At 31.6% G+C, this 144,179-nt stretch overlaps 15 protein-coding genes across 17 annotated transcripts; 7 read left to right on the forward strand and 8 right to left on the reverse strand.

The window, feature by feature from the left end:
• Nucleotides 1-9,398: 9,398 nt before the first annotated feature.
• LOC130803119 (sorting nexin 2B-like) lies at nucleotides 9,399-21,159 on the forward strand. The gene is made up of 6 exons (XM_057667301.1): nucleotides 9,399-10,173; nucleotides 15,468-15,868; nucleotides 16,458-16,667; nucleotides 18,468-18,728; nucleotides 19,659-19,745; nucleotides 20,884-21,159. The coding sequence occupies exons 1-6, from the start codon at nucleotides 9,579-9,581 to the stop codon at nucleotides 20,962-20,964; spliced, it is 1,635 nt and encodes a 544-aa protein (XP_057523284.1). The 5' UTR covers nucleotides 9,399-9,578; the 3' UTR covers nucleotides 20,965-21,159.
• An 857-nt stretch (nucleotides 21,160-22,016) lies between these two features.
• Nucleotides 22,017-25,450, reverse strand: LOC130803100 (probable leucine-rich repeat receptor-like protein kinase IMK3). Its single transcript, XM_057667278.1, has 2 exons — nucleotides 23,432-25,450; nucleotides 22,017-22,919 (listed from the first exon to the last, which is right to left on the reverse strand). Exons 1-2 carry the CDS (start codon nucleotides 25,161-25,163, stop codon nucleotides 22,315-22,317), a joined length of 2,337 nt encoding a protein of 778 aa, XP_057523261.1. The 5' UTR covers nucleotides 25,164-25,450; the 3' UTR covers nucleotides 22,017-22,314.
• A 4,315-nt stretch (nucleotides 25,451-29,765) lies between these two features.
• On the forward strand, nucleotides 29,766-35,330 carry LOC130803107 (presenilin-like protein At1g08700). Of its 2 annotated transcripts, XR_009039850.1 has the most exons (4): nucleotides 29,766-30,064; nucleotides 30,163-30,237; nucleotides 32,551-34,286; nucleotides 35,198-35,330. XR_009039850.1 is itself a non-coding variant. In XM_057667288.1 (3 exons), the coding sequence occupies exon 3, from the start codon at nucleotides 32,792-32,794 to the stop codon at nucleotides 34,073-34,075; it is 1,284 nt and encodes a 427-aa protein (XP_057523271.1). In that variant the 5' UTR covers nucleotides 29,766-30,064; nucleotides 30,163-30,237; nucleotides 32,551-32,791; the 3' UTR covers nucleotides 34,076-34,448. The 2 variants fall into 2 exon arrangements, 1 of the variants encoding a protein (XP_057523271.1); XM_057667288.1 differs by lacking the exon at nucleotides 35,198-35,330 and having other exon boundaries at nucleotides 32,551-34,448.
• Nucleotides 35,331-41,253: 5,923 nt separating this feature from the next.
• On the forward strand, nucleotides 41,254-43,984 carry LOC130802461 (uncharacterized). Its single transcript, XM_057666477.1, has 2 exons — nucleotides 41,254-42,119; nucleotides 42,868-43,984. The coding sequence occupies exons 1-2, from the start codon at nucleotides 41,254-41,256 to the stop codon at nucleotides 43,511-43,513; spliced, it is 1,512 nt and encodes a 503-aa protein (XP_057522460.1). The 3' UTR covers nucleotides 43,514-43,984.
• A 3,081-nt stretch (nucleotides 43,985-47,065) lies between these two features.
• Nucleotides 47,066-54,280, forward strand: LOC130803113 (uncharacterized). Its single transcript, XM_057667294.1, has 9 exons — nucleotides 47,066-47,344; nucleotides 49,139-49,327; nucleotides 49,825-49,898; nucleotides 52,137-52,190; nucleotides 52,343-52,588; nucleotides 52,673-52,735; nucleotides 53,459-53,527; nucleotides 53,638-53,683; nucleotides 53,893-54,280. Exons 1-9 carry the CDS (start codon nucleotides 47,323-47,325, stop codon nucleotides 53,952-53,954), a joined length of 825 nt encoding a protein of 274 aa, XP_057523277.1. The 5' UTR covers nucleotides 47,066-47,322; the 3' UTR covers nucleotides 53,955-54,280.
• A 961-nt stretch (nucleotides 54,281-55,241) lies between these two features.
• On the forward strand, nucleotides 55,242-61,831 carry LOC130803102 (protein RETICULATA-RELATED 6, chloroplastic-like). Its single transcript, XM_057667281.1, has 7 exons — nucleotides 55,242-56,023; nucleotides 56,899-57,028; nucleotides 57,676-58,206; nucleotides 59,157-59,264; nucleotides 59,455-60,003; nucleotides 60,720-60,833; nucleotides 61,460-61,831. The coding sequence occupies exons 1-7, from the start codon at nucleotides 55,422-55,424 to the stop codon at nucleotides 61,601-61,603; spliced, it is 2,178 nt and encodes a 725-aa protein (XP_057523264.1). The 5' UTR covers nucleotides 55,242-55,421; the 3' UTR covers nucleotides 61,604-61,831.
• Nucleotides 61,832-65,882: 4,051 nt separating this feature from the next.
• On the forward strand, nucleotides 65,883-66,990 carry LOC130803117 (protein EARLY RESPONSIVE TO DEHYDRATION 15-like). The gene is made up of 2 exons (XM_057667299.1): nucleotides 65,883-66,444; nucleotides 66,541-66,990. Exons 1-2 carry the CDS (start codon nucleotides 66,186-66,188, stop codon nucleotides 66,717-66,719), a joined length of 438 nt encoding a protein of 145 aa, XP_057523282.1. The 5' UTR covers nucleotides 65,883-66,185; the 3' UTR covers nucleotides 66,720-66,990.
• Nucleotides 66,991-69,350: 2,360 nt separating this feature from the next.
• Nucleotides 69,351-71,090, reverse strand: LOC130803118 (heavy metal-associated isoprenylated plant protein 45). The gene is made up of 3 exons (XM_057667300.1): nucleotides 70,604-71,090; nucleotides 70,338-70,413; nucleotides 69,351-69,661 (listed from the first exon to the last, which is right to left on the reverse strand). The coding sequence occupies exons 1-3, from the start codon at nucleotides 70,610-70,612 to the stop codon at nucleotides 69,498-69,500; spliced, it is 249 nt and encodes an 82-aa protein (XP_057523283.1). The 5' UTR covers nucleotides 70,613-71,090; the 3' UTR covers nucleotides 69,351-69,497.
• Nucleotides 71,091-74,041: 2,951 nt separating this feature from the next.
• Nucleotides 74,042-77,323, forward strand: LOC130803108 (staphylococcal-like nuclease CAN2). Of its 2 annotated transcripts, none has more exons than XR_009039851.1 (8): nucleotides 74,042-74,488; nucleotides 74,604-74,659; nucleotides 75,731-75,845; nucleotides 75,936-76,046; nucleotides 76,134-76,378; nucleotides 76,458-76,624; nucleotides 76,758-76,826; nucleotides 76,910-76,979. XR_009039851.1 is itself a non-coding variant. In XM_057667289.1 (8 exons), the coding sequence occupies exons 1-8, from the start codon at nucleotides 74,339-74,341 to the stop codon at nucleotides 77,006-77,008; spliced, it is 1,005 nt and encodes a 334-aa protein (XP_057523272.1). In that variant the 5' UTR covers nucleotides 74,047-74,338; the 3' UTR covers nucleotides 77,009-77,323. The 2 variants fall into 2 exon arrangements, 1 of the variants encoding a protein (XP_057523272.1); XM_057667289.1 differs by having other exon boundaries at nucleotides 74,047-74,488; nucleotides 76,465-76,624; nucleotides 76,910-77,323.
• A 30-nt stretch (nucleotides 77,324-77,353) lies between these two features.
• Nucleotides 77,354-81,446, reverse strand: LOC130803116 (uncharacterized). Its single transcript, XM_057667298.1, has 4 exons — nucleotides 80,882-81,446; nucleotides 79,263-79,332; nucleotides 78,934-79,022; nucleotides 77,354-77,674 (listed from the first exon to the last, which is right to left on the reverse strand). Exons 1-3 carry the CDS (start codon nucleotides 81,242-81,244, stop codon nucleotides 78,970-78,972), a joined length of 486 nt encoding a protein of 161 aa, XP_057523281.1. The 5' UTR covers nucleotides 81,245-81,446; the 3' UTR covers nucleotides 77,354-77,674; nucleotides 78,934-78,969.
• A 7,144-nt stretch (nucleotides 81,447-88,590) lies between these two features.
• On the reverse strand, nucleotides 88,591-92,588 carry LOC130802462 (uncharacterized mitochondrial protein AtMg00810-like). Its single transcript, XM_057666478.1, has 3 exons — nucleotides 92,545-92,588; nucleotides 92,310-92,457; nucleotides 88,591-89,382 (listed from the first exon to the last, which is right to left on the reverse strand). The coding sequence occupies exons 1-3, from the start codon at nucleotides 92,586-92,588 to the stop codon at nucleotides 88,591-88,593; spliced, it is 984 nt and encodes a 327-aa protein (XP_057522461.1).
• A 7,530-nt stretch (nucleotides 92,589-100,118) lies between these two features.
• LOC130803115 (uncharacterized) lies at nucleotides 100,119-101,086 on the reverse strand. The gene has a single exon (XM_057667297.1). It carries the CDS (start codon nucleotides 101,016-101,018, stop codon nucleotides 100,314-100,316), a length of 705 nt encoding a protein of 234 aa, XP_057523280.1. The 5' UTR covers nucleotides 101,019-101,086; the 3' UTR covers nucleotides 100,119-100,313.
• A 20,060-nt stretch (nucleotides 101,087-121,146) lies between these two features.
• LOC130803104 (uncharacterized) lies at nucleotides 121,147-125,119 on the reverse strand. Its single transcript, XM_057667283.1, has 2 exons — nucleotides 124,920-125,119; nucleotides 121,147-124,794 (listed from the first exon to the last, which is right to left on the reverse strand). The coding sequence occupies exon 2, from the start codon at nucleotides 124,531-124,533 to the stop codon at nucleotides 122,923-122,925; it is 1,611 nt and encodes a 536-aa protein (XP_057523266.1). The 5' UTR covers nucleotides 124,534-124,794; nucleotides 124,920-125,119; the 3' UTR covers nucleotides 121,147-122,922.
• Nucleotides 125,120-127,388: 2,269 nt separating this feature from the next.
• On the reverse strand, nucleotides 127,389-128,618 carry LOC130803110 (uncharacterized). Its single transcript, XM_057667292.1, has one exon. The coding sequence runs from the start codon at nucleotides 128,538-128,540 to the stop codon at nucleotides 127,599-127,601; it is 942 nt and encodes a 313-aa protein (XP_057523275.1). The 5' UTR covers nucleotides 128,541-128,618; the 3' UTR covers nucleotides 127,389-127,598.
• Nucleotides 128,619-131,067: 2,449 nt separating this feature from the next.
• On the reverse strand, nucleotides 131,068-137,943 carry LOC130803111 (alpha-soluble NSF attachment protein 2). The gene is made up of 9 exons (XM_057667293.1): nucleotides 137,649-137,943; nucleotides 137,085-137,134; nucleotides 136,923-136,995; nucleotides 136,268-136,347; nucleotides 135,761-135,912; nucleotides 134,454-134,613; nucleotides 134,299-134,346; nucleotides 132,781-132,861; nucleotides 131,068-131,402 (listed from the first exon to the last, which is right to left on the reverse strand). The coding sequence occupies exons 1-9, from the start codon at nucleotides 137,791-137,793 to the stop codon at nucleotides 131,322-131,324; spliced, it is 870 nt and encodes a 289-aa protein (XP_057523276.1). The 5' UTR covers nucleotides 137,794-137,943; the 3' UTR covers nucleotides 131,068-131,321.
• Between the last annotated feature and the right edge of the window lie 6,236 nt (nucleotides 137,944-144,179).

Genomic DNA, 144,179 nt, shown 5'->3' on the forward strand with positions numbered 1-144,179 from the left:
AAGTTCATCCTTTTTTGAGTGAGCATTTTGATATATTGCGCGCAAAACATCCTTCTAAAGAGGATAAGGCATTGATGCAGTTGCATAACAAGACGTTTATTAATTGGTTTCATAATCGAGTAATATCCGAAGAACTCAAGGGTGTATCCGAAATTGTTAAGTGGTTAGCTTTTGGTCCTCGTGATGATGTCAACAAATATGAGGGTTACGATGTCAATGGCTTCACATTTTGGACTGAGGGTCAAGACAAGAAGTCATCGTATCTACAGAATAGTGGGGTTTCTATTTTGGCGTCATCTACATTTTACGCGAGTGCGAAGGATCAAGCGCCGGTTGATGCTAAATTGGTATACTACGGGCGGGTACATGAAATATGGGAGCTTGACTACTCTACTTTCAATATTGGTCTTTTCAAATGTAAGTGGGTAGATAATAATCGACGATGCATAAAAAATGACGACCCTTGTGGATTCACTCTTGTAGACTTAGCTCGTTTGCGTGATAGTGAGGAGCCATTCATACTAGCCACACAAGCCAAGCAAGTATTCTACATTGTAGACCCGTCTGATAAAAAATGGTCTATTGTTGTACCGGGAAAAAGAAGCATTCTTGGTATAGGTGATGTTGAGGATGAGGAAGAATATGAAGCTTTTGAAGACTCCCCTCCTTTATCAATCCAATATCAGTGGATCAAGATGATGTAGATGATGTAGATGTTGGTTATATGCGTGTAGATCACACGGAAGGAATACATTTGAATTAAGTGATTCACAAGGTATGAATTTAAAGCTTTTAAAAGTTTTTTTGGCACTTGGTTTGTTTTGCATGAAACTTTGCACAGAACACTTATTTGTTATATATTATTGTGTTGAACTTACGTATTAGAATTGTAAATCATAGTCATATTCTTAATATTACTTAGCTTATGTTCTAATATATTTCTATTCATACTCTTTCAGGTACTGATATATAATGCATCTATTCAGAGACGAAATTGTCCCCGAGATTGAGACCTCGGATAATGAGCATCGTAGTTACAACAGTGAAGAGGACCAAATTGTGAGATTCGAGCGTATGGCTGAAGACGCTCCACCTCTAGACAATGATTTTGAGACTGAAGACGCCCCACCAATGGATGGTCCCACTACCAGTAAGAAAAGAAAAGGGCGAGGTCCTACGAAAAACCTCAAAGTCACGGAACCAATGCATTTGGAATACAATGCATTGGGTCAACCCTGCGGAAAATGGCGTAGGCAATATGGAAAACAAGTGGGCCTATGTATCCGCAAGATTTCCATATTGCACGCATGGAACGAGGTTCCAGAGGGTTTGAAAAACTCTCTATGGAATGATACTGTGGTAAGCAACTTTACTATTTTTACTCATTTAGTTTCATTTTAAAATTAATTTAATTGACAATAACAAATATAAATTTTTTTTGTAGAATCTTTTCCACATCGAGAGCGATGAGGACAAGAAGAATGTGTTTCTTTCAGCTGTTGCTGAAAGATTCAGAGATTTCAAATCCAAGCTAGTAACTGGCTGGATTACGAAGACCCGTGCCTGTACGACCAAAAAGGTCAAAACGGAAAACGAAGGTGGAGAGCAAGCACCTTCGAAGATGCCCTACGAAATATGGGGTCACATATCGAAGAGGGATTGGGAGGCCTTTGTTGCCAAAAGAACAACTCCCATAGAAGTTGTAAGTATTTCATATTATATTATAGTTTACCAATTTGAATTTACTTCTTTTGATTCAGTCATTAAACTAATACATGACATTCGATTTCTATTGATTAATTAGGAAAAGCGTGGTAAAGCTTCAGATTCTGCAAGCAAAAGGAAGTTTTACCATCGCTTAGGCCAGAAAACGTACGATGAGGTCCGAAAAGAGTGGGTGGATGCGGGTTTATACCCCAATCAAAGTTCATCCACACCCTCATCTACGACTACCTCCGCATCCGTACATACTCTTGCTGGAGATCGGGTGCGTGATTGGTATTGCGGGCTTCATTCCCGAGATGCAAGTGGTAAATTTACCATTAATGATCCGGGAACGAAGAAGGTTGCTGATGCTGTGGTGAGTTTTGAAATTATTAAGTATATTCTTCATTTGTTTTGTATTCTTTGGCTTTGATGTACTTATACTAATTACTATATATGTCACTTTTTATTTGAACAGATGGGCTGGAAGGAAAAAGAAGCTACGGGGGAGTTCACCCCAAAAGGAAATGTTGACGCATTGCATATGGTCTTAGGGAAAGACCACAGTGGGCGGGTAGTCGGAAAAGGAGGCGTCCGCGTGGGGTTACAGAAGGCATTCGGCAAAGAGTGTGTTGCTACTCAATCCCGAACGGCACTGCGGGAAGAAGCAGCAACCCTCCGAGCGGAGATTACGAAGGACGTTCTCGCGAAGTTGGCCACCGTGTTGCAAAAGATGGGTGCACCCATTGTGGACTTGGCAAACCTGATTGTCGAGGATCAGGGAAGTCAACATGGGGATTCTGACGCTTTGGTCGAGCCAACACCCGAGCCCATTACCCCTGTAGCACCCCAGCTCTTTACTAATACCCCCATTGCTCAAAATCCGGAGCCAACTCCGGTGCCAGTGCTACAGGTACATAGTTTTTAAATATATAAGCACTTATTAATTTAAATTGCAACGCGTAATTAAAATTTTATTATGATGCTTATTATACTAAACGACACAATTTTCAGGAGGCGACTCCTTGTTCTCTTTTGCTGCCTCAGTTAGGTGTTGCCAGTGATGGCGACTTAACTGAGGTTGCATATGGTATGGCACAGCCAAATAAAGAGGGCCAAACAGTGCATTCAGTGCCTGTTACAAGTGGCCACATCAGTGTGGCCGTGGAGACTATTGTAAAGGGGTTTGAAGATTTCTCACTCCCAATTCCAATGCCAGCATGGAGCCTTGAGAAACTATCAGACGCCCTAGGTAGTTTCGTCACATGGCCATATGCTTGGGTCCGATTCACTAACAAGGTAAGAATCATTTGTACCTTATTTATTTTTATTTTTTAATTGCATGCTCACACTAATTTAATTTTTATTTATAAATTGAAATAGCAAAAGAGTCCAAAGGGATCTTTTAGAGAGGTCGGTTCCTCAGCAAAGGTGTCGACTGGGTCAAAGTCGATGCCAAGCACTCCAATTTTGACTGATGAGGAGCTAAAAGATCTCTCTCAAGATTGCAAATGGCTGCATTATTGTGCATCTCGCATAAGTGAGGAGGACCCAATCATGTTGCCCCTGCTGAAGGAGCAATACTGCTTTTCAGAAGACCCGTATGTAATTATTGGTCCTAGTGACATCGGGCAATTTTTGAGAGGAGAGATGCTGAACGTAGCTCTTTTCCATGTCTACATGAGGTGATGTTCATTATCTTACAAGTTATGCATTGTTGTTTAATTGTTTTAATGACCGAATTACTAATAAAATTCTCTTATTTGTGAGTTTAATGCGGTTTACGAGGAGGTAAATTCTTGCGAACCTCCAATAAAAATTGGATGGTTTTGTCCGGAGACGATTTCGGGTAGTAAATGTAGAAATGATCCAGATGTCGTCAGAGCACACATTGAGACTGCTTTGACTAATTCCCTTGCATGTAAACACACATTCATTCTGGCTCCATATTGGGAAGAGTAAGTTTTATTTTTGAAATTGAACTTATCTTTTGATTTTTAAAGTCACCTAATCTCTAATTTGTTGATTTTAAATTTGTGTTTGTAGTTTGCATTGGATACTTTTGATCATATGTCCTTTAACGAACACCGTGCACGTCTTCGACTCATTACAAAAACTTAACAGCCTACCTCGCAACACAAGATTCAAAGCATTGTTGAATGCGTACGTAATATTAATTATTTTACCAATTTGATTTAATTAAGTGTTATATATATATATAAATGGTATTACTTTTCCCATGCGTTTCAGCGCAATGAAAAGAGTGCGTGGACAAATGGGATCTACATCCAGAGCCACATTTCCAAAATGGATAGCAAGAAAGGTACACAAATTCGATTTTATGGGTTTTGTATAGGTTTGGTCAAATGATCATGAAAAGAACACGAAACAACCACAAACACTTAAACAAAATTCTGATCTAGCAAACTGTCGACCAGCCCTCCTTCGGCTCAGCTTCTAGGAGTCCACGGGGATTGTTAGAATGGTTTTAGGACCTTGATAGCTAGATCCAAGTACCAAGATTCCATTTCCACTTTAGCCTAGGTCCTGGATGCATAGGTTTGGTCTCCACGTGTCGTGCAAGGTGGTCTGGTCACTAGTTTGATGCTGTCAATTTCGCGTTTTTATTTGTCAATTTCGCGCGTAAAGTAGGTCAAACATGGTTTGTTATGCAAGAAACTTGGCACACAACACTATTTGGCATATATTATTGTGTTGAAATGGTTAGAATTGATAATAATAGTCATATGCTAGAAATTAGAAGTTAAGTTGCGATTTTATGCGTTTTTAAGCGTTTTTGTCCATTTCGCGCGTAAAGTAGGTCAAACATGGTTTGTTATGCACGAAACTTGGCACACAACACTATTTGGCATATTTTATTGTGTTGAAATGGTTATACTTGATAATAATAGTCATATGCTAGAAATTAGAAGTTAAGTTGCGATTTTATGGGTTTTTAAGCGTTTTTGTCAATTTCGCGCGTAAAGTAGGTCAAACATGGTTTGTTATGCACGAAACTTGGCACACAACACTATTTGGCATATATTATTGTGTTGAAATGGTTAGAATTGATAATAATAGTCATATGCTAGAAATTAGAAGTTAAGTTGCGATTTTATGCGTTTTTAAGCGTTTTTGTCAATTTCGCGCGTAAAGTACTCAAACTTGGTTTTGATGCGAAACCGGGGCTGATTAAGGCCTTGGTTATGCAAGGATTAATGTTGTGCGTAAGCTTTGATTAATGACACAGTCAAAAACTACAAATGATCATGAAAAGAACACGAAACAACCACAAACACTTAAACAAAATTCTGATCTAGCAAACTGTCGACCAGCCCTCCTTCGGCTCAGCTTCTAGGAGTCCACGGGGATTGTTAGAATGGTTTTAGGACCTTGATAGCTAGATCCAAGTACCAATATTCCATTTCCACTTTAGCCTAGGTCCTGGATGCATAGGTTTGGTCTCCACGTGTCGTGCAAGGTGGTCTGGTCACTAGTTTGATGCTGTCAATTTCGCGTTTTTATTTGTCAATTTCGCGCGTAAAGTAGGTCAAACATGGTTTGTTATGCACGAAACTTGGCACACAACACTATTTGGCATATATTATTGTGTTGAAATGGTTAGACTTGATAATAATAGTCATATGCTAGAAATTAGAAGTTAAGTTGCGATTTTATGCGTTTTTAAGCGTTTTTGTCCATTTCGCGCGTAAAGTAGGTCAAACATGGTTTGTTATGCACGAAACTTGGCACACAACACTATTTGGCATATATTATTGTGTTGAAATGGTTATACTTGATAATAATAGTCATATGCTAGAAATTAGAAGTTAAGTTGCGATTTTATGGGTTTTTAAGCGTTTTTGTCAATTTCGCGCGTAAAGTAGGTCAAACATGGTTTGTTATGCACGAAACTTGGCACACAACACTATTTGGCATATATTATTGTGTTGAAATGGTTAGAATTGATAATAATAGTCATATGCTAGAAAAAAGAAGTTAAGTTGCGATTTTATGCGTTTTTAAGCGTTTTTGTGAATTTCACGCGTAAAGTAGGTCAAACATGGTTTGTTATGCACGAAACTTGGCACACAACACTATTTGGAATATATTATTGTATTGAAATGGTTAGAATTGATAATAATAGTCATATGCTAGAAATTAGAAGTTAAGTTGCGATTTTATGCGTTTTTAAGCGTTTTTGTCAATTCCGCGCGTAAAGTAGCTCAAACTTTGTTTGTTTTGCACGAAACTTGGCACACAACACTATTTGGTATATATTATTGTGTAGAAGTTGTTAGAATTGAAAATCATAGTCATATTCTAGAATTTATGTGTTAAGTTGCGATTTTATGCGTTTTTAACCGTTTTTGACACTAACTTCTATTTTCTCTTAGTGCTTTCAACAACCTCCTTCTTCCGTTGACTGCGGCTACTATGCGCTGAAGTTTATGGACGATATTATAAATTCCGTGAAGGAATTTGGAGTCGAAAATATAGATGCCGTAAGTATTTGTTACGTTCTTAATTAAATATATTATTGGTAAAATCTAAATGTTTCTATATTAATAGCTTTTATTTTAATATTATAATATAGGTTTTAAACGACATTCCGAGGGAAACATGCGCTTTGAGAAGTGAAGAGATGCGCGAATTAAAAGACAAGATTGCCGTGTATCTTGCTAATATTTGTCCTTGATAAATTGTAATTAGTATATATTGATTATTTTTTATAGTTTATTTAATGTATATATATATATATATATATATATATATATATATATATATATATATATATATATATATATATATATATATATATATATATATATATATGTACGTACATATTATATTATACATATATACGAGCGAGAGTTTATTATTACAAAGAGATTAATGTTGATTATCTGTGATTATCATTGGATTAATCACTGTTATTACATTGTAATATTATTGCATTATTATAAGGATTAAACGGAAAAAGAAAAAAAAAAAGAGACTTATTGCTGCGGTTTTAGGCCTGACCGTAGCAAATAATGCCACACTAATTGCTGCGGTTTTTCCCCTTGACCGCAGCAAATAACACCCATTATTTGCTGCGGTTTTAGCCTATGACCGCAGCAAATAATGCCCTTATTTGCTGCGGTTTTGAACCGCAGCATTTAAAGTAGGACATTTGCTGCTATCACTATTGCTGGGGGCCAAAACCGCAGCAAATAATGGCAAAAAAACCGCAGCAAAGGAGGTTTTTTCCACTAGTGATTAATACAAATTAAAGAGAAAAAAAATGTAGACTTCTTGTTTTGAGACCATCTCTCTAAGAGATAGTTTCTCACAAGAATAAGTGTTTTAGGATTGCTAATGAGTTTCCTAAATGTCGCCACATAGATCACTTTTGAGGCCTACATTTGCTAGGTAAATAATTACAAATTACAAAATTCATAAGTTACACATAATCTTGTGAAGATTTGAAACAAATAAGCAATTTTAACAAAAAATTAAAAATAATAAGCTTCAGATAAACTTAATTCAAAAAATAAGTGTCTACATGTGCGAGCCTAAGGTAAGGTATATTAGCAGTTAATAACAGCGAACAAAAAAATTGGCCAAAACAATCAAAATTGTTAGGGAGACAATGTCATAACGTTAGAAGGGACAAAAAAATATGAAAATTATATTTGTTCGCTGTTAAAACATGATTTTCATTTTTTTTGTCCCTTCTAACATTATGACATTATTTCTCTTTTGTTCGCTGTTAGTAACTGCCAACAAACAATTTTGACTTTATTTGACCAGTTTTTTTTCGTTGTTAGTAACTGCAAGCATAACAGACCTTAGGCTGAGATATAGAGACACTTGTTTTTGGAATTAGATTTACCTGAAGCTCATTTTTTTTTTTGTTAAATTGCTTATTTGTTTCAATCTTTCTAATCTTGTAAGGTCTACATAGGTCCATGTTTTTAATGAATTTCTTTTTCATTTTTTAACTGAAAATTTAATTAGTTTTTCTTTTGTCTTTTATGATGATTCACAAATTACGATGATTAACTTAGATTTTCTATTCAGTGCCGACCCATTCACACATCAAGTCATTAAAGCTATTAATCACTAAGCTAACTCATGTTTCTCAAATCTATTAGCTCTCGCACATGTTGTTATGCATTGCTATTTGTTACACAAAAATTCTTGTGTGAGACGCTATTATCGTATGAGATGTTTTCTATATGTTGGTTGAATAGTCCAATTAATACAATTAGTAGCATATAATAAACTCTTTGTTTTATCCTAAAAAAAAACTCTTTGCTTTAAGGTTGTCTTAACGAGAATGATCTCTCATTAGAGTATCTCTTTGTTACTTGTAGGTTGTCAATTAGAAGTTGCGCATATCCTAAATTCATAACTTGCCCATATATGAAGTGTGTTCCATTGTGAGATTGTTCCATACTATAATATATATATATATATATATATATATATATATATATATATATATATATATATATATATATATATATATATATATATATATATATATATATATATATATATATATATATATATATATATATATATATATATATATATATATATAACTACTAACTAGTGTAGAAGTAGGTGTAAAGCACGACTTTTTAGCATCAACATTTATAAATATATGATATTAAAAATAAAGTCAAATATGCTATGCAGTCGATACACTTAATTTTGACATTTATAAATATATAAATTAACTCTGTAATTTTAGAAATTGTCAACAATATATTATACAGTATATTATGTTTTTTAGTTTACTCAATTTAATTATAAATAAACTATGATCAAAGATACTTAATTGTAGAGATTATGATATTAGTCAAGATCAGATGTCATGAAATTTTTTAGTTAATAAACGACAAATGGTATTTAATTGTGACACTTTGAATTTTCCAAGATTTGTAGTATAATGTATGTTTTTTGGCCAATAAATAAGCTCTACTTGGCAAATTCTCCCGGTGACACTTGAAATTTTTTAAATTTTTTTTAGTGTAATTTATGATTTTCAAAGTTGAGTTATTATGCATTTATGCCATACAATATCGGATAATGTGGAATCAATATTTATACGATCGCTCAACTCAGCTTTCTCATTTTTCCTATTTATTCTCTATTCTTTAAATTGATATCCTATCCTAACATTTAAAAAACTCTTATATATTTAAATTTTATTTAAGATACAAATTTTAAGTACAAATTTTAAGTAGTCTAAAGTTAAACTCACACGGGATTTACTAGATAAATACAGATTTTTCATTAAGTTTTAAAAATTTTCAAATTAAATCAATTTATGTTAAGTCTCCTCATGATAAGACGGTCTTAATAAAAATTTCTCAATTTTAGAAGAGATATTTAGTGAATACTTTCTCTGTTCCATAATACCCGCTACATTTTCTATTTTTGGCAATTTTATATTACTTGCTACATTTCCGTTTTTAGTAATAAAACAATCATTTAAAGTTCTACCTACCCTTATTTTTATCCTACTTTATACTCTATACTCTATACTCTATAATAAAATATTATACTATACTCTATAAAGTAACCTAACAACTTATTTTTCCTTTTTCTTTTTCAATCAACAATAATTAAATATTATACACTATAAAATAAATAAACAGCTACAGTGTAGGTCAATCACTTTTCTTAATACCCGTGCCCATGTAAAACTAAAACCGAATAGAGGAAGTATTAGAGAATTAACTTAAGGTGTATCAAACAAATCAAAACTCCAAAATTTGGGCCCCATTTCAAGATTCCAAATTTTAATCATTTCATTACTTTCTCACTCCTACACCCAAAAAATCCGCAAATTTGCAGAAAGAACTTGGGTTTTCACCATGATAGGATACGATCAAGATTCTACAACTGACCAAGATTCAACAACTGACCAAGATTCTCAGTCACAAATGGAGGATTTGAGTTCACATGATCATCTTCCTTCTTCTTCTTTAAATGGTGCATTTCAATCTCCACCCGAAATCTCAACTACTGCCATTAATGAAGCTTCAACTGAAACTCTAGCTCAATTAAACGACAACCGAATTCAAAGCACTAGTGTTTTGCTGGACCCGTTTCTTGATCCTCCATCTTGTGCAGACGCCATGTATGATTCTTTTGACGCCGATGCTGAAGCTTCTGGAGAAATTAATGGTTTCAATCGAAGTAATTCGTCGAGTTTGGATTCAGAGTATATCTACATTTCGGTGTGGGACCCTCAGAAAGTTTCAGAACCTTCAAATTTACTTGTTCCTGGTAGTGGCTCTTACTATACTTACCTAATTACAACTAGAACAAAATTTCCGGAATTTGATGGTACTGAATTTAGTGTTAGAAGAAGGTTTCGAGAGGTGGTGAACCTTTCGGAGCGATTATCGGAGGCATTTCGAGGTTATATCATTCCGTTGAGGCCAGATAAGAGTATAATGGAAAGACATATTGCGATATTATTGTGTAAATATTGCGATATTATTGTGTAAATATTGCATATGATGGGGCTAAGCTAATTTAGGAATATTCAGTTATTTGGTTACGATATTTTAGGAACATTTCCTAAATTATCTTTTGCCTAAATTAACTTTCATTGTATTATATATAGAGACGGAGTACTCAATACAACGCACAATTTTCCGAGTGTGTACCATTAATTTCTACATGGTATCGGAGCCTAATTTTTTTCCAAACCTGTGCGTGTCAAACACTCGTGCTTTTCATAAACCTAAATCTAATATTGTGCTTTTCAAAAACCTAATTCTCAAAAACAAACCCAATTGTGCCGTTTTCCAGCTTCCTGATTCTTCTTCTCTGTGCTCTGCTCTTTCATAATTCAATCCATAATTCCAATTCCAATTCAATCGATTATTCTGTGCTTCTCAATTGTGCTATTCCATAATACAATCCCATTAATTCCTTTCTCTGTTATTCCATTAATTGTGCTATTCCATTAATTCAATCGATTATTGTGTCTTTCTCTGTGCAACCATGGCGGCTGGCGAAGCACCATCTTCACAGCCATTAATTCCGTCCACTTCACCATTTTATCTCGGCCCACAAGATAGGCCGGGAGATTTTATTACTAATATTCGTTTAAAGCTTGCTAATTTCAACGAATGGTCTCACGCCATTCGCATTGCGTTGTGCTCTCGCCGGAAATTCGGGTTTCTTGATGGTTCAATTATGAGTTTCGTTCCACCATGTACGAAGGATGATTGGGTAACAATTCATTGTATGCTTGTTTCTTGGCTCATGAATACTATTGACTCGGAGGTAAAATCTATGCTCTCTAATTATGATAATGCTAAAAAGTTGTGGGATGATTTACATGAACGATTTTGTCTTGTTAATGGTCCTCGTATTCAACAAATAAAATCTGAAATCAATAGCTGTGAACAAACGAAAACTATGTCTGTAGCTGCTTATTATAGCAAATTATCTGTTTTATGGGATGAATTGGACAAACATGAACCTCTGATTAGTTGTATTTGTGGAAATTGTTTGTGTGATGTTGGTAAGCAACACGCAGCACGTCGTGATGCAGACCGTCTTCACCAATTTTTACTGGGTTTAAATTCTGAATTTTATGCATCCTTGCGCTCTAGTTTGTTGTCTCAAGATCCCTTGCCCTCGTTAAACAAAGCCTTTCAATCTGTGGCGCAAGATGAAAGAGTGCGTGATATTACTGTGTTCAAAACTGATTCCCAGCAGCAACCCAACTCAGCTCTTGGGTTTGCTGTTCATGTCACAGCAACAAGAAAGGGTCGTGGCCCTAATGGCAGTAGCTCTAGTGTGCCGGTATGTGATAAATGCAATAAGCGCGGGCATGATATTTCTCAATGTTGGACTGATAAAATTTGTGATCATTGCAAGAAGAAGGGACATGTTAAAAGTGCTTGCTATGAGTTACATGGCTTCCCAGCGGGTTACACACCCCGTGAAACAAGAGGGGTTCAGTCTTCTACGGGATTCGGCAAGGGCTCTAACCCACGTGCAAATGCTACTGTTTCGGTCCCAGCTTCTTCCGTTTCAACCAATTCAAGTGCTCAATTGTTTACCGCCGAACAGTGGAAAGCAATCACTGGATTATTTGGTAATAGTACATTTACGGATAACCGAATGAATGGTAAGTTTGACAATTCTTCTTGGATCATTGATACTGGTGCTACTCATCATGTAACTGGTAACAAACATTGGTTATTTGATGTCAATTCCATATCTTGTCCTGTTGGTTTACCTAATGGTGAAACAGTATCTGCTACAATGGAAGGGTCAGTCCGGTTGTCGGATACAATCACTCTTATTCATGTTCTTTATGTGCCAAACTTAAGCTGCAACTTGCTGTCGGTATCTCAACTTAATGATAATTTACAAACTATTGTCCAATTTAATTCTTTTATGTGTGCAATACAGGACCAAGCGAAGAAGCTGATTGGAATGGGAGTTAGGCGAGATGGACTGTTCTATTTTAGCAAACTTGACATAATGCCATCAGTATCTGCGGTGGAAGCTTCTTCAACCTTGGAGTTGTGGCACAGACGCATGGGTCATCCTTGCGAGAGAGTAGTTAAGTTACTTCCTCATGTTGGTAACAATAAAAGTAGTTTGAATAATGGATGTGAAGTGTGTTTTCGAGCCAAGCATCATAGAGACAAATTTCCCTTAAGTGAAAATAGAAGTTCTAGGATTTTTGAGAAAATACATTGTGATTTGTGGGGTCCTTACAGGCATGTTTCGTCCTGTGGGGCTCGTTATTTTTTAACTATTGTTGATGATTATTCCCGAGCCGTATGGCTTTATTTATTGGTTGATAAAACTGAAGTGTTTCGTTCGTTTATGACATTTGTAGCCATGGTTGATAGACAATTTTCTCACAAAATTAAAATTGTTCAAAGTGATAATGGCACAGAATTTAATTGCTTATTTGATTATTTTTCCGTCATGGGTATACTGTTTCAATCATCTTGTGTCGGAACCCCACAACAAAATGGGCGAGTTGAGAGGAAACACAAACATATCTTAAGTGTTGGGAGGGCTTTACGGTTTCAAGCAAATTTACCCATTTATTTTTGGGGGGAATGTGTGCTTGCTGCGGCTCATCTTATTAATCGCACACCAACTCCTCTTTTACAAAATAAAACTCCTTTTGAAATTTTATTTCAAAAACCTCCCATGTTTAATGCCATTCGCACCTTTGGTTGCTTGTGCTTTGCTCATAATCAGAAAACACAAGGTGATAAGTTTGCTAGTCAAAGTCGTAAGTGTGTGTTTGTGGGATATCCGTTTGGTCAAAAGGGGTGGCGTGTGTATGATCTTGATGCTAAAGTTTTTTTTGTGTCTCGGGATGTGAAATTTGTGGAAGAAGTTTTTCCCTTTCGTAATCCGGAAGATATTAATATAGACCCTCATATTGGTAATTATAATGATGATGTGCATGATGATTTTGCGGATTTTCGTATGATTGATGTGGTATATGAAGATGAACATGATTTGTGTGTGCAAAGCATGTTGCCGGATCCAGGCACTACGCATGTACAGCAACCAGAAAACAACGAAAACCCCCAGCAGCAGCCCTCCCCACCTACTGAACTGCTCACTGGAGAGGCTGCCAGTGCTCCCAACCTCCAGCAGCAGCCCTCCTCACCTCCTGAACTGTTCACTGGAGAGGCTGCCAGTGCTCCTCTTCAATCGCTGCCTATTCCGGAAGGGTCTCAAACTCAATCCAGTGATGCTGCCAGCTCTCTTGATCAATGTATTGAACCAATCTTAGGTCGTGGGATGCGTGAAAGAATCCCAAATGTGAGACATCGGGACTATGTCGCTCATCATGTGTTTGCTAATGGTCCATCTCCCTTCTCTTCCTCTTCAAATCACTCTTCCGGTATCTCGTATCCTTTAGCACACTATATTAAATGTGACAATTTTTCTGTGAATTATCTAACATTCGTTGCAGCTATTGTTAAGAGTGATGATCCAAAATCATTCAAAGAAGCTATAAAGTTCGAACCTTGGAGAAAGTCCATGAAAGAGGAAATACAAGCATTAGAAGATAATGGAACTTGGACTCTAGAACCTCTACCACCGGGTAAGCGTGCTCTCGGTAGTCAGTGGGTCTATCGTACAAAGTTCAAGTCTAATGGTGATATAGAAAGATTGAAGTCTCGTTTGGTAGTATTGGGAAATCATCAACAAGAAGGGATTGATTACAACGAAACTTTTGCTCCAGTCGCCAAAATGACAACTGTTCGGGCATTTCTTGCTATTGCAGCATCCAAAAATTGGGAACTTCATCAGATGGATGTCTACAATGCTTTTCTTCATGGCGATTTAAATGAAGAAGTTTATATGAAACTTCCTCCCGGGTTTGAAACCTCCGACAACTCCTTAGTTTGCAGACTACGAAAGTCCTTATACGGTCTTAAACAAGCTCCACGTTGTTGGTTTGCGAAGCTCGTTTCCGCTTTAAAAGAGTATGGTTTTCTTCAATCTTATTCAGATTACTCTTTATTTACATTTACTAAAGCTAGCATTCAGATAAATGTTTTAGTATATGTAGATGATCTTGTTATATCTGGTAATCATTCCGCTGCTCTCTGTGCATTCAAGGCTTATCTCAGTGACTGTTTTAAAATGAAGGATTTAGGTCCTTTAAGATATTTTTTGGGAATTGAGGTCGCTCGTAGCTCGGCAGGTGTGTTTTTGTGCCAGAGAAAGTACACCCTTGATGTTATTTCTGAGACAGGGCTGTTAGGAGCTAAGCCAAGTAGTTTTCCCATTGAGCAAAATCATAAACTTGGTTTAGCTACAGGTGATTTATTGGCAGATCCGGAGCCTTATCGCAGACTTGTTGGACGATTAATATATCTAGCAGTCACAAGGCCTGACTTGGCCTATTCTGTGCATATTTTATCTCAGTTTATGCAAACACCGCGGCTAGAACATTGGGAAGCTGCTCTTCGGGTTGTTCGTTATTTGAAAGGTGCTCCAGGACAAGGTATATTGTTGCGAGCCGATTCAGATCTTACTTTGCAGGGTTGGTGTGACTCCGATTGGGCAGCTTGTCCAATCTCTCGTCGATCTCTTACGGGTTGGCTAGTTTTTTTGGGTAAGTCTCCCATCTCGTGGAAGACTAAGAAGCAACATACAGTCTCTCGTTCTTCTGCAGAGGCCGAATACAGGGCCATGGCCTCAATCACTTGTGAGTTAAAATGGCTTAAAGCTTTATTATTAAGTCTAGGGATTCACCATTCAAAGGCTGTTCCGTTGTTTTGTGATAGTGAGTCCGCTTTACATATTGCTAAAAACCCGGTTTTCCATGAACGCACAAAGCATATTGAGATTGATTGTCACTTTGTTCGTGATGCTATAACTGATGGTCTCATTGCTCCCTCGTATGTTTCGACCAAAACTCAATTGGCGGATGTGTTCACCAAGGCACTAGGAAAGAACCAATTTGAGTTTCTTATTTCCAAGTTGGGCATGTTTGAACCCCATGCTCCAACTTGAGGGAGGGTATTGCGATATTATTGTGTAAATATTGCGATATTATTGTGTAAATATTGCATATGATGGGGCTAAGCTAATTTAGGAATATTCACTTATTTGGTTACGATATTTTAGGAACATTTCCTAAATTATCTTTTGCCTAAATTAACTTTCATTGTATTATATATAGAGACGGAGTACTCAATACAACGCACAATTTTCCGAGTGTGTACCATTAATTTCTACAAGACAAATGATGCAAAACGATGAGTTTGTTGAGCAGCGAAGAATTGCTATTGAAAAGTATTTGAAAAAATTGGCTAATCATCCTGTGATTCAGAAAAGCGACGAGCTCAAGGTGTTCTTGCAGGTGGAAAGAAAGCTTCCCCTAGCTATGACGACGGATGTTGCCTCGAGGATGCTTGATGGCGTTGTAAAATTGCCAGGGCAGTCGGCAATTTCACCGGAGGAAGTTGTTCAGCCGGCAAAAAATAGAAGGGATATGTTTAGGTTGATTAAGGAGTTGAGGCAGGCGGTTGCGAATAATTGGGGCAGTACGAAACCGGCTGTGGTTGATGAAGATCAGGAGTTTCTGGAGAAGAAACAGAAACTTAATGATCTTGAACTGCAACTTAGTAATGTGTCTCAAGAGGTAGTAATTTTCCTAATCTTTTGTGCAATGAAAATTATTAATTGGTTTTTAGTTTATATGTGAGATTATTTGGTTGATCAGAAATATAACTTTTACCCATTTGGAGGCTCTTTTAAAATTAGTCCTTCATTATTGAAAAAAAAATTCCAATTCAAAGAACAATAGTTCAAGATAAAATATATTTTAACATTATATTCTAAATTTACTACAAATATAAAAATAGTTTACAAACAAATAACTAAAAAAATGTTAGCTCAGAATCGTACCTGAATGTCACCATTTATATTTGAGGCCCTTTATTTGTGAGGCCTTAAGTGGTCGGCTACCCCTATATGCCAAGAACCGGCCATGTGCATAAAGGAAGATCATAATTTTTAATGTGTCTTATACTTATTTTTAAATGAATAAACATCTTAGTTAATCTTAGTATGTGTTCCCTCTATCTCTTTGAGTTAGCACTGTAAGAAGTGTGTTTTGAGTCATATTGGTGAGACATATGGAGTACTATGCAAGAGTTTAAGAGACTCTGTATATATGTTGCATACTTGTATTATAAGACTGATTTTTGGTAGTTATTTTATTTGATTAGGCCGAAATGCTAGTAAAAGCGCAGCAAGATATTAGTGAGACAATGGGGGAGTTGGGTTTCGCGTTTGTTATGTTGACAAAAAATGAGGTCGAGGAAGCACTTTATGAGTTTCAAAGAACAAGAGCAACTGATATGAAGACCTTTGCAATGGCCACTGCTAAAGCCAGTAGATTATATCGGGAACTGAATTCACAGACTGTCAAGCATTTGGTAAATATTTGCTTATTATATGAGGTTCTTTGATAGATTCTTATTCTTATTGATTATGAATATAAACCAGATTTATTGAATAAGATCCGAAAATTATTAGTGAGCTCCATATCTGGGTGTGGACATAGCTCATAGTTTTACGGTATTCATTATAGAGATAACTCTAGATTTTGCATGGTTGAACTCATGCCATGTTTTCCCTTGTGTTCATTGTATGATAATTTCATGTGTTACTTAAAACTAATAGATTTGTTGATGGTCTTTTATGGGGCTACAAGTGGTTTAGATCACATACCAGCAGTGGCAACTTTAGGAAGTCATGATGCATCACTATTACTTATTTGCTACCTAATTCATCATAATAATGTGGAACTTCTCCCCAAATGGCTTATATGTTACTTGTTTCAATTTGTATTTCTCAAGTGGATTAGTGATATTGGTAAAATTTCATAACAGACCTGAAAGGTCCGATATGTATCCGACCTTATGACCGAATCCGACTTTGACTCTACTTCAATATGAATTTAAACTTATGGGGGTGTTTGGCAATTACTATTTATTGGTTTTTGGTTGGCTTATGGCTTTTGGGTTGGCCAAACGCCCAAAAAATGTATTTTGGTAAATGACTTTTAAGCTAGATGAAAAATTAACGTTTAAGCCAAAACTATAAAGCTATTTATTTTAGCTTTTTTCATTGGCTTTTGGCTTGTGATTTTTGACTTTTGACCTATTTTACGGCCAACAAATAATTTTTACCAACATCTCTTTGACAATTGGCTTAAACCTGCCAATAGTAAGCCGACATCTCCAACTAACCAACCCTCTATAAAAATCATTTTGGACACAAAAATCAATTTTGATCGACTCAAAACATGTGACTTGAAACCGACCCCAGGACCTGAGTAACACCTCTAGTTGCACATAAGAATGAATTAACACCTCTAGATGCATATAAGGACATGCAACAATGTCAGAGCACGAGGACACAAGGAAATGTTGTATTTTTAATTCTCATTAATAATATTTTACTGGCGATCATTAGTACATTGATTGAGATGGATGAGCCAATCGAATGAATTCTTGATTTCTGTTAGTAAGTTTAGTTATAAATATGCTTTATGTTTCCAACTAAATAAAATATTAAGTCCTCTTTTACGTCTAGCGATCTCATGTTGTTTCATTTAAACCCTATTTCAGATAACTTTGTACCTAATCCAACTGATTCATTACATATCAGTTAACTTTGTAAGCAAATAAAGCAATTCACATTGTCTGAGGAACATGCCTGTTAGTAACCTAGAACCTCGTCTAAGTCAAGGATAAATTTGGATATTATTTGGCTTATAGCAACTTAGTGAGCTCATTCAATTTTTGGGATAAATTAAACTCTAATAACCTGACACTTGAGTTCTAAATATACCCAAGACTCCCAAGGAATGGGAATTTATGTTAAAAAGATTACTTTCGTTATCGACTATTTGCACCCACGTGTATTATTTTTTGAACTTAGTCGACGCATATCTATGATCTTGGAAGGTACAAGTTTCCTAAAAATTTGAGCAAGTATCATCATTCATTACTTACCATTTGAATAGTAAAGTTGATTCATTGCTCTTCCTATATCCATATGTTTTGGTTACTGATTAAAATGTAGTTCTCGCTTCTGAGATAATTTCAAAAAAGAACTCAGTTGGAATTATGTGTTTAAGTGATTGATGGGTTATGAATGAATTTTTTTTGTTATTCTGTTTGTCGATTTCAACAGTCTTTTGGTTATGATTTTTGTTTCGTTTGTTTCAGGATAAACTCCATGACTATCTAGGAATGATGCTAGCTATTGACAATGCCTTTACTGACCGCTCAAATGCATTTTTGACTGTCCAAACTGTTGAATCTGAACTGTCTTCCTTAAAGTCACAAGTTCAAAAATTAGAAGGTGCTTCATTCAAATTATTTGGTGGTGAAAGATCGAGAATGCATAAAATTGAGGAACTAAAAGAAACAATTAAAGCAACTGAAGATGCTAAATGTTGTGCAACTAAGGAATATGAAAGAATCAAGGTATGTCAAGCAAACAAAACTATTTGTATGGATAATTGGATACCCTGTCTATGATAATTGATATATGTTGCTGTGAATCTTATTTATTAGGATGCCAATATATAATTTATGCTACATGGTTTATGTAACTATCATAACATATCTCCTCTTCATTTTCCTCTTTGTTACACGTTCCATGTTCTTTCTGTTGAAATTTGAACTATCCAACTTCCAAGGTCAGTGCCATATTTTATTACCTTGAACCAGATCTTCCAAATTCCTATCCCCTTCTCTGACTGAAATGGAACATGAGATTTTGCCAATTTTTCACTTAAATCTTGAATGTTTATTATATGGCTTTTTTTATTTACGGCATGTTTGGTTAGTTGTACTAAATGGTGGTAATGAGAATGATTTACAGTGTAAAATTTCAACAGAAGTTCTATGTCATTCACATGGTGGTGAAACTTTAATCAAAAAAAAATTTTTGTTTACAAATTTTCACTACCACCTAATATCACCTCTCCCAATGGTAATGCATTGGAATGAATTTTATAAAGGAAATGAGATGATTGAAATTGGACAAGCATGGCCATCAAGGAAGCCAAGAGATTTTTCAACCAAAATTACGCTAATTTTTATTCCCATTACCACCTTTTATTACCACCGACCAAATGGGCCGTTAGTTCTTGTCTCATGCCATGCATAATGTTTGATGCTTCCTTTTATATATGAGGCATCTTTATCTTTGGCATGACATAATGTATTGAATTATCTTGAACTCAAGTGATGATTCTCTGCCTTTTTCTAGTTCGTATACTTGTAATCTTTTACTAGAAGTGAGACCTCATCCTTTGTCCATAATTTGTTTGTCAATCACTCACTCACTCAATCACACTGACATTTGTAATCTTCACTAAATTCATGTGCTATGCTTACTAATTCATGCAGGAAATTAACAGGAGTGAGCTTGCCAGATTAGACAGAGAGAGACGTGCAGATTTCCTGAGCATGCTGAAGGGCTTCGTTGCAAATCAGGTAAATGTGTAAAAATTACTAGTTTAGCATTGCTAATCTTTCTCATGTGTGCCGTACAACTTGCTTCAGCATGTGTTATAAATTATGAATTGATACGATTGAACGAACGTCTCTCTTTTAAGATTTGAGGATGCTGACTTTCTATATTTTTATGTGCTATAAGCTTATAATTATTGTGTTAGGATTATTGGTGACTAGGTTCACCAAGTAATCATAAGGTGGTCTTATTCATATTAGTTAGTGTAATCTAGAAAAGGACAAAGTACCATATTGTGATTGGTTGGATGAAAATCATAGTACCATAGTACGTTGTACTAATGGTAGTGGAGGCTTGGGATGCAAGGTTTTGAGGTTTATAGTACTCTCATTCAGACCATAGACAAGGTACAAAGAGGAGTAATTAAGTAGAGGATCATGGGGACGTGTGGAAGGCAAAAACGCATACAGAAGATGCTGGACTGCACCTGCTCAAACGAGCATGGCATGCGCTCAGACGAGCAGGCAGCAGCCTTGCTATTCTGCCTTTTTTTCTTCTTCAGTTGCTGCCACTGATTTATTACTCTTATGCCCTATACCCCCTATATATACTCACTTATATTTATGCTATTAAGTGCCCCAATAGTCTCATTGTGTAGAGCTATTCTATCTTGCTTTATTTCTCTCTAATTAGCTCCTCTCTTCCTTTATATTAAACCTCCATTGTAATACCTATCAAGTTTGTTATTTCTCCTTTAAACACATAATATAATCCTAGGCTAAATGGTGAATGTAGCCCATTGATTGGTGAACCACCTTAAATACTTGTCTTAATTATTTATTTTATTATTGCCATTTATCACATTATATTACATATTTATTTCCTACACTTTGATACATCATAAACCTTCATTTAAACTTCACTTAGTGATCCTTGAGTGAGGTATTCACCTCCCCTTTCATATTGTGCAAAATATCAGATGCGGTCGCAGTCGCATTGAGATTAAGGTTTTGATATTGTTGTCGGCATAGCTTTGTTTAAGAAGCTAACGATTCTTAATTCTATGAATCCGAGAGCTCTCCTGACCTGAAACCTGCTGCATGTGATTGTGTTTTTTAGTACCAGTTGTATGACATAACAGTCCAAATAATTCTTTTGCAGGCAGGATATGCAGAAAAGATGGCTAGTGTATGGGAAAAGGCTGCAGATGAAACTAAAGGCAATGAAAACGGTGTTAATTGATGTATACTCATACTTGATACTACTAGTTTTTTCTTTTCTTAGTTACTGTAGAAGTTTTGGTCTGTTCTTGTGGTATGGTTATATGTGCAATTATTGGACATAAATACAATAACCATCCCACAAAAATTTGTATTCAAATTTCGGTACATATTTGAGATCTCTGATATGTGAATGTGGTGAGATTCGAGATCAAAATCTTTGGCATTTACTTTCAAGTTTGTTGTTTGATACTACTTTTCGTCTAAAACTTAAATGAATGTTTATGATTTGTCCCACCGTATATTTTCACAATATCAATTTCTATAATTTTTGATTTTGTACGACCAATTTGAAGCGTCAAGAATTAAATCATTTTCGTACCTACAACAAAATCACATCAAATTTAATTCTATATAAAAATTACATCAAATTAAAAGACTCCCTCATTGAAAAGTTGTATCAAACAACAAACCAATGTGGTGAGATTTATGTAAATATTTTCATTAGTTTGTTGTAGGTACGAAAATGATTTAATTCTTTTAATTTGTTATTTGATACAACTTTTCAATGAGGGAGTCTTTTGATTTGATGTAATTTTTATATAGAATTAAATTTAATGTGATTTTATTGTAGGTACGAAAATGATTCAATTCTTGACGCTTCAAATTGGTCATACAAAATCAAAAATTATAGAAATTGATATTGTGAAAATATGCGGTGGGACAAATCATAAACATTCATTTAATTTTTTTTTTCTTATACATAAAGAACTAGACGAAAAACAATGTTGGTTGATGAATATTGAATACTCTCTATACCTCTCATTTTGAACCTAATGCAAAATGAGTTAAATTTAGTGGAAAAATGAGACAAAAAAATAAGTAGAAGATATAAGTGAGTGGTTAAGATGAAGAAGGAATATAAGCTTGTCTATAAGGAGTGTGAAACCATTTTTTTTTTTTTTTTGAAAAAGAAAATGATACAAAATTAATAAAACAAATTAAAATGAATAGTAGTACAAAATAATAGAAATAAAGGGATTACGAGTTATTATGCAACGCAACTAATAAATATGTAATTGCTAATTCCTTGTATCAAAATCCTTGGCTTACTCTTGTTGAAAGCAAAAACAAAATAAAGTACTAAACCAAAAAGAATGAGAAATGTAAAGTCTAAAAGAATGGACTTTGCTTGAACAAAAACAAAATTCTCTTGTTCCTAGTGTGTAAGGGAACAAGAAAATAACAAATCACAATCAAAATTATTCAAAAACACCTAATACAAATTAAAAACTCTATTTACAAATCATAATTAGCTCTAGATTATCAAGATAATTAACCCAAAACACCAAATATCCTAAAAGAAACTTTCTCATTCACTAGCAGATGGATCTTCAGAAGTTGGAGCCGAATCGGCTGCTGCTCTGATCTCCTCTAACTGCTGCAACACTTGCTGAATCTCGGGCCTTGAAGCAGGCGACGGATCAACACAATGCAAGCCCAACTTCAATGTGTTGAGCAACTCATCGCCAATCGTCGATGCATCCTTCATCAACTCCATGTCAAAAACCTCATTAGTCCACTCTTCTTTCACAACCGAAGCCACCCACTGCGGTAAATCTACACCGTTCATTGCTTCTCCCGGTGATTTCCCGGTCAATAGTTCCAAGATAATCACTCCTAAACTGTACACATCGGTTTTCATATTCGCCTTCTTGAGCTTCGACAGCTCTGGGGCTCGATACCCTAGTGCGCCTGCTGCAGCTATCACATTTCCTGCTGCAGATCCTGTCATTAGTCTTGACAGACCATAATCTGAGACCTTGGCATTGTCGTTTGCATCAATGAGGACATTGCTTGATGTTAGATTGCCATGGATTATATTCTCATTGTTGTGAAGGTGGAAAAGCCCTCTTGCTATTCCTTGTATTACTCTCATTCTAGTCGGCCAATCTACACGCGTGTCTGGTGCTCGGGCTGCAATCGAGTCATTTTCAAGTCAATACTCAGTAATTGGTACTAGAGGTGTTTGACGGGCCGGGGCGGGCGTGCCAAAATTTAAATGATCGGGATGGGTCATGTCAAATTTAAAAGGGGGCGGATCAAAGCCCGTTTAAACCCAACCCACTTTGACCCATTTTCTAAAAGTTCATATAATAATTTTTATTCTTCTTTATGGCCTGTTGGGTCGACTATCTATCTATATATATAATAATATCATACAAAAATATTATATAAAAAAAAGCAGTAAATTTTTTTCGCTACCAATTCCTATAATTACGATCCAACCCGATTCGGCCCGACCCAATCCTTTACACCAAGGCCCATTAATAACCCGACCCTTTATTGACTGACCTGCTAATGACCCGTTAAAATATGACCCGACCTTGACCCTTGGGTCGACCCGCCCCGACCCGCCCCGCTAGACACCTCTACTCGGTTACCCAAGTTTAGGAATTGAATCAAAGATTAGCTAAGAATCTACTTACCATGTAAGAAAGTGGCAAGGCTTCCTTTAGGAATGTAATCAAAGACAAGAAGCTTTTCTCCTTTAGGCCCGATGTAATAAGCCCTCAATGCCAAAAGATTTGGGTGTCTGATCTTTCCAAGCACATTAACTTCAGCTTCAAATTCCTTTTCTCCCCTAGTGATCTTTTCTCTAAGTCTCTTAACCGCTACTTGACTTCCATCCTCTAATATAGCCTTATAAACTGTTCCATATGTGCTTTTCCCTATAATCTCAGCAGTTGCACACAAAAGATCATCTGCTGTAAACACCATTGGCCCATCAAAGTGCACCAATTTCCCACCATTTTCACCTGCTTCGACTTCCGGAGCGCCTCCTGATGGGCCTCCCTTCTCGGCTTGTGGGGCCCGCCCTGCAGCCCGCTCTCCTTTCGACTCAGCCCTTTTCCTGATCAAGCAGAAGAGTAATATGCAACAAAGTATGAGCATGACCAAAAGAAGAATTCCAGCAGCAATCAGAATTATGTCTTTGATACCCATTTTTCGACCTTTTTTCGCTTGTTCTGGTAATTCGGAAGGCGATGGGGCTTGTGTGGGGCATAGAGATGAAAGACTAAAACCACATAATTGGAGATTCCCAATGAAAGAGCTTGAATTGAACTTTTGGGTTAGCTTAACAGGAACTGAACCAGAAAGATTGTTATATGAGACATTCAAGAAATTAAGGCTTGATAAATCAGAAATTCTATCTGGGATTTCTCCATTGAAGTCATTAAGGGATAAATCAAGTCGTTCGAGGGTCGAAATATTACCAATTGATAGAGGAATTTGCCCATCAATATGATTCTTCCTAAGGTTAAGCATAGACAAATTGTTAAGATTACCTATATTTTCAGGCAAAAGTCCTACAAGATTGTTGTTTTCTAGGTTCAATGTGTTTAAAGAGGACAAATTTGAGATACCATTTGGGATACTACCCCGAATGAAATTATATGACAAATCCAATGTCTTAAGACTAGAAAGTTTTCCCAAATTCATGGGTAAAGACCCAGATAGGTTATTGTGTTGAAGTGCAAGCAGAGTGAGTCTACTCGATCGAGTTAACTCATTCGGTATCGATCCTTGCAAGGAATTATAGCTCAAATTAACCCAATAAAGCTTGGTAGAATTAGCTATACTAGGTGGGATAGGTCCATTGAGAAAATTATGGCTTAGATCAAGGGTTTGAAGCAAATGACATTGGCCTAATGAAGGTGGAATCAAGCCCGAAAACCGATTATTGAAGAGTTGAACACCTCTAAGATTAGGAATTAGACCTAAAGAAGATGGGATTGAACCTCCTATGAGATTATCATGAAGACTAAGTTTCCTAAGTGCTTGAAATTGGCTAATTTTTTCACTAATCCTACCCCCTAAACTTTTCCAAGGAAGCTGAATTACAATAACTTGACCTTGTGCACACTTAATTCCTACCCACCCACCAGAACAAGCACCAAATCCACTACCATTCCAACTTTTTAAGTACCCTTTTGGATCAATTAACTCATTTTTAAATGCTTGTAAACCTTGATAATCAGCTTGAGTTATAACTACACCATCCCACCCTTCTTGACTCGATACATTTTGACAAAAGAACATCAACAATTGAACTAAAAATAGAAACTTTTTGTACTTAAACCCAAAATTAGCAAATGGGTTTTTTTCATTTGAGTGATTTTTCCATTTTCCCTTCTTTTTTTGAGCTTTTTGTGACATTTTATCAAATGGGTTTAACCCTAATTTTGAATTTTTTTGTGGGTTTATGGGTTTGAATGTGAAAATTTGAAAAACATGACTAGAAATTGAAGGATAAAACAGGACAAAGATGAGGGTTTTGTAGTTTTAAGGGGTATGATTTGCTATGGTGGCAGTGCACGTGATGAAAGAGAGAAAAATCTGAGATAAACTTACATGTTTGTAAATGGTCAGAGGCGCTTCTTAACGGCTAGTTTTCTCTTTCTCTCACTAAACATAACATTAAACTAACTTTATCTTTCTTGTTGTAAATCGAATAAACTAAAAAAATTTTGAGAATTGGGCTAAATAAAGCTCTTTAAATAAACTCTAACGGCTACTTTTCTGGGTAACTAAACTAGGTGATCTCTGACCCAAATAATTATAGAAACTGCCATTGTTGTTTGCATGAATTTTCATTAGGTAAAAGGGGGACTCTTGGGGCCTGGGGGATTATACGAGGTTGAATCTTAACAGTATTTTTTTTTTATATATATTATTTTTTTTATTGGATAACGATATTTACAGTAAAAATCAAAAAATTCTATTTATTATCAACAATTTTAAGTTTTTAAGAGAATATAGTACAAAAATTGGGAACAATTAATAGTTTTTGTAGTTATTTAAAACAACTCGTTTTGTATAAGACCCTTTAACCATAAGACGGATTCATATAATAGCTCATTGTTTCAATTGATTACTTTAAGATCATAAGTAATTGTTTTAAGGTTATAAGTATTCACTCTAAGAGTATTAAAAGTAATCATATTAAAATTATAAGTGATCACTTTAATGTTATAAGTAATTATTTTAAGACAAAAAAATATATATTGGACCAGCCCAATAGAGATGGTCTCACCGTAAAATCGTCTCATTTAAAAATTAACGTATTTAGATTTCCCTAAGGGCTGTATATATCATTCTCCTTTTTTATATACTCTCTTCGTGTCACTTATTTTGCATTAATTGTCATTTTAGTCTGTCATACTTATTTTCATCATTTGTATTTTGGATAATGACCACCACTTTCTTTTAATTTCATCTCTACATTTTATCTCTCTTTTAATTTTATTCACACGATTTATTTTCTCTTTTTATTTATTACCATTATTTATATTATCTACGTAGACATAGGGAGCAGTTGTTTTCAATTGTTACTCTCCCTTATCCCTGTGAATTTGACAGAATTTTTATGAGATCGTATCATCATGAGACGGGCCTAATAATTATTTTATTTTTCTAATTGATCACTTTAAAATTATAAGTGATTATTTTTACAAATTAAAAGTACAAGAATCAATTAAATAGAAATGATCTCACCATGAGACTGTCTCATTTAAAAATTTGTTTTTTTATTTTTATTTATTTCTTTAAATTTGCTATATTTTTATTTTTGATATAGTTCTTATTTATATGTGTTCTTTCATTTTTGATTCTACCAACGCATTAATAAATTCCTAATTTTTTTTTGATACTTGTGCAATAAAAGGGTCTTGCAGTATCAATTAATTAAAGGAGTAATAATAATTCAAATGCATGAAATCTTATTAATTACAAAAAATAATCTTAGTTGACTCACATAAATAAATATATATGTTTTTGGTAAGCTAAATTACAGTATTTATTAATATTTATTAAGTGTGTAATTTACCCATTGAGCTGATGAAGCAATATCCAAAGAATTATAACCAACTTTTCCTCTTGTTTGAAGATTTGGTTTGAAATTATAGAATTCTAGATGTTTAAGATCTGGGGATGGTGACATTTAAGGTAATTTATTACTCCTAAGTCCTCTAAAGGATGCTTGCAACTAAAATACTCTCTCTTATTCATCTAAAATATAAAGTCTGATTTACTTTTGGAAAACTATTCATCTATTACTTTTAAATTGCATTTTATTATTAATTTATAAGTTAAAACATAGTCATGTGGGATCTTATTTGATTCGTTTTTATGTAAAGATTGTTAATATCAACTTTTTATAATTTTTAATTATACATAACTCGATATATTAAGGATCAAATAAGTGCATTGGATCGAGTGCATTGGATCGAGTGCATAAAGTAAATGAGACATTTTAGATGAATAGGAGGAAGTATAATGTTAGTACAATTTTTTAATGTCATTAATGACAATTGATACGTTATTCCAATCAAAATATGACAAAATTGTTAAGAATATTTGTCAGAACAGTATTAGAAATTTTATTATAACATTCCTAGCCTTAAGCTATCTCATTTAAAAATTTTTGTCAGAACAAATTAAGTGGGATAAAAACTCGAGCAAAGAGAAAAAGAGTATGATGGTCATATATTTTTTTTTTGTCAAACGATTTTCTATAAAACACTAAACCAGACAATTTACAAGCGGGGTAAAAAAAAACCCAAATATCCAAGGATCTCCCTACAAGTTGCATCAGTGTGAAATAAGAGTCACCTTCTATAAAGGGTTTTTCATCCTCACTCTTCATGTGCACGGGTGGCACTGGGATATCTCAAAGAAACACCACAGACGGCGAAACAACATAAAGAATTACTACCTATGAAAGTGTCAAGCAAAAAGAGAGGCACAAGACATAGGTAAAAACAAAACACTGAAGAACCAAGCCTCTAGAATATGATAGCACAGATGTAGTAAGTTCTCAGTACTTCATGGCATCCAGATGTGTTGCAAATGCGTAGCAGAGCGGACATGAGAGAACAACACTCCTTAGAGAACACAACACAACAAATTAGAATACAGCAAATTTCACATATACTATGCCAACACAAACTGACCATAGCAACAGTAGTGAACAGACTCTAGGCATCATTAGCAGCAGTGAGCAGTCTCTGGTGTAGCATCTACACAACAGATCCAGTAGTAGGCAGCAGCTAGCAAAGCCCTCTGATAGCAGCTACACTAGACTTAGGACTTGTGGCACCTAACTGGCAGCAGCTGGGGGAGACTGATCAAGCATGCAAGACGTGGATGAGCCCTGCAAGTTAGAACCAGGATATACACCAAAGAAACAGAATATATTACAATGATCTCAATCACAGTGAAGTGGAGCAATTGAGAGATAGTGAATTGAATCTAACTTTGGATTCGACTTTTATGGACTCTACCACCTTCCAAACGGTCGGAACTTTCTTGTGCCATATAGCTTCATTTCGTGCACTCCAGATAACATAGATGAGGTTACAGAATAAATTAGTCGAATATTTGTCCCCTGCAATTAACATATGTCTCGAAAATGACATATTCCAATCTTATGTACCAATTAGTTGAATTTCTTTGACGGGGTGATTTTGTGAATAAATTAGATGGATTCTCACAAGATTAAATTCTTTGGACGTTTATCTTTCTATCCTTCTGCAGATCATATGTGAAGAATAATTTTGGTGACAAGTGTTTTGTCCAATCTTCCTTAATGTATTCTTCACTAACTTGTACTATGCAAGCTATATTATCTTCATGGATTGTAGGTGGCGCCCTTGTTGTAACATTTAGCCCACATACTTCTTAGAGTTGGTCGATCATGAATCTAAACCATACACATTCTTAATTAGTTTCATACAAAGCTATAAGTTTTGCATGATTTGAGGATGTAGTTCTTAAAGTTTGTTTTGTTCATTTCCTAGATATTGCAATAACTGCATATTTAAATACATATTCATTTTGTGACTTGGCCTTTTGTGGGTCAAACAAATATCTAGTATCAGCATATCCAACATGTATAACATCATTCCTTAACTTGTAGAATAACCTAAGATCTGTAGTCCCTCATACTATCGAAAAAGATGTATTATCCCATTCTAATGTTTTCTTGTCGGTGCATTACTATACTTAGCTAACAAGTTTACAAAAAATGTGATATTAGGTCTTGTATTATTTGTTGAGTATATTAAAGCATCAATGACACTCAAATATGACATTTTAGGGCCTAAAATTTCTTCATTTTCTTCTCGTGTACGGATTGAATTTTCTTTTATGTTCAGTCATCGAACTACAATCGGAGAAATTAGTGGATGAGCCTTGCCCAAGTTAAAATGTTATAAAGTTTTGACAGTATATTGCTTTGGTAGAAAAATATTGTACTTCTCAAATGTTTAATTCGTAGTCTAAGGCAAATTTAGTAGATATATTATTTTACTCAAATTCTTGTATGAGACAATCTTACTGTGAGACATGCCTCATACTTAGTCAAATACAATAATATAAATTTTAGCTTATAAGCTTCTTATTTTGAGGTCGTCTAATGGTGAGACAGTCTCATACAAGACGAGTTGATTATTTTATTGGATAATAAATTTGATAGAGGAGAAATGGGTACAATAAACATAAAAAAGTATTAAAAGAAAGTTAGTGGAAAAAATATAGGGAACAAAATTAATAAAAAATATTTTTATAAAATTAATGAAAAACATATAAAAACCACAAAAAATATAAAAATATAAAAATAAAATTAATAAAAAATATGTATATAAATAAATATTATTAAAATATTAAAATGAGAATAGAAAAAACACAAATGAGAATTTGTTTAGGAATCGGCTTCTAGGACAAATGGAGCAAATAACTTTGCTTGAACCATATGCTACGATATGAATACGTGTATATGAATTAGGACCCAATCACCCAATTCATATTGATGGTGTCAACATCAACCCAAACTTAAATTGTCCATCTTCTATTTGATTCACTCTCAATTCAACTCAAAACCCAATGAAATAACCAAATTTACAATTTTAAATCTCACTAATGGAGGTGTTATGAAGAAAAACCCTAATTCAATTCTAATAGCAATTTTGTAATTGGAAAAAATTCCATTTGCATGAGCAACTCTTGGTAGACTTACCTAACCCACTACCACTATGCTGGGCTATATCAAATAGCATATGGTATCGCTATTCGCTACCCCTGACGATCATATTTAGATCCTATTTTAGTTGCTTCTATTGTTTGGATCCATTTGATAGTAACTTTGTTTAAAATGCAGGTTTTATTTCAAATTGGTGAAGAATTCTTTGATTAACATCATTTCGATGTGGTTTTTGCAACGAGTATCGTTAAGGTACGATATTTAACCTCGGAGAATCTTTGTTAATGAACTTTTTTTTTTTTTTTTTTTATGATTATTGATGGGTTTTTGGCTTTAGTTTGCGTTTGTTGGAAAGAAGTTACAATTAGGGTTCATTGATGAATGATGATGCATTTTGATAAATTTGAAATATGCATTTGGTTAAATGAATATTAGGAAATGAAATTTGCCATTTTAGGGTTTTAGTTTTAAGGATTTCTTCAATTGGCCAGATTATTATCATTGCTTAAAGGGCAAAGTAGGGCATTTTCTGAGCTGAAAACTAGAGAATCTATGGAATGTTTTCATAGCAATCTTTATTCAGAAAGAAGTTTTTCCTTGTTCTTGGTGAAGGTTGGTGTTAGTTTCTTGCTCTGAAGAATTGTGAGACTAATCATTTATAGGCAAATAGAAGTATCTAAGAGTTTGTTTGGATAGTAGGAAATGGAGGGAATTGAAGGAGAAGGAAATGGAGAGATGAAAATTTCTTCATTTGGATAACACATGGACTGTGGAGAATCTCAAGAGTCGGTCTTGTATGAATTTAATGTACACTAAATCAGTGTGCACCAATCTTAAACTGTAGTATGAGTTAGGAAGGACGAGTTAGTGGAGTGGGGAATGAAGAGTGTGTGTTAGGCAAGAGGCCATTGAGAAGAGGTGCATGATAAAAATATTATGCACGTCTATATTAGACTTATTCGGAAATCAAAGGGATAGATTTCTAAAATTTGTAAGAAATGAAATTTTCCAACAACGTATAAGATAAGGAATACTTACCGCTTCCTTTCCTTCTCCTCCACTTCTTTTTCTTTCCGCAAATGTTATGTAAAGTGTAAACAAACTACTTAAGAGTTGGTAATTATTTATATGCCAGTTTTGTTAAGGGTAAAAGGTGGTAATGTGAGTGAGTTTTAGCATTAATTGTGATGAAATTTGATAAGTCATTTCCATGGTAATGAAGCTCTTGTCCTCAAACATGTTTTTAAAGTTATTATTTCTATTACCACCTAATAGTACCTTCTTGAGTTGTAAGAGATGAAAATGAATTTTGTGAAGAAAAAAAGGTTAAATAGGACAAGTATGATCATGAACCTTGTCAAGTGATTTTCCAAGCTAAATTACATCATGTTTTATTACTATTCCAATCATTTAATACCTACAACTAAACGTGCTGATAAGACTATAGAAGTGGAAGTATGTTAACTCGTTGAGTGTTGGAATAATCGATTTCCCCATGTTTGTTTGGTGTTAGTGTTTACAACTCTTCAATACATTCAAGCTTCATGGAAAAATTGGAAGTTCCATTGGGTTGAGCATCGTGGATTTGTTGGGAATCTTTTGAAAAAAGAAGAGTGCATTTATTATGTTGATCACCTTTGATTTAGATTTCTTTATTTGAGTGTAATATACGGAGTTCAAAGTTAAACTAGCATGACTCATGGAAGCACCTCTGTATTGCCTCTTATTGTCTTGAGGTTCGATCCATCATGATCTTTTCATGCATCTTTCCTGAAATAAATTGCTTGTGTTTTTACCTAATTTCATGTTAACATTGCTCTTGGTTCTATGACTTTTATTCGATATCGTATATCGAGCTAATCCACTGTTGTTAGCTCTTGACTATCAAACAACTAGTTTGAAAAAGGATAGTTAAGGGCGCATGAACCCCCCCCCCCCCCCCCCACACACACGAGAAAAAACTCCCTCTGCATCTTAATCTTAATACTAGAAATATGGACTTATTAATTTGTGAGACAATTATGGGTCCATAGTGCAACCAAAAAGATATGGAGAAAGTATTTTGTAACTTTTTTGGATGTTGGGTTCAGGGATTCATCTTGAATCTTAATTCTTGATTTCTGAACTGCCAATTTTGGAGGAAATTTGACTACTACATGAGGTCAACATTAAAATTTTTATTTGCCAATCTTTGGACAAGATGCACATCGCACCATCATGTTTTCAGCTTAGAAGCAATTTTCGGCATTAGGATTTTTGAGAAAGACAAAAATTTCCAACTAAATATTGAAAAATTAGGCAATGATTTTTCCTTATTTGATTTGCTAGTAACGTGACATGGTTTAGAGGATTTCATTTTGGCTTTATTGTCTGTATCTCATTGCTACTTGTCAACAATCCTCACGTTACATGTTAGAACTAAGCAAGTTAAATCTATAATCATCATTGATATTGTATTTTAGTAAACTTTTGCCATTAAAGGAGCATATTCTCAAGGTTAGGAAGATCCATCTTTAATATAGAATTGTGTCTCATACTAATTATTTGAGTTGTCATTCTGTGCAGATCCATGATTGATTCCATTGGGAATTTGGACATCTACTAAGACTTCTTCTGTGTTGTTGCAACTGTGTTCACGGGACATTACCTCAAGTTAAGTATATATATTTTATAAATACCAAAGATGATGCTAATGCCTAGTGGGTCTATACAACACTTATCCCCGTCTCCACTAAAAGCTCCTCCATTAGTGTGTTCTTGACCTTTGAGTCTCCCTCGCTTCTCACCAAACAAATAACCATCAGCCATGGAGGGTAGCATACTTGATTTCCTCGGCACAGAACTAATTGGGGTAATGTCCCCAGTCTCGATCTGTATGCTTTTAGTAGTTTTGTTAGTCTCCACTCTTTCTCCTCCTTCGTCTCTTCCTGCCCCCCCTTCTCAAACCCCTATCGTCACTGCGGCTAATCTTGTCTACTCGGAAAACCCATCTGATTCCTCGGTTCAAAAACTTGAAGGCGCTCTTTTAAATGCCGCTGTTTTTATCCTCCTCATTGCTGCAGTCACGTTTGTCCTTGTCCTCCTCTACTACTATAACTTCACCAATTTCCTCAAACACTATATGCGTTTTTCTGCTTTCCTTATCCTCACCACGATGGGAGGTGCTATTTTTCTCTCTATTGTCCGCCATTTTTCTCTCCCCCTTGATGCCCCAACTTGTTTCTTCCTTCTCCTTAACTTCTCCGCCCTTGGGGTTGTCTCGGTATTTGGAAGAGGGGTTCCTATTATTATTACCCAATCATATACTGTTATTTTGGGGATTATTACTGCTGCTTGGTTCACCCAATTGCCTGAATGGACTACCTGGGTGTTGCTTGTTGCTTTGGCGATTTATGATTTGGTGGCGGTTTTAGCTCCTGGTGGCCCATTGAAGATTCTTGTGGAGTTGGCTCAGTCGAGAGACGATGAACTCCCAGCGTTGGTTTACGAAGCAAGGCCTACTGTTCCTGAATCTAACAGTGGAGGAGGACGACATGGAGCTTTGGGGCTTTTAGTTGGTGGGGTTTCAGATAATTCATTGGTGGAGCTTCAAAATATGTCGAGAAACATTGAACGTTTTTTCGATGATGACGAGGAATTTAACGCTGAAGATGGAAGACAACCAATGAACGGCGATGGGGTGAGCGATCTAGCGGAAGCAACACCATTGATAGTAGCAAGTTCAAGTGAGACCTGCGAGGTGGATGAAGAGAGTGCACCCCTCGTAGAAATGCTTGCTAGAGAGACGGGAAATGGGGGTGACGGTAACGATGAAACCGCATCTCAGGGTATCAAACTTGGACTTGGGGATTTTGTATTTTACAGTGTGCTCGTGGGTAGAGCTGCCATGTACGATCTAATGACAGTATACGCCTGTTACCTTGCTATCATATCGGGGCTTGCTTGCACTCTCATTTTGTTGGCTGTGTGTCGTCGTGCTCTACCTGCCTTGCCTATTTCCATCGCATTAGGGGTTACGTTTTACTTTTTAACTCGATTGTTAATGGAACCGTATGTTGTTCAGACATCGACTAATTTGTTGATGTTCTGACTGCTCCTAATCTCACTCCCCCGGATACAGCTAGGATGATCGGAGATAGTATTATATCGTTCAGACGTGCTTTACTCTTCGATATACCATATCGGCAGCACAACATTCTCGTCAGAGTTTTCTTTTTGGGAAGATAATCGGATTTAATGAACTTTCTGGATTCCCGGACGTGTTAATAGAGAACTGTAAAGAAATACATTCATCTAATCAGGTAACTTTTACTACAATGAGAAGTTTATAGCTTGGTGTAGAAAAGCTTGTCAATTGAGATCATCTGTGTCATCTATATCTATGTTCTATTGCTTTTGAATATGCAATTATTAATCTCATATGAAAATTTAATCTGATAATGAAATTCGATAAAAGTTTTATATAGACATGATCTACACCATTTAATGTTCACCAATCTTATAATAGCAAATATTTCTACAATAATAACAAATTACACAAATTTTTAAGTGAGACGGTCTCATAGTGAGACCTCTATATTGGGTTGGGCCATAAAGAAGTAGCGTGTTGAAGTGATCATTTTACAATTTAAAATTGATCAATTACTAATATAAGACGAGCTGAAAAAATTAATGTGAAGAGGATGAGCATCTTAGCGTTCCAATTTCCATCAAATAACTTGTTCAAGAGATGTGCTTCAAATCATTGAGAGGAGATTTTAAGAGTCGATATGCAACCTTATGTCTATTACTGATAGTAAAATGATTGTTTTTATGTTGGATAGATGTTGGGTAAGCGTAGACTTTTCAAGTAAAGCTTTATTTTAAGGATTTCAAATTTAGATATCTAATTGTTATAAGGCAAAATGTTAAAAAACTACCTAACATAAACCCCATTTTGCAAATAACTACCTTAAATAAAAATTTTTGCAAAAAACTACCTTACATAATCCATTTTTTTGCAAAAGACTACCTTGTAACGGAATTGGGCGTTTGACCGGCATATTTAACCGTTGACCATCACGTGCCTTGCACGTGGTCCCTTTATTATTGATCAAATGCTTGATAGTAGGAACAGCAGCACGAATACGAGTATCATCCGTAATATTCTGTGAGTCATCAAGAGGTACATTCAAATCAGCTCTAACAAAAACCTTTTTCCCCTTAAAATCAGAAGAAGTTAGGTCTCCAACACTCTTCTTAGCCATAGAAGCAACACCTCGAATAGGTTCAGAAGAAACAGAACTGAATGCGTGAATCTTGGAAAGAACATGGTGTGAGAAAGACGCATCAGAAGCTGATCCAGAAAACCCTAATCGACGGAAAGGGGGCCGGAGAGTGGAAGCGAAATGGATGAAGGAAGGTGATGAAGAAGAAGAAGTTGAAGGAGAAGACGAAGAATTGAGGAGAGTGAAGTAAGATGATGGAGGTACTGAGGAAGCCATTGCAATGGGGATTTGAGAATAATGGAGGAATAATTGAATGGACAAATGGGGATTTGTGGAAGATATAGTTATGAGTGAGGAATAAAGGGACCACGTGCAAGGTACGTGATGGTCAACGGTTAAATGTGCCGGTCAAACGCCCAATTCCGTTACAAGGTAGTCTTTTGCAAAAAAATGGATTATGTAAGGTAGTTTTTTGCAAAAATTTTTATTTAAGGTAGTTATTTGCAAAATGGGGTTTATGTTAGGTAGTTTTTTAACATTTTGCCTTGTTATAAATTGGTTTCGTTTTGTATTTAATATTTATGTGTGCAAAATATATTGGTTGTGATTTTTCTTATATAAATACTTTTATTTTCTCATTTAATAAATAAGGTGAATTTCAAATGAACAACATAAATTGCTGTAAGAGAGATGGTCTCTTTAAGAGACTATCTGGACATTATTTTCAAAAAAAAGGAAAAATCCGTATATTGGTTAATTAGCTCAAATAATACAAATTATTAGCATATGAACTCTTTGTTCTAAGATTATTTGGATCATTTCACCAAGAAATAATTTTTTAACATTAGTAACTGTTTTTTGTCATCCATACAATTTATATGTTATTTTATTCTTCAACAACAATAATACAAAGGATCGGAACAAAAGAGTATCCTTGAAGGTGAAAAAAACATGATTTTCTTGATCACTCAAAGTGAAAATACTCGTACTTGAAGATTGAGTCCAATTCCAAGGGCTAAAACGACGACGTTTTAAAACCTTTACAAAAGGTCATTACTCTATAAAATCAGCGTACCGCAACACCAGAAAAATGGAGGGTTTTGGAAGCACACAGGTGTGATAAATCATTAGCGGCTTGCAGCAGCGAATCGAGTGAACGATAAATGTAGATTGAAATCTTAGCGCATAAATTCTTTGGTTTCCAATCTGAATTCTTAATTTGTTTCGTTGCTCGCCATCTCTGCTCAATTCAACTATCATGCATAAATTTATCCATCGATCTATCTATCTTTCTCTCTCTCTCTCTCTCTCTGAAGATCCACCTCGTGTCGTTTCCCCCTCACGGACCTGATGATGATTTTGCATTTGTGCTTCTGAAGGTTCTGTTTTAAATCAAATAATGTTAAATCTGGTTGTTCTGGGTTGGGGATTTTGAATTATGAGTTTATTTTTTTAATAAATTTTATCATTGTTTTTGGATCTGAGGTGAAGTTACTTGTACAATTTTGTTTTAATCAAATTCTGGATGATTGATTTTTAGCGGATATATTAAGTGAATAATTTTTAGCAATAGCATTTGCTGTAATTTGATGAAAATACTCGTATATGCCTTTGTTTTGGGTAATGTTGGATTGTTTGATGTTCAATTGAAGATCGACCTGAATTCTTCATTTACATTTGAGAATCGTCTCGCTTCAGGCAGGATCCGGAAAGGTGGTAAAGAAGGCAAACTAAAATTTTAATTATGAAAAAATCGCGATCGAAAGGAGGACCTCAATTCGCATAAAGAATTGATTATTATTCATGCTACGTAATTTAATATATAATTTTTATTATTTATATCTTAAATTATATTTAATTAAAAATTATAAAATTTTGACGATTCAAAGATATAACTTGACTTTGTTTTTACTTATACATTAGCCGTGATATACAAAATAAACTTGAAAGATGAACAGTTACAATAAGTCTAATATAACAAGTATTTCAGAACTAATAAATACTCCATTGTGCTTCCACCATACAAAAGCATTCACATATTTAGATTATATAATGCACTTGCACATCAATGAGAGTATAATATTTGAAGCTATGATACTCATTTTAGTAGGTGGAATTGGACTGTGAGGTGTCGTCTTACTTGGCTCAAAGCCAGCTCTAGGATTTTGATGAATTGCTCATCCATTTAGAGACCTAATGGATTCTGAGTTTAAAAAATAAATGGATTGTGTCTATGATCTTTAAATCCGCACTTAATTTAGATCTTTTCTATGGACTCCTTTAAAACCCATACACAGTAGACTTGCTTATCACACCTTAAAATCAATTTTAAATTCGTTATAAATCTACTTTTGTATTTTTTTTGGACTCTTAGACTTATATACAATTTAAAGACTTATTTTAGTACTAATAAAATCTATAAATGTAAAAAAATTAAGTATGAACAACTAAACTAAAATTCATTTAGAACCTTAGACCTAAACCCATCAGACTCGACGAGTATGAATTTGGGTCTAAAATTTTCAGAGCCTAAGGTCTCACGTTCGAGTATAAGTCCACCAAAAATCAATAGGTCTAGCTTCGGGTCGGGTCCTGACTAGACTCAATCTAATGGCCAAACCTAGTCTTAAATTTAATATTCAAGTGAATTATCGCGGAAGTTCCTACATTGTATTTAATCATATTTTCTGGAGCTTTTTTGTCGTTGTTGTATTATAGACATGTAAACATTTTAAAGCACAATAAAGATATCAAAACATCTGAAATATCTTAGACATAAAAAGGCTAATAAGATTATCACAATAAAATGAATGATCACATAACAAAAGATTAATAGTGTTGGGGATCAGAAGTCCCATATACTTGAAAAATACCCCGAGTTAATAGGTCAAGGGTCAAAAGTACAAGTCAATATTGACCCTTAAAGTCAATATTATAATGGTCAAAGTCATATGCACATTCTAATCAGACATCACACAGCGATTTTCCACTTTTACCTTAAGCGAAGACACTTCTAGGGATCACCGCCCATTACCTCAGGTAACCGCTACCCACCATGTCACTTCCATGATCACACTCTCCATAAGGTAGCACTACAGAAATACTAACCAACAGTTACAATTCCTATGCTGAGACTCTTATAAATAGATCATCCTTCTACGAAAATATGGTGACACAATTCTACTCTCTTACTCATATTTACACTTATCATTCACATTTACCTTTCCGGGTCAGACTTAAGCATCAGAGGGTTTTCCGAGACATTAGCCCCCGAATTAGTCTTTCTTTGTGGTTGCAGGTACACCACACGCGACGGTCAAATCATCTCACTTCCTTAATTCAAAGTTACTTCTCTCTTAGAGTTCTCTTTACAAATTTGACAGCTTCTTAGCAGAAACAAATAGATAATAGATCTTTTTGTCTTTGATCGATATGTATCTATATCCATTGAATATAATTTCAATCTAATTACATGCATCTAAAAAGATCAAAGATATTTATATATCAAAGACAAAAACATCTAAAATACAATAAACAATTAAAGATAGAGTATTTATTAGTTAGCCTTTCATCAAATAACATTATGGAGCTAGCTAATAAACCTAAAAAAGTCTAAAAGGCTGACAGATTATCACAATACAAATTTTAGTTTTATAATTTACTACATAAGGAATAGGTATTTACTAAGTCTAGCAAACATGAACACGTTTAGAACTTTTCTTGTATTATACATTTCCATTTATGTACATGTGACAACAATTTCCAGATAATTCCAAGCTGGTATAATAGCATACACCATCTCTCTCACAATGCAACATCCAACAATTAGGTGATGCTTTTTTTTGTCTGATCTGATTGATTCTAATTTGATTTGTTAAGATTTGATCTGATCTGATTTGGTTTGATTTGAATTTTTTTGATTTGGTCTAGTCTCATTCAATATTATCACCATTTATTCAATATTCCGCTTCAAAACAGGGTTCAGGTGAGGAAATATAGTGAAATCTATACTCGTACCTTTTTCAAAGAGAAGGTCGGAGGAATTTAATCAATTTTACCCTCAAATAGTGAAAGCCCTCCACAGAGAGAAATATGAGTAATAGTATTTCCTTAAGAGCAAAACAACCTGCAAATAACAATATTAGTCAAAACTTGGATTGTAACAATAGAATAAATATGTTGAATAAATAGATAGACTAATAAGCATGTAAAAAGCAACTAGGGTAAGAATAAGATTGTCAGCGTGGATAAGATTTTAAGCCAGACAAAATGAGAAAAGATGTGAATAAAAATTAAAGAAAATAATAGCAATATCATTAGCCAATTTAAAGATATTCGAAAGTAATTAATAAAGGTTGAACAAAATAAAAATATTGACACATTTCTAAAATAAAAAATAAAATAAAAATATTGACAAACTCATAGGATCTGATGAAGTATTAATTAATCATCTAAATTAGAATTTATAACTTTGACGCATTAAATCTTCAGTTATTAATACCTGATTCTATCAAACTAAAAGTGTGAGATTTCAGCATTACAATCTCAGAAGTAACTCAGAATATTTGCTTCATGTTGGAATAACTTAAGCTATCAAAATTCTCCATAATTAGGTTTATTTATTTTTAAAAATCATTTTAGAAGGCATCTTATTCTTGTATTATCCAACCCCTAATAATCACTTTCTTGTACTAATCAATCACAAGCTTCTAAAAAAAATCAACGGTTTGAAAAAAAAAAAGTGTGCTTTCTAGCACAAAGTTGGAAATTTTCATTTACTTTTTTCATCTGTTTGAATTTGTACTATAAATTAAATATATAAAAGTTATTTAAATTACATGATGCAAACTTAAAAAGATAAAAGCAGTAACAAATAATTACAATTGTAATTAATATTCTTAATACTTAAATTTTCCCAACTTTGAAATTAATTTTAAATAAACGTTATGGCATTTTTTGACTCTATAATTATGAAGAATTAACTATCTTTAAAATAAAATGTTTCAAACATTTCATCACTTAAATTAGATTAAGTGACTTTCATCTAGAAGAATATAGAACCAAATATACTCAGTCTTATCCTTATAAAAATAAAAAGGTATTTTAAATTGACTCTAATTAGTAAATATTATTTACAACTTTATATAAAAAAAGATGATTAATTGAGTCATTTTATTACATCAAATTTTGACTCCGTAGAGAATGAACAATTATCTCTATAATACATATTATTTATATAACAAATTTACTATGTCTTTCGTAGTCATATAAAACAAGGGTAAGTTGGTGCATTGTTTACTTATGATTACCTAAACTTCGTTCCATTTTCCATTTGTTATGGGGATAAAGATACATATATATTTCATTTGTTTAAGATTATTATTGACTATACTAAATATAACTCGTTATATTATAGTTACGTTTCATATATGTGAAGTGGCAAATGATATTTGCCATCAAATGATTAGAATCAACCAAAAACAATCTATTTGTTGCATTAATGATATTAGGGTAATCAAACAATTTTTAGTATACAAAGGTAATAAAAGATTAAGAAAATGGGTATTTTGAATATATTTCCAAAGTTCTAACAGCTCGTTTGGTTAGTGGTATTAAATGGCGGTAATGGAAATGATTTATAATGTAAAATTTCATTAAAAGTTCTATATCATTCCCATGGTAATGAAACTTTGATCACAAAAAAGTTTTTTTGTTTACAAATTTCTATTACCACCTAACACCACATCTTCCAAAGGTAATGTGTTGGAATGAATTTTATGAAAAAAATGAGGTGATTGAAGTTGGATAAGCATGACCATCAAGGTAACCAAGAGATTTTTCAACCAAAATTACATTTGTTTATCATTCTCATTACCATCGTTTATTACCATCTACCAAATGGGCCGTAAAATGAATTGCTTTTGACTTATCCACCTTATGGAAAGCTTAGCTACAAAGTTAAATCTCTTCCCCCAATCATCAACTCAAGCCTATATATACACACAAAACCTCAACCTTGAATTCAAGCCAAAGCTAAGAAAAAAAAAAAAAAAAAAAAAACATGGCTTCAACTTCTTGCAAAAACAATGACATATGGTCATGGATCCAAAATCTTCCACCATCAACTCAATGGAACAAAGATTCCATGTCAATATGTATATACTCATCAAACACATCCTTAGCAACTCTTAACCTAAACATAACAAAAAACATAACAAAACACCCATCAACCCAATCAATTTCCTTAGCTCTTTTTGCTAACTTTAACATCCCAATTTCACTTTGGATCTCAAAACCATTTCATGTATCAAAAACATCCCCAAACATCCTAAGTGATGAAAACACAACAAGCATTCTCATATCAAGTTTTATCCAAGATGTTCTAGAGTATGGATCAACAAAACAAACATGCCCTATAAACATACAAGACATAAGTCCTCAATCTAACTTACAACACATCTTCAATGTTTCATTCCTTACACTTGCTTTCATAGTTTGCATATACGAAGCGCCTTTCGATCTTCGATTTGATTGCCTTAGATCTATAAAAGACGAGTTATCAACTTCTCAAGCTCGCGAATCTTTTAAGCTACTCATAAGGCTTTTAGGATCAAGCAATGAGGAGCAATGGATGAGATGCCTAAATCTTGGTGTCACAAATTGGAAAATGGCACTAAAGGCAGCTAATTGTGTACTTAAAGGACCTTGTCCATTGTTTTCTCATGGGTTTTCAACTCTTGGGTTATGGAAAGTTCAACTATATTGTCCTATTATAACTATGGAAATTGAGAACACAAATGGTTTAGTTGATGAGCGTTTAGAATTTTCTTTAAACTATCACCAACTTGAGGGTGTCATACAACTCAATTATAAAGTTATTGTAAGAGATGAATGGATTGAAGTGATGGTAAACATTGATAATATAAGGTATGCATACACATAAATATTATGCCTCCATAATAAATACACTAACATAATAATATCAAAGTTGTAATCTAAACATATGGAGTCCGAACACACAGAGAACTTACAAACATGTCAATTGGTTATAACTCAATTATTTTGACTTTTTATACGAAAATGATTCAAGCTGAAAAACTTAGGTTAAATCAGATTGTTTTGAATTTTGACTTGTTTACCTATTGTCATTTTTTTGGTCAAGACATGTTATATTTTTGGTCATTTTTCACATTTTGAGTTTATATTTATTTACTAGAAAACCCTCGAGACTAGTAAATTGATACTTTCTTGAAAAGGTTTTATAAAGACAAAAAAAAATTAGTTTTCCTGTTTTTCTAAAGATTAAGTGATAAGAAATGGAATGATTTGAATTGATTCGGATTTTCACATGTCCAATAAACAGATAATTTATGACTCTTACTAAAGCAAAACATCATCTTTTTTTAAATCTGTTATCAGAGTGCATTGTAAAGGAATCAATTCAACCAAAAACTTAAGCTGATGATACTATGATATATGTATATATACTTTAACACGCCCTTCACACGAGAGCCCTTCAGGTTAGATAATGTGTGGATGCAACACAAACCCTCCTCGCTCATAAGTCATACCTAGCGCTAAATATTTTACTGTAAATAAGGGGTGATTGAGATTCAAACTTGTATTCTCTTATCACGCTGGTTTTTAATACCATGTTTCTTACCTTATCTTTCAGGCTAGATGTGATTCGACTAATAAATGAAAAACTCCTACACAATCGAGGAGCAGGGACATCAGAAAAACACTTCCCATCAAGAATCTCCCTCAAACTAAGCCCATGTCCATCACCACAAATCAAGATCCTTAGCATATCAGTAAACAAATCTTCCGAGAATCCCACAAAGGAAATCGGTCTAGAGAAGACAATCGAAGGTTCGTTCGAGCCATTACACAAAGTCGGACTCAATATATCAGCAGGCGAATCGACAACAACCGCCTTCACACCCTGGAAATTCGAGGAAACTGTGAAGGGTGACAGTGGTGGTTTGAACTGGTTTTTGTATGACAGTAAAGATGGGTCTGAAGTGTTTTCATCTAAGCCTTCTATATTGACATTGTTTAAGCCTAAGGCTTGGTTTAGGCATCGATATTCGAGTGCGTACCGAGCATTTACTAGACAGGGTGGGGTGATATTTGCTGGTGATCAGTATGGGCAGACTGTGTGTTGGAAGGTGGATAGGTCTGTTCTTGGGAAGACATCAATGGAATGGGAGATTGCTGGGTGTATTGGGTTGACATATTGGCCTAATAGGTATAGGACATTTTATAATGAGACTAGGAGGGCTGAGTTTAGAGAAATTTTGCACCTTGATCTTGTGTAGAATTGTGGGTAAAGTCAGAATCAGAGTCATCAACTTTGTATCCCGCACAAATTAAGGTTCGGGGGAGGAGGTTAATAAACAGATCATATTTGTGCTCCCTCCAAGGAAACGTCAAGGATAAATGCACGCACTCAACTTATCTTAAAATGATAGGTTCCTCCAAGAGAATTATAGATGATCTGTGTAGCACGTGCAAAGCACTAATGGTAGGCTTCTTGTTTAATTTTTCTCAAGGATAGCACGTGCTAACCTAGGTCATAATATAGATCCGCCTATGGACGTAGATGAAGGTTGACAAGCTCGTGAGGAGGTTGAGTTACTAACCCTAGAGATGAAGCGGAGTTGAAAGTTCTTCTATGCATGCCTACTATTGATTAGTCTTTGTTGTATGATATGATGGACACAATGTATAGGAGCTTTACCTAATAAAAGAGAAGATTGCTTTAATTAGTCCACCATAGTCCATAGTATTTAAACCAACCAAATGTAAAATTCTTTATTTATCTTCTTTTCTCCTTTTGATAAGTTAATCATGTAAACAATCATACCTCTTAACTATTTTTCTTGTCTCTTGCTAAAATTCAAAAGGAAAAAATGATTTGTGGACAATGTGAGCATTTTAAGAATCATAGATAATTTTTGTGAGTTACTCTACAATAAAAACGCTTATACTAGGATAGAAATATGTGCAATGCACAAATTTTTAAGTACGTTAATATTTTAATGAAATTTTAGATTACAAACCATGCTTCATATTTTTCCTAAAATTTAAAATTATAATTATGGTAGTCTAAAAATATAAATGACTTATTTTAATGATCAATTAATTGAATTTTATGTCATTTTAGTTTTAAATAACAATTGATGGAAAAAGGGGCTATTATTTATGTAACAGACTGTTCTTTCCTAAATATAGGTTTAATATAATATTATAGTAAGTAATGCTAAAGTGAAAGTCTACAAATTTAAAAAAAATAGTATTTTAAAAAAAAAATACAAATTTAAAAAAAATAGTATTTTAAAAAAAAAACAAGTAAAACTTAAATCATTAAAATATAATTTTACATATTATATCCTGCTTTAATATATAATTATCGTTATTACATACCCATTATATAAATTACATACATACTATATCTTAATATTACATAGACGATACAATAGCTTCTTAATAACCTCATGTAAAGTCACCTGCAGCATCTGTTCCCATTATAAGGGAACAACCGATGGGAATCATTCAGCTAATAAGCCGAGTATAAAAAACTTGCCAGCATTGTACAAATATACAAATATGTGTATTTCAATAAGTAATATGCAAAAGGATTTATGCAATAAAGAGAACTTATTTATTTTTTTTTGTTAATTTTATTATTTTATATATATAACTTCTGGTCCTTCTGCTTGAGTACCAGAGAGTGATTTACTAACACTTCTGCTTGAGTTTTAGGCCATGGAATCCGATTACTTATTTAATGAATGCAACACATATGATCTTTGTTTGATAAATGTAAGGGCCTGTTAGGGTGAAGTAAACCAAAACCCCTAACTTTGTGGGAGTCGTCACTCCTCCAGTACAATGTTGCTCGAGCCACAAGTTAAGTTAAATAACCTTACTGTGTTCACCGTATTTTACGTGCCGAAAAACACGTCTCGCGTTTTTTACATGCCGGAAGCATGGTTCGGCATTTTCTTACTATCAAGCCTTTTTATTATCATGTGACTGTTTTCGTATAAATGCAACATTACAATAATCAATTTCTTAAATGTCTATTTATTATAAATGATAAAATAAATAGTTCCATCATAAATAAATACTAAAAATATCTTTAAAAGGACATATTGGGTTTATTATAGATCCTAGCCCATTTATCCAAATTTTTAGAAAATAAAATTTTATTTTATTTAATTAATTTCTTAATAGCTTAGTTTTAGATTTAGTACATGAATAATTAATTTCCTTAAAATTAAAATCCAAACAAAATATTTAAAAATTAACTTATTATTAAATGAGTTGGTGTATATTTTTATTCACCAAAATAAAATAATTTTAATTATTTTTTTCACTTTTCTTATGCTAGTAAGTTTTTATACTCGGCTTATTAGCTAACCGATTCCCATCAGTTGTTCCCTTATAATGGGAGCAGATGCTGCAGGTGACTTTACATGAGGTTATTAAGAAGCTATTGTATTGTCTATATGATATTAGGATATAGTATGTATGTAATTTATATAATGGGTATGTAATAACCATAATTATATATTAAAGCAAGATGTAATATTTAAAATTATATTTTAATGATTTAAGTTTTATTTGTTTTTTTTGAAAGTACTGTTTTTTTTTTAAATTAGTAGACTTCGCTTTAGCATTACTTACTATAATATTATATTAAACCTATATTTAGGAAAGAACATTCTGTTACAATGTAATTGCTATATAATTTTATACACAGTGTAATTTTGCAGTATAATTTTCTAAATTGTGCAATTCCAATTACACTGGAATAAATATAATTTTTTCTGTAGTATAATTTTCGACGCGGTGTAATTCCAGAATTTTATCAGACAATACATAATGTTCTGCATAGTACATTATATATTTCCCTTTATAAATTTTTAAACAGTGCATTTATATACAACTGTGTAATTGGAATAATTGTGATTTATTGCATCCATTAATGCATGGGTTTTTCCGAAATTATAAATTTGTTAATATAGTAAGTGTAAAAGATGCAAATTAGTTAAATTCCATAATACTAACCAATAAAAAAAAAGACAAATGACATGGTCACAATCAAACTTTTTTTTTGCTATTATACTGTAAAATTAATAGAATGTATGACTATGTAATTGGAATAATTGTGATTTATTGCATCCATTAATGTATGAGTTTTTTCGAAAATATAAATTTGTAAATATGGTAAGTGTAAAAAAAACGCAAATTAGTTAAATTCGATTAATACTAACCAATGAAAAAAAGACAGATGACATGCTCACAATCATACTTCTTTTTTGCTATTATACAGTAAAATTAATAGAATGTATGATTGTCACTTATTTTAGTCTTTGTTTTGCATAGAGTTTTCCAAATCTTAGTGAATCGTATAAAAAAAAACTGAAATTGAAGTGAGAAATTTAACAAGCGTAATCATTACATTTAATTTTCTAATTTTCCATATCTTACAAAAAGAATTGATCTATAATATTTGGAAATAATACTCAATCTATTTATGTAAGTGTCTCATTTGCAATTCTGCTTAATTATCAAGAACTCTTTATTTTTATTTTTTTAATCCTAATTTGTAAGTTAAAACATTCAAAACAAATCTCTGGACTCTGGCGATGTATCTCCGACCTTGTATAACCAAATTCGACTTTGTTTCGGAAATGAAACTACAAACCCAGATGGATAAAAAATTAACTCGATCTGAATGGTCCCGATAAAGAAGATTGAACTCGAGAGTTTTAATGATTTATAAACATATTAAAATAAACTCAACAATTCGCTATTTATCCAAATTTATTATCAAATTCAAATTTAATTTTAAGCCAAATTCAAAAACTAATTTACATTTACATAAAAACATCGACATAAATACAAACCATTTTGAACCGATTCGATATACCCTATCTGATTTGAGAGAGAAAAGAAAGAGGCGGACATTTCGAAGAATTTTTGGGAATTCATTCAGTCAGTATAACTTCACCTTCTCTTCCAACTGCTTTGACTTTTACTGACCTTTGCAACTTCTCTCTCTACCCAGTTTACTGGAGATCTCCCTCTCTTTCTTGTTTTTCTTTGATTTATTTCCATGGAGACTGTTGCTTTCCGTTGTAAGTCCTTTTATCTTTGTTAATTCAATCTATTTTCTTTATACTATGCTGAATTTCTGCTTATTTTGTTATGATTTAAGCTCACGCCTCACTTCTGATCGTAAGATGTCAATATTTGATTAATTGTGGGTTTTGTGTTTAATTGTGGATTCTGTTTGATAAATTCCCATCCATATTCTTATACTTTGTTCTTATACCTCTAATTTGTCAATTGATGTTGAATTTGTTATAGTTTGTCTTCATCTGGAGGACTTTTGGGTTTTTGTTTATTCATGGCCTCTCATTGATGCAACAAGAACATTTCAATTCCCAATGACATTAAGTGGCTCCCTTCTAGGGTGGTGTTTGGGGTTGGATTTATACAACCTTACCCTTCCGAGTGATGACAAAGGAGATTGTTTATGATTGTCCTTTGGCAACAAACATATGTGCAACTTCATATAGAAAAAAAGTTCATGCGATTAAATGAGCCATTTTCTCAAATTCATTATCAATCAACCTAAGAACTAAAAGTCTTTGGCTCCAGCGAAATAAGGGATACATGACCTCTATTGATGCAATTTAGGCAAACTAGAATGACTAGGCCTATGGGTTGGGTGTTCTTATGAGGTGATTTCAAGATATGAAAGAAAGAATCTTTTTCTGTTAATAGTGTCATTTGAGTTGATTGTAACAAATAGAAGTATATAGGGTTAATGTTGATACAACTCTCGAAGTTTTCAATATGTAGTTTAGTAAATGTTGTATTAAGCAGATGCAATACTGCTACTTTTAGGGTTGGATTTGAATTCATGGGTAAAATATTTTGAAGGAGAAATATTAGCCGTTTTAGGGTGCTACTTTTATGAGCATCTATGTTATATGCTTAAATTAGAGGACTTTGGTGAATGGTGATTATAGAAAAATGATGATAGAGCCTAAATCCCAATCATCCATTCCTGGTCAATGTCATTGGATCAACATTTGCAACCATTTTGCCTGCACCTTGTTCTTCCGTGATCTATTCATTATGTATTCTATCTCTTTGAATTTTCAATTGTGCTTTGATGTACAAAATGTTGTCTCTTTGATTTTACTGTTTTCTATTTTGATTTAGTAGTTAGTTGGCTTCGCAAATTAAGATTAGAGGGGGATTTGCGGCTTCATAGTTCATACTACATGTGGGTTACTTTTGAGTACATCATTTAAGTATTGATTATAATGATAGGGTAATTAAGTTGAGTTTTGTTTGGAGTTCTTATGGTTCATGCTAAATGCCCATGAATTGATACCATTTGTTTTTGAGAAACACTAGTGTGGATTTAGAGTGGTTGATTGAAAATAATAGACTGATAGTGTACTTAGGCAAAATGTTTAGCTTAGTTACTCAAAGGGATCAGAAATGTATTGATGGTAATATTGTACTCGGTCAAATGTACAACTTTAGTTACTCCAATGGATTAGAAATGTTGGGAAATTGTTAGGCTGTCGTTTTCTTTTTTCTTCTATTGAGGATGCAATGTCTTTCCTCTCTTTTGGATGTATAGCCATATGATTGAACTGCATAAAATAGTTGCATTTTCCTGTATTTCACAATTGTTCTGTGTTTCATCAGATGCCACAACTATGGTCTTCTTTGTATTTGTACTTTATGTGTTTAGGAGCCATGATCATCATGTCATTTTGTATTTGTGGGCTTGGAGCCCATATGATTAATGCTTGTTTCTATTGTTATCCTCAAATAGTTTAATGATTCTTGTTCCTCACTGAAACAACACTGCTTTGACCCAAAATTTTTTACCTCTCGTGTCCTAGTTTCTGCTGGCAGCATTTCACGTGCGTGTTCTTTAATTGAGAAGCCAGGTCTGGCTCCCCGTCCTACTGTAATTCGGTCCAATTTCCAGGCCCTCACTCTTGGAAAGCTTACTTCTTCCTCAAAGCCTGCAAGATTGGTAGTGTCATGTGCAAAGACATCTGAAACAACTGTGTCTTCCAAGTCTGATGGTGAGTGTTTTAGTTTTAGTATCTGTAATCTTCTAATTCCATTCATTTTCTCCATTAGGTGTGAGTATGACATGCCAATTTTGATAATGGCCATGGGAATTCTTTTATGTAATTTTCCTCAAATACAATCTATTCTATAATACAGATGCAACCTTTTATTCTATAATGTTAGTAAAATTATCGATTGTTTCGGAATGCTAATGCAATATTTTATGTCATTTTGCAATGCCAATCACATTTGTCAAGTAACATAATATTTAAAAGGCACGTAATATGATAGTATGAAGTATGAACTAAAGTTAGCATGTCTAAATTGAAATTTTGATGATTCGATCAAAATGTCTTCCGGAAACTTACGAAACAATATTTTGTGCCGAAATGAAGTTAGTATGAGGTTTGCAGTTTTTACTATTTGTTGTTGTAATTTGTGCAGAAGCTTATAATCACATTTTATCTTTTTATAACATTGATTATAATTCAGTGATCATATTGCGCAGTTCCACTCGATGAAAAATCAAAAGGTTTGATTGAGAAGAATGCTTTCCGCACCACTTTCCCTAGCGCATTTGAGGTATTATGTCCTTTTTCAAATGTACTATATGATGCGTGTGAACATATGGTTATTGGAAAGAGCTATATATTACCTTCTTATTACCAAAGATGTAAAATATTTTTGGGAAAATGAAGAGGGTGTAAGATGTAATACTAGCAAAATAGATTCATTTTGAATTGCTGAACTATTTACATGGTTAACTCATGCATAATGGGGAAACACAAAGGGATAAGTTGACATAATGCAATAGCTTCTTGAGAAGAATAATTTAAGGTTCATTATTTGTAATTAATGCTTAAGAAGTTGTTATTTTGATAGTTTGTTAGGACGGAATCTTTATGGTTAAGCTAAGTAGTATATAACTGTAGGATGGGAAAATGAATGAGTATGTTGAGTTTTGTAATGAGATATTTCTCTTTGGGAGCTTAGAGTATGCTCGAAATATCCTCCTACCTTTTAGTCAATACAACATATTCTTTTACTTTATTAGTACAATTTTCCTATTCTCCAATGTCACTAATACAAACCCACCCCCATCACCATTACACAGCCCTTACATCACCACAAATTCATTATATATTGGTTGCATTTGATTGAAGATGGGAGACGATTTGTTCTTGGCGTTGTTTGCTTACAATAGATCATCTTTCATATGAGAATTCTTGCACCAGTGATTTACATCGGTGGATAGTATTGAGAAGCGAAAAAGGTGTGAAATGAAAAAGAAAGAAAGGGCATGCCTTTTGTACATATCCATCTCCTTGAGGTTTGAAGTATAGTTACTTTGAACTATACGTTTTCGGTGTGTATATTTCTGATGGCCGAAAAATGATTAAAGGTGTTAATATGCCACCCAACACAACGCGTGAACATATTGGATATAAGATTATAACAGCCAAGGAATTTCGACAATTACTCACTATGTCCCTCTAGGAATGCATCAAAGAAAAAATAATGAATTTAAGGGATGTATGGAGTGTTGTAATATTTTGTCCTTAAGTGTATTAAACGTGATATGAAGAGAGATACTAAATTATGTGGATGATATCAAAAGTAAGTTTTAATGTATGGATGAGATTTAAAAATGTGGTAGAGTCAAATTCCAAACAAGGAAATAATGCAAAATAAAAGGGACAACCTAAAACAAAATTGATGCAAATTGAAAGGAACGGATGAAATATTAGTGATTAGTAGATTGAGATTAATAGTTCACTAATATTGAAACATAATAAACTGAGATGTGTAACCTTTCCTGTAGCTATTCTTATGAATGAGTATCATCTCATCTGGTAATAAAATATACTTTGAAAACTTTGTTAGAGCTATGTGATCAGTTACCACCCACCCCAATATCTCACCTTCAAGGCTTTTTTTTTTTTTTTTGCAATCATCCTACACCACATAAATTTCATTCAAAAACTTGCAACCTTGAATAGGAATACCCATCTTCAGCCTAGGCTGGGTTGTGCTCTATAGGAATGTAAACATTAAAATTTTCTTTAAAAGCATCCTCTTTTCCATGATAATTTTTATCTAATTAGTGGTTGACAACTTTTGAGCACTGATTATAGACTCAATAGCAATGATGTTTCAACTATTTATCCTTCCGGTTTACTTGAACAGCCTCTCTTGTTGTGAGTTGGGAAATTATTCAGCTTCATTGATCTTTTTGTTTCTTATTTTTTTTAAAGGAAGCCCGCATGCTTTTATTTGTGAGTTTCATTTGTAGTTTAAGTTGACATTAATTGGCCATTCTATAATTTTCTGTGCCTAAAACTAGTTTGGAATCTTTATTACCAATCATCGTGATTGCTAGACTATTCCAAAGTTACGGCAAAAAAAGGAAGGGTACCATTTATCTCATGTCCTATTGATTAGCTACATCCAAATGTTCTATGTGTTGTGGTCTATTTTATATCTTAACCATTACCGACGTCTACCTTCAACTAGGATGAGCTGGTCTCTCTCATACTGATTTAACGAAATGCCCACACCCCACCCTCAGCCAAAAACAAAAAAAAAAAAAAAAAAAAAAAACACAAAGGGAAGAGGTAAAGTTTAGTTGCAGGCTTGCAGCTTATGATTCATTTAGTGCTCTATCTTTTGGTATGAAGACATTGGCATATTTTTGGGTCATTGTATACTTCCTCCGTCCTCTTTTAGTTGCTACACTTTGCCCGAAAAGCTTACTTAAAAAATGGGCATGAAGAACCTAAGAGGAATGGAGCAAACATAATTAATTTGCTCTCCTTTCAGGCATTGCTCTTGGAGGTTTGTGATGAAACAAGTGTTGCAGAAGTACAACTAAAGGTAAATATTTATGCGAATTTATCAATTTTATCAGATTTATATGTAAAACTGCTTCGTAATTGATTTTAAAGGGAAGTGCTACATGTAGCCCTTACGGCTATTTTAAAGGAACTGGTAGCCGTTTGTGTAAGTTTGGAATCTATATTTTGTAGGTCGGAGATTTTGAAATGCATCTAAAGAGAAATGTCGGAGCTGTAGTTACTCCAATTCCAATTGCACCACCTGTTCCAAGTGAACCCATGGATCAACTAGCTCCTGTTGCACCGTCAACGTCTGCTCCAAAGCCCTCTTCTGAAAAGGCGAGTCCTTTTGTTAGTACCTCCTCAGCGGCATCTTCAAAATTGGCTGCTCTTGAAGCCTCGGGAGCCAATGGATTTAAATTAGTGACATCACCAACAGTATGTATTTAAAATTACTATCTTTATACATCAACGTAGAGACTACAACGTCCTTAAATGTTTACGACTTTACGCTTTATACAGGTGGGCTCATTTAGGAGAGGAAGAACAGTAAAGGGGAAAAAACAACCTCCTAATTGTAAGCAGGTAAAAGTTGATTTGGAATAAGCTATAGATAATTTTCCTCAGACTCATGAAACTCTTACTCTGACATAAGCTCGATAGTTTTTTCGATTAAATGGGCAACTTGATTAATTCTATAATTTTTCCTTTTTCATTTACATGTCCCCTATCTCAATAGAGCCAAAGATTTATAGTTCTTTTGATTTCGGATTATAATGCACTATATATTAGAAAGGTTCATTAAATTATGTGCACATTTTATTAATGTGAAGTGGTTCAATTGGAAACAACATCCACGTTATCACTAACAAGAGTAAGGTCATGTACTTCCGACCCCTCCAAACCTCATCTATGTTGGAAATACTTTACATGTGAGGAAGATCTCACATCACTAAATTAGTGGGTTGTAGAATTGCATATAATGCTTGGTGGGTAATTCGTATAATACCATATGGTTTTGGAAAAGAGTGATTCTCATCAAATGTGTATGCAAGTCAACGCTCATTACACGTGGGTTTGTGGGCCCAAGCCCACGGGTGCCCCGTGGGTGTTTCCACGCGAGTGGGCCCACGGGGTGATCATTTGACGAATTTTCACGACCTAACAGCCTAGATGGAAGCCACTCAATGGTATTGGGGTAAGGTTGCGTACATTTCTTGGATGTATGCTTGTTGAGCTTGGGTTTCAATTCATGCGAGTGAAAGTTCTGATATACACCCTTCTCGTTTTATTTCTTATGGAATGCAGGGTGATTTAATCAAGGAGGGACAAGTGATTGGCTACATTGATCAATTTGGAACCGAGCTTCCTGTCAAGGTGAGCTTCTGCGGTTCTTCCCATGATTCTCTCTTTATGTCCCTCATCGATAATGTGCTTTGTAGACTAAAAGTATCACCCGGTTAACATATTTAATCATTGAATGGCAGTCGGATGTAGCTGGTGAAGTCTTGAAGCTGCTTTTCGAAGAAGGCGGTATGTCAGACAAAATATCATCTATTTTTTCACGACCATTTCGAACATAAAATAAAATCGTCTAATATTTAAACGAATGCCTCCACAAAAAGAGCCACAACGCATAAACTCCGTCACAAAACTAAATCTTCTCCTTTTGGCAATCATTCTATCGTTATTCATTATCTTCAAGATCCAAACTGTTTACTATATACATTTGCATTTTGCAGAAGCTATTGGGTACGGTGACCCCCTCATTGCGGTTTTGCCATCATTTCACGGCCTCAGTTGAATAATGTCTCTTTGTTCTGTCGATTCTGCAGTTCGTCTTACCATTCCCGACACCCTTATATATCATTTCGAAGTTTCCCACCACCCATATACTGGGTTTCGGTTACTTTCCAATCTGCAGCTAAAACATGTAGATGTAGATATTTGTTTGCATTTAACAGCAAACAATAAGAATCCATTTAATTACAGAACATGTTTTTTTTTTCAGCCTGAAATTAGACAAAATATAGGAATTTATGTTGTTTTGTATTTTGGTGTTGAATGATTTCTTTTATGCATCGGATTAAGAAAATATTAGGTTTATGTTTTCTAGTTTAATGAGTTCTATATAAAGGTGTGCTAATTTCTCTTGGCATTTGAATTTATATGTTGGGTTTGTAGCAGGTGGATGCAACTTTTATGGATGCTGTTAATTGATAATATTTTTCTGACTAATGATTTTAATTTTTGATTAAATATGAATAATTTAACTGTAGGGGTGCTTATTAAGAATGCACCGAGGTAATATCCTTAAGAAATACAAAATTTTATTACAAAATTGAGTAATACAAAATTTTAAAATAAAATAAAAAAAAAAAAGAAATCAATTAAGTTTTGTAACTTAACTTTTATTTCTAATATTTTTAATTTTTATTTTATGTTTTTTTTAATTTTTTTTTGTAATTGACTTGCAAAAATCAGTTACCATTTAGGTAATAATATTTTGAGATAAGTGATCTTAAAATTAGAATTATTAATAATTAATTAAAAATTAAGATTATTGTAGGAAAATCAATAATATGTTGGATTACTATAGGTAATTTCTCCAAATTTAAGTGCACATTGAATTGATTATTGTCAATCTTGAACCCAAAATTTCTTACGTTGAATATTTACGGTGTTGCTTTGGATTTAAATCAAAGTCATTATTATTATTGTTGCTGTTGTTTACGTTGTTATTATAATTGTTGTTATTATTATTGCTCATCAAATATCTAATAAATCTCGAATTCTTGTATAAAGTATCAAATAAAGCGAGATGCAAGTGGAAATTTTAAATACATGTCAACGTAATAAATACGAATAATAATCAAAGATAAATTTTTGATTTACTATAAACATAAAATCACTTGAGGAAAAGGACACTTCAAAATAAAAGATTTAAACACTATAATTAAATACTAATAGCCACAATAAATAAACATAACAAAATTCATTTTCATAAAAGAATTTGCAACATCTCGTCTTGTAATAATCATATCAATAAATAATCAACTCGCCGCACAATATCCACGTCAGATATTCCAAAATCTAACCTTTCAAATTTTTAGTCCCACAATATTTCATTTTTTTATGAGGCCAAAAACTATCCATGTTTTCTTCTTTTCTCCCTCTCTTATTTCCCACCTCTGAGTTTCCATGTGATTGTAGTAGCAGTATATCAAACTTCCCCCAAATCTCTCTTCTCTTTCTCTACTGGCAGCCATAGATGAAGCTTCAAGCTCAGCCGATAGGTACTCACTACAATCCTTGTTTACTCCATTGCCGTTATCTTTCGACGGATAATTCTCAACTTCCGGTAAAAAATCATGTGTTTAGGAGAAATTCAACCAATAATTTCCGGATATCAGTTCGTCATTCCGTTGATAATGAGAATTCCGAGAAAGTTAGCCACGGAAGAAGAGCTATTATTCTCACTCCATTGGTAGCAGTTGGAGTTAGTTTTCTTCGATCGGCGGTGGTTAAGGCGGATGAGAAGCTTCCAGAATCTGTGGTTGTTGCTCATCCGGTGGAGAAGGTGGAGGAGAAGATAGAGGAGATATCGTCTAGGATTTACGATGCTACGTCAATTGGAGAACCTTTGGCGGTCGGAAAGGATAAGAGTAAAGTTTGGGAGAAGGTGATGAATGCGAGAGTTGTTTATTTAGGTGAAGCGGAGCAGGTTCCGATTCGCGATGATAAGGAATTGGAGCTGGAAATTGTTAAGAGTTTAAGGAAGAGATGTGTTGATAGTAATAGAAGTTTATCTTTAGCACTCGAAGCGTTTCCATATGAACTGCAGGAGCAGCTTGATCAGTTTATGGATAGAAGGTTTGATTTCTTTTGAAGTAATGATTATAATTTTCCGGCTCTTATTTGTCGCAAAGTTTTGCAATTTCATTTATTAATCAAACATTGCAACTCATTGGAACTAAAATGAAACAGCCAGCTATAGTAGTATATCTTTGTTAGTGACATGACATCTTTCGATGCTTGATTTGTTTTGGTTCACCTGGTCAACTCCCTATTGTTAGACACTAAAGCTTTGCCTTTCTTTTTGTTGTAAAATGAGTGATTGTATTTACTTGTTGAGTTTTTAGCTTAACAGAAGTCATTTTTAGCTTATTTGAATTGAATTAGACTTATACTCCTATTAAATTTGCGTCCAATTGAACTTGTTAGTACTTAAGAATTAAGATCATTAGCTATGGACTTACTCGCTGAAGTTATTTAAACCTATGAAATTGAACTTAACCAAACTTTTTGATAGTGGTATGAATTTGTTTTGGTGAGAAGAACATGTTGCGTAGATGTATTCTTTTTGTTTCCTATTCAAGCTGAGTAAGTATGATGGAAAGTTATTTGAATGATGTGTTTGTTTCTAATTGGCTTTTAGCTACTACATAAGACTAAACAGTGGCAAATGTAAGTTTGAATTTGGCTTTAAATTTGTTGGAATTATAGAGCTAATCCATTGAGTACAGTAGCTGATTCGGCCAAAAATGCAAGATTGCAATCTACATAATGACTAACTTCCTAGGAACACATATTGCTAAAAGCTCACTGAAGCGGCTAATACTACAAGTGTGTAAAATTAATAGCAAGGTTCAGTATTAGTTAACAATAATATGCATGAAAATGAATTGGTCTTCTAAAGAAGTGATCTTAATATTGATAAACTTATAATAATGCCTCTACTTTCACAGGATTGATGGGGACACCTTGAGGAAATATACAACACACTGGCCACCTGAACGATGGCAAGAATATGAGGCTCTTTTAAACTACTGCCGTGATAATTCTATTCGCCTGGTTGCTTGTGGTGCTCCACTTGAGGTGTTTTATTCTATTGTGTTTATTAGAAGGTTTTTAGTTGAATTTTTTCAGTGCTGATCCAACATTTTCCTCTGTGATGAGTTGAATAGTTCTACTTTAAAAGCTGCTCAGAAAACAATTAAAACTTGTTGATTGAGGACCTAATATTTGAAAGATTCTCCAAGGTTTAATATTTGAATACGAAAATGAAGAAGAGGGTTTCTTAAAATTACATCAAATGCTACCATACAGTTATCAAGCATCATCTAGACTGTAAATCTTTGATGTCTTTATGTGGTCTGGAGTACTATGATGCCATTTCTATTTAACATTCATTATTGTTTTCCCTGAATTTTTTTCGCATTCATATGCTAGCATTGAGTTAATTCATTCTAAGTGCCATGACTCATGTTCTTTCTTACTGCTACTCTTGTTTTGTGTGTATGTGGTCTCTATCCTATAAACTTCTACTCCTTTCTTCCCTCTCCATCCTTGTAAAGAATATATAGCTGATAGTTAGCTGAGAACGTAGTTGTATTTTGGAAGATTTTGAACTGCAAGTTTCCTGGTTGTCATTCTGAAATATTTTTGCATGTGTTAGAAGTGTTACCACACCATCTTTCGTTTTTCAAGTTTAACTGCTGAAAGTTTAATGTTAATTCAATTAGGTGATGAGGACCGTCCAAGCTGAAGGCATTCGTGGGCTTTCAGAAGCTGATCGTAAAAAGTACACTCCTCCTGCTGGCTCAGGATTTATATCGGGCGTTAATGCCTTTTCTCGTAAAGCATCGAAAGAATCAATATCTTTAAATGAGGCATTAACTTTTGGTCCAAGCTCGTATCTCACAGTACAAGCTAAGGTGGTTGAGGATTATAATATGGCTCAGGCCATTCTGCAAGCAGTGGTAGAAGGAGGACCTTCTGGTTTGCTCGTTGTTATCACAGGTGCTAGTCATGTCATGTATGGACCTCGAGGCACTGGGATTCCAGCAAGAATATCAAAGAAGATGCAAAAGAAGAACCAAGTTGTCATACTACTCAATCCTGAAAGGCAATCTATGAGAAGAGAGGGAGAAGTTCCTGTGGCTGATTTCTTGTGGTATTCTGCTGCTAGACCATGCAGTAGGAATTGTTTTGATCGAGCTGAAATTGCACGTGTAATGAATGCTGCTGGCAGGAGAAAAGACGCTCTTCCTCAGGTACTTAGCTCTCATCTGCCTTCTTGAGAATTAAGTGGAATAATAATATGCTCAACTGCCTTAACCATCCAGATTAACACTTAATAATTTTGTCCTGATACTTAGGTCTAGCTAGTTCTGTTGCCTGATCTCTAATTGACTTGAGATTTGAGGCTCATGTGACTTTTGGGGCCGATTTGTTTTTATATTTAGAGAAAAGGTTAATCTTCTATTATGATTTTCTAGTTACCCCTTGCTATCGGTTCTTCTAAAGGGAAAAGGTTTTTTTTTCTCCATGTATTGGGATATCTTCAACCATCCATTTTGTCTATATTTCAATAATGTAGGAAACTTTGCAATGGGTTAAGGTATCTGGATGGGTACAATTCAATCTTATGAGATATGCAAATTGATTTCGTGCTCCTCTACCACAGGTGTTTATAATGCTTCTGATGTTAACTGGTTTGTTGTTAAATTGATCTATACAACACTCTGCAGTCCTGTAGATACCAATTTTTGTATTTGCTACGTATAGGTCATTAGAATGAACAGAATAAACTGTGAATGCTACCCTTCAGAAGCTAATTATCAATCTGAATTGGCCAACTAAAGTATCGATATACTATGAAGCAAGCCATCATTAGATGAATGTTAGCTATCTCTTGCCAAATCACAATTGAGATACTCCAGGTTTATGTGAACAATTACATGGTTTTAGTTAACATCCTGAAAAATGTAGTTGAGATTTGTTTGGTTATTTGTCTCAATATCCTGAGAAATGGTAGAAGGAAAGGTCATAGGCAAGATCTTAGCAAACATGTTTGTTGGTTCTTTGTCAAAAATAAATCATGCTATTGTTACTACAAATGGATTCACATGTATTCACATTCAGTAATCAGCATGTTACTTGCATTAAGCTTTTGTCTTTAGCATCATTCTTTTATCTGATCAAGTCTCAAAATACCTCTCAGGACCTTCAGAAAGGGCTTGATCTTGGTCTTGTGTCTCCAGAGGTGCTACAAAACTTCTTTGATTTGGAACAATATCCTCTCATATCTGAACTTACTCATCGGTTCCAGGTAAGCTGTTTCTCAGAGTAAATGCTTATGCTTTTGTAAAACACTTAGAATTCCTCTCTATACAGCTCACATTGCAATTTGTTTAGTGTCGAGGGCATCAGTTCTATATTTGCAGTTTTGTTTTGTTGGAGTGATGAGGGGGTTGTGAAGAGGTGACTAAAGCTTATTATGTATATTTCTTTCTGTGCAGGGTTTCAGAGAAAGGCTGTTAGCAGATCCTAAATTTTTGAACAGATTAGCTATTGAAGAACTAATATCAATGACGACAACTTTGGCGGCACAGTATGAGAAACGCAAAGAAAACTTTTTCCTGGAACTTGACTATGTCATTACTGACACTGTCAGGGGTGCTGTAGTTGATTTTTTTACTGTGTGGCTTCCAGCCCCTACTCTTTCTTTCTTATCTTTTAGTGATGAGATGGGTATGTCTGACAGTATGGATTCTATTAAGGGTTTGCTGGGATCCATCCCAGACAATGCTTTTCAAAAAAGTCCTGTTGGGAAGAACTGGAATCTGACACATCGGCTTGCATCAGTACTATTTGGTGGGCTGAAACTGGCTGGAGTTGGGTTTGTGTCTAGCATTGGTGCTGTTGCTTCTTCAAATATGCTATATTCTTTCCGTAAATTCCTCAATCCATCTCTGGTCACAGACCAAAAGATCAAAAGATCACCTATTCTCAAAACTGCTGTTGTATACAGTAGCTTTCTTGGAATATCAGCAAATATACGGTATCAGGTAGTTTGACAGCTAGGTTGTCTATACAATCTTACTATTATAGTCATAATTATGGAATGTTTGAATGGTGTCATGCATGAAACATTTACAGTGTTCATCTGATATATTCTTTGTTGCTCGAACACTACACAATCGAACATGTGTAACATAGAATATATATGCTATAATTCCTACTAACTTTCTGTTCCCTTAACACATGTAAGTGCATACAAGGTGCATAATTATATTTAATCTCTATGTAGCAATTATTTGCCGCACAGGTTTGAAATTTACAAAAACAGCATATGTGCTTTCTTAGGCATCATTCAATTTTACCTTTCAAAAATTCGCATATGACTTCTTTGTATATAGAAACAAATGACAAGGCTGCCCAGATAGATGGGGTCGGTTTCTTTATATATCTTGATAGAATTCATGTGCTAGCAAAATATTCACATATGGATTCTTCGCATAGTGAACTAACATTATATATAATCCATTTGCTTGCACACATATTTTTCAGGATGTATGGACTTTTGTGTAGCCTGTATCCGAGGTTCAAATGGTTGTGTATTTGTTATATTTTATGGATCTTTAAATGCGCCCTTGTTTTTGAGTTGGTTAAAAATCTTATTTTGCATGTACCCAAGTAATGAATAGTGATTGTAATATTATTTACCTATGCCTATGCATGATTAAGCTGTGACCTGTGAGTGATGTCTGAACTTTTGATGCAGATTATTGCAGGTGTGATTGAACATCGAATATCCGAGCTTCTTCCCTCTCAAACATTGCTTATAAATATGCTATCTTTTTGTGCAAGGGTGGTCAATTCCTATTGGGGCACCCAGGTTAGCTTTCCCTTCATTATCACGTTCAAGAAGTCTTCCCATTTAATCATATAGAAGTGCAAGTCATGCATATAAAATTTACTCTTGACTGAAAATGTTTTGTTGTGGTTTTTTCCAACTCTTTTCATTGCTAGTTCAATGTGTTCTATAGACTTGGTAAAGATATTCTCGATCTGCATCCTTAGCTGCTATTTCCAGCTGTTTAACTGTGTTACTATGGTTGTTACTTCTGTGCACTTGAGTCCTTGATAGTTGATACTTCTGATACGTGCATATTTGGCATGCTCAATAACATTAATTGTATTAGTTATCTTTTCTGGCTTATGTTATGTTAGTTTATTTATTGAAATCACTGCAGTCCGATATTGCTTTGCTACTTGTTCAAACTTCCGCAGCTCTCTGATGCTTCTTTTGTCCTATAAAGTTTGTTACAATTTTAAAAGCCACAAGTAGAGGAAAACATGCTTCACTTTACTCACCTGCACAATTCCTTCCATTCATGATCATGATACAAGAATATTTCCATTTTGGGATTGCCACTAACTGAAGTTTGTTTCTAATTTTATTAGTTTGAAGGAATGTCAATTAATTTCTCTGTTTCTAATGGTCTTTGTTAAACGCTGCAGCAATGGATTGATTTGGCTCGTTATACGGGGCTGCAAACTCGCAAGACTGAGTCATCTCTTGATGCTTCTGATTCAGTTGAAGTTTCTCCCATCAAATGCAATGGCTCAGATGAGACCAACGTCAATGACATTAACAATCAGTGAGCTCCCATTTTATCGATTAATTATTGTATTTGTATGTAATTTCTCGTGCGTATAGCAACATATATAGAAAAACATAGATCTTTCAAGAAGGCAATCATTTTTTCTTCTTAGTTTAGGACAAGATCACAATAGGGAAGTAGATTGGTGAATATAGTTCCCTGCATACGGAAACAACATATTTTTGTAAAGCCTACTTTTGCTGCTGAAATAACAGTTTTTGCTTGCACACTTCCATCTCTTTTGAGATTTCTTATACAGGATGTCTGACTTTTCACTGAAAATATGGTGGTTATTACTCGGGTTGCTTCACTCGAGGCTTCGCTGAGGCCTGTAGACTTAGACCATAGTTGCAGACTCTCCAACTACTAGTAGGAATCGACTATAACTGCTGTAGGGTTCTCTTTGTAGCATTGATGTCAGCGTCAGTTGTGTTTAGGGCACCTTCGAAAGAGAGTATGAAAAGTGGTTAATTTCTGTTATTTAGCTCGTAATAAATGTGATATCAAATGAGGAAAGAGTAAAATTTGGTATTGTCACACTCGTGATACCGTCTGTCAAGTGTCAACAAGTGAGGTGAACTGGTGATGTCGAACCATATAGTGCAACCAAGTAGTACATTTTTCTATTTAAACTTCATCTTCATCTTAATCAATCAGAAAACCGAATAAGGTAATATTTTCCTGTAAAATAAGATTGAAAACTTGCACCTAGCACATGGGGTTGATATGAAAAATAAGATTTATTGGTCTCAAGACATACCGTAAATACTATGTCTACATGCTACAATTATTTATTACTAGTATTTATTAAGGAGGTTTCACAATTGATCTTGGATATTAATTGTTAGTTGTTTTAGTTGATTTGTTTGCTAATTATAATATTGATTTTAACGAAGTTGTTTGGTGAAATTAGTTGTAAGATTTTTTTTTTAGTAGAATCTTGTATTATTTTTTTCGTTGTACTTGTATTCTAATATCTTTGTATTCAAATTCTAATTCTCTTGTTTGTTTTAGGTTTTGTTTGTTATGTTTGGTTGTCGTGTGATTTTGCTTTTGTTTCGGTTGGTTCATGTTGATTATTTGTGTTTCAGGTTTTGTTTGTTATGTTTGGTTGCATGATCTATACTTAATATAGTTAAATAGTTTTTGTTTGGTTGACTTCAAGGAGACTTTGTTTTAGCCTTATCAAGGACTCTAGGCTCATCAGATTCGAAGGGTTTAGGTCCGAGTCTGAAAATTTTAGACCATTAGAGTTCGGATCTAGGTTTGGATCTCTAAAAATTAATAGGGTCCGGGTTTAGTTATAGCAGGACCTTCTCCAGACCAGCCCCATAACTATCCGTAGTTGCTAGTTGTTCATTGGACAAAAAGTTAGTCAATAAGCAAAAATTCAATGTAAAAATTGTCTTGAGCAATTTTGAGGAGTTTAGCAATTCGTTCTTGATAGATTCACTTGCTTTTTTTGAACAACTGATAACAGTAACTTTTTTGTTGATTGTTAAGTCAAGTATTAATGAAGATGTTAGGTAACTTTGGTTGTTAATTGTTCATTTTTTCAAAGAAAAGGTGGTCAGTATAGCAAACGTCAAAAATTGATTCATTTTTTTCACTTAAAATATATCAAAAATTATTTAGTTATTTGACCCACTAACAATCTAAAATCAAAAACTAGACTAACAAGTTATTATAAAAACAAATACTATGAAACAAGTCCAAAAGAAAACTATAATTAACAAAAATTAATATTGTGAAAGAATTCAATTAGGCGATTCAAACAATCTACTTGAGTATATTTTTTCTTACACATAAATCATAATTCACAATATATAAAATAACACTAATTCTTTATTTAGACCGTCTCATTATACGACGATCTTAATTGGGTCAGCCCTAACTATTTAAAATAAATTGCGTCTTGTATAAGTAAACTCATATTTCATTGTTTTTTGTTTTTGTGTTTTTATTCATGTCCTGCTTGTATGGATCTGTCTTACAGTGAGACGGTCTTATACAAGACTTGTTGATAAAACAATTTTGAATAATGAATAATGTCAATAACTGTAATGTAGAAATTATTTTTGAACGGAAAAAGTATATAAAATAAAAACTGTAATTATTAAAAAGAATAAAAAAGTTTAATACTTCCTCCGTTCTATCATATTTGCTACATTTTAGTAGTAGCACTATTCATCTTCAACCTTGTTTCGATAACAGAAAAAGTGTTGTGTGACAGCGGAAGCAAAGATCGAAAACAATAACGGAAAGCAATAAAGATTCAAACAAACAGTAAAGAAATCACACCGAGAAATTAACGTGGTTCACTATCAATGTGATAGCTACATCCACTGGCACCGAGAATAAATTTTTCACTATAAACTGCGAGATTACAAGATGAACGAGAAACCACAACAATGGCTCTCCAAGCTTTTTCTTTTTTAGTTTTCCTCACTTTGTGTTTCATGCATCATATCATACCCTAATTCTAATTACAAAAGGGTTTTATATAGTATGCCACTTAATAAAAAGATATTAGGTTAACAATTACAAAGAAATCGGCCCAAAAACTAAGTAACCGTCAAAAGAATGTGCGAAAACTGAAAACCTGCAAAAAAACTGCACAAGTCGCGGCTCGCGTACTAAGTCCGGCCAGCGACCTACCTATTTTCCAAAACAGTAGTTGTTCCTTCAGAAACTCGCGACACGCGACCAAACGTACAACCCGCAACCTGACGGTCTTCCAATTCAATAGCTACTTCGCGCCCCGCGTAGTACTCTACATCCATGCACTTCAACCCATCTCTTGACTCGATTCTGAGTCATAAAATTCCAACAGAAAGTATGAAACAAGTGTCACTCACCAGTTACCTGTTTATAAAGTTTGGTGAAGTAAACAATGCAAAATCTAGTCATGTTTGTAATCTTGGGGGTGTGGATGAGAACACCAAGCATGACGTGGTCCTTATCATTTGCTTAAACACACAAAAATCAAGAAAAAAAAAAAAAAAATGGTGACCCATACTGCCATGGATAACAAATAACACGTTCCTGCCCATAACTCATTGTACACGTGTTCAATGTTCAAGCTCACTGCCGATTGCCCACAGAATATTTAAAAAACTTTGTTCAAAAACCAAATGCTAACTAACGCAACGTTCGTTAATGATAATTATTTTTTTTAAATGAAATTAGAAAATAAAATAAAAAACATAAATTATACATTATGAAACTATTATTAAAAATAAAATAAATAAAATCATTAGATACTTGACTTAAATATAAAAAAAAAATTTAATTTCTAACGTAAACTCAAAGAAATAGAAAAAAAATTTTGTAAAAGAAAAATAAAACAAGCAAAACAAATAGTTAGTTTTAAAACATAATATGTGTTCTAGTTTATAAGATGTGAGAATGAGAAAAGTGGACGGTGATCATGAGAACAAAGATGTGAATTTTTATTATTCTCATATGGAAAGTTCATATTTTATTAATTATTAATTATTATTGGATAAAATTAGTTCAATCAAATTTCCATTCCATAAAGAAGTATTATTGAATAGAATTATTTCAACTAAATTACACTTTCATCTTCACATTTTTACTTTTTCAAATTAAGTTCACTTTATTTTTATTACTTGTAGAAAAATAATCACTTTTTAATTATATAATTTCTGTGAATATAGTTTAGCTTCCTTTATATTGTATTAGTTTAATCAAATTTTTTTAGTTTAATTCTGTATATTAATTTAGCTCAATTATTTTTAAAAAAAAAACTCTTTAGTATAAAAAAATTAGACCAGACATATTAAAACACCCTTATTTAAATAAATACTAGCTATACTCAAATATTAATCATAAATAAAATTGAAAAGTCATTGTTTTCCTATTTTGTTATCTTTATATTTCTATAATCTATTTCAACATTAGCATATTTTCCAAATAATATTATGATTGAGAAACTTATATTATCATAATAGTGAAAAGGTTGTCAATCTCCAAACACACCGATAATTCTAATCAATTTTTAATATTCGATGCTGAATATATATAATAATAGTATCTATGTCTCTATAAATTTGCTATATTTTTAATTTAGTCGATTAAGATTATATCTAAAAATATATTTGTAATGGAAATACATCCATCATTTTCATTGATTTTCACTTACTCAATTTTCTTGGTTTTTATACATGTTAAATAAGTATTCTCTTAGTCGCTTTCATGAGTGAAAAAAAAATTAGATTGGATAGAAAAAAAGATAAATAATAAAAATGAGTAGTTGATATTGAAAAAAATATGATTTTCTAAAAAAAAAAAAAAAATGAAACCATTGATGAAAAAAATGTGCAAAATCAATAAAACAAATTAAAATAAATAATATTGTAAGGGGGAGCTACAACAAAATGGCATTTGTGTAAATTTTTCCAAAGATAAGACCTTTTTCTTACCTATCATCACTATATATACCTCTGATTTCGCACTATACCAATATCTTCAACCTTATCCATTTCTATTGTCGCTCAAAATCATTCGCAAAACACAAAAAATATCCCAATTTCTCAATCCCTAAAAATATCTCCATAACCATGGATGTGCTTCATCCTCAAAAACCTCCTCAGTCATCAAGATTAAACCCTAACGCTCCCGTTTTCATCCCTATGAAATCCTACCAAACGATCGAAGATTTCTCCGATCAGTGGTGGGAGCTTGTTCACTCTTCTCCCTTCTTCCGTGACTACTGGCTTCAAGATTGCTTCGAGGACGTTGACGATGGAGTTTTCGATCCTTCTGATGATCTTGATCTCCCTGATTTCGATGATCTCTTCGATCAAGATCTCCAGAATCGTAAGTTTCTTAATTAATTTGTAGGAAAAATACTAAATCCAGATCTATATCTCTGTTCTGTATAGATTGAATGGAGTCGGACAATTTTTTTTGCAGATGAGATGAAAATGGAGGAGCAAAAGAAGAAAGGAAATAAGGATTTGATTTCAATGGCGGCGTTGAAATGGAGTGAATCTGGAGGTAGAACAATGGAAGCGCCGAGGATGTTCGAGAAAGTTCCGAAGATTGTGAAGGGAGTCAAATTGAGTCCGAGGACGATTCACCAACCGCGTTAGAGTTACATGGGACTGAGTTAATGACTAAGAGTAGGACTACTTCTGCATTGTTCTTTGATTTTCTGGTTCTTGCTGTTAAATCCTCATTGTATAGGAGAGGTCTAGAGGATAAGTATGTTTAGAATTTGTGACTTTGAATTGATGTTCTTTTCTATATGCTTTAGATTTAGATCTAGGATGGAAGAGTAGTCGTTATGTTTGTAATTTGTAGTTCTACTCTTGTTTCAATTGAACAAAATTAAAAATGGGAAAATTGAAAAATTTTAGAATATAGATCTGAATTTACTTGTTTGATCAATGATCAAGTGCGTGTAGTTTAGTTTTTTTTTAATGAGAGTTTGGATTCCAACAAGTGAAGAACAAGAATTAAAAAAAAAATGAAAGCAATACACAATAATGCGTGTAATGATGTATTTTAGACGCATTCTCCTTAAATAATGTTTTTATTTAGTTTTATTAATAGATTTAACAATTTATTAATGAATAAACTTTTACACTTGAGAACAAGCTCTTAAAATAATAATATCACATCACACTGGAGATCACCCTTATCAATACTAATGTAAAGTAGAAGAAAAGCTTTTTTAGTATTTATTCTAGTCTCTTTTCTAATAATAATGCTTGCAATTTGCTAAAAACAACCCTAGTAGGTAGACCTTTTGCTGCCCAAGAAAAACTTGAAATAAATTGTTTGGTTTTTAATCGTCCGCATGAACGAGCAGGTGACTTGCTCGAATGAGCACCTTGTCCATGCCTTTACTGTTTGCTACAACCATGTGCTTCGTTCGAGGCATCCTTCCTTCATGTCTTGCCTTATTTATGGTATGGTTCACTACTCTTGTGAAGCCTCTTTTTATCTTGATCAAAGTTTTCCTTGTCTTGCCTAATTTCATTTGCACCTCATTGATCACTTTATGAAATGACCAAACCTCAATTCCTCACAAATCATCACTCACATCCTCCTTATCCTCCTCCATAGTGCACGACATGGCATGTCCATGTGATGGGGTGTTCAAACTCTCTCTCTATGACTAGGAGATTTGACACTTACTTTAACAGTTTCATTAAAAAGTGTGTCTATAATTTAGCAAATAATTAAAGATGATTATAACTAAAACAAATAATATATTATTCTTAATTTGATTCCAAATTTACACAAAGAAAAATTGAAGTATGTATAGATAATAATAAAAGAAAAAAAAATATGTTCTATAATCTAGTTTTTAAACCTTGATATTTTTAGTGACATGTACAATGACAATTTGGTTTTTATGATGAGAACTTAGCAACATAGAATAAAAATGGAAAAGAGGAAAAAGATAGAGTTTTACTTGGTGGAACATTGATTGTGTGCTACAAAAAGGGTAGTGGCTCACTAGCATACATGGAGCACAACTGAAGCATCAATACAATATTCTATTTTATCTAAATATAAGTGTGATTTCCAATTAAATATTTTAGGCATATAATATTGAAGTGATAAGGAGCGTAAACAATTTGCTATAAAATGGTATTGGTTTTCATTAGTTATCAGTTTTCAAAATATTTATATTTTTTGATAAATTTAAATAATTTTTTTTAATTATTGAATATGTATCGGTAATTTTCAAAATTAAAAATCTACAAACAGAAAATCACATTAATAACAAACAACTTTTTAAGTAGTCTAAATCTTTTGTTCTTTGGTGCAAGTGGTGCTATTGCTATTAATTATATTATATTGATCACACATTGTGACATACTCTTTTACTCAATATCTTAAACTTAAATTATGGGTTTGGATCTCATTTGCATCTCTTTGGAATTTTTTGTGCTGAGTACAAGGCAGATCGATTTGTGTTGCATTCACATATTCTTAGCTTATAGGGGTCTTGAGTAAGGGAGCTTAATAGACTATATGTCTTAATTATTAATTTAAGCTTCTAGTTGAGTTGATTTCTTGACAACTATTTCTAAACTTTGTGATATATTTATATGAAGTGGCTGTAGTGTTTACTAATTTGTTCTTAACTGATTGCTTTCTTCTTTAGCATTTTCACAACCATTTATGCATTGTATCTGTTGATACTTTGAGGATTGAATATTGAGAGCATGTACCATTTTTCAGAAAATATTTCAGATTTGATTTTTACTAATTTTTTCATTTTTTTCAGCTTAATAAAAAAACTTTTTTGGTACTTTAATTATTTGTAGAAGAAATGAAAACTCATTTAGTACTGTGCTAGCTACTAAACGAGGCATAATAATTTTGCGAATTGCGCATACGCATCATTCTCTCCGTCTCTTTGAGTTTATACTACAAATATTAAAAAGCTCTCATATTAAATTTATGGTGCAAATTAGAGTGCTTTTTTTTATTATTATATTTTGTATCATGAACTTCTCTTTATTTCATTCTTTATAAAACAAAGATTTATAGTTCTTTAATATATAAAACGGATGTAATTCTTATTTATGTAGACTTATAACGTTTGCTATCAAAAATCTATCAAAATTAATCTCTTTGCTACCACAAGAATCTATCAAAATTACTCAGTGACATCGAAAAAATAAAATACTATTATAATGAAATGCTCTTAAAACTCAAACTATTCAATAAATAAGCTACATATATTAGTTTTTTTAGTCAGGTAGGCAAGAAAATCCCTATAATTGAGAAAAAGGAAATTATCTTTTACTGTAGACGGTGATCAAGAATCGAAACCCTATTATAAAAATAATTAAAGTATAAACGCTCGACCATAAGACTAACTCAAGAGGCGATATGCTAGTTAGTGATCACATATTATATCCTGCAGACATACTGTTTTCCTGTTGGCGATCGTCCCAACTGCTAGCAGTCTTCCCAATTTTATGAATAACTCGTATAACTTTCTCCTCTGTCACATTCCCAGTCACCGTGACTTTGTTAAGTTGTGTATCAACGTTGTATGTCTCAATTTCTATCAAATCAAACACATAAAAAGTGACAAAAATTTACCATGTAATCAACTTAAAATGGACAAATTAAACTCACAATTGCCTAATAGCATTACACATCAATTCTCATCTAACCTTCTAATAACAAAGAAATTCTGTAACGTGTGTAAGTGATAAGTGGATTTCTATAATGGTGTTTTAGTTGGTTAAATATCAAGAAAGTGTTTAGTAAATTATCTTTTATTTTTATTTTTTTTGTTAATTTGTAGATCTTGGCTTTTTGGCTGACCAAACAGCAAAAAAATAATATTTGGTAAATTATTTTTAAATCAGTTGAAACGCTAAATTTTAGGCAAAATCAAAAAGCTAGTATGAATAACCTTGCATTGGCTTTTGACTTTTTAGACTTATTTTTCTATAATAATAAACAACCAACGGCTAACATCCAACAACTTAATTTACCAATACTCCACAACGGCACGCTTATTAGCTAGAAAATCAACTGATACTTTTCAACTGATCAAAACAACCAATTATATTATCTAACAATCATTTTCCAAATAAATTATTTTATATATAAATAAAAGGTGTTATAAATTACAGTTCTAAACAAATGATTCCATAACTTAGAAGTGCAGGGTATAATGTGAATACATCAGATTTGTCACTGATAAAGTTGAAGAAGTGTTTAGTCTTTACCTTCAATCTTTTTAATGGCCTTCAATATTTTTTTGATGCATTCTTCACAATGTAATCCCACTTTCAACTCAACAATCTGTTTATCACACCAAAAAAAAAAAAAAAAAAGATGAATAACAGATGACTGCAAGATCAAAGGAAGACATCAAAATCTATAAAAATATACACAACAAGAAAGTCAGAGCCTTAATCCCGAAACATAAATTCCATTACATGAATCAAACAAATCAACTCGAGATTAAAGATCACAAATGATGAATACTCACATTTGTCATATTTGATAGATTGAAGTATACAATACAGTAAGTCTCTTAATGCAAGAAAGAGCTAGAAAACTTAAAGGAAGAACTGAAATTTGCCACTTTTTGGTGTTTGATTAGGTCCATACACGCATTTAAACATCATCAGACAGTCTAAAGGTGGGGTAAATGGCATTTGATTCTTCATTTTTATTTATATAATTAATACTCCTAATATATGCTCCGTCTCTCCGTTTAAATATGCCACACTCACCTTCTACAAGTATTAAAAAATGGTAAAGTTGGTAGAATTGAAAGTGATTGAAGATTAAGTCAAAGGAACCAACTCACCAAATACTTTAGCTGATAGTTAAGGCTTAGGTTTAGAATGTGTTATATATTCTAACACGTGAACTCTTCGAGCTAGAAATGTGAATGCAGATGGACCCTTTTCAAACCTTGCACGAAATATTCCACTTGAATTTGTGAGTAGTTAAGATTTAAAACTGTGACATTTTTATTATGTTGGGCTCTGATACCATGTTATAAAATTCACTCAACTAAAAGTTTAAACTGATAGTTAAGACACTAAAATATATTACATAATGCACGTATAATAACTTAAAATAAAATATAATAAAATTAAAATATTAACAAATTCATAAAACCAAGAGACTACTTGTTTAATCAACTTTAGATAAAGCTTAAAGGTGAAAGCTCCATATCCATTGTATAGAATTCCTTCTTTTTTTACTTTATTTGTAGGGTGCTATTTTCGTACGCGGTTTATAGGCAAAAGAGCCACATAAAACGAAAGAAGTAGGAATTTCAGGATACATAGTGGAGTCACATAGAAACATCATCATGAATAATTAATCATTGTTCAATGTTGTAGACTCGTAGGATTGTAGGAGTAATGGAATTATGAATATGTTAATATTATATTTTTTTCATTTTCACTATTTAAATTTATTTTATACATTGCGTCGTGTAAGAAAAAATATAATCAAAGTAAAATTTTGTTTGAATGTTTAATCGTATTGTTAAATAATATTAGATTTTTATAATTTTTAGTTATGTATACTAGTACATGAATAATCAAAGTAGTGAGTTGAAATGCATAAAAAAATCAAAAATAGAAATTATAATGAAACGAAAAGGTTTTATTTTTATATATTTAGACTAATATACAAGAAAGAAAAGTTAAATAATTTTTTTATTCATCATATTTAAATTAATTTTTTTATAGTTTTTAGTTATATATAGTTTAAAGATTTATAATTCTTTATTTTTGGATTATAATGGATAAAAGTAAAATAATTCATTGAATCATTTGCACTTTTTATTTATGTGAAGTCCCACATGATTTATGCTACAAAGGGTCAATCAAAACAACATTTTTGCTATTGTTATCACTAACTATTATAAGATTGCGTATATTCGATCTTTAATCCCCATACGAAGTAGACGTCACTTAATGGCATTGAGATAATGAAATGGAATATAGTTGTATGTAGCTCAACTGCTCAAGATATATAAACAATCAAAATAATGAATTGGATTACATATAGGGGTATTAATGGGCAAATAGTCGTTGCCAGTTGGCGTTGTTGACCAACTAAAGGTGTTAGTTGTTTTTTAGAATTTAAACTAGTTAATAAACCAGATATTTAAGGATATTTTTGATAAAATAAGTCTTCACTATTGGCGTTTGTTACTATTGGTCATTTATTAGAGGAAAAATAGGCTAACAAGCCAGTAAAAAAACCAATCAGAGCAATGTTTTCAATCTAACTGAAAATTCATTTACCAAATATTATTTTAATTTTTTTGACCAACTAAAAATCCACTAAAAATTCAACACAAAAATCATTTACTATCAAACACCCTATAATGGAGAAAATGGTACGATCGAGTTAAAAAACGAAGGAAGTATTTTTTTTTTTTTTTAATTTGTATTCAAAAATTTCCCTAACTAGTGGACTAGATCAAATTCGCTTCCTGCCTTTTGTGGGCTTTATCAATGGGTTCATAGCCCAGGCTATGTCTTTGCATATGAATGATGGATTACCCAAGAGCAAATAATTTTGGGTATATATTCAAATTTTCATTTGAAACATTTTTACTGTTTTTTTAGCTTAATTAAATTAATTAACATATCTTTAACATGGTCTTATAGTCCAACTAAGTTAAATAAAACGTCCTTTTCGAATATTAAAATGGACTCATTTTTATAATTAAGACTCATTATACGGTTTTATCTTATCGTGAGACATCCTTATATAAAAGTTGCTCATGAGTATATTGTGGTGTACTAGTTGACTATTTGATTTGTTTGTGAAGGTTTTAAATTGTAAAAACATGAATTTGTTATTTAGAGGGCATTTCACTTAGAGACTATTCTCTCTTAAGAATAATTAAATTCAAAATCACCTCAAGTTATCTTAAAACTTATGATGATTTATAACTCATTTTGAGACCCAAAAGAGTATATCTAATTATTTTTCACATATTCTTGTATAAGACGATCTTATCGTGAGACGCGCCTTATACATAGGTTAAATAGACCAATAATACTAATTATTAACAAATAAACATCGTATTTTAAAATTATCTCACCGAGAGAAGATCTCTTAAGGGTAAATCTTTAATTTTTCTTTTTATCTAAAATAAACTTTCCTATTCTTTTATTTTACCTTTTCATACAATATTGTGAAACAAAAGAAAGCTGGATCTAACTTATGTAATTCAGCTCAACTTTTCACAACCACAAATATTTCAAAAAAAAATGTGGTCCTCATGAAGTACAACTACAAATGTATGTCATGGACATAAGCACAAGTGCACTACCAACATTTATTCTAAACCTAATATTAGCCAAAATTATAAAAGTTAACCTTCAAATTAAATAAAAAGGTACCTTTTTTTGAAAATAAGGTCCAAATATTGCACATATAGGTGTTTGATAATCAAGCTTTTTTATAATTTTATTTTTTAACTTTTGGCTTTTTATTTTTGTTACTCAAACAGCCAAAAAAATATAGTGAATGGCTTTTTAAGTTTTGGCTTTTAAGTCAATTGAACAGTTAGCTTTTAAACCAAAAGAAAAAAGCTACTTATAATAGCTTTTTCATTGTCTTTTGAATTTTGATTTAATTTTTCTCTAATAAACAACCAAAAAAGAACGAATAATTTTTACCAAGTATCTTTTTAACATTTGTCGGCTAACTTAAAAAATAGCTTGTAGCTTACTTATCGGCTAATATTTTCAACTTATCAAACCAACTAACAACCATTTATCAAAACATACTCATAAAATATTATCAAAACATACTCATAAAATATAAAAGTGGACCCTTCTCAAGGCTCAAAGTCATGAATAACGTCACACCCACAAGCCATACTCTTAAATATAAACTTACCCATTGACCTAAAGTGTTCAAATTTAAATGGGTCTTTGTATTTATTCATAAAAAATAAAAGAATAAAAAAATAAAAATATCAAAACAAGTAAGCCAATCATAACTTCCCCAAGATTCCTAACTTAGTCTACAAATATCTTTTCCCAATCTCTTTTTCCTTATTTCCTTCCTTCCCCTCACCTTCTATCTTTCTTGAAAGTGAAATATCAACCTCTCCTTTATTCTTTAATGATCAAGCTCTCCTCTACATTCATTCTTGAATCTTGACTCACTAAATCCAGTTTAGTCTCACCATCACAACTCAGAACTCATAAGAATCAGCTGATAACAATAACGACAAATGGGAAACGTCCTACGACTTTTGTACAAGCATTGTTGTGAGCCGACTACCTCCAACTCGCAGTCGCTTGGGCCACACGGTGTTTCCGCCCAAAACGCTGGAGTTTCGGCCCTTGCCCGTGATCTCCTTCACTTTGAGGTCACATCCCAGGTAGGGATTTCAGATCATCAAGAAATTAGTTCAATTCAATTCAGTTCAACTGGGATTTCGTAAAGAAACTTGAAATGGATTAGTTTGTGTAATGTTCATGTTTTGATTTTTGTAGGTACCTGAAGGGCTCAGTAAACATGTTGTATCATCCAAAAAAGCTCAGTCTAACTGGTAATATCCTAATTCCTATGCATAAGCTTTGTTCCATTCCATAAATATAGCTTACCTAGGCGGGGTTTGATGAGATCAGAAGTACACAACAACTTTATTAATCATAAATCATAATTGATAATAAAGAGGTTGTTTTCGATTGACCCGTAAGAGTAACAACCCCTTACAAATGTTTCAAAGCCCCAAGCTATATATAACCAGCTATAAAGCTAACCAACTAGTCAAAAATGTACTTCCTCCGTTCCAAAATACTTACACCAAACATATTTTTACGCAATCTAATGCGTTTGTCGGATCGTTTGTATCTAGAGTTATACACAACTAAAAATTATAGAAATTAATATTATGAAAATATGCGATGAGACGAATATAATAAGATCCCACATGACTATGTTTTCATCTCGTGCAATAGCCGAAATATGTAAATTATGAGAGAATGATGAATAGTGCAACAATTGTTTTGATGCAAGTAATATGGAACGGAGGAAGTAATAAGCTATTTCGGAAAGACCTGTAGGCTACACGAGACAACGGCGTTTTTCCAAAGCAGCCGAATTTCTCCTTCATCCTGAGTATATGTCTAAATTTGTGTCTCATCTTGTGTTCCATCGTCCATGAACTTTGGCATGTCACCAATTCGTCACTAATGTATTCACACTAGGGTGCAGACGGGTGACCTTGCCATCGCACATTAACATGCCAGTGAACGCTCAGAAAATTATGTAAATGAACTACTAAATTTTTGCCAGCCAGTAAATCTCTATGTTACTTGGATTTGGGTACTAATGTTGGATATTGGTACGTGTCCAAGTGTCGAATACGTTCAAAATATTCAATTTTACGCCTAAAATGAAGAATCTAAGTGTCATACCAATGTCCGAGCATCAAAGATCGGATGATGCTCGGACACGGATACGTGAAGAAAAATGAAAAGTCCGACTAACATAGGCAACTCTATGTAGTAAAATCGCTAACTGCTAGTTTATCGTGAGACCTTAAGACGCCCCTTAGAAAATATAAATCCCTCTCAAAACTAGAAGATTCACCACAATGTGAAAATTTACCTTACAGGTTTAAGAAGCTTCTACAGGCATGGAAGGAAGCCAATCCTCCACCACAAACCCCAGAGGAAACCGCAAGGCTCGTAATAGCAACCTTGAAAAGGCACCAGAAGGCAGACGTCGAGGTAATCTAACACATTAAACACTTCTTCGAAAACGAGGCCCGAGGTAGTATAAGAGACTGATTCTAACTCGTGGCGGTAGTTCTTGAACAGGGATTACTTGCCTTCTACAACCTGCCATTTCCGCATACACTAGTCGAGCTCTCCTCTGGAGTTCCCTCGACGTACCCTGATGGGGTTAAGTACGAGCTCCACACTTTACCTGTAAGGCCTCTCTTTATCTAAATCCCGATCAGCGAAGTAGATTTTACCTTAAAAAAAAATTAAAGAAACAAAAACGGGTGGAGACAGGTGGATGCAAAGGCGGTAGCAGACGGAGATACCATAACAGTATATGTAAGTACTGCCAATCCTAGAGAATCCGCTTCGGTTCCTAGAGAAGTGCAGGTTGCGGCAATACAAAGATCAAAGGCGCGTGCCGATAGAGATTATGCTAAGGCGGATTCACTCCATAAGAAAATTATCGATCACAATTACAGGGTTATTCCTATTCATAATGAAGAGGTTCTAGCAAAAAAGTATCGGATTCGACTAAGGTACGAGAAATTCATGATACAATACTCTTAAAGATGAAACTAGAACTATATCAACCAAAGTTTTAATGTCTATTTAAAGAATTCAGGGGAATAGATGCACCCGAAAGCGCAATGCCATACGGAAAGCAGGCGAAAGAGGAGCTAACCAACCTTGTACAAGGAAAAAGTTTACGGGTTCTCGTATATGGAGAGGATCGTTATAATCGGTGTGTAGGAGATGTGTACTGCAATGGCATATTTGCACAGGTAATTCGATCTCTTGCATAATAAAACTATTAGATTCCCATGGCATTTTTCGATCTGCCTTTATACATCTTGTCATTTTTTCGAGTAAATTGTCGGGATTTAAACTTTGGCAGTGTCGGTAATGTTAATCCAGGAAATGATGCTAAAGAAAGGATGTGCATGGCACTACACAGCCTATGATCGCCGCGCAGAATTAGCTAACGTAAGTGAATTAATCTACACTCGATGATTCTGCATAAATTTGAACTCTTCTCGACCAAATATATTTAATGATCATTAAAACAGTGGGAAAAACAAGCACGGGCTAAGCGAGTTGGCCTATGGGCTTCAAAGAATCCGGAAGAACCATGGAAATGGAGAAAACAGAAACGTGAAGGAAGATAAAAAAAACTTCCGACTTCTGGTGAAAGTGTGAATCGGGATGCCATTCACAAACTTTAATGAAAACATTGGCCATGAAGACAAACAAAAGAGTCGGAGGAATATCAATGTTGTACACAATGTAACATGATTTCGCTTTTTTACTTTGCAATTTTTTGTCCAAAAATAGTCCAAAACAGACCAGTAATCACTTTTTTCAATTCACGATTTATAGAAGATTAGCAAATCATATGACACATCATGTAACGTCTATTGAGTAAAATGTATTGTCTATGCTTATCAAAACTCTCCGGTAATTTTACTGGTATCTTTCAATCATTTATAGAGGTATTACAGCGGGATTAAAGCTCTTGTCCAGAAACATAATTTTTTCTGGAAAAAATCAATACTAAGCAAAAAATTTCAGAAGTTGAAGTTACATCAACAAGGGTGACAATATTCCGACTATAAAACCTCGACTGATTTAATGAAAAGTATTCTTTGTGAACAAAAAAGGTACATGCTTAATAGGTCTATGAGTACATGTATATTCGATCGATCATAGATTCGACAATTTATATGTAATGGGCTTAAAATAGATTATGAGTAGTGAAGTTAGGAGCAGTGCAACAAGCAACTAAACAAATATTGGAACCTGATCTGCTTGAAAACGACGAGACCACCCGGCATCTACACAAAACATATGGCACAAATTAAAAAACATGTATTCAAATAATCACTGATAACCTTTAAGTGATCACTTACAATTTTAACGTTATCACTTTTTATAATTTTAAAGTGATCATTTATAGATTTAAAGTGATCATTAACATCTTAAAGTGATCACTTAGAGAAATGGGTTATGGACCCGTCTTACGGTGAGATAGTCTCATACAAGACGAGCTGCTGGTACCTAGTACTTAATCCAACGTTTGCCTAAAAAGGACTAAAGGCAATTAGGGAAGAAGTTGACAAGCTAAGGTCAAAAATTAGTTTGTATGTTCGACTAACTCGAATAATGATTTGACTTAATCCATTGATTAGTGAGATGATAACACATATTTTGTGAACGGGAAAACATGTTCTACAAAGTGTTGTTGTCCAAATATATCGACAGACGAAAAACATCGTTGCGTTGAAGCCAATTAAAAATGTCGCGCATAATAGATAAATGGCCAATTCATTTTGAGGAGGTCATGGCGATACACAGAAAAGTTTAAGTAAATAAATCTAAATGGACTACTTAGCAATTAGCTCATGAGCATAAAAAAAACTTGAGAAGGAAACTTAATAAAAACAGAACTACTGAAAATCCATCTAAGCGGAAACACGAAAATGTTTTTACTCGAAGTCACTTGCCAAAAACGGCCATTGTTTACCATATATATTTAAAAAAGAGAAACAACCGTTGTTTGGATGACTGTCCTTTTTATTGAGGTTTAGCATAATGACATGGTTGGGAAACACCAGACCTATGTTACTCGGACTCTTTATTTTGCTTCGGGAACCGTGTCCAATCCTTGATGTTCAGACATTGATATGACACTTAAACACTTCATTTTTAGGCGTAAAATTGATAATTTAGATGTATCCGACACTTGGATACGTACCAGTATCCAACATCAGTATCCAAGTCTAAGTAACATAGCACCAGACAATGCTACAGGTTAGATAAATGAAAGAGTTGCTTGTATATCTAAAATGCGCAATACATAGAGTAAAAATTTTTACTCCTCGAGAAGCAAACTCAAAATCACGAAATACAGAAGCTTGGTTCATAATTCACAAGAGTTTTACTCAATCATGAATCTTATTAAATTCGCACCGTCTCAGATATAAGTTCCACATTAATGGCATTTATGGGTAAATACACAAATGAAATTAAGTCAATCACTAGTACAACAGTGAAAATTATTTGAGAAAACGAAAAAAAAAAAAAAAAAACTCACTGTTATCCTCCTTATACTGTTAATATAAAGTTGCATTTAGCTCCTCGTATCCTTTAGATCTTGCGACTCTGAGTCACTTACATTGTAACCTACGAGAAAACCGATAACAGTTTATGACCGTGTAACGTTGGTAAATAAACCACATGTGATCCCACGTCGAAGAATTAGAGAGAGACTGATTAACACATATACTTGATGGGCTACTCCTAAAATCAATTAGTTTTAGGATGTCAACTCATCAGGTTTGTGTTCAGTCAACTCTCCTCTTGTACGGGTCTTGTATACAAGTCTAAATTTAGCGGTAAAGCCAATTTGGAAACGAGACAAACCTGGTTGTTTATCCCTCACTTTCCACGCAGAGGACCTGTTTTTTGAAGCTTTCATAATCCAAGTACGCCCCTGAATTACATAAGTAAGAGAAATAGTTAATTACATTCCAGAAACTAATGCCTAACAGCATAAAAACAAGCAGGTGATAGTAAAAGTCATTAAAATATGAAATAGTCTAGTGGCACCCAACAATCTACATCCTCACCATAATGTAAAATAAGGCTGCATCGCATCGCATCATTTGAAGTGTAAAGGTTTTCAAAAACAACGAACTGATATTTCCGCGTCGTAAGGTGTGAAAAACCTGCGTTTTGGGCCATATCAAGGAATATCCTATGGTTTCGACCGATATGATAATTGTATCACTCTCGTTGTCGTATCACCGTTCCTTTACCGCGATCCCGACTGTTACTGCATTTTTACACTATGATCCTCACTGCGACAACATAGCAATCAACACATCCTAGACACCGGCTTGGATTCGATAAACATGACACAGTTTCCATCTAAAGCTGTCTCCTGAATTTTGCTACATTTTTGTTTTTGGCTAAGGTCTCGCATTCTCTTTGTTAAATCTCATCCAAAAAGCGATTCTCTTATATCAAATTCAAAACAACATAGGGAGCAAAGCTTAAGTCTCCGATCCCATATTTATTCCTCAAATTGCTTGACTAACAACAAAAATTCAGTTACACTATTCAAATCTTCATTCACCAATTTAGCATCTACCTTCAAATGGCAAAACAAGGGAAATATTTGTCATATTAAGCAATACTCGAATCCATACTGCGTATTATAGCACATTAGATAAGATTCAACCAAAACTTTCACCTAGAACCAAAGAGAAAACTGAAAAACAAGGCTAAGCCAGCAAGCCAACATACCAATAAGAATAGCTCAATTCTTCTAACTTCTAAATTACTCTCCACTTCAAGAATTTTGCTTACAAGCCATTACATGTTTTTAGATACACAACCATGAAAATCCTACTTGCAGTGTAACATAATTGGCTAGCTAATTCACTTTTTAAATTTGTAATTCGCTCAAATTTGTCCAATAGTAGCCCTAAACCGACCACAATTTACTTTTTTCGATTCGCGAGGAGATTAGCGAATCATGTGGCACCCGAACACTCTGTAGTCTACACAATCATATACTCCCTCCGCGCCTTTAAATTCGACAAACTTTTGTCTTTGCAACATTTCCAATTTTGACAATGGTCTCACATTCTCTCTATCAATCTCATCCATAAACGCATTCTCTTACCGTCCACTCGTTCTCATATCATATTCTCCAACTATAAATCAATAACATACATACCCAATTCCCTCGTCAAACTCAAAGGGATGGAGGGAGTACTCTATACATCTTTCAAAGCCTAATATATAAAAGAACAATTTCCCAACATTCAATTTTCTTGCTGCTAACCCACATTATCATACAAAGCAACCAAAATCACATGGCAAAACATCAATCAAACTACCATTAGTCCATTCAACATACATAATTCACCCCTAAAATATAATCACTTCAACAAAAAATAAAAACCCAAAACAAAATTATAATTTCATGTAAATTAAACTACACAAAAATTAAATTTTCACTTAAAAATCCTTACTTTTTCAGTATCCTTACGAACACCATAACCACTATTATACATTTGACCCACCAAAATCTGCATAGAAATATCACCAGCTTTGGCGTCCTTAAGTGTATCTTGAAACCACCTTTTCACACAATCAGATACAACTTCCCCTAAGGGAACTCGGGTCTGGGTCACCGAGTTACTCTCCATCTTTTGACTGAGTTGAGCTGAGTCAACTCGGGTAACTTTTGTGGGTTGTTTGGGTGACTTTGAAATTGATACAGAAACTTTGTTGTTTAAAGTGGGTTTTACTTGTATTGGTGGGATGAATCTTTCTGATGAGATTAATCTTGCAAAATTCTTCAAGCCTGATGTGCAGGGCAAAGATCTTCCCATCTATAAAAATGGGGGAAATTTTGGGGAAAAGGGTTATTGAATTTGATTAAATTTGCTAATTGTTATGTAAATTAATGGATTTTTCTGGAATGAAATGTTATCATTCGTTACCTGTTTTTCATGGTAGAAATATTGAATCTTTATTTTTGTTAGACAGAATAGACCCTTTTAATTGTTAATGTAAGTTGGTAGGGATGAATATGATTGTATATCTGTCTATTTGGGCAATCATTCGAAATCATTTTCATAGATGTTTAAAATAGATTCGATAATCTAAAATTTTTTCGATTTTGTAATCAAACTTAATTTAATCCGACTTTAAAAATCATTTATAATTATGTATAAAACAATATTTACACAAAATTTCATTTCAAACCAACCCGAAACACCAAACACGATGACTCGAATGAAAACCTATCTCACTTATTATGGTTCACTTTCACGCTATACCCGCGTTGTATGCACTCTATATAATCAGTTTATAAGTTTTTGATAAAATATGCAAAATTGATGTAAGGTAATCCATTGCAAATATAGGGTGGACAGGCAAGGGGGGGATCGAGTGAGTATGGGGCAGGGCATGCAAATATGAGGTGGGTAAGACCTACTCCCCACTATCTATGGTAGATAAGACTTTTTACACTCATATTCATCCACTATCCATCAAATTCATACTCATACTGCTCCAACTATGAAGGATACAGTTATGTCATTTTTGATTATAATTGGTCACTTTAAAATTGTAAACATTTACTCAAAGATTGTAATGATAATCGTAAGGTTATAACTTATAAGTAAGCACTTTAAAACTATAAAAGTGTAAGTAATCAAATTTTATAATGATCATCAAAAGATTGTAATTGATCACTTTAATATATATTGTAATGTTATTAAACAAACATTAAAAGTGATCATACTATGCTTAAACAAATAATCACTTTGAGACTAATAATATATCAAATCTAATTCAATAAAAATATATACAATCGAACCGGCCTAATAAGACGCGTCTCACTTTCTCACAAGTGAGACGGTCTCACTTAAGTTTTTGTGAACTTATATTCCATAAAGGTGTAACAACTCTTTTTTCTGATCCAGTGAGTTCGGAATCAGCTTGGCCCAATATTTAAGGTTATGACAAAATAATAGCCAGCTCAATTTATATTTGGGTCAAATGTAATCTCTATTAGCCCACGAATGGATGTTATTTGGGTTGGGTTATGGCCTTATAGTGTTATCAAAGTGGCTTATTTGAGTAGTTCTTGGAATTTTTTATTTTCTAGAAGAGAAGTTGCTTATTTGAATAGTTGTTTGGTCAATATTTTGAGTAAATTTTACATGAGACATTTTCAATGTGATAGGTCCCTAAAAAGAGTTGTATTTTCAATATTTAAACTATCGATTTTTAACATTTAAAATGACGTGTTAAATATAAAATAAAATAAGATTCACATAAGAGTATAATTGCCTGCACATAAACCTAATGAGATCTCATTCTATAACAAATTTGTGAAAGGTTTAGTGATCCATCAAGATTATATGTTAGTCTGGATTATTTTTTCATCACTTTCCCTCGCATGTGAGCCAATTTCTTTATTGGTGGAAATATCTTTCTTTAAGAACATGCAAGTTGATTATTACAGAAAGCTGATAATTTTTGCCACTTGATCGTAAACCGTTAGCTCTAATACCGTGATTAATTTTTTATTGGACTTGTACATAACATGACCAACACCAAAGGATAGTTTACTGCACTCATCCTTTAACTGAAAACTATTGCTGATAGAGATTAAGAGGAATACCACATCAAGCTTAGAAGTTAATCAATCACTCTCTAATTTTTAAATATAGAATTACAAGTGAAATGGTTTTCCAACATTATTATGTACATTTTCTATATATTATGTACATTTTTCATGTCATTCTCATGATAGAAATTTAGTTTTCACCGATTATAAAAAGTTAATTTTCTAGTAAGTTTGATTTTTGTCCTGCTTTTATTTCTAAGCTATTGTCTTTATCATGGAATAAAAAAGTAAAAAACCATATTCTTATTGTGAAGAGACATAACAATTTAAACACCAGAGTGTTTAGTAATTAGTTTTTTTATTGGTTTTCAACTTTTAACTTTTTGGTTTATCATATAACCAATAAAATGTTTAATTAAATGTCTTTATACCAACTAAAAAGCTAACTTTTAAGTAAAAAAAAAAAAATACTATTTATAACTTTTTTCATTGGCTCATTTCTTTTAGTCTACTTTTTTCTCTAATAACAACCAATAACTAATAAATTATTTTTACCAAAAATCTCCATAGAAACTGATTTAAACAGTTGGCTAATCAAGATTAGATCTTGTCTCAGTTGATACAAGTACCGCTTTTCACAAACACTATCTTAAGATTGAATCTCGCCAAGCCCTTCTCCTTCCCTAAAACTAACATGTAATCCAGAAATAAAATAATTAACTTATCAAAAAATAATTCAATTGGTCAAACCAACTAACATTATTAGCCAATAATTTCAACTAACAATCATTTACCACGTAGCCCATTATCAAGCAAGTGTAGTTTCTAGCAACTTCTACGATCCTTGTCATATTATCAAATCACAACCAATTAAAAATTGTTGGCCTTATCTTATTATAATTGGTTGAATTATTTGCTAATTATTTTGGTTTCTTGCGTCTAATTATCATTTTGTAATTGTTTCCACCTTCATAGTCTTCCTCTTATGAATCTTTGAAGTGGACCTTTGATGTTTGTCGGCATACAATTAAAGCTAATTCAAACAACCTTAATTAATCACTTTTATATTCCTTAGCAAAATTGAATTGTGCTATTTATTAATTTTTTATTATAGTATAGGCTAAGTCGCTAAGGAAAGCAGACGGTTAGGTGACAATTAAATGCAAAACTATATCTGAAAAAAGTCATAGTTATTCTAACTGCAGTGTATTTTATGACATTATATGAACTCTGGACAAAATGAAATGAATGAGCCCTCTTTATAGAGACTGGAGAGTTGACTTTGGTATTTAATGGGTGCTTGACAAATCAATAGAGACAAACCCCTATTTATTATATTTATCATTATAAATATACACTTATCATTATAAATATACACTTATCATATAGTTTTCAATTGGTAAAAAAAAATCATAAATTATAAATTTTATTCAGGGTTTACTTCATCAACAATAATTTTCAAATTATATTTGAATAAACAAATTATTATGATATGTCGAATTTGTTAATGGTTCATACTTATGACATATAGTCGTCCTAACATGAGTACTCATTTTTGAAAAAATATTATTGAGTTGAAGTACTGAGTCTCTTTCTAGCGATGAACTCTAGACATATGTGTACTTTATCCTGAGTCAGAAATACCCCTGTCCAACTCTCAGAAAACTCGATTTTCCGTTTAATCAAAATTACTTGAACGAGGTTGCTAATTGTTCAAGGGTGATTTGTCATAATGATGTTTAGCATTTGACTAATACGTATTCCTACTTAATTAAGCAGTAGCAACTGTCTACAAGCCAGTAACTAAAGCAACAACCTACACGTATGTATGTACTAGTAGTAGTAGTATACTAATACACCAATACTAAAACAATTCAAATATTACGTCACATTTTTAATTTAGATGGTGGTTGATTATGTTATTCTCTTTGTTAATTACTCTTCATTTGCTCAAATTTTGATACATTGTAAAAATATAAGTGAGAGTTTTTGTATGCTATGTAGCAAAATGAAAGGCACTGAGAGAAAAGACTATATTTTTAATACATCAACGTCATTATTTTTACACTGATTTTTTTATTTTAATCTATAAGAATATAACCATTCTTTATGTAAACTTATTTTGATGGTTTATATCTACTCCCTAGAAATTGGAGCAATATTGAATGAAACTATACTCATATAGTATTATGTATAGTTAATTTTACATTATTATTCTTTTAAATTTGCTACTGAAAGTGATAAAAGTGATTAACAGAGAATTGTAATAACGGATTTGCTATATAATACCAAGAGACAACTATATTACATATTTATATTTACGATTGAAAACAACTATTATTATAATATATATTATTATGTTCCTTTAAATTTACTACAAAATAAACATATAAAAAAAATTGTATTATGAAGAAATAGAGGGTATTTACACCTAGAAAACCTATTAAAATGATTTGTTAAGGTCATCAATCATGAATGATCAGCTCATGTTTGGATCCTTCATTTCAAGTTAAAGGTGCTTATAAAGATACTATTCCTGGTGTTTTGGTCAAAATTTTCTGCCTACCCATTGAAAAAGCATGGGAGAAATGCCCAAAAACTTTTAACTTTAGAAAAAGGTAAATAAATGAATCAATTTAGTTGTCCCATTTTCTTATGTGGCAAAGTTTTTTTAGTTGTTTCATTTCTGTTTTTGTCAATCTTTTTTTACCTAAATATTCTTAGTTCACACAAGTAATTACGAATATACCCTCATATACCTTACTTACTCAACTACCCTTCACTATTTACCCTTCACTATTTACCCTTTACTACTTACCCTTTCTAATGAACCCCACACCAGTCTTAATAACCATGCCCAAGCAAATGGAACATCTAAATTGGTTCGGAGGGAGTATTAAAAATGATAATTTTACTTAACTATAGAGATTTTTTTTTTCACTCTTGTAATAAAAGTTGAATTCTCACTCCTTACCTATAGAGATCCTTCCACATATTCCGAATCAAATTAATTAAGAATATTAATTGGAAATCTCAAACTAGATATAAAACTAAATATTCTCTTAGTCTTTATCAATGTATTTTGATTTTTATTTTTATATGTCCCTTTTATTTTACAATATTTTTATTTTGAATATTATTCTTATTATTTTCTTTAATCATTATCAACATTTATTTTCTCTTTTAATTATATATATACTCCCTTCAATTCTTTTCAATTGTCTCATTTCTTTATTTGGGCAATTCACTTCAATTGTCACATTTCTATTTAAGAACATAATTTTTGAACCAAATTGTCTTTATATCATTCATGTAATTATCAAAACACCCTTAATTTTTTTACTAAACTACACTATTTGACCCCCTCCCAGTACCCACTACATTACAAAGGTATACTATTTAAGGTGATCCCTCCACTTTCTTAATATTCGTATCCAATCTAAATGGGTCAAAAAAAATAATTAAAGAGAATATAATTTAGTAATTTTTACCATTTTTTTAATACTTATGCTAACGATAGATGTTATAATCTCTTAACAAGAAGGGAATAAAACGTTGGTAGATTTTAGTGCATGATGAGCCAGAAAGTGAATAACACCATGGAAATATTTAGAATATATAATTGGCGTCATAATCACTCAATCGCATTCCAAGCCTCCTACGAGTATGCATTGCTTTTTTAAAATTCAACCTATATATGCCCACTTGCTAATGATGTTATAAATTTCTTTTCATCTAACAATGTGGGACCACTTAAATGAAATAAGTATTCATCATCTAAGAGAATTTTGTAAAAAATCAAAAGAAAACAAAAGAAATTTGCCTAGTATTAATTTTTTTATATTTAATACTTCCTCCGTAACGTTTATTTTAAGTTTTTTTATTTTATAAGAGAGAAATTTAAATTTAATTTTTGAAATATATTCATATGAGATCTTGTTAGATTCGTCTTGATGCAAAGAATTTTAATATATAATTTTTATAATTTTTTATTATGCATACTATGAGATATATTAACGCTCAAAATTTACGTTAAAATACATAAAAAAAGTAAAGTGGAAAAAAAGAAACACATGAAGTACAATATTTTTTCAATCTTAACTTTGACGCAACAAATAGAGCATATAACACATATAAAAGCATCAATTTGCAATCTAAGCTTTTTGATTTAAATTGGTCTCTTTACAACAATTTAATTTGCACAACTACACTTATAAAAAGTGTATTTAGTTTAATTTAATGCGTTATTTTCTATAGTTTTATAATAATTTGAGATCAAAAATTACATACTTAAGCCAAACATTTAGGTTAGACTTGAAAAAGATTGCATAATAATGTAATTTAATAATTCATTTCAATATGATCAATTATAAATTAAAATTAAAAAATTATGATTTTTGACTTATCTATCAAATCATGTGATCATGTGAATTAAGCTAAAATTTGTCTAGTAAGGGGGAATACTTTTTGAACCCAAAATTGAGCATAGATAATTTCCCATTATAAGCTATAATTCTAATATCGTAAATCCCTTGGAAAAAACGTAAAAATGGCAAAGTGTATAGAGAATATGCTTAGCGATAGAGATGAATCGCATCAAAAGAGAGGGAATATTCGTATTTTAGAAAAAAATGTCGTGAAAAATATAAATTTTTACTAATTTTTTTATAATAATATTATTTTTTAATTAATTATAAATAGTACGAATTTAGAATTTGTTTTCACATAAAAATACCAGCTTTTATAGCGAAACTATTAATGTTATAACAAACTATGTATATAAATATTATTTATTTCAAAAATTGTTTTCATATAATAATTATCAACTTTTAATTTTATGCAAAATATAATGCAAGAAACAAAAATTTGAAACATATAATATTTACGTAAACTCAAAGGAATTGAAGAAGTATATCGATGAATGTTATAACAAACTACATTTATATAATATCTGTATAAACTTAAAAGGGATTAAAGGAGTATTTAATAGTGAAACCACATGAGGAACTAGCAGGGGCTTAGCTTAGCCCCTGTGGCCCACTTTCAGGAGTTACTTCCAATTGAGTTTTTTTTTTTTTAATTTATTGTTAATATTGCTTTATATTTTTCAACCTTTTAACTTTTATTTTTGAGTTTCGCCCTTATTATAGTGTTGGAATCTGATACTATCCGCTAAGAATATGCCTTCTTCATAGAGTTTAAATTTATACTCTAAAGTGTTCTATAAATGACATATTCCTACTTCTTTTCTCTTACAAATGATAATTAAATACTTCCACAATTTTAGAAATAGTTTTAGGATAATGTGATCCTTCATCCCTTTCATCCAATGTAAGATGTATATATATACAAATATATCAAACACTAAAACATAATCCAAAGACCAGAATACCCTCACACTATATTCCTAAACCTTCGGACTATATCACACACCTAATACACCCCGCCAATCGAAACTTATCAAATAAAACCCGAGGTAAGCCTTTCGTGAATATATCTGCAATATTAAAACGAGAGGGGACATGTAACACCCGGGCTTGACCACGAGCCACCTTCTCACGAACAAAATGAATATCCAACTCAATATGCTTTAGTGCGCTAGTGTTGGATAGGATTTCCCGAAAGATAAATAGCATTAACATTATCACAATAGACCAAGGTCGCTTTAGGAATATGACTGTGAAGCTCGAGAAGAAGATTACGAAGCCAACAAGTCTCGGCAACCACATTGGCAACATCCCGATACTCAGCCTCCGTGCTAAAACGAGAAACAGTAGATGGTCTCTTTGCGGACCATGAAATCAAGTTATCACCAAGATACACACAATATCCAGACGTGGACCGTCTAGTATCAGGACAACCAGCCCAATCCACATCAGTAATCCACACTAAGGATGATGACACAGTAGCGATAAGATGAAGACCCAACTGTATAGTACCCTGAACATATCGAATAATACGCTTCAAAACATGGAAATGATATTTACGAGGATCATGCATATGAAGACAGATTTGTTGCACAGCATAAAATATATCCTGACGAGTGAATGTCAAATACTGAAGAGCTCCAACAAGACATCGATATAGAGTCGGATCAGAAACGGGAGAGCTAGAACAGATGTCAAGTTTGTGAGCAGTATCCACCGGGGTGTGAGAAGGCTTACACGATGACATACCAGCCCGCTCAATTATATCAGTAGCATACTTACCCAGAGACAAGAACAAACCATCAGTAGTACGAGTAACTTTTATACCCAAAAAATAATGAAGAAGGCCCAGATCCTTCATAGCAAACTCAGAAGACAGAAGAGATATGATATGCTGGCAGAGAGAGTCAGATGAAGCAGTCAACACAATGTCATCAACATATAGCAACAAAAAAGCAATGTCCTTACCACAACAGTAAATAAACAAAGAGGTATCACAAAGATTACTAACAAACCCAATGGAGTAAACATACTTAGCAAAACGCTGATATCAAGCATGTGGAGCCTGTTTTAAGCCATATATAGATCGCTTGAGTCTGCACATATAATCACGATGTTGATAATAATGAAACCCCATAGGCTGATGCATATACACCTTTCCCTGCAAACTACCATGTAAAAATGTAACAGACTCTTTTTCTTAATCTTAAATATTTTGACAAAATTAATAATCGTTTCGTTTTATTATTTTCTTTTTAATGCCATTTCGAATTTTATTCCAATCTTTCTTAAGTTCTTGATTTTCTTTTATATATAATTTATTTCTTTTAAAATAAATTACCTAAATATTAAGTCTAGCTAAATTACCTACAATAACTTAATCTTTTTATTTCCTATATTAAATTATGATTAAAAATAAAAGATATATATATATATATATACATATATATATATATATATATATATATATATATATATATATATATATATATATATATATATATATATATATATATATATATATATATATATACATATATATATATATATATATATATATATATATATATATATATATAATGATAATAAAATTTTAAAAAAGTAAAATAAATTAAAAAATAAAAATCTAGAAGTTGGCGGCAAAACTAAGTTAGGTGGCATAATTCCATTTAGCTTTTATTTAGATGGTATGATTATAATTTAGTTCTTATCTTAATTTTTCTTGCCCATGAAGGAAATTAAAATAATAAATAATTTTACAATCCTTAGCCTATAAATAAACCAAGCATACCGTGGGTAAAAAAAAAAAGGGGAGAAGGAAAATTAGAAAATTTATTTCAAAAATAAGCTAATTGCTAAAGTAAAATTCTAAAAATCCTAGAACAATTCCTAAAAATCCTCAAAAATTTCCTAATAATAGTATTTAGTATTAATTATAGAAATTCAAAGGGAGGAAGCTAAATTTTGTGGCTAGAAATTCTACAACAAAGGAAATTAATTAATAGTAAAATTATTAAAGGTATAAATTCTTACATATATTTATTTACATAAAATTATGCCCATAAATTTTATATGTGTTTATAATATATAAATTTAATTTTCTGAAAATTTTGGTGAATTAATTCGTTGTAATTTATTTTATATGATTTATTCATTTTAATTGCCAAAAACCGCATAATTTGAAATAATTTTAATTAAAATAGTAAATATTAATATTTTTAAATTTTCTGTACATATATATATATATATATATATATATATATATATATATATATATATATATATATATATATATATATATATATATATATATATATGAGATATAACTTTTATATTAATTTCGTGAATTATAGTTGAGTTTAAATATTATTATTAATTTTTGCTAAAAAACGCATAAAATAAGGAAATTCATAAATTGGGTTAAATATAATTTATTTTAATGTTACTGTATTTTCTTTTCATTTAATTTATTTTTGTGAAATTTTGTGATATTTAAATTTTTAAGAAAATAAATTAATATCTAAATTGTTATTATAGGCGAAAAGAAAGAAAAATGAAAATAATAATTAAAATTAATTTATTTTGGTGAATAAGAATATACACCAACTCATTTAATAATAATTTATTTATTTTAAAATATTTTGTGTAGATTTTGATCTTAAGGAAATTAATTATTCATGTACTAAATCTAAAAATAAGCTATTAAGAAATTAATTAAATGAAATAAAATTTTATTTTCTAAAAATTTGGATAAATGAGCTAAGATCTATAATAAACCCAATATGTCCTTTTAAAGATATTTTTGGTATTTATTTATGATGGAACTATTTATTTTATCATTCATAATAAATAGACATTTAAGAAATTGATTATTAAGAAATTAATAAAGCTTAATTGAAAATTTATTTATAAAGAAATACTAAAGACCCATTTAAGTTTTGATTTAGTTTAATAATAAATGATTATTTATATGTAAGTTGTTATAAATTTATTTCTATTATATGTTATTGTAATGTTGCATTTATATGAAAACAGTAACATGATAATAAAAAGGCTTGATAGTAAGGAAATGCCGAACCATGCTTCTGGCATGTATAAAACGTGGGATGTGTTTTCCGGCACGTAAAATACGGCGAACACAGTAAGGTTGTTTAACCTGATCTGTGGCTCGAGCAACATTGTACTGGAGAAGTGACGACTCCCACTAAGTTAGGGGTTTTGGTTTACCTCATCCTAACAGGCCCTTACATATATCAAACAAAGATCATATGTGTTGCATTCATTAAATAAGTAATCGAATTCCACGCCCTAACACTCAAGCAGAAATGTTAGTAAATCATGCCCTGGTACTCAAGCAGAAGAACCAGAAGTTTAATATATTTAAATAAATCTAATCTTAAAATGAATTCCCTATAATACATAAGATACCTTGCAAATTATTTATTGTGATTTCACTTATCTTTGCAAATTACTTATTGCAATGCATATATTTTCTATACCTGTATAATTGCGGTAAGTTTTTATACTTGGTTTTTTTTAAAGTTGACCGATTTCCATCGGTTGTTCCCATATTTGGGGAGCAGATGCTGCAGCTAACTTTACATGAAGTTATTAAGAAGCTATTGTATTGTTTATGTGAGATTAGGATATAATATGTATGTAGTTTATATTATGGACGATAATTATGTATTAAAGAAAGATGTAATATTTTAAATTTTATTTTAATCAATTAAGTTTTCTTTGTTTTTTTTTTTGAAAATTCTTTTTTGTTTTATTTCTTTTTCGCAATAATCACGGTTCGATAGACTTCCGCTTAGCGTTACTTACTATTATATTACTTTAAACCTTTGCTTAGAAAAGAACTGTCCGTTACAAAAAAGCATTTTTGACATCTAACTGATGAGTAGACCAAGACCTAGATGAGGCTAGGCTTAAAACAACTTGTATCGTAGCCAGTTTGACAACCGAACCAAATGTCTCACGCCAATCCACACCAACCGGTTGAGAACTACCATCACCTACAAGACGAGCTTTATACCTTGCAAAAGATCAGTCAGAATTGGTTTTATGACAAAAAATCCATATACAATGAATAATATTGACCCTCGATGGACTAGGAACCAACTCCAATGTATCATTACGAATAAGAGCAGTATATTCTTCCTGCATAGCCTCCTTCTAATGAGGATTTGATAGAGCCTCTTTCGGATTGCGTGGGACAAGGGAAGGAGTGGTGATCAAGGAAAGATTAAGAGGTTTGCAAAGCTTGAATATGTCATGTTGGAAACGAGTGGTCATAGGATGTGTAGGTAAGGTCGGGGGAGGAGGGAGAGGACTGTGAGAAAAGGAGGGGCAACCTAGAGTGACAAGAGGAGCATGGGAGCCTATATCATGTGGGTGATTGGCAGAAGCCAGATGTAGACGCTGGGACGAAGAATTAGATTGGAAAGAAGGAAGAGGCACATGAACTTCATCAATCGGGGAACAGAATGGGACAGACTCACCTTCACGTGGTACCTGTGAAGCAGACTGCCTAGAATGAGAAGATGGAAATTGAAGGTCTGGAATATTGGACTGATGATTAACCAGTGGATGTAATCCAAGAGGATAATGCGAGTCCAAAAATTCATATTCCGAGGGCATGGCCAATTTTAGCTTGGCAATAGGAAATTGTGTCTCATCAAATTGAACATGACGGGAAATAAAAATGTATTCTGGTCTTTGGATTATGTTCAATGAATTTCTATGGGATTGGATTCTGGAACCAAATGATTAAGTTCATGAATTCTTGTTTTAAGGAAGGAGTCTTGTTCAAGAAAGGAAGAGGATAAAGGTTATAGAGACAGACAGAAAGCGCACAAGAGGATGAAGGTCAGAGGTATTACCTATGAATCTGATACCATGTAGGATAATGTGATCCTTCATCCCTTTCATACAATGTAAGATGTATATATATATACAAATATATCAAATACTAAAACACAATCTAAAAACCAGAATACCTTCACACCATATTCCTAAACCTTCGAACCATATCACACACCTAATAATAGTTGATGAAAATGTATTTTATTTGTACTATGCCATAGGATATAGGATAATATGTTATATTTTCCTTTTGTAGAATTTCCAAATAGTAATTAAATAATGGCAAAATTCATTACATAGATGGTATTATCTTGATTTTATTATTTTTGAAAAAGTCATACATTATACTCCCTCCAATTCACTAGTAATGTCCCATTTACTTTTTGGATACTATTGATTTCTTACTCTTAATTTGTATTTTATCATTAATCTATAAGTTAAAACATAGTTAAGTGGAATCTTGTTTGAATCGTCTCAATGCAAGTCTCAATGCAAGGATTATTCATATCAACTTTTCATAATTTTTAATTATGCACAATTAGAGATATTAAAAATTAAATACTTACATTGGATAGAATGCACAAAGCAAATAGAACATTAATAGTGAATTGGAGAGAATATAACACGGAGAAAATATTATATTGATATAGAATATGTGCAAAGTATATGTTTTTATTCCTTTTGAAATAGAATATTCGTATAAATAATTGCCAAAAAAATTACATGCTTGATTGTGGTCCTTCTTATCCTCCTTTATATAGTTAGTACTGAATCTTTAAACTAATGGCTGATCCGCATGACACTTTTTACAATAACTTTTATACTAAAATTTCGCAAGCACAATATCAAATGACAAAAATTGGTATGAGAAGGTCGTACTAAAACATGTGTCTTATACTTGGAGTAATTAATCTAATGATATAAATTATTAACAAATAGACTTCTTACATAATAACATAATTTGTTTTTAGTGGGATAAATTTAACGATATTTAATTTAAATGTTACTACTTCAAATTTCTAATAGTATATATAGTGGATTTAGTTACATTTATTAGAACCATTAGAAGCATAATAAAATATTTTACTAAAATTTTTTGCGACATAGATCTAGTAATATTTCTCATAAATGCCACTATAGACTATAATAACAATTATATATGTCATTAAAAGTCAATTAAGTGTCACTAAATCACTTTATAGTGGAACTTAAAATAAAAACAAACAATTATTAGTTTATTACGCTAAAAAAATAAATCAATGGCATTTTTTTAATGTCGCTAAATCAAATGTCGTGAAAAGTTAAATTTGTATTAGTGTTATTTTGAGATTGTATTAGTCTATCACAAATAACTCAAAAAATTAATGTCACTTAACACATAATACTCTATTTGTAGCTCAAGAGTAGCTCAAATGGTGTCCAAAATACATAAAATTAAGCTGATGACTCGAATGAATATCTCCGGTAAATGCGTGTGCGAGGAAGGAGTGGTTATACACTTATACCACACCATGCAGGTGTGGCAGCCCGGTGTTTCTAAGGACAACTCAGCACAGCCAGGATTCAACACGTGCAAGCCATTGTTTCATAAATTCCATCAACCATACATGACTATTATTGGATACAAAATGACAACGGTTTGTGGTCCAATACTACGTATATACCATTCATGTAGACATAGGAAACTCATTTGTGTCTCCTATAGTGGGTGAATGACCTTAATAATGATCCATTGGTGATTGATTATAATATTTCCTTTTTAATTTAACATTATTGCCATTAATTAGTTTAAGCAATGTTTTATATATGTATGATAATGCAATAAAGCCCATTGAAGCTTTATTAAGGGTTAATTCAACGGTAAGACTATAAATTATAGAAAAAATTTATAAAAAATACATCATATTCATAATCCATTGAAAATAAATTCATTTATTATTTTTTTTCAAATAAATAAAGTATTAGACACATTTACGTTCAATGAACCTAGGTGACTTGCAATCTACTATTAAGGTTACTCAAGCCTAGCTCCAACCCCACCCCCACCCTTAGCCCTTTCTCCACTGTTCCTCCCCCACCATCAAATAAACCCGTCCTACCGCCTAAACCCTATACGTATCGTCCACCACGAGCACCCCTTCCCCTACTTTCCTTGTGTTACGAGTTGGAATATGATATATTTACACCAAACTTGTGGTAGGGATGGAGTTAGGGAGGCTGGCTGTCATGGCTGGTGTTTGCATGAGGGTGTGGGAGTATAGTTGCAGGGGTGGTGGTTCGTTAGGGGATGCACGCTTTTGTCTCAGTGAGAATTACATTTATGTTATATTCTATAATAAGATTTGAATTTTGATTCTCACTAACTCTCTTATTTTTCGGTTCAATCCTTATAAAAATAATAAATAAGATTTTGCCATAAATAAATATAGTCCAAAATAGTACTATCGACTATAAGTGCAAGTTGCAAGCAATATACTAGTGGTTAAAAACCGATCAATGGTACTTTCTTCGTCCAATTTACTTAATTATTTTTATAGAATTAGGTTTAGATGTTGGTTTGAAATAATAATTTAATAACAAACTAAAAATATTTTCTTTTATATTTACATTTTGCCAATACTTTCATATCTAAATGGATTTATGTTTAGAAGAAATAAATAAGGTATAATCTACATTATTCTCTATTTTATCTTTTTTTTTTCATTACCTTTAATTTTATTTTATTTATACACACAAACACATCTTATCACTAGGGCTATTTTAGTTTTTTCTCAATAAGATTTTTTTTTATTTCTTGTGTATAGCCAAAATGTAAAACAAAGAAAGTACAATATCTAAGTAGTAGCCTAAATCAAGACCAAGGTCCAAGCACATGAACTAGCATAGGTAAATTAAACGAAAAAAAAAAGAAAAACAAAAAGGGGAGACCCTTGACAAAAAGGGAGTGCAACTATACTTAGATTAGAATCGATTCACATAACAAGCTCATGTTCAAATGTAGTCAACTTAAGTTATTGTACTTAATAGGAGAAAATTTGCAAAAACACACCTTATAAAATCAATTTTTTTAAAAAAATACCTTTAAAATTTTTTTTTGTAAAAAAATTTTTTTAAGAGACTTTTTATTAAAAAAAACACCTTAAATCAGTTGTCGGTGACTTTTGTCAACTTTCAGGCGTTGACTATACCATTTGAGTTCAAAAGTCAACGCCTGAAAGTTGATAAAAGTCATCGAAAACTGATTTAAGGTTTTTTTTTTTAATAAAAAGTCTATTAAAAGGTGTTTTTTTACAAAAAAAAATTTAAAAGGTGTTTTTTTTACAAAAAAACTGGTTTTATAAGGTGTTTCTTTGCAAATTACTCTATTTAATATTTTAATTTTTTGTGTAAGGTAGGCTAAGGGAAAAAAGAGCTAGAGAGAGAGCAATGAAATTTAAATTCAAGTTTTTTTAGAGAAAAATTTTATATATTTCAACTAAGACAAAATTTAATTTTTTAATTTAATATTATAGTTAGTATGCCTAATAAGTACTCTAGCTACAAGTACTCAGAAAAGCAAGTTGCCCATAATAACACCAAAAACGGCTCAACAAATTGTCTTTTTGTTCCTTTTCTTTTTTCACTTTAATATCACTATTATTTCATATTATGGCAATTAATTTAAAGTCCTTGTTTGATTACGTAAATTGTTTTTTAACGGTTGAAATAAATTTATACTTTTATAGTGTAAAAATATAACATTAAATTTAAGGTCCTTTGAAATATATAGTCTAAATTATTGATCATTTTAGATACATAGTATTGAATCTTGAGCAATTTTTTTGATTAACATAATATATAATTTGATTATTAAAAAAATTTAAAAGAGTTGAATAGTTATTTTTTTAAAATAATATAATAACTTAAGAGAGGCGGCACGACGAATTTTAGAGAAGGTCCGACAATTGTTTTACATGCCCTATCCATAACTTGTGATGTCAATTATACTTGGTCCTAAGCCTAATAGGTGAAATAGTTAAGCTATCAATTTATTTTGACCACTAGTTGAAATTAGAAGTATTTATTCGGCACATCGACCCAACAAGTTAAGGGTTATTATTGGGTTTTAATGTAAAGGGTCTAGCTGGATTATTATTGGACTTAGTTTCCATATAAATAATTACATATTTTTATTTTTTATATGATATTATTATATATATAAACATGTCAACCAACAAAATTAAATTAGAAGATTATTAAATGAACTTTTTCGATAATAAATTAGAATGAGTCAATCTAAACAGACATAAATATTAACTTATTTTGACCTATTTAAAATTTTATTTTGCTTTATTCAACCTGATTTATTAAAATTTTGACCCGAATAGTCAAATTTTGGAGGGTCTTGTCTATTTCTATTTGTTGCAACTTGTAAAAAGGTTAAAGAGTTGTGTATGGTACAATCATCAAAATCATACGCGTTCATTCTTTGGACGATACTTCTTTTATTTGATCAATTTTGTCTTGCATAAATTTTTATGTAGGATAAAAATATAATTATGTGAAATTATTAAAATTTAAAAAATTTTAATATGTAATTAAAAATATTAAAAATTAAAATAGTGTATTGAATAACATAAATCAAAATTTTAGCAATTAAAAAATCAAAGAAAATATGAGTTGATTGGTAGACCTTTGAAATATGGATGTTACTCGTCAAGCTCATAAGATCATAGAATTATAAAAAAAAACACTCATTGAAACTTTTGAGCAACTTTAATATATATATATATATATATATATATATATATATATATATATATATATATTCTAAAATTATAGATATATTATAATTTAAGTTTTCTAACTCTATTTAAAATTGCTACTTTTATATATAATTTTAAATTCATTTTTCGTTTAATATGTATTATTTAATTTATGTATGTATGTTTATAAATATTTGGATTACAGGGTTAGATTTCTCCTTTTCATAATCTCTATTTAGTAAATTTTTAATTTGCTAACCAACTTTTCAGTTTAACTATATCATTTACCTTGTTTCTATGATTATTTCTATCATTTGCTATAAAATTTTACCTTGTATAACAAAATTTTTAAGAAAATGTTGCTTTATTTATAATTGCATGGTAAAATGAAAGGAAAAAAGAAAAAGTGAATTAAGGACCACATAATTCAACCATTCTTAATTTCATGCATCAATTTCACAATTATGTACTTTATGACGACATTTAAGTATGCATTCCTGTCTATTTGAAAACAATTTCCTTCTTGATTAATGGTATCTTTTTTGTTTGGAATTGAACACAATTAATTTAAACAAATTCATCTTAAACACAATTAAATTTGCATAAATCCGTCTTGTACCAAGGATTAAGTTTATTGATCGAAGAAGACTACTGGTATTTGGTGCATGGTGGTATTAGGTAATATTAAACAGCGGTAATGAGAATGAAAACTAGTGTAACTTTGATTGAAAAATCTTTTTGCTACCTTGATGGTCATGTTTGTCCAAATTTAATCATTTCGTTTTTTATAAAATTTATTCCAATGCATTACCATTGGGAGAGTTGGTATTATGTGGTAATGAGAATTTGTACACAAAAAAAACTTTTTTCTCATTAAAGTTTCATCACTATGGGAATGACGTTAAACTTTTGATGAAATTTTACACTAAATAATTCTCATTACCACCATTTAATACTACTAATTAGACGATATTTTTCTTCTAAAATCGTTATTAAAAACTAGTCATTGGAAGCTGACTCAAAATGTTATCTTTGTTAATAAATTGGCATTTTCTCCTTTTTCTAGTTGCTCTAAAATTAATTTTTGCACATCTAATATTCATCACCTAATATTATTAGAATATTACGGCTACTGAATAAAAAAACATAATTATGTGAATTTTTATTTTATTCGTCTAATAACATATTTTCTTAATAGTAGAACTTTAGTTATAATATTTCTACGTACTATCAATTAAATACGCTTTAAATTTAGATTTAAAAGCATTATAAGACAGTCTTATAGAAGGGTAAACTCGTGATTGTTTAGTGGTTAGCGTCATAACTCATAACGTCCAAATATCTCCTTGGCTTGCTTTGTCAAACACACTTTCAATGAACACTTAATTGACATCACCACATCCTTGACTCTCTTATTTCAGTCTCAATTAATCTCTTTCCTCTTTTTCTTTCTAAAAATCTTTATCATTTTTTACTACATCTTATACAAAATTTAATTAGGACAAAAGTTGTAATTTACGGAAAACGTGAAAGATACGTGCTAATGAGGTTAAAACAATTAAATATATAAATTTAAATTAAATAAAGAATATAGGCTGTAATTAAAATTAATTTTGTCCCTTTTATTATACTTTACACATTTGAGATTTAACTTTTTAACTGATTTTTTATTTTGATTATTTTAAATTATGAAATATTTAACTAAAAATTAATATTTTTAATATTATAAAAATATACAATTAGACGAAGTAAGATTTTACTTGACTATAATTTAAGTTATATATTAACTGCATTAATATAGAAAATATTTCAAAACATTGAAAATACAACAAAATGAATAAGACGGACTGGGTATTATGTTCTTTCATATACCTTTCAATTCGAAGCAATTTGTATTTTATATTTAATTAGAGTGTTGAAACCGAAAATATAGTCAAATAAAATCTTGTTTAATTCGTTTTAATATAAATTTTTTTAATATCTATCTTTTATATTTTTTTTAATTAAATAGTACAATTAATATGATTTAGAGGGAATATTTTTTTTAGTTAGTTCAATAACAAAAACAAGTTGAAAGAAAGAAAAGTATTAAAACGACACAGTTTTATTGTACAACAGAACTCCATTTTACACACCAGTCACCAGTACAACAAATACATTACAGAACAAGAAAAAACTTCAAACCACAACCAAACCAACAGGTATAATAATACAATGAAATCACACTTTAAACAAGACTCAAAGAAATTACAAACCCTTAACATTCAGCCCATAACCCGAATCAAAGAGCAAGAACCAAACCCGGAACCGATTTCCCAACCCGATTAGAAAGACTACTTTCCCAAAGAGGTTGACAATGATGATGATTAGAACAGATCTGATTAGAATCAGACGGTGTAGAAAGATTGTTACGATTTCCAAGACGAGTAACAGTAACAGAAGTATTGAAATACTCACGCACTTGAGTGATTATCCCATCTGTAACCGTCCAAGCATGAACCCAGGAGATTGAACGATTATGATCGCAGCCTTCAGCTAAAACAAGAGAACCAAAGGCTACGATTGATTGTGGATTAAAAACGAAACTAGAACTTACAGAATCTCCGTCTCCACTCAGGATGTGCATCAGAAATTGGTGAGATGGCGGACCATGGAACCACCACTCAAGATCGGAAGCTAGAAGGTTGGAGACCTTATCGGCGTCGCGAGAATTTAGGGCTTCATAAAGCGCAAGTACCACCTGTTTGTTGGTGGATTCTTGGTTTGTGGCCTCCAGTGCTGTGATATTAGCCAGTTCTTGGGGGATTTTGAGGTGATTGTTAATGGAGGTATGTGAGCTTGAGAATTTACAGTAATGGAGGATTTGATTTATGATGATTTGAATTGGGATAGTTTTGGTGATGGAGAGATTATGGTGGGTTTTATAGGGAAGGAGGAGAGAGAAAGTGGATCCCACTTGTATATTGATGACGTGGTGTAAAAGCATTGGTTTTAAGAGAAATTGACGCGTGGTGCTTTGTTTTGGGTTATGTTATGGATGAGTTTTATTTTATTTTGTGCGAAATATTTGTAGCCCAAATCTAGCGATTAACAAAGTTTTTCATTGTGAGAATAGCTTCTTTAAACATGTTTATAGGGGTGTTAATTTAAATCATTGGATAGATTTGGTATTAAGTGTTTTTGGTCGATTTAAAATTATTTTTGTTTTTATTGTGATTTTTTAATTAATTTTAAATATATTTTTATATCATATTTGATTTAATTATAATTTATAAAATCGGGTAATTATTGAATTTTAGGATTTGTTTTGACTCTTCTAATTAATCCTAAAATAAAGAGTTAAACACCAAGATTCAAGAAGAAAATTAAAAATCACTATGAAAATATGTTGAAACTAACAATGATTTAGATATCTTTTATAGTTTTTATTTAGTTTTTTTTTCTATTTGTTTGACAATATTTACAAAAATAGTTTGGGGTGTTCGATAAAATTGTTTATTAGATAATTTTAATTTATTTTAATACAAATAGAGGATAAATACAACTGGTATTTGATACATTATCTGAATGAAATACTTTATATGAATAAGTTGTTTTTGAACAAACTACACATAGCAGCGGATTTAAAATCAGCTGGTTGAATCAGTTAGTGTAATTAGCTACCAGCTACCAACTATCAGTTGTTTATCAAACATTATCTATATAATATTCTAAAATTATTTTCAAATTCTTTTATTTACCCTACATTATTTTTTGAGATAAAGCTTCCCTTAATTTACCACCGGATTTTTATTAACGAAAAAAAATTATTTTTTGAGATGTTGTTACTTTAATAGTTATACTATTATTATTTAATAAGCCCATGCTAGGCCCTCTCGTGGCTTGCCCATGTTTATTATATACTTCTAGATTATAGAGGGTGCATTTCACAATTGACTTTAATTAAGGATTGTTTGTTATATGATTTTTTGGTTAGACTTTTGGTTTTTGGCTTGTTAGTAAAGTATTTAGTAAATGGCTTTTAAAGCAGCTCAAAAGCTGGCTTTTAAGCTAAAATGAAAAAACTGCTCCAGCTAGCTTTTTTTTTTAGCTTTTGATTTGTTGGCCCACTTTTTCTCTGATAAACAGCCAACAATCAGTATTCAAATTTACCAAACATCTCTAAAAAAATTTGACTTTTTTAGCTAGCTTAAAAGCCAACAATTCCGGTTGGTCAAACAAGCCAATTGAAAAAGCCAACCATCAACAGGCAACAACCAATTGCCAGACACCTCCTAACTTTTTTGTTAGACCGTTGGCTTTGGACATTTTAACTAGCCAAAAAGCTAAAAAAAAAACTAAAAAGCTTACAACTTATTATGAAAGTTATTTTTAAACTAAAATTAAAAACTAATGTGATCGATTTTTTCTTTCTCTTTTGAGTTTTGACATTTTATACACTTTAACTAGTAAGAGTCAAATATTAATAAATAATTTTTACTAAATATCTTTATAACAATTACCTAGCCATTAACTTCATTACTCTAATAAACAATTATTTTTCTAATAGACACTCAAATTTTAATGTGTTGAGCAAAAAATGTCACAAGTTTCCGTCTTGTTGATACATGTATCATACCAAAAATGGTTGCATGATGAGTCGCAAAGCGCCCATTTTACGCGTAAGTCTACAACTTTTCTGAACCACTTCAATGAAAAATATATACAAATTTTTGTATGAGATAGTGTCGTTATAAGAAACCTTTCATAAATGAATTAAATAGTCCAACTAATACAATTACTAACATATGAGCATCTTGTTTTGAGTTCGTTTCTTCGATAGACTGTCTTTCACAAATCACAAAAGTAGATTTCAAATATATTCCTCATACATGGGTTGGACAGCTCAACTAATATAAATATTAGCATATAAATTTGTTATTTTAAAATCGTCTTACTATGAAAGGGTCTTTATCAAGAATACCTCAGATTTTAAATAGGAAAATACATTGCTTCTTGTTTGGGTGTTGCCCCTTTCCTTGCACATAAAAAGGGTTTTGAGATATTATGAAAATCAACTTGTAGAATGAAATGATCTTTTCGCATAAAAACTGTAGAGTGCATGACTCGTTCTATTCTTTCGTTTCATATTAGTTGTAATATTGGTAATTATAATACTATTTATTTATGACTCTTAATTTGTGATTAATTTTTAATCTATAGGTTAAAATATAGTCATGAGATCTTGTTTGATTGTCTCATTGCAAAAATTATTCATATCAAATTTTTATAATTTTTTATTATATACAAGTAAAAATATTAAAGATTAAAATAGTACATTGGACTACGTGAAAAAACAAATGTTTCAATTGAATTAGAATGGAGGAAGTATTAAAGAAGGTATTATCAAATCAAATCAAATTTATGACAAAATATACATATACAAACATACTTATTGTATACGTTATGGTATTTATTCCTTCCTTTGTTGCATTACACTAGCAATGTTTGACTTATTTTACAGTTAAGCCCCTTTTGTAGGAGATCATTTCACCGTGAGATGAGTCAATACAAAAAGTCTATTATGCTAAAATTTTTTATTATTGGGCTATTTAACCAAAGTATGAGGCACATTTTACGGTAAGACCGTCTCATACAAGAATTTGTGTTCCAGTTTAATACTACCTCCTATTCATCTAAAATATCCCATTTATTTTATGCGCTCTATGCAATGCACTTATTCGATTCTTAATATATTGAGTTATGTATAATTAAAAATTATAAAAAGTTGATATTAACAATTTTTATATCAAAACGAATCTAATAAGATCCCAGATGATTATGTTTTAACTTATAGATTAATAATAAAATACAATTTAAGAGTAATAGATGAATAGTGTCCCAAAAGTAAATGAAACATTTTAGATGAATTGGAGGTAGTATTTTCTTTTATTTAGCCTACTAGTCTTATTTACCTTTTCTACATTTGCCAAGACAATATTTTAAGCCATAATATTTCTAATAGTGAATAATTACAAATTATGGAAAGTTAATTTTAATAATTCTTGCATTGAATTTGAGGCAAATCAAACAAGATTTGAATTAACTATGTTTTAACTTATAGATTAATAATAAAATACAAATTAAGAATAATAAGTGAATAGTGATCAAAAGGTAAATGAGATTACTAGGCAGAATAGAAGAGGGTATGTTAATTATATCATTTACATATTGTAAATTATGAGTAACTTAAAATTATAAAACTTTGACATCATGAGAGCATGTGATTAAACGATTCAAACAAAGTCTTCATTGACGACGTTTTTTTCTTATACACTGTCATATATAAAATAAGTTTGAAATATAAAGATATAATACCAATAGCCGTAATGTAGCTAGTATTTCGAATTGGTGGAGCTAGAAAAAATCAAGGGAGGCTTACAGCATTGAAACAAATTCCATTTTACTCTATAGGAATACATCGTACTTAATTTTCTTAGGCTACAGATAGGCCTAGTAAGATCATTGACTCGATGCAGTAGTATTTCAATCCCTATACTAACTTATGATTCACTAAATCGACTAGTTTTCAAGTTGGATCATTTTAAAATTTTAAAGATTGGGAGTTTTCAAGTTGGATCATTTTAAAATTTTAAGGATTGGGTTTGACTCAAAGGGTTCAGTATTTAAAATATTTCTTAATTAATATTATTTTATGCAAAAATACTATATATTTGTTTTTTTTATAAAAACAATTTCTCTTATAGTAAAGAGCTAATTATAAGGAATCAACAAAAAACATTGACTGAAAATATTGTCAATTTTGACTTTAAAAAATAATTTAAATTTAAAAAATTGACAAAACTTCAAAAACTTGTTCAAAGGAGTTAAGTTGAGTAATAAATGTGACCCTTTTTCAAGTCATTTTTAGGACTCAAGTCAATATTTTGAGGCTCGTTAATATCACATTATCATCGTATTCGGTATACTTAGCTTATAGTATTTATGATCAGAGTTTAAGAAGGTTAAAAAATGATTATTATACTATTAGCAATGAAGACCACTTTAAAATTGGGCATATTTAGTACAAATTAAGGTCTACATCTTCATGTTCATCATCATCATCAATATTTTCGAATAATGATTCTTTAATTTTTAGTCAATATCTACTTATTTTTTGGTAAAACAAAAGATTTATAATCTAGAACCAAACATCTTTACAAAATTATTAGGGTGGGTAATCAACTAATCCCTAATAGAAAGAACTAAAAATATTATCAATATTTTGTAAAGAATGATTTTCGAATCACAATATTAAAATTTACCATTTTTGCGTATACAACCTTAATATTTATTTTTTGCGAATTATAGTCATCAAGATATAAAAATCTACAACGTTTAGGTCAATCACAGAATTCCGACCATTTTGCATTGGTGGTTGAAATTTAGGTTAAGTGGTCGGAATTTTGTGATTTAGTCTGAACGTTGTAGACTTTGATAGTTTGGTGATTGTAATTCCCAAAAAAATAAACATGAAGACCGTAATTTGCAAAATCCAAAATTTTAAGATTGTAACTCGTAAAATGTTCTTTTCTAAATGAAAAAATGGCACCATCTGACTCTCAATCAAAATCTTGGAGAATCTAGGCACGAGTCTATAAAGGTTATAATGAGTCATTTGATTAAAAATCTTATTCATAATGAATTGTGGAGTATATAATATAGATTATAGAAACATAAACCGATTTCTCTATACATGTAAAGTTGAGTGTTCATATTTATATCATAGAATCACCTCTAATTAGAAAAATAATAATATTAAAATTTGAAAATGACTTTAAAAATTCTAAAAATGCATTTAAAATTGAATATCCCCATGGTGGCTATTCATGCGGCAACTACTTCAAGTTTCAACAAATTGGCTTCAACCTAATTCTTTGTCTCTTCTCTTTTCCTAGGTTGTTTTCTTATGACTAACATTTTATATTAATAACAAATTCTTTGCACATCAACCACAAAGATATAAGAGAAATTAATTATGTCCACCATTAGAATTAAGATTAATTAATTATTATAAACGGCTTTACAAAATGTTCAAACGCCATAACACATATAATTATTATGTGTTTATGTTGTAAAAATTAGAGATAATTATATTTCTTAATTCTTATATTAAAATAATCTAACACCTTACAAATAATGTACGGTTTCCAAGATTTTCTCAAATGGATTGCTTTGATTATTGCTTTATTTGGGTTAAAAGCAAAATTTATTGGAATACATGTTTGACGCTAATGTTTTACGTGAAGTTATAAGGGGTGTATGAGGTTTCTATTATTTTCCGTCACGTTGACTTCTATTACCATATTAAGTAAAGCTTAAGAGAATGAATATAACCCAATAATATGTTATATACGCTACCAATAACAAACTATGCTAAGGTTGATTAATAAATTCAATTAATATAGAGGGCGTTTAACAATAGCTTATTGGACAATTTTAGCTTATTTTGGCACAAATTGATGGTTGATATTCAAACTCTTTAATGCTAGTGTTTAATAGATTAGTTGGTTGAAATATCTTATGTTGTTATAAATAAGCTATTTAGGAAAAATCTACTCTTAGTTTTGCATTCAAAATCAGCTAGTCAAATCAATCACTCTAATTAACTACCAACTATCAACTATCAGTCATTTACTAACATCCCATGATCTTAAATTGTAATAACTTCAAGAGTCACTTATGCAATTCATTTTATACTAATAAGCAAATGCCCTCTTAATAAATTAAGAATTAATTAACAAATTTGAGGGAGACAAAGTTGAAAGAAGATGACTTAAGGATTGAATATAGTTGATACTTGATAATAAATAGAATTAAGCATGAATCATTGACCCTTCGCATGCTGTGCCCATATGTTGGATTCATATCTGTCCCAACTTTCCCCAAATAGCCAAATTGTATTTGATTATCAGCAAGTATATTCTTTAACACTACTAATTACTTGTGACGTTATCATCATGTTTGTTAGCACAATATTGCACTTGCCTCTAATAAGTATTCATTCTCATTGTGTGTTTCTTCCATCACCATTGCAATATATAATTTAGTAACATTAAAAGAAATATCACTAATTTATTGTTTTAGTTTCATAGTTGTTGGTTTTATTTTAAGTTTCACTTTAAAATGTTAATGATATTTTATTTGGCTTTTAGTGACATATGTAATTGTTATCTAATCTATAGTTACATTTATGAAAAATATCATTAGATCCTATGTCGCAAAAAAATATAGTATAATCTTTTATTATGCTGTTAAATAGTCTAATAATTGTCACTAAATCCACTATATATACAATTAGAATTTTTAAGTAATATTTAAATTAAACGTTTTTGAATATATCACACTAAAAATATATTATATTGTAATGTATTGATAGAGTTTTGAGAGAGAGATAAAAAAAATTAATAGAGGAAGGAAGAGATATATTATCGATCAAATAAGAAAATAAGAAAATATGTGTACGTGGACGAAATAAGAAAAATGTAAATTATTGTCAAATTTAAAAGTATAGTAAAAATAATCAAGACAACATATCATAGTACACCCAAGGGTTGCTCATTAGAGGTGGGCATAAGTTATTAAGGTCAAAAAAAATTAGGAGGGAAAAAAGAAAGTTGAAGATCATCCTAAATTGTGTTTAGGCAAGAATTTTAGGGTAATGTGATTGAGAAGATATAAAATTACACAGTGATTCGGGTATTAAAGATATAATAATAGAGAAGACTCAAATAAATTTATTACCCGAATCTAACCGTCAAGATGCAGGAAGAAAAAACTCACAAAGAGCACATAGGGTGCGAGGCGACTCATCGCCCATCCAAATGCATGGGTTTGTACGATAACTCCCCGCTAATAAAATTCAAAATGTATATTTTTTTATTTCAATTTTTGGTCCTCCAACCCTATTTTCATACTATTATAACATAATATTTGAACCTTAACCCCACATAAATTATACCACAATTCAAGACACATATAACGTGTTATATATATATATATATATATATATATATATATATATATATATATATATATATATATATATATATATATATATACATATATATATATATATATATATACATATATATATATATATATATACATATATATATATATATATATATACATATATATACATATATATATATATATACATATATATATATATACATATATATATATATATATATATATACATATATATATATATATATATATATATATATATATATATATATACATATATATATATATATACATATATATATATATATACATACATATATATATACATACATATATATATATATACATACATATATATATATATATATATATATATATATATATATATATACATATATATATATATATACATATATATATATATATATACATATATATATATATATATACATATATATATATATATATATATATATATACATATATATATATATATACATACATATATATATATATATATATATATATATATATATATACATATATATATATATATATATATATATATATATATACATATATATATATATATATATATATATATATATATATATATATATATATATATATATATATATATACATATATATATATATATATATATATATATATACATATATATATATATATATATATATATATATATATATATACATATATATATATATATACATATATATATATATATATATACATATATATATATATATATATATATATATATATATATATATATATATACATATATATATACATATATACATATATATACATATATATATATATATATATATATATATATATATATATATATATATATATATATATATATATATATATATATATATACATATATACATATATACATATATATACATATATACATATATACATATATATATATATATATATATATATATATATATATATATATATATATATATATATATATACATATATATATATATATATATATATATATATATATATATATATATATATATATATATATATATATATATATATATATACATATATATATATACATATATATATATATATATATATATATATATATATATATATATATATATATATATATATATATACATATATACATATATACATATATACATATATACATATATATATATATATATATATATATATATATATATATATATATATATATATATATATATATATATATATGAAAGATAGTATAAGCAATAAAAGCATGCTTTATAGGAGTATTGTCCGAGCAAGAACCAATTCTCATGAAGTTAGTGATGACTTTGATCACATAAATGCCCATGCTCTATCATGCACATTTAAGAGTGAAGATCAGAGTGGCATGGGATATGGTGATGAGATAAGATTTGAATCACTTGATGAAGTGAACAAGAGAGAGCACTTGAGAAGCTTTGATGAAGGTAAGACAGTGCTAAAGGAAAGGTTGGAGTTCTGCCTTGAACGAGGCAGGACTCAAGAGAAACTTTGCTCGAACAAGGCAACAACAACACGAAGGAAGTAGCATAAGCTGAAGGAGCGCTCATTCGCATAGCTAGTCTGCTCGTTCGAGCGGTATTGTCCAGGCCCAAATGTCGACTTTCTGTTTTGGGGACGTTTGCTTGGGCATCAAGTGTACTTGTCCTGGGGTTTACTTAACATCTACATACTGTGGGCTATATAAAGGCTCAAATAGGCTTAGGAAATTAGTTAGAGACTAATACAATTGAGGCCACTAGGGTTATAACCATTAGAGTTTCTTCTTCCTTGTATTAGTGTGTTTGTGAGAGATCACCATTAAAGGTGTTGTCTTTTATCTTGAGAGAGTGTTCTCAAGGTTTAAGGTGAGTTTTGTCATTTATGTTTTTTGATTCATTAATAAAAGTAAACTTGTTTTGAGGGGAAGGTATCTTAAGGATACCTCATCAATCTTGTGTGTTTGTTTTCTCTATTATGTTGCTCTATTTTTGTGCTTTCTTTTATTCATTTGTTCTTCATCAAATCCTTAAACCCTTGCATTTCAAGTACTCATATATACTATGTTTTCTAATCACATCGTTCTCTCTCATAGGAAAGAGAAATTAGAAGCAATATTCTTGCCAAAAAAAAAGGAAGTACATTGAAATTGTAAGGATGTTTGACATAAATGATTATTGGTTTAAGGTCAGTAACATTATTAATGTTAAGTTAGCTTTATAAGATAATTTGTTAGCAATAATATTTATTGGTGATGATTTATTAATTATTGGTTTTGTATTAAAAATGGTTTAACAAGCTAAAAATCAATTTTAAAAAACAACTATTTTTATTTTAAAATCGACTTTATTTAACTAAATTATAATCATTTCTCAATCAAGTTTTTCTTTTTTTTTTTTTTTTTTTTTTTTTTTTTTTTTTTTTTTTCACTGAGTAAACAACAAGCCAAGAAACCAATGGCATATCTTAGTTGATCTCGACCAAACGCCCCGTCAAAAAAGTATTTTTTAATGATAATTTTAAGCTAATTTTGAAAATTAGTCATATAGTTACGTAAAAAATCAATTTCATAAGCTAAAAATTATTTGCTAATACTATGCTAAAGTTAAAAGTTAATAGTTGTTTAATAATTTATCAAATAACTCCAAAAATTTCAGGCATTTTCTCTTTATCTGATCTGATTGATTATGATCCGATTTTGATAAGGTTTGATCTGTTCAGATCTGATCGTGCCCGGTTCAACTGATTTGATTTAATATCTGATCTAGTTTGATCTAACCTATTCTAATCTAGTATGATATGATTTTATTTGAGTTCATAATGGTAGTATTACTGTAATATTTTTGTTAATGATAAATGATAATAGTATTACTTAAGATATTATTATTATTATTAACAACAAAAACAACAACAACAATAACAATTTTTTTTGATCTGATTAATTAAGTTTGAGCTGGTCTAGCTATTCTGACTTGATTTGATTTAGTCTAATTTGATCTGAAACAATTTGATCTGAACAATTTTGATCTGATATAATTTGGTCCGATTTAATCTAATACAATAGGAGTAAGTAGAACTCCAATTAAATCGAAGAGAACATGCTCTTATACTTTCTCAATTTTTTTATTTATTATTTTTCCTATTTTTTCAAATGGAAATTTAATAAACTTCTTGTTATAAATCTTTCCGTTTTAGATATCTTTTTGAACTGAAGTAAACTTATTTGTCTAACATATTGTACTAAAAGAGCATCACACATTTACGTTAAACCCCTAAAATTTGCTTGATTTTTTCATATCAATGATACATTTCCCCTCATTATATATAACTCCTAAATCTTTTTACAAAATCATTTTATTCTTTTTATGATTTCAAACAACAATAATCATCACTATTTCATCAATAGCTAATCTTAATGAAATATTGTCCTACATTATTAATCTCATTGATTATTTTCTCCGAGTATTCTAAATAGAATAAACATCATAGAACAAAGTATCATACAGAACAAAGAGAGCATCAAATAAGTTACGTGTGCTAGATTAATCCTTAACCAATCACTCCATACTATACTCCTCGTTCTTCTAAGATTGCTACAAATAATATTATCTTGTAAAGAAAAATATCGCTATCATTAGCAATATCGTTATATTCATGCCATACTAATACAACTATTTTTAAACTTATTTTATAAACCCTCACTGCACTTAATAATGTGAAAAGTAGGTGATTAAACTTAGCACTAATTTAATGATGTTCAAATTGCTGATATCATTACGGTTCCTCCTAACAATTTGTGGGTCATATTTGCTTAATTGTTGTATTATGATTTGCTAAAAGATCCAAGAGATTCAACATGACTGTTCTACCAATATAGGCTAGATATTTGCAGGATAGGATTAAAAAATTAAGTGTGTGGGGTTATGAAATATCACATCCCAGTAAGGACAAATTATAAAAGCTAAAACTATTATGGAGAATATAATACTATTGCTAAATTACTTCCAAGTCATGTAACATTTGATATAATCATAAAATTTGAGTTGATTAAGACAATGGACATAAGTTGATAATAAGAGTGATGTACGATGAAATGAAAAGATAAATTAAATGTATAGAAATGTCACAAATGCCATGAGACGGAGCAAAATGGAAAAAATAGCAAAATCCGTAAGTGATGGGAGTATTATGTCGATTGCCAAGTGAAATGGATTCTCGGGTGGAAGTTATTGAAGATTTGTAGTCTTTCTCAAGTCGATATCCTCCGTAACTGCAATCTCCTTTAATAAAAGCATAGGCTGTCATTTTTCATCTATAATCAGATTCTAATCATAACTTTTTTGATTGACATATATTCAATATGATGATGATAAAGTTAATTAAGAAAAAATTACTCCAATATTTTTAGGAAAGTGATCATACTCATAACTGTAATGTCAAAGTTATTTAAGGAATTAAAAATATCAAAATCACTAGCATTGATTGATCCTAAATCTTACTGTACGTAATAGGTGTTATTTCTATCACGTCTCACGTGAAGTGTTGTAACACCAACTCTTTTTATGATTGTCGCTAAATATTCTGTTTATCTGAGAATTGAATTAGATACAAATTTATGACTTTATATTGTATTAACTTTTATACTACGTCTAAAATTCAACTTATTTAAAAGGTTAAATAATCAATAATTATTATTTTATAATATATTATATACTTTATCAAATATCAAATCAAAATTCATAAATGATAATATTATCTCATTATTTTGTTTTCTTCAATCCAAACTCTTAAAATACAACAATTAGAACTTATTTCACCAAATTTTAGTCACAATTCCAACTAATCAAATCAAAGAACAAACCGACCAAGGAGTTAAGTCTGAGTTGTAAAAATCTTGTATGGACTTAGTCTAAACTATTTTAATGGCACCAACCTAAAAAGATTAAATATTTTTTAATGATTGTACTTATTAAGTATTTTTAGCGTTGGTACACACTAAAATAGTATAAACTAAATTCATACAAGATTTTATCGAGCATCTTAACTCCAAGTTCTAGTAAGCATAAAGCATATAGTCTATAATTGTTTGTTACTTGTATTGTTTTGGATTATCTCTTACACTATAATTAAAATTTTAAGAGTTTTTTTAGTCAAAGTGTAACCGATAAATTGTAACAAAACTAGTAATGTATATGCAGTTCACAATAACTATTTAAGAAATTAAATTTTGGATTTATTCCACAAATATGATTACTCTTAAATTCTTTGTGAAATTCAGTCAAGTGGCCAATCCATTTTATTAACTTCCATGATAGAAACTTTTTTGGATTGGTGGATGTGGGTCATTGGGTTACTTATCCATATACACCACCTTTTCCATAACATTTAGGAAATGATTGTATGGTGTTGGATGTTGACTATTTTGAGTAAACATGAGTATTGGTTATTTATTTATTTTTTATTTTATTTTATTTTTTTACTTTTAAATTTGTTGAATAAGTTAAATGTTTAAAGAGATATTTAGTAAAATTTAATATTGAGTGTTTGCTATTTACTTGAGAAAGTTACGTTAACATGTCAAAAATTAAAAAAAAAAAGCCAAACATAATTTTTTATTTATTATTTATTATTTTTTTTACTTTTAACCGGCCAACTACGCAAAAGACAAAGACATAGGATAAAAATCCAAAAAGAGGGGTGATCTAATGAAAGTTGAGCAAAAATGGGCTTACACTTGGTAAGAATAGTTGAAACTATTCACACTTGTGATCTCAAAATGAAGAAATTAAAAAAGTAAAAATAACAGATAATCTAATGGGCTAATCTTCTTATTATTTATTAGTTTTGGGATGAAAACTCACAATCTTATACGTAATCATACTCTAATCCAAAGTTGTCAGAATCGGAATTTTACGTAAAATCGAAATCAACTGATGGGATCGGCGGATGAGATAGAGTAATTGAGATTATATATGATATCAGCGGAGATATCATATAAAATCACATACATAAATAAAATGCATTAAAATTTGTGGGACGATCAAGAAAGAAAATTTGAGCAAATTGAGTTCGACCATGCAAGAAGTATCGTGTAATATTGAAGTGTTTAGTCGACTAAAATTTTTATTTGAATACTTTGAAATAAATAAAAAGTTTCTATTGAAAAATTTAATCAGATAAAATAAAGTTCAGTGGACTAAAATTAATTTGTTCTAACTATTTTTGAATAAATTGTAAAGATTATTCTCTTTATTTTGTTTCTTTTTGTTTGTCTTATATTAAAATATTTCACATAAGAAAAGAAAAAATTAAATATGAATTTTGCGAGAGATAAATAGAAGTTAAAATAAATTGATTTGATTAATTAATATTGATTTAATTTGTTGTAAATGTATCATTATGATATATTGTGTCATAATAAAAGTAAATATTTACAATAGATAATTTTTTTTTATATTGTATCATTGTATGTCTACATCGTTTATAAAATATATCGCTTAATGTTAATAAAACAAATATTTGTTAATGTTCTTGTTGAATATTTATTTATTCTATCTTTAACATTTTTTGCGAAAAAAATGCATATAGTTGTGACATATGTCATTGTAATTAACCCATTAGTATAAAGTTTATAGAATACAAATAGATAAAAAATTTAAGAAAAAAGGAATTAATAATCATTTATTTTAAAATTTATTTATTTGTAATACTAAATAGTATTAGTAAAAAAGTCAATATATGCAAAGTACCAGTGTATCCCTATGAGCATTAATATAAGATTTTGGAATGACATCTAAGTAAAACATCTATGTAAATTATTCGATTAATATATCCTTTATGAGATTTACACTATTTTTTTTATTTTAGTGTGTTTTATTGATATTGTATTATTTGTTGATATTAGTCCACTTTTTATTTCTTTTATTACATTTACAAACTTATTTTTTTTCCTTCTCTTCATCTTATTCACTTATTTTAATTATTTACTTTTTTTAAATTATTCTTCAACTAATTTTTCATCCATTTTCATCCAAAAAGCAATGAGTGCTAAATGAAAGGATAATAAATAAACAAATTGATCTTATTGCCGTCGCCACACCAATAATTTTGTAAATTATTGATATTATAATATTATTATACATAGTGCTTGTCAAATGAAATAATTTTTTATTTGTTTTCAAATGTAGGATGACAAAATAATTTGTAAAATGATGGCTTAAAGTTACCAAAGCATACATCCAACCTTGGATGGTGGGACATTTGTGTTTTTTGTCTATAATTATTCAATGATGAAGACCATACACACAATTCAATTAATAAAATCAATTATTTTTATTGAGACTTGGAGAAAACATGGTGTGTGATCTAATATAAGGGCCTAAAATTAACTTAATTTTGGGTAAAATGTAAATTACTTGAACCAAAGAATATTAAAAAAAAAAAAAAGGCTATAAAATGATTATAGAATTTATAATTGATGTTATTTATAGATGATATATTATAATAGATTTATTTAGAATATTCTGATTCAACATAACCTAAAAGTTATTTCAATTATATTGTTATATTGATCACATGCATCAAATCAATGATACACCTATAATGGTTGGATCTCAATGACAACCACTATACTAAAATAAACATTCATAAATATATAATTTGAGATTAATCATATCGATATTGTTTTGTATTAATTATATTTAATTTGTGTCATTATATAACTTTTTTGTGTCATGGTATAATTTTTTTTAGATTATTTGCTATTTTTATACTCTCTCCGTTTTCTAATGTTTTTCCCGTTTAAAATATTATATTTTGAAGAGAAAAATTTGATTAAGATTTTTAAGACATATATATAAATGATTAAATATATTCATGTGATATCTTACTATATTTGTCTTAATAAATACTTTATTATTATATAATTTTTATAATTTTTTTTATGATGTATATTTAGAGATATTAATGCTTAAAATTTACTTTGAAAACTGCACAAGTCAACGAAAAAAAACAAAAGAAAATAGAGGAAGTACAATGAAGGTGCATTTGTATTATTTTTCCAAACAAAAAAAGAATTCATAAAAGGAAAAATCAATGGCTGAGACTGAGATGGCGTGCTTATGGTCGTCGATTTTAAGCTTAACAATATAGAAATAACCCTCAAACAGTCAAACGCCATCAAGATGATCTTGTTTAGTTGTTTTACTTGGAGAGCAATTATCATCATTTTACAGAAAAGTTCTTAGATTCAATTCTCTTTCGGCCAATCTTATAAACAGGAAAAACAACGATTAATACAACTAATCATTGCCTATACTAACAAGTGATAAACACTGGCGGATGTACATCCTAGGCTCTAACATCAATTTTAAATTGTACAAAACTTCTTAAAAACAATTCTAAAAAACATTTTATATATATATATATATATATATATATATATATATATATATGAGGGATCTATTGAGAAGGAGTTGAAAATAAAAAGGATAAGAAGGACGCTACACTCTTGATTTCCCTAAAATAAAAAAATCTATGGTCAAGATTGAGCCAACAACTCATAATTGTAAAAGTAACTATGTTAAACAGAAGGGTACCTATGGAATAATTTTTAAAATGTTCTTAATTTATAATATAGTATCATTTTTTGTATATATAGTAACCAAACAAAATTAAACAAAAATTCTTCTTACCCTTCTCATTTTAAAATCCTTCTTATTTGATTCTACATCTATGTATATATATAATATAAAATAAAAAATATGGTGTTGCTTATAATTTTAATTTGTCAATTATTATTTATTTAATTATTATGATCAATTTAAAAGAACCCTTTATTAAAAGACCTGAGTCATAATAAGGCTAAAATGCCAAAAAAAGGGAAGGATGTAGAAGAAAAAGTGAAGGCAGGGTACAACTGGGGAAGCAAATATGTAGCATATGTCTTATGCAGAGAAGAAAATTGATCGCATTTCGGGTCGTTTATGTGTTGTCTTATACTCTTATTACTATATACCATATCATAAGCTCGGTAAATCCAGCTTGGACCAGGATAGGTGACTGACAAATCATACTCATACTTTTCAAATTGTCTCATTTCTATGTGCATGTTATCATGTCTGGTACATTCCGCTTACAGTAGGCTATATGACTGACAAACCATATCAGTACCTTCTCGAATTATCTCATTACTATATGTCAGTGTCACATAATTCGCTAATTGCCTCCTAAATCGCAAATCGAAAAAGCAAATCATGGTCTATTTTAGTATATTATAGAACCATTTTGAGGAAATCGCGAATATAAAAGGTAAACTAACCAACAAATTATGTTTCATTGCTATATACCATACCATAATGTCTAGTAGTTTCTGCTTAGAGCAGAGTAAGTAACCAACAAATCACACACTTACCTTCTCAAATTGTCTCAAAACTGTATATTTTCTCCGTTGCAAAATACTTGCACCAAACACATTTTACACGATCCAATGCATTTGTCGGATTGTTTATATCTAGAGTTATATATAACTATAAATTATAAAAATTTGATATTATGAAAATATACGATAAAATGAATAAAACAAGATTCCACATGACTATGTTTTTTTCTCGAATAATAGCCGAAATATGTAAATTACCATAGAATGATGAATAGTGCAAAAGTTGGTTTGACGCAAGTAATATGAAACGAAAAAAATACTTACCATAATGCCCGCTTGAAACACAATAGATGACTGACAAATCATACCCGTATCTCAGATTGTGTCATTACTACATAGTGCTAAAATTTGTGTGCTAAGAGCTGGAATTTTTTGTTTTGTGGGAATTTCCAGCATATATCTTAGTCCTTGGTTCGCGGAACTTGAATATGTTTGTATACAAATGTATTTTGTCTGTTGGTTTTTGGCACAAGAATACCAATTATTATGGTGAGCTGGTTTGGGTTGAATGCCAGCTGACTCAGATTGAGATATCTACGTAGCCTCACATTAGCCAAACTTATGTCAGCTGTTGCTTATTCACCTATTCAATAGGAGACCGAAATTCTCTAGAGGAATGTGAATAGAGAGTTTACTGTTTTTTCATTCGAAAATTATCTGTGGTAGATTTTATGCGGAATGAAAATAAATATATATGAAAATAAAATGAACAAAACGCAACAAATTATACACGAGTTTCTGCTACAAATAGCCTAATTCCTGACAAGAATTTCTCTTAACCCGTAAGATTCAAAACTCTTCCGTTAACTCCTTAAAACCTTAGACTGTTCCTAGAAAATCTCGCTATCTTTACAATTCTACTCACACATTTTTCCCAGAACAATCTAACAATTCCCTTCTTGATGAAAATATAATACAATACTCAAAAACAACTAAGGCTTTACATAAACTTATCTCGTACTAATTACAAGGAGTAAGTATACAGATATAAGAATATTTAGTTAATTCAGGTTTAAAGTTTTAAAATTGACCTAATCTAAAGTGATCAAGTTGAATTGATCCATTTAGTTAATTGGATCAAATATCGCAATTTAAACCCATTTATTTTAGGTTAGGTTCAAATCAAATTAGCAGGTCGAATTAGCTTTTATCAGACCTAACTGTTATGAAGACGTTTCGTATAATAATTAATTGTTTGATGTTAGTTGTTTATTAAATAAAAGTGTATCAGAAAGCTAAAAGTCAATAAACTAAGCTTTATGATTTTAAACTAAGAGTAAAATTTATTTTTCAATTTGACTTAAAAACCATTTACCAAATATTTTTTTGACTACTTACCCAATTAAAATATCGACAATAAACATTTACCAAACACACCAAATGAACAAGCGCCTTAGGATCTAGAGACAAACAAGGGTCCGGAGAGACATGGACAAGTATATTGGGTTACATATAACGGGTGGAAACAGAATTGAAACTCGAAAGGCAACAAAATTGGAAAATTTGAAAAAAGTAAGATAAATAAACAACTCAATTCCAAAAATAAGGTTCGTGAAAACTTATTTTCCAAAATAAGCGTCCGTACATCCAAGCCTAGCCTCGGGATAAGTTGCTGTTAGTAACAGCGAAAGAGGAAAAAAAAAAAAAAATAAAAACCCCAAAGTCGCTGTTAGTAACAGCGAATGAGGAAAAAAAAAATTAAAACCCCAAAGTCGCTGTTAGTAACAGCGACTTTAAGGTTAACTGATAACTTCTTAATCTCGTAGGTTGGAATGAGGAAGTAACTGAGAACTGAAAACTTAAAAAACATTAAGTCGCTGTTACTAACAGCAACTTAAAATATATATATATATATATATATATATATATATATATATATATATATATATATATATATATATATATATATATATATATATATATATATATATATATATATATATATATATATATATATATATATATATATATATATATATATATATATATATATATATATATATATATATATATATATATATATATATATATATATATATATATATATATATATATATATATATATATATTTAAGTCGCTGTTACTAACAGCGACTTTGGGGTTTTATTTTTCTTTTTTTTTTTTCCTCTTTCGCTGTTACTAACAGCGACTTATCCAAACCAGTGGTTTGGATGTACGGACGCTTATTTTGAGAAATAAGTTTTCACGGATCTTATTTTGGAACATAAGTTGTTAAAATGTCTTATTTTTTTCAAATCTTCCCAAAATTGTATTCTTATTATACTACTCTGTCCCACCCAGACTTATCAAAACAGTCAAATTGGTGGAGTTATGGGTCAAGTCACTATTGAATGGGTTAATTTCCTATAGAAAATCTTAGTCAATAATGATTATTTGTAAATAACTATAAAAAGATAAAAATAAAGCTAATAAAATAATCAAAATAAATAAAAAAAAACACAATTATAAAAATAATGAACCTACGGTATAGTGCCACATACCCGTGATTTACAATTAATGTAAATCACGGTTATTTATCTAGTAAAGCACAATTTCTTATTGTTTTGGGTTTAGATTGGATTTAGAGCGACTTAACGGGTCAAGAACTTTTTGTAAAAGATATATATATTTTGTTAGTTTATACTCCCTCCAATTCACTACTAATTCCTATTTACTTTATGCTAACCAACGTACTTAATCAATCTTTAATATCTCTAATTGTGCATTATTGAAAATTATAAAAAGTTAGTATGAATAATCCTTACATTGAGACGAATCAAACAAGATCCCACATAAATATATTTTAACTTATAGATTAATAATAACATACAAATTAAAAGTAAGATGAATAGTGCCCAAGATGCAAATGGGACGTAAGTTCTGAATTAGAGGGAGTATATATATATATATATATATATATATATATATATATATATATATATATATATATATATATATATATATATATATATATATATATATATATATATATATATATATATATATATATATATATATATATGAAGAAATTATTTTCTTATAAAAAAAGCCAATATATCTAATTTATTGCCGTAATCAAAAGAAGTTGAGTCAAAATATATAAACTAAGTAACTAACTAGAGATTGGGTTTCAACTGAACATGATGACATGAAATTGAAAATGATAACAAGTAATTGAAAAAGGGGCAAAACACTTAGGTTTAGGTTTCATTCGGATTTAGTCTAATTCAAAGAATTTACCCATTCTATTTTTGTATTTTTACTCTTTATATCTTTTTTCGTATTTCTAAATACTTTTCTATTTTAACCCGTGATTATCTCAAAAAAAAAAAAAAAATAACCAGTGATATTCAACTTCTTAGTTTCCAGGCCCAAAAGCCAATAAAGCTAAATAATTGGTATGTAGTTTAAATGGATGGGCCAAATTATTGTGTGTTGTGTCCTAACAAGAACATGAATCGTAAAACGATAGGGGGTTTTGAACCAGAAGTTAATCAAATGGAATATATAATATTGAACCACTTATAGTCAATTGAAATTCAAAGAGGCCTAATCCGAATGAACACAAAATATAGAGGTACTCAAAAAATATTCAATAATTAGATATATTTGACCTTATAACTGAACTCGATTTGACCAGACTTTAAAATAAATTTACAATTATATAAAAATCAATGTGGACTTAAAATCCAATTTTAAACTGATCCAAAATACGTGACGCAAAATCGACCCAATGACCAAAATGAACCCCTCTAGCAAAATATAAGCTGGCTTAGACTTGAATTGTATTGACCCTACTCAACTAAAACCTATTCTAGACTCATCTTCGTGTTGGCTTTACATAGAACTAAACTCATGACCAACTAAACCCGACCAAGTCTAATCCAACCCAACCCAATTTCTTGAGTTAATCCAGCACAATAAAAAGCCAACACGATCCAATCAGAAAAATCTAACTTTACACCATATTTTCATTATTCCCCTTTCGATCCTAGGATCCCATCGGCTTTTTACTGTATGGGGTGTGAATATATCCATGTAGAACAAGATCTAATTTTGACATAAATTGAGCCAGGTGATCAAATCAGCCCTACATGAGTTTGGTTTCAGTAGACATCAACATGAACTCGTCTTCTCTATTTGTTTCGAGTGTCTACCAATCCGTAAATATACATTCTCTGTATATTTTCCACTCATGCCCTTCAAGTTATCTCAATCCTCCTCGCCTTCTTTCAAACTCCATTGTGATAAGGAAATTGTCAAATATTGAACTTTCCTAAGAATATATTCATACCGAGAACTTTCCTAAGAGTTAGTTTTTTTTTTCGTGTTATGTGAGTTGTTGGAATTGTTTATTCCACATCGCTGAATTAAAGTTGGTGTACACACTTTACGCTAACATTGACAATAAGTTCAGCTAAAACTTAACAAACATCTCCAAAGCTAACATTTAAGCATAAGCTAAATGATTCATAGACTTGCACCCTACATACCCATAAACAAGTTATCGAAAGGAAGATGGCCCAGAGAAAAACGAGAGAAAAAAGGTTTGCAAAAGAAGTAGATGATAGGGGCGGGATCGAAATTCAGAGAATTTGGTGAAAAAAATCTACTAAACCGTAAGTCGAAAGTTGATTTAGAAGTTATAACTGGGGCTAAGGAGGGTAGTTTCAAGCAGCTTCTAATACTGAGGAACAATTTTCCCATGACCAACATATTTTCATAGCCACTACTTGATTATGATACATCAGCTTTAATATTAATCTATTACATATCCTCTTCATCATCATACTCGATATATTCTGATCATAGGAAACTAATCAGGATCTAGGCCCTGGGGAGGAAAGGAAGGCGGCCAATACCCAAAAAAGAGGATGCGGCCAAGAGTCTCTTGGCTCAAAAAAATCCTCAGAACGATAGGTACCTGATAGGAAGGACTCAATGCTTTTAGTCTGATATAACAACATAATGGATGATAATCCTATCGTTTTAGGAGGGACTCGGAAAGCTGCCCACCAACACTGGCTTGCAACCAGTTCAATGCTCTCGATGCAAGTATTTCTCACACAACACTCAATCAAATACTACTATAACTTCAGAAGTATATACTGACCACAAAACAAAATCAAAACATTCCAACAATCCCCATGACAATTGACTTGAGAGCTTGCGGTTTTATGAAATCTCATTCTCAAAACACGTTTCATAAAGCAATATTGTGCAAGTTCATTCTAATTTTTAGACTCGCCATAAGGCGTATATCATATATGTAATTCATATAAAGCATATATTAAACACATAATTGTGATCCAATTCCAAAAATATACAAAAATGCACATTAACAACATAAATAGCTCAAATATTACACAAAGCACACCTTCAAAAGATGACAATGCTATTTGGTTTCTCTGTCAATCGTTAAGGGGCGTGGAGGTGTCATGGGTTTCGACATACCTTGCTTCGGTAACTCTTCTTCTGTCCTTCCCGAACTGTGATTTTCGGTTGTGATCATGGAGTCGTCCAATGGAACTGTCCTTGAGCCTACATCCAAACTGTTGTTGTTGGCTACTTCTTCATCTTCACAAGGCAAGTCTGAGCACCCTAGATCGCCATTTCCATTGTGCTGTTTCCTATACATCTTGTCTTCAACGATTTCATAGAAATTTGCAGTTCGTACTTCCTGAGCAAGTGAGCACCAACAACAGCAAAGCCACAAAGCACAATCAGTCACAGCGGGTTTGCCACAACATGATGTATATTCAGGCAAGTTGTACCTCTTCCTCATTCGGATCCTCCAATAACCACCGTAAAGTAAACCAAGCCCACATAGTAAAAACCCCGTAAGGCTTAGAGCCTGCCTAACGTTGTCATCATTAACATTAAGGCCAGCCAAATTGAAGATAAAAAACGGAGCAGAGCAAAACAATATGAAAGTTGCAATGTGAACGTACATATTCCCGAATCCCAACCTCTCCATGTTCCATCCGAAAACACAAAAGCTGCAAAAAAGCGAGAGATAGGTGATAGATAAATCATCCCACAAATCAAAAAGTCCTTCTTTCCATTGTGGTTGATCCTCAACAATATTCCCATTTCTCAGTGCAAAAGATAGCCGCCTTTCTAACGAATTCGATCTTATAACACTTAAGTTGTGACTTGCGGCCTTAATAGGAATTTGCGCTTCCTCATCACTTGGGTTTTCATACGCATACTCCTTGCCTAAGGGACTAAGGATAGTGTAGATTCCTGCTATAGCCGGGGCAGCTATGGCAACGGAGATACAAATCGCAACCCCAAGTACAGGCCGCTCAGATCGTTTATATCCCAAGTTTAGGCCACAAAGACCATACTGAGCAAAACAATTCAAATGAAGCAACAAAATAACCACTAGCATATGTGCCCATTCGTGCGGCTTGTAAGTACCATTCTTACAGTAAATCTTTCTTAATTTAGATATATCCTTCGGATTCCATCTCAAGAGCAATGCTAAGTGGTAGAATCTTTGAGGGTGTTGATACAAACACATGAGAGTAAAAAGGGCATTAAGGATTTGATTATTGACTTCAAACCACGCGTTTCGTTGTGATTTCTTCGGTAAGGCACTATTTAGCATTCCAGTCATGACAAGAAACAAAATCGCCCCAGAAACGGCAACACAAGTAATCCAAACAAAAAGAGCCAAGTTCATGGGATTCCTAAACCACTCTTTGCAAGTTTTCTTTAAGGACTCCCAATTAATTCTATGTCTAAGTTCACTTATTCGTTCTCGTAAGCCATGGCTACGAGAAGACTCCACAGCACGAGACGCCTCATCTTTCCCTTCAGCAATTTCCCAGAATTTGCTTGAAGGTCTACTTAAAAGGGCATATTTAATTTTTGGTGTTCCACCAATTTGACCATCTTTTGAAGGTGTTAAACAATGAATTGGGCTTGGTGTTTTTGATTTAGGAAGTTTAATAATTTCTTCAATCTCCTCTTTGACTATAAGACCATCATTTTGAGCCATCAAAACTGAACTTTATAATAGCTTAGATTGCACAAATAAGATCAATTGTAACTAAAGAATCCTGCATCTAACATCCAAAAAGCCTCAAATTACTCAAATTAAGCTATAATGATAATTTGAACATACAAATATTACAAACCCTAATTTGACAAATCTTGAAAGGCTCAACGAATCAACAATCATGTAAACTATCAAAAACCCATCAGGGAAAAGAGCTATAAAAACCCCAGATCAATTCAGAATTCATTCAATCAACAAGATCTGCATCAAACAAATGAGTAAATTTTTTCAGAAAATGAACAAAAAAAAAGACACCAAATTCATTTTTTCTGGGTATAATAGTAACAGAAATATAAAATATGGGTGGAAAAAAGAAGAAAGTAAACCTCAATAAAATCTGATGAACGCTAAAAGATAATTCCCAGAAAAGCAATCCACAAGAACAATGATGTACAACTGAATTTCAGTCGTTCAACTACTAATTGTCTCTTTTGCGTCGCAAAAGAACCAAATACTTTTAGTTACTTGAGTCAAATAAGTGGAATTAAAGAACAAGAAAGATTTTTTTTTTTCAGGGTAAATTACAGGCTTACAGCACATACAAATTAACAAGTTATATTTATTATCAATAATTTTAGTATAATTAAGAGTAATTAATAGTTTTTGTAGTTATTTAAAATTTCCAAGAGAGAATTAATGATAAGAGAATAAAATATATTTAAGAATATTATATTTCCAAGGAAAAACAATAATAAATTACATGAAGAAAGTACAAGCTTTTTTCTTATATAAAGCCCTATTATTTTCTTTTTTTTAATTGAAGAAATTGATATTAATTTTTTTACACTGACATAAATTAATTTTAATTTCATAACTTTATTTTGAGTAATAATAGATTAAAAAATAAAATACTTCTATAAAATATAACTTTATTATATTTCCAAGTGTTGTATAGTGTTAGATACAGAGCAAGTATTTGTATATTACCCATTCACCTCATTCAAGCAAGGAATATATCCCCCTTTATGCATTTTTTTTCCTTTGATAATGATCTCGAGTATCCGTAATTTTTTAAAAATTTTATCTACAAATTTATTTATTTTTTAATTTCATTAACTCATTTCGTAACCCCACCTAATATATATATATATATATATATATATATATATATATATATATATATATATATATTTAAAATATATTTTTTTTAAAGTAATATTTAAAAAACTTTGAAAGAGGTGTAAATTAATTGGAACAGTGAGATTGTGCTAAGTTGGTGGTCGAGGGAGAATTAAAAAAGAAGAGAGAGATATAGAATTTGCTAATAAAATGATGTATAGAGAATGAATTTATGAATGAAATTACGAGTAATAATGCAGAGATATAGATAATGATAAAATTATAACTAAATTTATAGAAAAACTATATAATATTGTAGAAAATTGGGCGAAAATAAAATTCTAAAAAAATTAATTGACAAAATGAAAATAAATTGTATTATATGTAGAAGAAATGTGAGTCAATAAAATTCTTCTAATGTGTTTATTTGCAACACTTCTAAAAACACGCATGCCAATGTACTTTTTTAACTGATAATATCTCTAGTTATATATATATATATATATATATATATATATATATATATATATATATATAAAAGTAAAAATAATATAATTATTAATTATTGTAACTATATATATCAACAAACCTAGCAAGATCCACACAAATTTTTTTTTAACTCATATTGAAATAAATAAGATCGTCAAAGTATAAATTAAAGTTAGTATAAAAGTCAAACGATTGCATGAAGTGTATCACTTATGTCTCCAATCTCAAATTGATGGGAAACCTTCTGTTTCTTTTTGTTGATTATATTTTCCTTTTCTCGTTACTTGTTGTGTCAAGTTTATGATGTGCTAGCTTGGAAAAATGTTCAAAGTTTTGAGTCATGAGAAGGAATCTCTTCTCTAGCTCATGGATATTCCTCAAGGTAAACTACCCTTTAGGTATCTTGGTGTTTCTTTGCACAATAATATTCTATTACTTCAATGTCTTTAGGTGGATCCCACTTAGCTATGGTGGAGTTCAGAGGGTCGAATATATGTAACTTTATGAAGTGTGTACGACTTGTGTTTTTCTATTAATATGTTGGCATTCACAATAAGTCTAGCCTAATTTAACATAATCAAACAACTTTGGTCTATTGCTTTAGGGGAATATTGATTGTGGCTTAAATTATCAGGTGGCTCCAACTAGGATGGAATTTAGACGGTTGAATATACACAACCTTACCATATTAGCGATAACACTAACAAAGAGGTTATTTCCGATCGATCCTTTTAGAAGATATTATCTGCATATTCACGTCAATAAGACTTCCTCATGAATCATGCCTATTATATAAAGCAAATCTTGAATCAACAAAAACTAGTGACCTCTTGAGGGTGGGATTCTATATTCATAAATGATAAAAACTAGAAAAGATCTGATATATTCTAAATTACAGGGTATTCACCATATAGTGGCTTGAAGATCTATCATTTGTAATAACAAAGTCAATCCAAGAAGCATATTTTTTGCATAGTTGATGATTCAATCATATGCTGATTACAAGAGGTAATCAAGTTTAATAAATGGGGCATCGAGGTAGCTTCTAATCACGTTCATTTTCACAAACTCGAGGATCCTCATGCTACTATCTTACTGATATAAGGCGTATACAATGCATAAAACATCGGATCATTAAGCATTGCCAATGAACGAACTATCAAGTTAGTCACTATGTCCTGTCTTCACTAGATGACATTTCTTTCGGTTGATTTCGTCGACTCACTATTTGACATAGTGCGAAAGGGTAAAGGGCGAATACAATCATTTCATAGAAACTACAGCCTACAAGGCTCTATATGAACAAATCGACAAAATAAGTGTTGCAATGTGACAACAAAATCTCGATATGCTTAATTTCATGACATCGATTGCAGAATCTGTTAGAGCATATAACGTATTTTGAGGCCTCAACCATTAGATTAAGCTTAAGCTGATGATTGAGGCCCAAGATCTGATTAATCTAAAAGGTGGTTAACCCAATTCTTAAGTACGTCAGGCGAGCCATACCAGGGTCTCGAGACATCATCTGAACCGACAGGCGAGTGATAAACACCATCCAAGCTAATATTAAGAGCACCCTCTAAATGTGCAGATACTTCCGGAACAACTCCATCACCCCACACATCCGCCCGCCCACATACTTGTTTATAGCCCTGACCAACAAACCGCGCTTGCAATGTAACATCGTCTGATTTTGACTCGGGCACATTCATAATAGCAGCCCCATGAGCCACGTTCTGCACAACATTTGAACCTCCAAATACTCGAGCGCCCTGAATATACCGTCCAGCGACACACACATACTTAAGTTCAGGAGTATACACAGCTTCCGAGCAGTGCTCTTGCACATGATACAATAGCCCCCTTGTCTGATCGATAACCCCAGATACACCTCTTGGAGGAGGCAAATGCGGAGTGCCAAGTGTCAAAAGTAACGAGATATCTGACTTCCCAAACTCCGCCATATACACGCGTGCTAGCCACCCACCCGCAGAATGTCCAATCAACGAGACTGTCCTGCCCGGTGCAAGCTCCTTAGCTTGTCTTACAGCTTGATCCACCCTGTTAAGATACCAATCTAAAACCGGGCTAGGACACAGTGTGCCCTTCCAGTAATTCGGGTCTAGTAAACCCGCTGCATTCCTAAACCAATCGAGCCTCGAAACTTTGGCTACGACACTTTTAACATCGTACTCCTCTAGGCTCGATTGCAGTCTAGAATAATCTGCTGTATTGTTCCCTAATCCTGGGAGTATTACAGCAGGTCGAGGGGGGATCGAGCGAGTGGTGGTAGAGGTGCACCGGGCACCATGAAATGGTGGCCGGAGAATATGGGTTGGTGGGGGCCTTGGTGTTTGATGTGACCAAGACAAGGGCAAGGTGGAAGCTACTGCCATATGCTTCACTTGCCTAAATTGTTAAGGGTCCCAACAAGTGGTTATTCTAACACCATTTGGTGATAGAAGTAAAGGAAAGTATAAATGAATGACATCCATACATATATATAGATATTAATATATATATTAACCTCATTTTCTATTTTAAGCGGTTCATATAAAATTTTATAATTTTTATTTTTGCATGACAACACCACTTTTACTCTTTATGTTCGCTTTTTTATGTTTAAATATCTCACTATTTTAATTTATTATATTTAATTTTTTAATCTTCATGTCAATTGGACTAAATGGTGACAGAGGTGGACTTACTAATAATTCCCTCCTAAAATTCGAAGCTCAGAATCATACACGTATGACGTATCATACGTATCATATAGAGTAAAAGTTTTATCATTCTGGGTTTTCTTTTTTGTTTTTAGAAGCAAAATAACCTATGTAAGTTAATCATGTTAAAATTCAGGAGTACTCTCCTTGATTTGTTCAGACTTCAGACTACCTTAAAACGTAACACTAATTTATCTTTAATATCTCGAATTATGCATAGTTAAATATTTTAAAGAGTAGATATTAATAGAATTTACATTAAAACAAATCAACAATATATAATATACAAGTGAATGGTGAACGTAGCACTAATCTAATTTTTAATATCTCTTATTGTATATAATTAAATATTTTAAAAGTAAATATTAATAGAATTTACATTAAAATAAATCAACAAGACATAATATACAAGTGAATGGTAAACGTAACACTAATTTGATTTTTAATATCTCTAATTGTACATAATTAAATATTTTAAAAAGTAAATATTAATAGAATTTACATGAAAACAAATAAACAAGATATAATGTACAAGTAAATGGTAAAACAAATCAACAAGATATAATATACAAGTGAATGGTGAATATGTGTCAAAAATCAAATAGACATTTAATTTGAAAACGAGAAAGTACTATTTTTTGTTTATGACATTTCGTAATTCGGACATGTACAAGTTACTTGACTGGACAAGACACCCAGCCTTAAATACTCTTATACATGTATTTTGGAACAAGTAGTCCCTCTACATCACACGTTTGCAACATTTTTCATTATAGTTATGTCATATAAATTGCTATATTTTTATTTTTGACCATACCCACGCACTTTTTTTAGTTTTCAACTATAAATTTAACTTTTATTTTCATCCCATCCACATATATTTTATACTTTCTTGATAAAATAAAAGAGATTGTGTAATTTTGCTTGGCATCTAATAAAGCAAAACCCTTTCTTCCATGGCTTGGCATTTTCAGTCCCATTTTGAAGTAAATATTTTAGTTCATTCGGGATTTGTAAAAACTATTAACAAGAAGATAGTAACACAACGCTTACAAAGGATTGAAATTTTATTAAAAAAGGCTTGAATTTTGAAGATATTATACAAAATGTAACTCGAAAGGATTTAAAATCTGTAGTAAACCCGAATTAATTTGACAACAATTTGCATTATTTGAATTGAACTTATCTGTATTTGATAAGGCTAAACCTAAAGTTCATCCAATTTTGAGCGGTTACTAGAATGTTATGTGATTGAAGCGTACTTAAAGGGAAAGTTTCATTAAACATAAATTAAACTGACGCTACTATGTGGATCAAAATGGTAGGCTAGAAAGGATCATAGTAGGAAAATGAAGAGAAGTTGAAACGAAAATACATACATAGTGGACATACCTTGAGGGATATAATTTAAAATGAAGATATAAGAAAAGGTCTAAGGTTGCAAATATTCAAGTAAAGATAAAAGAAAATCATTTAAGATGGAAAATTAGAGCTTGGTAGACTTAAATTGAAAGTGAAGAAGACTTAAGATGACTTAGAAGACAAGAGTGAAAAGAATATGAAGAATCTAATCTTACAAATTGGAATGATAGAAATAATAGTGGTTACTTAACCATGATGTGGGATCTTTTCTTGAATCCACAATACCAGTGCCTTTGTGGGATCAATCTTATCTTATGCTCAAAAAGAATCACAAAGAAGCTCTCTTTACTCTTAATCCAATAACTCAGATTATGCTGATTATTATTTTTATTATTATTATTATTATTATTATTATTAAACAATTCTAAATGAAATCTTAATTAAAATAACATCAATCAACCATGATGTGCAAGAAAAAAGGTCAGATCGTACAAGACTATAGTTTCGCAAATTATGACCTGAACTTTCGTTCTAGACGAATAAAGGGATAGTTCCTTAGGCTGCTCTCTTAACTACGAAAACAAAAGAAAATATAACCCTATAACAGTTAGACCAAGTGATCAACATTATTACATGGTGGAAAAACAAACCCAAACCACGAAGAGTATCGGCCATCCAGCAGACAATCAACAAATAGGAATAGGGAAAGGACGTGGACGTCTGAAAATACAGCGGCAACAGCAACGCTACCATAAGCATAGCAAACGAGTCACTCATAAACCATAGGTTGAGTTCCAGACAAAAGCACAACTTTATTAGCAGTATTAGACGTCACGGCTTATGAATCATCAACTTTCAATAAATGACAACCAATAATGTGGGAGTAAAACATTACATAAAAACCAAGGATCATCCGCTACTATGTCTCAGCCTAAAAACACAATCAGAAAATATCAAATTAACACATTTCTCCAACGTGAAAACATGCCCATAGGCCAGTCAATGCTTAGAATGTATCGAGATCATTTGTACATAGACGCAGCACTCTTATCCAAAAGGAACAATTTAAAAGTTGAAAGCACATAAACTAACTTAAGTCAGATCATCGTCATCGTTATCTTGGGCCTTCAGTTTTTCCTTCACTCTTAGAAGAAGGGTTGTTTTCATCGCGTCCTGCCACAAAAAATGCACAAGGCAAAGTGTTTTAACCATATATATGCAAAACTGACCACATTGATAAAAGGCACAATACTTGGCAATCAAAAAGTATTTAGCAACATGAGAACAGAATGCCTATAATACAATAACAATTTAAACTGAAAATTTCTTTGAAAAATGAAGCAACAAAAAGAATCCATAGACTATATGGATGTATGAGGAAAAAATAATCATCAGGTACTATAGTATACAGGCACAATACTTGGATTTGGATGTCGGTAAAAATATACACCAACGGCATAACTTGTAAGCCTAAGAGCAACCATGATGAGGGTATTAAAACACCCACCTCAATTCTTTCTCTGACGTCTCGGTTCTCAGTTCTCACTAAACCCCACCTCAATTCTCTCTTTTGTTTGTGATATGGCAATATAGGTGTTTGTAAGTAGAGGAAAAATTTACAAATGTTGATATTAATATACAATTTGAATAATTCAGAATCGGACTTGGAAGTTTTGTGGACTGATGGGACTTGCTCATGGTTTGTTCAAGTTGATGCATGTTATTCGTTTATAACCCAAAATTTTCATTTCTTGGAACAAAAATATCACAATTGGTGAAGCTCTATTGAATAAAATATCAATATCCTGGCACTTGTAAAGCTCACTCCTATATCAAACAATAATTTGCAGAATGACCCGTCCTGTTTATTATACACTGTCCACGTTTATCCTCCTACATCCCTTTTGGTTTGACCCTTTTTAATCTTTCTATTTCAACCACTTACCCCAACTTCACCCACCCTGTTACATTTCAGGCAAATCAACACCTATCCACTGAAATCGCCCCCCTATTTTTGCACTTTGTTTTTCCTAAATTCTTACAGTGGTGTTCCTCCACATTTCCAATTAGGAAAATCAGAAGAGACAACTGAAATATACAAATATATATAAATAAAATATATAAAGGGCAGGCAATATTTACATATTCACTTGACTCAAATCTTTACTCTTCAACTAGCAGCAAGGCATGGGTTTTGTTAATCACGCAAAGACACAAATATCAACACAAGACATCGATGACTCACTCACTTTTTGAGGTTTTTCTCACTTCATAGCTTAAGTGCAAAGTAATGGTCCAATTTTCTACTATAATCAAGTTTAATTTCGCATATTAATACATTAGTCCGATAAAAAATTATCTTCAAACATGTTTAATGTACATATTAATTTTTAACAAGCGGACACATAATAGAGAAGTGCATGACGATGATATTCGGGCACAAGCAGCCAATAGGTGTGTAAGAAAAAAAAGGAAATTCATTTAACTTAGAAGAATATCAAACAGCTTGTAGCTGTCTCACAAACAAATACTTCGACATCAAATACTTTACCAGTGGGGTCATGCTATCAAACTCTTTTACAATGTCGGTAAATTTGGCAACATCCTGCTCGTCCACTGCAGTGGCCAAGTCCTGCAACCACAAAAAAATAAATATAAAACTCTACTAGATTCCACAAGCTATGCAAATAAATTAATCTACTGCCTCCAACAGGAAAATATTGTCACATAAACACAGCCCATTGTATTCAAGAATATGAGTAATGAAAAAATGTCGCAGGAGATCCTGCACAATAGTTGGTAAATCCTCATTATTGAATCTAGCAAGGGTATTGTGAAAAAACCTATTGTAACCATTACTTAAATTACGACATGTGACAGAGATACAAGGCTTTTAGCAAATGTTCCATGTACTCTAAACCTCTTCAGGTACTCAGTTCTGATACACGCCATTCCCACATAGATATGCACAGTTGACATTTTATTTCAGACCACAAACATGAAACATTTTCATGAAGTTGCAGTATTGACGTTGTGGTAAAACAATGTACTCTAACAATGTGTTTGGACGAAGAGATATGGAGCGAAAGGAAGGTGAGGGATTTAAAAGGATTTAAGATCCCTTCTTATGATAACAAAAAGGAAGGGGAGGGGTTTGAGGGAAAAACATTGAAAATTTTCGTTAAAAATACAATATCTCCTAAAGTGGAAAGATTTGAAAAGAAAACACTTGTTTACCTTCCTTTTCCCTCCCCTTTCCTTCTAAACAAACAAGATGCACTCTGCCTCCTTACCCCTCCCCTTATTTCCCTTCCTTTCCTTCCCCTTCCCTTTCTTTTTTTCTCTCCTAATTTTATATACAAACATAGTGTAAAACTCTTTAGGTACTCCATTTCTAATACTCACCATTCCCACATAGATATGCACTCTTGACATTTTATTTTAGACCACAAACGTGAAAAAATTTCATGAAGTAGCAAAGTTTATTACTTGAGCACATAGTGTGTCAGATGAAGCAACCAAATATGAGCAACATAATGTACGATTGTGCATGCAAGTAAAATTTTCAAAAGGCTGAACAAAAATTCTTCAAGTAGCACAATAATCTAGACAAATAATTTAAAACTGGAGGGCCAGCGAACCTTCGTTTTAGCAAATTGATCATTTACTGTAATAATTCTCCATTTTCAGCAACGTACCAATGTGAGAGAAATGACTGCATGCTCACCATCTAAACCACTCCAAAATCCAAACTAGCATTTATTATGACATTGCTATATGTGATAACCATCCTGTCAGCCTTTTTTTATTCTTTCTTATATATATAGTGGTGAACCTTTGTTATGGCCTGCGAAGGCCGCTCCCTAAATAATTATTTAATGTTTTATCTTTACTTAGCCCTCCTAATTCTTGTTATATTAAGTTGCACTCTAAAAAAGTTGTTCAAGATCCGCAACTGCTTAATAATTTCTCTAATCCCTTAATATAATCATATTTTATAGGGCTCAACAAGTGAAAGAATGCAATTTTGAAACTCAAAGCACCAAATTAAACAAACCAAGAGACATACAGAAAGAAATTTGTATTCACGGGTTCCGACAAAAGTAGGATCCAGATCCTGCAAATATAATTGCAAATATAATAACAGTTAGAAGAGAAAGCCAAAATTTATACATACAAATCTTTAAAGATTCTAGAACAAAAAAAAAAAAAAAAAAAAGAAACCTGATATTTGTCCAACGCATTGGTTATTGACACAACATCACCCTTGCAGAGGTGGCAAAGACCAGCATTAAGAAGGTGACCTTTAACACCATATTTCAACAATGAATTACTAACAGAATGCCGCGCTATATCTTCATAAATCTCAATCGACTTTGGATACCTGAAGATATATACATATCATGAATGCACTAATCAAAAGTTTTTGGCATCACACTAAAGGCAATGCAAGCATTACATGATAAGAGGAATAGAGCTCATCACTCCATCTAGCAAACTATTTATAGATGCAGATTGCAGAGGCACTTCAGGAATAGGAAAAGAATGGCCAGCACAGGAAAATACATATTAGATTTAATCACATAATTTATTATCCAACGAAATGAGTTGATGACTCTCAAGTATCAAAACTCAAATACACTATTTGAGGTGCTTTCCTAAGATGTCAAACACATTTGTCACAAACTCACCATATAGTGATCCAGGAACAATTTTGAACCGATAAAACAGGAAAAAAAAATAGGAGCCAATAATATAAAACACAAGCGTTATGAGGACAACAAACACTATCGTTATTCCCGAGCTTAAAAAAATCGCCTTCTGAATTTTGGCAAAAGTAAATTATAGAAACAAGAATATGAAAAGGCTTTGCAGCTTAGTAAATGCAAAGAAAGAAGGGAAAAGGACAGTGCGTTGTATTATCACCCAGAGTTTACAAGAAACGCTCCCATACCCAACAGAAACTCAAAATGATACTTTTGAAGATAAAATGAAATTCCATCCCTCAAAGCTTCCACAAGTCCATACATCACTCAGACATCCTCAAAGCAAGGGCGTTGTGTAATTAAAAATACTACTAAAAGATAGACTTGATTCAGCAAGAATGGCCTAAAAAACTCTGCCACAACCACTATTGTCACCAACCTCTAAAGACATGTTTACCACATTAAAACCATACCAAGAGATAAAAATCTAGCACAAACATATAAAGTTCCCACAAAAAAAGTGCAAACCATATTTCTCCAGAGTCAATAACCAATCAACTTATCACCTAGTAAACTCTAAAGTGAATATAATAAACACAGAACAGAACAAAAAGGCCTTCAATAATGTTCTCAATGCATTTTCAAGTATGTATAGCAATAAGCAATTTTAATTAGACCCACAATGAGACTCAACTATAGTCATGCCAGACAGCACTTCTGAAAGTAATGGTCAATGTATACCGAATCAGTTACAACGATGAGATAGAATAAACCAATCAAGCAACACAGAATTGTTCAAAAAAATAAAGAGGAACCAGAGCATACTGTTCCAACTGTGCAGCAAATTGTGCAACTTTCTGTCTGCACTGATTTGCAGAGGTCGTCACCTCTTCACTTTGGAAAAGATCCGAAGCTTTTTCATACCAGGCAATTGCTTGCTCCAAATTGCCATCACTCTCATTTATTTCAGCAATTTCCTGAAAAAAAAATAACACCTGAGTGAAATTGTGAATAAAAAAAATTTTAAAAAAATCAAAAAAAAAAAAAGCAGTCTTGGACCATTTTGGATAAATTGCAAACTCATACAGGGATTTAGGCAACAAATTGAAGCATAGCTCCTACTTGTCACTAATACCCAAGACTCTTAAGCACAAGTAAAAGAGTACAATGCTCATATAAATTGCCCTACAATTGATAAAGAAATGACATATGACGCTGCATGCAAAACCAAGCACACCAAAATCAGATAGCAATTTAACAGTACAAATGTCATAAAATACAAATCAACTAGAATCAAATTTCAAAAATTTGTTATACTGACATAAAATGTACCTTACAATATCTAGCAGCCATATTAAGCCTTCCGATTTCAAGGAAACTATTCACTGCTTGGTCCAAGCAAGATACCGCCTCTGCATTGCATCAAAGCACCAAAACAATCAGCACTTGCCTTATTAAAAATGCAGTTAACTAGCTCATGAAGCCCATTAATCAAAACCATAGCAATCACAACGGTAGCTAAGAAACATAGTGTAAAAACAAGGCCGCATCACCGTATCGCGACCATATTGTAAGTGTTTTATGAGTTTACCACAACCGATACATAGGTTGCATTGACCGCGAAATTATCCGTATTATCGCAACTGCGACCGGAACTCTATTTTAGTGCAATGCTGAGGAGAGCATAATTAGCCTGATTTCAGCAAACAGGCCCAAAAGTGTTATTAATCACAATTTACTAACACTCCCAAGATGTTGACAAACTATGACCAAGAAGTTGACAAACTATGCTAATAATATGTATGTACGAAAAAATAATCTGGTGGTCAAAATGTGTTTTGCATCAACTAATGCTACATCTTTAAAACAAACTGAGTGCTAGAGTATCAAAAAACAATTTAGCCCCAAATTAATCGATGAAAATTGAGGTCTATACCTTTCCCAAGACCTCGAAGATAACATATACATTATTGAAAGAGTAAATTACCCTTGGACGAGGTCTTCTTGTAAGCATGGCCTGCTTCAGCATAAGCATTAGCAGCTTCATGTCTGCTATCAACCTACATAAATGAACCGGAAAATAAAACAAGCACATTACACAAAAATTCAAATAGAACCTCTTCTCTCCGCTGAAAACAATATCAATCACCTTCAAATAACAATTTGCCAACTTAAGGTAGGCAGCACCAGCTTGCTCCCCTGAAATCAAAATTCACACGGTCAACATCAAGAATCCATTCCACACTCCTCATGATTCATAAACAAAGATGAGATTTCATATGAAATCAATTTTTAAACGCTATGCATAGTTTACAGCAAACAATCAAAATCAATGAATGTTTGTAAGATCTACTACAATCAACAACATCGAAAAATTGCTTACCCTAATTAAATTAAAACAGATGATCAAAGCAAGAATTCAATGCAAATAAATGCGCATTTCATACTAGATTCAGCAGAACCGAATTAGAAACTTAACAATCCTCATTAACAAACATATACGAATTACAGACCATATTTAAACTCACAATAATCAGCTTTCATATGACAATAAAATTAATTAAATTAACGAATCAATCACACTCCAAACAATAAAACCCTAATTATCAGGCAATCGGCATAGCAGATCAAAATTATCCATCATAGCGACGGATCAATCAAAAACACATCAAAAAAAAGAAATCAATGATCGATAAAGAGAAAAGGAGAGTACAGGATTTGCCGAGCTTGTAAGAATTAGCGGCTTTTTCATACAATTCAGCGGCATCTTCGTGCTTGTTGCCAAATATACCCCAACCAGTGAGTTTCTTCTCGGCTTTCTTCTCGAAGTCTTCTCCTCGTGCTATGTGATCACCCATTTTTTCTCTCGTTTTTCTCTCTCTTCCTGGGTGTGTGTTTCTGTTTGTTCCGAGTTGAGGGACGCTGGGGACAAGGAATATGCTGAATTCAGAAATGACGATATGGAGATTTTTGTTATGAAAGGGGAGAAAATAAACCCAAAAGTTAGTAATTATTTATGGACATAAAATTGGAATTCCTTAAATCAACAAAATTATTATAGTGGTATTAATTAGGCTCGAGTTTCAGAACTCTGTCTAACTGTGAATCGTGCAAATTTGTTACTTTTTCACAAAAACGTGTAAGTATTTTTTTCTTGATTTTTATGGTTGAAAAGTTTTACTTTTTTACCAAAAAAATGCTTTTCAAAAGTATTACTTTTCAATCATAAAAATTTCACACAAAATATTAACACATTTTTGCCAAAAAAATAACAAAGTTTGGGTTCACACTTAAGCACATTTCGCACTAAAACTTCTCGCATACTCCCTCCTATTTACCATTAGTGTCTAATTTGTTTTATACACTCTATCTAATGCACTTATTCAATCCTTAATATCTCTAATTGTGCATAATTAAAAATTATGGAAAGTTTATATAAATAATCCTTGCATTGAGACGAATCAAACAAGATCTTACTTGACTATATTTTAACTTATAGATTAATAATAGAATACAAATTAAGAGTAAGAGATGAACAGTGCCCAAAAAAACAAATGGAACACTTGTAGAGAATAGGAGGGAGTATTAATTATATATAGATTACTACTTAACATAACATAATGTGCATTCGTTGTTTACTTAAAATACTACAAAATTATATATTTATTCAATAATATTTAATAATTTATAGTTAAAAACTAATTAATTATATTTTTCTTCAACTAATTAATAATTTTAATTTAATGACTACTTAATAATTAATAACTACTCCATAAATTTACAAAAGACGTGTTTGGTATGAGGAATGAAGATGAAATGGTGTAGGGGCAAGGATACATAATGGTGAAAAAGAAGAGTAAAGAGGATAAGTTTGCTTGTTTATTTATTACTCTGTCTGATAAGTGCAATTAATTGCACTTATTTATATCATTTTATACTCATTACGACCCGTTTGGTTAGTGGTAATAAATGACGGTAATGGGAATGATTTATAGTGTAAAATTTCATCAAAAGTTTCATATCATTCCCATGGTAATGAAACTTTGATCAAAAAAAGTTTTTTTGTTTTACAAATTTTCATTACTACCAAATACCACCTCTCCTAATGGTAATGCATTAGAATGAATTTTATGAAGAAAATGAGATGATTGAAGTTGGACAAGCATGACCATCAAGGTAACCAAGATATTTTTCAACCAAAATTATACTTGTTTTTTATTCTCATTACTACCGTTTATTACCACCTACCAAACAGGCCGTTAATGATGGTCGTTATTAGTAATCTCGTGCATATTTTGAAGATTTATGCTACTTTACTCGTTTTGGTTATTCATATTGATTTTGAGTGGTTTTGATTGTATTAAGGATAATTCTTATGGTTTTAATGATGACGGAGTTTACTAAGGGGATTTTAGCTCGGGTGAAGATGTTCTATAAAGAAAATGAGCAAAAGAGTAAAAGTGTGTTTATAAGGCAAAAGTTTTGAGGTGAAATTTAATACATATCTACTTTTTTGGCCATAACTTTTGATAGAAAGATTGCATTAATGCAAAGTTTGCAACATTGGAAACTAGACTTCAAGAGCTTTCCAATGGTATATTATATGCCCGATTCCGATAATCGAACAAGAATTGATGATCCTTTGAAGTTTGCTGAAATTGTCAGCCAAAAAATCCCGACTCGGCTGCGTGGTCGTGGAAGAGGCTGCCGACTAGGCTTTTTCTTCTGGAATCCGTGCATCCCATTTTTCAATACTTTAATTTTGTATTATTTTCTTTTATCTTTATTCTTAATTAACATTTTAGGGTTTATTTAATGGTTAATAAGAGGCAATTAGATGAAGCCTCCTTGAGAGGAGCACAAGAAGGGAGACTAAAAACCTCTTCTCCTTCTTCCCCCTTCATCTTCCTCTCCATTTGAACGCCATTTTAATTCTTGTAAGCTTTTAATTTCTTGTCATTGATTTACTTTCTCATTATTTGTTTAACCTTTCTTCATCAAATTTGTATTAGTCTAATTGTCATACTTTAATTGTTTTCTTAGAAATCGTCATTTAATAAAAAGTAGTATTGTTCTTCCTATTTTGTCTCTTGGATCTTTAATTGTGTGTCTCATAGTTTAATTATTGTTTTTCCTTGCAAATTTCATTATTATCATCTTTTATCATGCTTAATTTCATTCTAGGGTTTGTGTTCATTGTTTCCACCATGAATAGTGAATAGATTTATTTTTTAGGGTCAGGGTTTGAACCTATAATTTAAGTATTATTTGATTATTGAAAGTGTCTATGAAATTAGGATTAAAGTGATTCAATTGTGCCACTAACCTTAAATAAATATGCTTTGTTGGACTAGTCAATAGAACTAGCGTGTTAGATTAGGATCAAATTTGCTTTAGGATAAATTTTAGTTAAATTCATATTAATCCGTTCAATAAAACTAGCGTGAGAGAATTGAATTAATAAGGCCTAAATCTATTAGTTAATTAACATAATGAGAGTTTGAGATTAACAAGATCGTATTTAATCACATAGTTGATCCGACATTTCATAGACACTAATAAGACTTCGATCATACAAGAATTTAGGGGATTCCCCACACCCTAGATCTCTTCATCATATAGCTTAAACCCATATTTTCATTGCATTTTTAGTTTGTTAGATAAAAAATCAATCAAACTTTTTTCTCTTTGAGCAATATAATTAATCGAAATTAGCAGGTTTCTTGCGCTACCTTCCTTATGTCCGACCCGCGACTACACGTACACCGTGCGCTTGCGGTTAAATTAAATTTGCACATCACTTTCTATTTTCATATGTTCTTTTCAAATAAGTAGATTTTACTAATTTTAGGGTCAAATTTTGACAATAATTTCTCATCGATCTATATGAAAAAATGAAGTGCAAATTTTATTTAACCACAAGCGCACAGTGTACGTGTAGATGCGGGTCGAACACAAGGAAGTTAGGACAAGAAACTTGCTAATTTCTACTAATTATATTGCTCAAAGAGAAAAATGTTTGGTTGGTTGTTTTTTAACAAACTACAAATGCGATAAGAAATGTGGATTTAAATTATATGATGAAAAGATTTAGGGTGTCAGGAATTTCCTAACTCCCATTAGTGTCTATGAAATGTCGGATTAATTGTGTGATTAAATATGATCTTATTAATCTCAAAATCTCGCTCTGTTGATTAAGTATTAGATTTAGACCCTATTAATTCGATTCTTACACGCTAGTTTTATTGAACGAATTAATAAGAATTTAACTAAAATTTACCCTAACGCAAAGTTGATCCTAATCTCACACGCTAGTTCTCTTAACTAGTCCAACAAAGCATACTTAATTTAGGGTTATTAGCACAACTCAATCACTTTAATCTTAATTTCATAGACACTTTCAACAATCAAATCATACTTGAATTATAGGTTCAAACCCTAACCCTAGAAAATGGATTTACTCACTATTCATGGTGGAAGCGATGAACGCAAACCCTAAGATGATACAAAACATGAATGAAAATGATATTATTGAAATTTCCAAGGAAAAACAATAATTAAACTATGAGACACACAATTAAAGATCAAAGAGACAAAAACATGAAGAACAACACTACCTTTAATAAATGACAATTTCTAGGAAAAATAATTAAAGTTTGACAAGGAAAGATTAAACTAATACAAATTTTATAAAAAAAGATTAAACTATTAATAAGAAAGTAAATTAAAGACAAGAAATTAAAAGCTTACAAATATTAAAAATGGAGTTCTATGGAGGAAGATGAAGAAGGAAGGAGGAAGAAGGAGAAAGAAGGGGTTTTTCAATCTCCCCCTTTATGCTCCCTCAAGGAGGCTTTACTTCAATCTCCCCCCTTATGCTCTCTCAAGGAGGCTTTACTTCAATTTCCCTTACTAACCACTAAATAAACCCTAAGAATTTAATTAAAAAAAAAGATAAAAAAATAAAACACAATTAAAGAGACAAAAAAAAACGCTGCCCAGAATCCAGAAGAAAAAGCCTAGTCCGTGTTGACATCCAGGACAAGGAAGCCGAGTCGGCGTTTTTGGTTGACAATTTCAGCAAACTTCAAACGATCGTCATTTCTTGCTCGATTGTTGAAACTGGGCATATAATGTACCGTTGGAAAGCTCTTGAAGTCTAGTTTTCAATGCCATAAATCTTGCATTAATGCAATCTTTATATCAAAAGTTATAACCAAAAGAGTATACATGTATCAAATTTCACCTTAAAACTTTTGCATTATAAACACTATTTCACTCTTGCTCATTTTCTTTGTAGAACATCTTCACCCGAGCTAAAATCTCCTTAGTAAACTCAGTCATCATTAAAACCATGAGAATTATGCTTAAAACAATCAAAACCACTCAAAATCAACATGAATAACCAAAACGAGTAAAGTAGCATAAATCTTTAAAATATGCACATAATTACTAACAACGACCATCATTAAGGAGTATAAAATGATATAAATAAGTGCAAATACTTGCACTTATCAAAAAACATATTCATGTGAGATCTTAATAGATTCGTCTTAATATATACTTTTTAAATATGAACTTTTAAAAATTTTTAAAACTCACAACTAAAATTATTTAACTTTTAAATTTACATTTAAACCTTCCAAAAAAATAAATGGAAAAAAACAAATAAAAACAAAAGAGTACTTTTCACGTCATTGTTGTAGAAGTAATAAAATAGATGAATCATCACTCGTAGCAAAGTAATGGAAACATCATCGGACAATCCATGCACCAAAACAAACACTCCTAAAATGGACTTAATTCCACATACAGTATCCTACTTATTAGATACTCCCCTTACTTATCATTAAGAGAGAAACACTATATACATAACACAACAGGTTAACACAATGTGGGCTATAATTACATGGATTTAAAATATTAAAACTAAAATAATTACTCCTAATATCTCCTTAAATTGGAGCATGAAAATTATAATATCCAACTTATGATGAAGAAACAAAAATTGAATTTGGCCTAATCTTATGATACCATCTTGAACGGCATCACGCACAAGTGATTATAGTTTGACTATTAAAATGTAGTTTCATTGATTTTGGATGATGATTCCCCAAACTAAAAAGGAGACCTTTTAAATTTTAATCACTTAAGCTCACAAGTGGCTGCAGCCATAGACGATACTCAGATTCAGGCCTTATTCGGGCTTTAAACAAGTCCCTTATTCACATAAATAAAGCGGGCTAAAAACGGACTTTATACAGCCTTTATTATTATTTTTTACTTGAACTATAATACATTACTATATAATGAAAATAGTCAATAGTCTAATTATAATTAATAAAAAAGTTATAAAAATTATAAAATTTACATAAAATATTATACTTATTCTGATGAAAATTAAAAGAACAAAATTATTCTTGAAGAGATTAAAAGATAAACTCAAGATCACAAGAAATATATTCTCAGCCATAATTACTATTTCAAAAATACTAACAAAAGTATCTTCATTATGATTAAAAAAAACCTAAATAAAGAAAAGGAATCAAAGAAATGAAAACAAGTATTAGAATTGTTATGAATGGTATCATGTGTGACTTGAGTGCACAATTGAAGTGTGTATTCATGTGTGTGACTCTTGAGTTGTGAAATCCAAAAGGGTGTAATTATGTGGGAGAGTATTCATGGGAATTATTGGTGTTAATGAAGGTTAATGAAGAAGTAGAAAGGACTTGGTTTATGATTGCTCGATCAGAATTCTGGCAGAGGAAGCAGAATGGTCGCTCGACCTACCCGCTTGACCGAGCGAGCGTTATTGGCTGGTCGATCGGTCAGACAGAATGTATCCAGAAGGTATCTGCTGCTCGCTCGACCGAGCCACTCGACCGAGCGAGCTCTTTGTTCCAGTCGAGCGGTTTCTCTTATATGCATAGAATGTTGTTTTCGACCTTTCAAGTTCTTGGAGTTATTTCATATTATTCATTACTCTATATTAATACTGTATTCAAGTGAGCTATTGACATTCATGTACCTAGTACTATATATAGAGCTCTCATACTCACACATCAAACACATCAAACACAACCCCTAAGCCAAACACATAGCCTTTTGTTTTTATCTCTTACACAATTATAATACTTCATTTGTAAGTGTTGTTTATACTCATTTGATATAATATAAACAGAAACTACACACCTCGGAGGACGTAGCCATCATTGGGTGAACCTCCTTAAATCTTTGTGTC

This window comes from Amaranthus tricolor, chromosome 16, assembly GCF_026212465.1.
Source record: "Amaranthus tricolor cultivar Red isolate AtriRed21 chromosome 16, ASM2621246v1, whole genome shotgun sequence".
NCBI classification, from domain to species: Eukaryota; Viridiplantae; Streptophyta; class Magnoliopsida; order Caryophyllales; family Amaranthaceae; genus Amaranthus; species Amaranthus tricolor.

What these genes read in the sequence shown, in the direction of transcription:
- LOC130803119 (XM_057667301.1), top strand. Translation starts at nt 9,579, where the DNA reads ATGATAGGATACGATCAAGATTCTACAACTGACCAAGATTCAACAACT. An exon ending in TAAGAGTATAATGGAAAGAC is followed by an intron (nt 10,174 to 15,467) that starts ATATTGCGATAT and finishes TTTCTACAAGAC; the next exon opens with AAATGATGCAAAACGATGAG. An exon ending in CACAGACTGTCAAGCATTTG is followed by an intron (nt 16,668 to 18,467) that starts GTAAATATTTGC and finishes CGTTTGTTTCAG; the next exon opens with GATAAACTCCATGACTATCT.
- LOC130803100 (XM_057667278.1), bottom strand. Translation starts at nt 25,163, where the DNA reads ATGTCACAAAAAGCTCAAAAAAAGAAGGGAAAATGGAAAAATCACTCA. An exon ending in CCTTGCCACTTTCTTACATG is followed by an intron (nt 22,920 to 23,431) that starts GTAAGTAGATTC and finishes ACTCGATTGCAG; the next exon opens with CCCGAGCACCAGACACGCGT.
- LOC130803107 (XM_057667288.1), top strand. Translation starts at nt 32,792, where the DNA reads ATGGAGGGTAGCATACTTGATTTCCTCGGCACAGAACTAATTGGGGTA.
- LOC130802461 (XM_057666477.1), top strand. Translation starts at nt 41,254, where the DNA reads ATGGCTTCAACTTCTTGCAAAAACAATGACATATGGTCATGGATCCAA. An exon ending in GTAAACATTGATAATATAAG is followed by an intron (nt 42,120 to 42,867) that starts GTATGCATACAC and finishes CTTATCTTTCAG; the next exon opens with GCTAGATGTGATTCGACTAA.
- LOC130803113 (XM_057667294.1), top strand. Translation starts at nt 47,323, where the DNA reads ATGGAGACTGTTGCTTTCCGTT. An exon ending in AACCTCCTAATTGTAAGCAG is followed by an intron (nt 52,736 to 53,458) that starts GTAAAAGTTGAT and finishes TATGGAATGCAG; the next exon opens with GGTGATTTAATCAAGGAGGG. An exon ending in GCTGCTTTTCGAAGAAGGCG is followed by an intron (nt 53,684 to 53,892) that starts GTATGTCAGACA and finishes TGCATTTTGCAG; the next exon opens with AAGCTATTGGGTACGGTGAC.
- LOC130803102 (XM_057667281.1), top strand. Translation starts at nt 55,422, where the DNA reads ATGAAGCTTCAAGCTCAGCCGATAGGTACTCACTACAATCCTTGTTTA. An exon ending in CAGCAAATATACGGTATCAG is followed by an intron (nt 60,004 to 60,719) that starts GTAGTTTGACAG and finishes CTTTTGATGCAG; the next exon opens with ATTATTGCAGGTGTGATTGA. An exon ending in ATTCCTATTGGGGCACCCAG is followed by an intron (nt 60,834 to 61,459) that starts GTTAGCTTTCCC and finishes TAAACGCTGCAG; the next exon opens with CAATGGATTGATTTGGCTCG.
- LOC130803117 (XM_057667299.1), top strand. Translation starts at nt 66,186, where the DNA reads ATGGATGTGCTTCATCCTCAAAAACCTCCTCAGTCATCAAGATTAAAC. An exon ending in CGATCAAGATCTCCAGAATC is followed by an intron (nt 66,445 to 66,540) that starts GTAAGTTTCTTA and finishes TTTTTTTTGCAG; the next exon opens with ATGAGATGAAAATGGAGGAG.
- LOC130803118 (XM_057667300.1), bottom strand. An exon ending in GGCCATTAAAAAGATTGAAG is followed by an intron (nt 69,662 to 70,337) that starts GTAAAGACTAAA and finishes TTGATTTGATAG; the next exon opens with AAATTGAGACATACAACGTT.
- LOC130803108 (XM_057667289.1), top strand. Translation starts at nt 74,339, where the DNA reads ATGGGAAACGTCCTACGACTTTTGTACAAGCATTGTTGTGAGCCGACT. An exon ending in AAAAAAGCTCAGTCTAACTG is followed by an intron (nt 74,660 to 75,730) that starts GTAATATCCTAA and finishes TTTACCTTACAG; the next exon opens with GTTTAAGAAGCTTCTACAGG. An exon ending in GCCGCGCAGAATTAGCTAAC is followed by an intron (nt 76,827 to 76,909) that starts GTAAGTGAATTA and finishes TCATTAAAACAG; the next exon opens with TGGGAAAAACAAGCACGGGC.
- LOC130803116 (XM_057667298.1), bottom strand. Translation starts at nt 81,244, where the DNA reads ATGGGAAGATCTTTGCCCTGCACATCAGGCTTGAAGAATTTTGCAAGA. An exon ending in TTCGTAAGGATACTGAAAAA is followed by an intron (nt 79,333 to 80,881) that starts GTAAGGATTTTT and finishes TATGTAATTCAG; the next exon opens with GGGCGTACTTGGATTATGAA. An exon ending in AGTGAGGGATAAACAACCAG is followed by an intron (nt 79,023 to 79,262) that starts GTTTGTCTCGTT and finishes GTTTTCTCGTAG; the next exon opens with GTTACAATGTAAGTGACTCA.
- LOC130802462 (XM_057666478.1), bottom strand. Translation starts at nt 92,588, where the DNA reads ATGCAGGAAGAATATACTGCTCTTATTCGTAATGATACATTGGA. An exon ending in ATTCGTAATGATACATTGGA is followed by an intron (nt 92,458 to 92,544) that starts GTTGGTTCCTAG and finishes ATCTTTTGCAAG; the next exon opens with GTATAAAGCTCGTCTTGTAG. An exon ending in GGTCTACTCATCAGTTAGAT is followed by an intron (nt 89,383 to 92,309) that starts GTCAAAAATGCT and finishes TGTTGTGGTAAG; the next exon opens with GACATTGCTTTTTTGTTGCT.
- LOC130803115 (XM_057667297.1), bottom strand. Translation starts at nt 101,018, where the DNA reads ATGCTTTTACACCACGTCATCAATATACAAGTGGGATCCACTTTCTCT.
- LOC130803104 (XM_057667283.1), bottom strand. Translation starts at nt 124,533, where the DNA reads ATGGCTCAAAATGATGGTCTTATAGTCAAAGAGGAGATTGAAGAAATT.
- LOC130803110 (XM_057667292.1), bottom strand. Translation starts at nt 128,540, where the DNA reads ATGGCAGTAGCTTCCACCTTGCCCTTGTCTTGGTCACATCAAACACCA.
- LOC130803111 (XM_057667293.1), bottom strand. Translation starts at nt 137,793, where the DNA reads ATGGGTGATCACATAGCACGAGGAGAAGACTTCGAGAAGAAAGCCGAG. An exon ending in CAAGAAGACCTCGTCCAAGG is followed by an intron (nt 136,348 to 136,922) that starts GTAATTTACTCT and finishes GATGCAATGCAG; the next exon opens with AGGCGGTATCTTGCTTGGAC. An exon ending in TGGCTGCTAGATATTGTAAG is followed by an intron (nt 135,913 to 136,267) that starts GTACATTTTATG and finishes TTTTTTTTTCAG; the next exon opens with GAAATTGCTGAAATAAATGA.